At 38.8% G+C, this 144179-nt stretch overlaps 1 protein-coding gene and 2 long non-coding RNA genes across 3 annotated transcripts; 2 read left to right on the forward strand and 1 right to left on the reverse strand.

Annotated features, from left to right (window-relative positions):
• Positions 1–26961: 26961 nt before the first annotated feature.
• Positions 26962–28287, forward strand: LOC124100629 (melanoma antigen preferentially expressed in tumors-like). Its single transcript, XM_046456203.1, has one exon. It carries the CDS (start codon positions 26962–26964, stop codon positions 28285–28287), a length of 1326 nt encoding a protein of 441 aa, XP_046312159.1.
• A 34533-nt stretch (positions 28288–62820) lies between these two features.
• On the forward strand, positions 62821–87582 carry LOC124100632 (uncharacterized). The gene is made up of 2 exons (XR_006854361.2): positions 62821–63550; positions 87074–87582. It is a non-coding gene; the product is annotated as an uncharacterized LOC124100632 (long non-coding RNA).
• LOC131424623 (uncharacterized) lies at positions 76633–83198 on the reverse strand. The gene is made up of 3 exons (XR_009227965.1): positions 82871–83198; positions 79289–79501; positions 76633–77257 (listed from the first exon to the last, which is right to left on the reverse strand). It is a non-coding gene; the product is annotated as an uncharacterized LOC131424623 (long non-coding RNA).
• Positions 87583–144179: the final 56597 nt, after the last annotated feature.

Consider the following 144179-nt stretch of genomic DNA (forward strand, 5'->3'; position numbering starts at 1 on the left):
ATATTTGACCTAGTCTTCTGGAAATCATCTAGAAAAAAAACTATCTGCTTTTTAAAATTTTATATTGATTCATATAGGCCCTCCAGGAGAATTTCCCTGTCTTAAATTGAATTGTTCCATAACCTTAATTTCACATGAAAAATGTTTTTTCCATATCTAAGAACATAATCATGGAGGTAACATCAGGGGACTACAAACAAAACAAAAACCCCTGGACCATCTTAAAATTCTACCAACTAGAAGAATTCAATTTCTAGTTCTGTCAACTAGAAGAACTACACTAGACCAGATTAACAAAGCTTAAAAGCAAGATTATTCCCAGTTGGAAATCATCAAACTATTTCCAAATAATTACATCCCAGAATAAAAACATAGAATACCTATAGGAACACAAAATAGCAACCAAATTTGGCAAAATAAACAATGTCTGGTATTTAATTTAAAAAATCATGATACACAAAAGCAGCAAAGCAGCAAGAGCATACATTCCAAAATTAGGAGATAAATTGATCTATAAAAGCCTTCTAAGAACTGACAGCAATGATAGAATTAGTAGACAAAAATCTTAACAGTTATTTTATGTTTATTTTCTATGGACAAAAAGCCAGAAAAGAGATTGACCACGTTAAGTCAAAATTCAAAAAAATATATTTTAAAAGACACAAAATGAATTTTTAGAAATGAAAAAAGATGCTAGATGGGATTGTTGTCATATTAAACAATGTAGAAGAAAAGATTAGTGAACTGGAAGATGCAACAATAGAAACTACTCAAAATGAAACACACTGAGAAAAAAGAATTACAGTAAATCAGTAATCAGAATACCTGTAAGATGTGGGCAAATCCAAGTAGCTACTGTACATATAATTGGAATTTTCAAAAGGGGACAAAACAATATAAAAGGAATAATGATGGAAATTTTTCCACATTTGATGAAAACTATAAACCACAAACCTAAGAAGCTCAACCAACCCCAGGAACAAGAAATGAAAGAAACTACACCACCACATTGTTATCAAATTGTTCAAAACCAGTGTTAAAATGTTAAAAACAGCCAAACGAAGAAAGTACAAACTGCCAAGGCATGAAGTTAAGGATAAAGCATATATCTGAGCAGAAACAGTGCTGAGAAGACAGTGAAGCAGCATCTTTAAAGTACTGAAAAAATAACTGTCAACACAAAATTCTATGTTACAATACCAAAAAAAAAATTTTTAAATGACGCAGAAATACTTCTTTAGATACACAATAGCCAAAAGAATCCATAGCTATCATACCTGCACTACAAGAAATTTTAAGGAATGTTTTCAGTCACAAGGAAGATGATACAAGATGGAACTATGCATACAGAAAGGAATGAAAAACATCAGAAATGATAATTATGTGGTAAATATTTATGACTTGTTTTATAATTGGCCATTTAAAACAGAGATTGGGAAAATCTTTTTCTAGAAGGACTCAGATAGTAAATATTTTGGGATTTGTAATCCATACAGCTTTTGTGGAAATTGTTCAATTCTAAAATTGGATTATAAAGTCATCCATAAAAAAGTATGAAGTGAATTATTATGGTTGTGTTACAGTAAAACTTTATTTACCCAAATGGTTGGCAGGCTAGTTTGGTCATTGGGCCCTGTTTTTTTTTAATCTCTGATTTAAAGCAAAAATAGTGACAATATAGTATGGAAATAATAACGTATGTGAAAGGAAAAGGTATGACAAAAATTGCATAAAGGCCAGAAGGTAAAAACTAGAGGTAGACTCTTCGTCCTGCTCTGTATGAAGAAGGACAGTGTTACTCAAAGGTACAAAGTGCATGCTATATTAACAATAAGTTAACTATGCTGTGTAACTATTTAGCTATACTACAAGTCCCAGAGCAACTGCAAACAAAAGAGAATTATAGACAATAAAAAATAAATAAAACAAAGTAGAATCATAAAAAATTCAAAAGAAGGCAATAAAAAGGGAAAGGCAACAAAGAACAAGTAAGACAAACATAAAATAAATACTAAAAAATTCAGCATATAGATTAAAAGTCAATGGCAATAATGGAAGAGGGAATGATACTCAAGGTTAGAGGCCAATTTTAGTGGAAATTTAAAAAATGTAAAAAAATTATCAAGCAGAAATGTTAGAAATAAAAACATAATCAGAATGCCTCCCTCATAAATAGACTTGACAAAAAGGACAAAAAGCAAAAAGAGAACTTGAAGATAAGTCAATAGGGAGAATTCAAACAAAAACACAAAGAAAAAAGTAATGAAAAAAGAGTAAGAGTTACAGAATATTATTAGAGTCTATTGAAATCAAAGACAGACTCCAAATCACAGATCCAAGAAGCTTTAAAAACACCAGGAAGGATATTAAAGTATTGAAAAGGAACAACAAAGGAAAAGATCTCAAAGGCAATTAGGGGTGTGGAAAGCCTCATTAAGTAAGTATGGAGAAACAGCGATAAGAATTGGAGTAAACTTTTCATCAGAAACCATGAATGCCAAAAAGACAAAGAACAATCCCTATCAATGCAGAATTCTAAACCTAGAGAAAAGTGAAAAGAGGAAGGAGGAAATAAAAGTGTTTCTAATACAAAACACAGTCAATTCATTGCCACTAGATCTTCACTAAAGGAAATGTTAAAGACAGTTTTTCATATATATGTATAATAGCAGAAATTTGGAACTGCACAAAGATATAAAAAAAAACCTGGAATTGTAATAAATGAAGCAATGATTAAGTTTATTTTTCCCTGTTTTTAATTGCTTTAAAAAATAACTACAAAGAGCAACATTTTGTGTGTTTAAAGCATATGTAAAATAATGATGTGAAATTGGGGCAGAGGAATTTGGAATATATTTCTATAAGGTCCTTATTCTTTGGGAAAAATTTTATTATAGTATTTAAACTCAGTATTTATGTATTTGTAAATACTAGGTCAACAACTAAAAAGGATATGATATAAATAACAAACCATATTAGAGATAATATTTAGTCATAAAAACAATCTACCAAAATAACAAATGACACAAATAGAAAATATGTAGCATCATACTAGGTTTAAAATTATCATCTTGATAATTACATTAAATATAAATCATCTAAACACTCAGGAAAAGACAAGAGATTTTCCAATAGATTAAAAATCAAGGCAAGACCCAACTCTTTGCTATGATAAATTAACAAGTATGGTAAGTAAAAGAAAATAAATAGATAACGACATGCTAACTTAAATAGAAGAAATCTGAAGAAGCTAGAGGGATGTCAGGAAAAGCAGACTTACAAATGAGGACTATTACAGGGGATAAAGTAGGAAAATACCTAATAAAACACGGATCAATTCTCCACAAAGACATAACAATTCTAAATGCATATCTACCTAGAAATAGGATTTTACATTACCTAAAAAATAAATAGACAAGTCCACAATTGTATCTGAAGTCTTCAACACTCCTCTTTTAGTGATTGATAGAGAAAGTAGACTAAAAATACAAAAGCCTTTAGAAGATCTGAGCAAAACAATCCACCAACTTGACTGACCTGACATTTATAAGTAACTCCACAACGAATGTAAAATACCATTCTTCTTAAGTGCCCATGAAACATTCATAAAGATAGACCATATTCTGTGCTATAAAACTAAAAATTTAAAGAACAGAAATTATACAAAATGTGTCCTCTGAACTAGACATCAAAATGTTTAGAATGATATTCAGAAACTTCTAATATATTTGGAGCAACATCTAATTAACATCTTAAGTCAAAGATAAGAGAAATTCTAAAAATATTCTGAATTCAATGTAAAGAGAAAAATAATGTATAAAAATTTAAAAAGTAAACAAACACATATGATATGACTGGGCCATTCCACTCAGGTATTTGGCCACAAAGAAAGAAAGAATAAGCTGAGCACTGTGGCACATGCCTATAATCCTCATGACTTAGAAGGCTGAGGCAGGAAGATTGTAGTCTCAACAACTTAGTAAGGCTCTGTCTCAAAATTTAAAAAAAAAAATTTAAATAACTGGGACTGTAGCTCAGTGGCAAAATGTTCCTGGGTTTAATCATCAGTACCCATTCCCAAACAAAGAAAAAAAGAAAGAGTAAATGAAAACTATGACATACAATGACTTATACATGAGTGTCCCTGGGATTCTTATTTATTATTGCCTCAAACTTAAAACAACCCAAATGTCCATGAACAGGTAAATAGATAAATTTCTGTATATCCATACAATGGAGTACTACCTACAAAAACACAAGATAAATAAATGATATCTTTCTACAATGCAATACTTGTGCAATAGAAAGGAATGAACTATCAATATACAAAATAATACATGGACAAATTTGAAAATGATTACACTGAGGGAAATAAACTAGGCAAAAGGGAATGCATATGATTCCATTTATATAAAAACCTAGAAAATGAAAACTAATCCATACTGACAGGTCTGTGGTTGCCTAGGGATCGAGGGTAAGGTGGGGAGGTGAGACAGAGAGGGATTACAAAAGCATCCAGACTTTTAGAGTGATGGTTACGTTCACTATCTTGATCGTGGTGATAGTTTCATGAGTATGTGAATATGTCCAAATCTATCAAAATTGCACACTATTAAATATGTGCAGTTATCATATGTCAGCCTGAATAAAGTTTTAAAAGCAAAAATGAACCAGGAAAACCCATGTGAATGTATACAATTCGAGTTGGCTTCAAGTAGATATCTTGCTGAACTTGGGAACCAAGCATAAGCGGCTTTCCATCTCTAACCCACTTCTAACACATGAGTGAATACGGGTTGTTCAATTTTTTTTTTTTTTATCAGAGCTGAACTTCTCATAAACCTTTAATTGAAGGTCTAGAACTTCAATTGATATTACCAGCTAAGAAAGAAAGAAAGAAAGAAAGAAAGAAAGAAAGAAAGAAAGAAAGAAAGAAAGAAAGAAAAGAAAGTAAGTTAGTTCTTCTGACAAGAACAAGCTTAAAGATAAATAAAATCTAAAGAAAAAAAAAAACTATTATCCCTGACCCGCCCTTTATATTTAGCATTGTTTAGGTATTAACTTGCTTCTCTCTCTGGACCATCATCATCAACAATAATGTCAATTTCTCCTTTTTCCATTATGACACAGGGTCTTTTTAAAAATTATCTGGATCCACTATTAAGGCTCAACCTTGCCTCATGAGTAAGTAGTTTTCTCTCACTCACAATATGAAGCTCAGATTGGACCATTTTATCACAGCTTATCCTATATCTAGGGGGATATTGTTCCATATTTAACAGCAACGACAACTGGTAACTCATTTTAATGCTGCAGCAGGCCTTTCCTGCTGTGGGCACACCCCTGCTCCAGGAGGGCCTCAGATGCATGCAGCCCATGCGGTGCCATTACTCATTCAAATAAAGCAATGAGCCAGGCCTCGGGAACTCAGAGGAAAACGTCTAATTTTGCAGCCTATCTGCATCCGTTCAATTATGTTAGCATTCACAACCAATATATTAAATTGAACATCCTAATGATATTTGCCATTCCTGGCTTTGAGTTGATTTCCTTAAAAGATTAGCATTTTGTTTTTCTAATTTCAGAGAATATTAAGACCTGTTCTCTACTTAACTACATCCAGCATTTTGAATGCTTCCTCCTAATAAGTCAGCCTCTTATGTCCCCGCACCCATTCGATAATTCAGTTTTTTAAAAAATAAATGCTTTCATTTCTGTGATGGGCTGAGGCCGCATGAGCATTAGAGCATCGATACCTGACCTTTCACACAGGAAGAAGTCCCAGGGCCCTCCTGAACTCCAGCTCTTGGATGATCAACAAAATAGTTTGTGGCTAACAGTCACACAATAATCTGTGGCAAGTGATCAATGCCACTTGGAACCCCTAGTCTCAAAGACATATTGCCTCTCTTCTGTTTATTGTTACTGCCAAAGCTTCATGCTGTGGTTAGTTGTGGTTATTAGTATTTTTTAAAGCAACAGAAAATTTCCATTGTCTGTTCGATGTTGAGCTTCTTTAGCTTGTTCTTTCTGTTGCCATGTTACCAAAGGCAGCAAGGAAAACACTGCTTTTATTTATCCCCTTCTCAGTGTCAACTTTACCTGGACCCCAGCTGCTCATGTGAGTGGAATTTTCCTGTGGAGTTTGCCCCTGCCCCCAGTCTTCTCAGCCTTGATTTGGCAGCTAATTAACTGTCATTCTTCACAGTCTGCATAAGTTAGTTGCTTGTCTGAAACATTTTTGAAAAATAAAATAACAAGGACAAAATCTACACTCTTTAAGAGAAATTATAATTTTTTTCTCTTCCCTTTACCAGAAAGGAAGTATGGAAGGCATTTGATGGCAAGCTGCATTTCCACTCTTCTTGAAGAAAGAATCGCTTTGGTCAGCTTAGCACAGAAACTTGAGCATCTTCTTCACGGTTCTCCCTTAGATTCTTCTGTATGGTTCTCGTAGTGGTTATTAACAGAATCAACTGCTGATTCCTTGCTTGAGCTTAGTAGGCATTTGTGTAACTCTGATTTGAAGTTTGTTTCATTTTACTTTTAGCCTGTAACTTAAGGACATCAGAATAGGAGGCACCTCCAGGACTTTCTTAAATCTTCATTTCTTGTTAGAATCTCAGTGATTACATGTAAGGCAGAGTCATTCACTGACCCACAAATGCTCCAGATACACACAGAATCCATAACCTCACTGTTCATCTGTGCCCGTGAAACACGGAAGAAATGTGACTAGCCATCTCTGAGAATTAGGCCAAACAGACGTTGGCTAAGAGAGGGCTGTTCTGGGAGATGTTCTCAGAGATCGGGACAACATATACCAAACTTCCCTTTCTTCCAAAACACAATCATGCACCTGACTTACATTAAGTTATCTAAACTTTTATTGGCCCTATTTATATTTTCAGCCTGCAAGAACTCCTGGAGTGATAGATCTGAGAATTGTTGTGTAAGAGAATTGATTGTGTTGCCTGTAGGAAAACAGAAACGAAGTGAGATGACTCATTCAGGCACAATCATCATGCTACAAGCCAGAGCCAAAGGCTCCCAAGCCCACCCATGTATCTCCCCGTGCTCCTCCCACTAGTACAGAGCATCTGGTCATGCCCAGCCTCAGTGGGATGAAGAAAACATGCAGCTTTCACTCTGCCAGCTGTGCTTCTATCTTAATTTAAAATTCACACTGAAGCTAAAGCTAATACACTGGGCTGTCCTTAGCATTCTTTTGGTAGAAGAGCTGTCTTTTCTTGAAAACAATATTTTCTAGTAGTGCCCAGAGTGAATAAAACAGGTGTGCTGTTTAACCCTTGGGAAATTCCACGGATAAAAGCAGCAAAAGCAAGCAAATAGAGGTTTGCTTTAGATACAAGAGGTAGAAGACTTTGCAGAGACATTAGCAAATTAAGAAGAGAGGATTGAATATTTACAATACATACCAGAGCTACCTTGCCCTGGATGGGTGGATGGATGCAAGGATAGGTGGGTGGATGGATGAATGATAAAGAAAGGGAGTGGGTGAGGGAAGGAGAGGAAAGGGAGATGGAAAGAAATTCCACATATTCTCAAGAACTGGGGAGAAATTTAAAGAAAGTCTATGATTTGCTTCTGAATCTAATAAAATGAAGGAAGGGATGAATAGTATGCAGTATTTTTGCTACAAAATGAAAATTCATATTGAATATTTATTTTATTTATTTTTATGTGGTGCTCAGGATCAAATCCAGTGCCTCACACATGCAAGGCAAGCTCTCTACCACTGAGCCACAACCCCAGCCCTGAACCCCACATTCTAAAGAAAGTCCAATGTGGAGAAATAGGAAAAATCAAATAAATGTGCTTCAGTGGAAATAGAAAAAATGGAAAGAACTAGGTTTTGAATGGTATTTATGTGGGAGAGGATAAAACAGAGAAGAAGGATCCCAGAGAATAGAGATTTCTGGTGTGGATTTTGGAAACTGGTATATAATCTGGGCACTGGGACTTTCCAAAGCCCTCCAGGCAATCCCCATGTGCAGCCAAGTTTGGGAGCCACTGATCTCTATCACACTCACATGGCCACCAGATCAAGCTTTAAACTATTTTTATTTTATTGTTTTCTCTACTTAAAGATCTCACACTGTTCTTTTCCAAATTATTGGGTAGGTGTCATCTACTCTTTCATTAATTCTTTCTTAAAATGGGCTGTCATCTCCATAAATAATTTTTGCTTTGAGACCTAGGTGTTGACCTGCACAATTAAAATAATAATACTTTACCGGTAGTTTTTCTTTAAAGACTAAATGAAGCAATATTTTTTAAAGCATTTAACTCAGGACTTGGCATATAGCAAACAGAAATAACAGAATGACTGTTAATCACTCATATCACTCTGGTGCTCCAAAAGATGACCTTGCTACAATCTCAGCTACCTACCCCAGCATCCCTCTCTCGGTTCCCAATGCTCTTTTCTCCAAGAACAGGTTCCCGTTCCTCTCATTCTAATCTCTGCTTATCTGAAGTTCCACCCCCTTAAATTTTTTTTTCCATAATCCCCTCATATACTTTATCCTAAACAACCACTCTTTCTTTTAGCATCCCCAAGGCCATATTTGTCCTCAGTTTTAGTCAGTTTTGAATTGTTTCCTCATTTCATTTTTCATGTTAAGCAGTGTCCCTGTGGTGACGTGGTAAATTCCTTGAGATCAGGTTTTTGGTTATGTCCAGTCATGGGCATTCAGAGCCCCTTTATGGTGTTTAAATGAACAGCCATTCACATGGAAGAGACACTCAACAGACCACTTCACAAAGGCAGAGGCCTTGTGTAGAGGATTCACCCAAATCTCCACAGAACCTAGACTAGCACCTAATACATAACAGGTCCTTATATTCCTTTGCTAGGGCTTCCTTAGCAAAGTACTGTGCACTGGGTAGCTTAAACAACAGGCATTTATTTCCACACAGGTGTGGAGGCTGGAAGTTTGACATTCAGCAGGGCTGGATTCTCCTCTCTCCTTAGCTTGTAGATGGCCTTCCATCCTTGAGATGGTGTCTTAAACTCCCCTTCTTTTAATGACTGAAATCTTGTTGAATTAGGGTCCACCCTAGTGCCACATTGTAACTTAATTGCCTTTTTAAAGACCTATCTTCCAATGCAGTTACATTCTGATGTACTGGGAGTTAGGACTTCAACATATGAATTGGACAGGTGGGAAATACTCACTTCAGCCCATAACAGTGCTTAGTAAATATTTTTTGAGTGAATGAATGAATGGCATTGTGCTCAACATGACTTCACCCCTAACCTAGCACGGCTGCTTAATGCACAGTCACATCTATTATGTTACTTTCTTAGGTGGTTGTGGTAGGAAGATGAGTAAGCTCTGGTTTCTGCCTGAAGGAACTTAACATTTTAATGGAAAAAAACCACTGCACACAATTTCAATGAACAGAAAATAAGCTAAGTTAAAAGTATGTACCAGGAATATGAAAGACAGAAGAGGGGCATCTATCCCTGCAGGGGGTTCAGGAAAGGCTTCCTTGAGTAGATCATTTCTGAAGTGAGTTTTAAAAGATAAATGAGAATTTTATAGGGAAGAAAGACAAGAGGGAACAAAGTTTAGTACTAAGGGATCACTGACAGTTTTGATGGAGAGTGAGAGATGGATTTAAGACAGTATTAGAGGCTTGGAAAAAAACAAAGACACAATTACAATAGTTCAGGTGAGAGATGAAGGAATTTTGCCAATGGTGCCAAGAAATCAGCTATAAGAAACATTCATAGGGTCAAATTTGTAGGCCTTATTGGTTATCTAAATTTGGGGGTGATGGAGAGGCCAAATATAGGTAGGTTAACTTGAAGGAAAGGAATGTTGAAATATGTGACCATGTTTTAAAATCACCATAAACAGCAGCACATGGCAACCTGTCGGAAATGCAACTTCTTAAGGTGAATCTGAATATTTAGGGGTGGGACCAGCAAACTGTGTTTTATTTTTTTTAATTTTTAAAAGTTTATTTTTTGGTGCATTATCATGATACACAAAAATTGGATTCATATTTATAAATGCACATTACATAATTTTTTCTTTTTTAAATTTTATTTTATTTGTTCTTGTTTGATATATATGACAACCTGTGTTTTAACAAGCACTCAGGTGACAACAATGTTGCCAAAAGTCCCTACTCTAAGGATGAGAAACTTTATTTTAGTATTTATTATAATTTTTTCTCATTTTGGCTTCTTTCTAACAATTCTCAATGAATTATTCATGCCCCAGTCCTTGTGTATACCTCAAAACCAACTAGTTGAGGGGAGGGAGATATTACGATGGTGGTTGAATTGAGTGTGTGCATGTGTGTTGGAAAAGGGGATAGAGGAAAATGCCCCAGTACAAATGCTGTCTGTGCACCAAAATGTTTTCTGAAATCTAACTTTCATCATTTATCTATTCAAATTTAATATATAACCAAGCTTTGGGAAAACATTTTCTAGTAAGGTTGCAATTTAAAGTAAATGGAAGTACATCATAGAAAAAAGGTCCTGCTTTGAGAACAGGATTTGGAAAGCAAAAGTTTTTAATTTTTTTTTCTCTTGATACCCAATGTGATAAAGCCTACTAAAGAAAGGATGCACTAAAATAACTAACTTGTCAATATCCCAGTCGATGTTTTAATGGAACCCCATGGTGGAATCAATAATGGTGACTCTATGTAATGACCTTTGGAGCTCAGAACTCTTCTGCCTCACAGGTTATTTCCAATTGGCTTAATAGAAAATGTTCAGGTGCAAAACCAAATGGTTCAATTCCTGGAAAATCACTAGTAGTTAAGTAATTAAACAATCACTCACTTATTAACTTTTTGGTACTTTGGTCATGCTTGACAACCCCCAGATTGCCTGGCAATTATATAAATTATTCCTATTCCCCACTTAGTAGTTGCTCAAAAGACGTATTTTCATAAAGAATAGATAACAGACAGGGACATAACCTTCAGAGTAAGGGTGGGTGGCAGCAGGCTGATAAAGTCTCTGAAGGAAAACTGCTAATTTAGAAAGCACATTGGGAGTCAGCAGCAGGGAGTGGTTGAAAGAACAATGGTTTATTTTGTTTGAAACTATAATTGATAAGCATGAGAATTTCATAGTTAGAAATAACAAGTGTCAAAATAGGAATGTCCTGGTTCAATCATGATTCTTCAACTTAATAGCTGTGTAACCTTGGGCATGCTACTTAATCATTCTGGGCTTCAGTGTCATCATCTTTAAAATAGAAATGCTTACTTCAAATGGTCGATGTTATGTTTTAAAAGCTCACATATGTAAAGCACTCAGCATGATGTCTATCAAGAGAGAACTCAAAAATACTAGCTTTTTGCTGCTATTGCTAACTTTAGAATCAGCTAAGATCGGAATTCAAATCCAAGTTATACTTACAGACTTATCTATTACTTGATTTTTAAAATGAGATAAGATTTTTTATCATATAAGATTTCAGAGAACACAGAGTAGACATTTAAGGAATGATTATTGTGTTAACTTCTCATCACTGTGAACAAAATATCTCAAAAGAATGACTGAGAGGAGGAAAAGTTTATTTGGAGTTCATGGCTTCAGAGTTCATCGTCAACTGACTCCATTGGTGTGTGCCTGAGGTCAGGCAGAACATATGGCAGAAGGGTGTGATGACAAAAAGTTGCTCAATTCATGGCCACTAGGAAGCAGGAAGGGAAGGGGAAAGGGAAGGGAATACTCCAAGGCCACACCCTAATGACCTAATTTCTCCAGCCTCACCCAGACAGCCTACAGTTACCACCCAGTAGTCCACTCAAATTATTAATCCAACAATGGATTGATCCACTGATGAGATCACAGCTCATGATCCAATCTTTTCACCTCTCAATATTCCTGCATTACCTAACACATGAACTTTTCTGAGAACATCTCATATCTAAAGCATTATAATGACTATCATAATTAATTTTTCAGAATGTATTTTATCTTCTTTGTCAATTTGCCTCAGTCCTGGCTAATACTTAGACTCATTTGCATCCTTAGTACTGCCCTAGGACACTTTTATTTTTTTAATTTTGGGGTACTGGGGATTGAACCCAGGGGCGCTTAACCACTAAGTCATATCCCAAGCCCTTTTTAATGTTTTCTTTAGAGACAGGGTCTCACTGAGTTGCTTAGGGCCTTGCTAAATTGCTGAAGCTGACTTTGAACTCCCAATCCTCCTGCCTCAGCCTCCCAAGCCACTGGGATTACAAGAATGCGCCACCATGCCCTACCCCTGGGACACTCTTTTAAAGAAGATATGTTTTTCTTCATTTGTGAAAATGTCCTCTTACATATAACTGCCCTCAAACTGTCCTGGAACATGGGGACACAGAAACAATGAGTAAAGACAAAAGTCATGCTTCTGGATGAGCAGATGAGAAGACAGAGATAATAGCAAACACTTTTTAAAAAAAAAAATGTTTTCTCATTTTTACCAACACTGCCCCTGTTTTATCAGAATGTATTCTTAGCTATCCAGTTTCACATCAAACCCCAAAATTCAGTCAGTCAGAAGAATGAGATAATATGATAAATACTGGATGAAAAGAATGACATAAAATATAAAACTATCAAAGAAAAATTAATTAGATGTGGCTAACATAAATACTTTTTGTTTGTTTTAACAACTATATGGCAAAAAGACAACACAAAATATAGTGTCAAGTCATACATAGAAAATATTTGCAAAATGTTAAAGCACTTGCAAATCATTAATATGATAAAAGCTAGTAGCCTAATAGGGGAAAAACGTGGAGAAAGATCATGAATAGAACATTCATAAAAGACATATAACTCTGCATTAACAGATAAGAAGGATTAACCTAAGGTAGTAAGCATAACATACTAAATTCTAGTAAATCTAGAATAGTAAATGGTCAAAGATTTGATAAACTGAGGATTCCTGGTTTGGGTGAGGGCATGGGAGAATGGTACTTCATATACTGTTCATAGAATCTTTCGGAAAGGCAACATGCATTAAAAAATAATTGTGCATATTATTTGATCCAGTCATTCTGCTTTTAGGAATTTATCTAAGAAAAATAGTTAAAAGGTATATAACAGAAAGTTTGCTACAGATTGTTTATAATAGATGAAAATGAAACAAGCTGAAAATGTATTGACTGGCTAAAAATCATTGGCTAAAAATAATATGATAATTTTAGCAATTATCATTGGCTAAAACTAATAATAAAGTAATGCTTTGTCCATACAGTACAAAACATACTTCCATTAAATATATATACTGTAGAACTTTATCTGTTGACATGGAAATCTGTCCCTTGTATGAGGGAGTAGGTAGTTATTATATAGGTGTTTGTGGGAAGGTCCTATGGTATTGCATCCATTTTTCCCTTTTTGACAGTCTGCCCTATGACCTCCTCTAGGCAGGTACCCTATCCGTCTTGTTCACTGCTGTTTGCTGAGTGCCTTGCACAGATCTGGCACGTTAGATTCTTGTCAGTGGTTGAAAGGGCAGCTGACTTGGTCCAGGGATCAGCAAAGATGTTTGCCCAGCTTTCAGAGAGAATCCTCCCCAAAGCCCAGCCTTGCAGTTTTGGTCAGTGGAGGACATGTTCCTCTCTTCCTTCAATCATCTCACCATTCAGCCTTTAACACCAACTCAACCTCATCTCTCTAGAAGCTTCCACAATCTTGATCATTCTCTGTGTCCCCACACCTCTCTCTATTCTTCTTGTATAACTACGTCTCTCTTGGCTCCTAAATGATCTTGTGGTCTCTTCATCATATGAGCTCCTTGAAAGCAGGAAGCCTGATCTATCTCTCTGCTATTTCTAGGCCTGGCCTGTCATCTGATATTCAGAGGAAGCTAAATAAATGTTGTGAATGAAGAAACAGACACTAGCAGCTTTATCCCAGACTGCGCCATTCAGCTATTCCTATGCCTAAGAAAACTTCCCAAACCCATAGTCCTCCTGCTGCTGGCCTGGCCTTGCTCCCCAGTGCGGTCAGGCACTCTTCTGATATCCAGTTCTCCTGACTGCATCCAGGTGTGAGGGATGGGAATAGTTTACCTTCCAAACCTCAGAGGGTAATGGGGGTCACACTTAGGTGTCATTTGACAGCTTCAAACCCTCTGTGTTCAAACAAAAACAAGATACAAGTTCAGTTTAAAGTAAGATCAAAGCTTCTGAGGCTTGTCAGATGTCCAAACACCAAAGCTTTCTGAAAGAAAAGGCAGATGTCTCAAATCCACATTTACCAGTGGTGGAGAACATACTCTGATCCTTACCACCCTATAGAACGTCCTCCCATGTGAAATGACTTTAGGCAACCTGGTGATCACATCTTCTTACTCTGAACCCCTGGCCCATGGGCTACCAGGTAGATTTATGCCAAGAAAGTCCTGGGCATCCTAGGGTATATAAATGTTGCCTTAACAGATAGCAATAATGAAAATGGGGAAGTTATGTGTGCTGAAAGATTACAGTATTTTTATCTGATCCTGTGAGTTTTTCTCAGAGGTTCATCAGAAAAGCAAACACCACGCTGTGCCACCTGAGCTTTTAAAATACCACTGCTTTGGAATCAGAACAGAGGGAAACAATAATGTTTCCATTAACAACAAGAAAAAGTGTTAGAAAAGTGCCTCTAGCACTTCAAAAAGGGGCAGCATCCAGGGGTGAGAAGGAATGGGCAACATTCAGCTTCCAGTTTATTCTCTCCCTGACCCTCTCGGTGACTAATGTAACTTCACTTCTGGAAATACATTTTATGAAAATAACAAAAATTTGGAGGGACTTTGAATTGTTTATATTTAGAAGACGTGAGGGAAGAAAAGAAAAAAGGTAGGGGAAGGATCCATCTAAAATCCTACCCACCTTTGAAAGACCTTTCAGTAATTGGTGTAATTCTACTGAACATATTATTGTGACTCCATTAAAATGGTTTTGAAGAGTGTGCAACAATATGGAAAATGCTTATTGTATGATTCAGGGGAAAAATTCAGAATACTAGAATGCTTTAACCAAATAACTTTGGGAAAGGCAGGAAAGTATAAAGACAAAAGGAAAACAAAAATTAATGATCCAGTCACTCAGGGAAATACTACTAATGTTATTATTAATCATTTTTTTGATCAGGTATATACATATATAATCAAACTATATCCTGTCTTTTTAATATAACATTTTATTCATGAGCATTATATATTTTTTTAAAAAAATATTTTTAGGGCTGGGATTATGGCTCAGCAGTAGAGGGCTTGCCTAGCATGCACAGGGCCCTGGGTTCAATCCTCAGCACCACATAAAAATAAATGAATGGAATAAAGGTATTGTGTCCAACTACAACTAAAAAATTATTTAAAAAATATAATATGTATATATATATATATATATATATATATATATATATATATATATACATACATATATTTTATATACTCACATAGAAGTCCATCATGTGAACATCCCACAATTTATTAGGTTGAACCTTATACAAAATTCTGTTTAGTAGGTCAGCATTGACTATTAGTAATTTTGTTTTGTTCAATTTTTTATCTCATTCCCATTTGGAGCATTTGGGCTACCTTAATTACTCACAATGAGATTATTATAAATAAACATTTAGTGCCTCCTATTTTATCTGTATAAATTTTTAGAAGGATAATTTATAAATAAGCACATTTTTAAGATCCCCTAGGTATTTCTCCATGTTGCCCTTCAGAAAATTAATATCAATCTGCATTCTCATAGCAGTGCTTGTTATGTTGTCTATATTGCACTCTAAATGCAAGAAATTCTTTTAAACTTTCTATTTAACATAGAACATTGTAGAAAAAGTTTCCATTTTTCCTTTCTTGCCATCTAAGATAACAATCTTCCCAGGATAGTGGTGAACAATTTATCTCATCAAATCTTGTTAGTGTTGAGAAAATAGACTTCCTATTGAAGTCTTCTAACTGGAAAAATCAAAATTGAGAATCTGTTCTGAATCTGGAGTTTGAAAAAAAAAAGGATAAGTTTTGAGGCAAAATAAACACAACAATGCAAATAAACAGGAATTTGGAGTTCCAGACATGAGATCAGAATTCTCAAGCTTAGAATCTACAGAGGTGATAGTTCTAACAGGAAGAGAATACAGCCCAGGAGTATCACTACCATGAAAGAAGAGCTCTCAAAAGTCTTTGGTATTTGGCAGTGATGTCACTCTTTGTGGCAGAGTAACCTCTACATCCCAGGGAGGACCCACTTCCCTACAGGGACCTGACATCTAGCTGTCATGACATGACACGGTTTTGGGTGGTGGGTAATATATCCGAAGGATCACAATTTATGAAAAGATGGAAGACAAATAATATAGAGGTTGTTCTCCCAGGAAATTTTAATAGCTCATTTTGATGCAAACAGAAAATCACCAACTGGTTTAGATAAATATCCTCACAAGGGCAATGACTACACATTTGGCCATTCTAACCATCTTCACACAGAAAGAGAACAGGAGAGTAGAGAATACTGGGAGAGCTTCAGAGGCTGTGAAGGCAGAAAATAGCTAAGGGACTGACAGGACTGCTGAAAAGGGAACTGAGAGAATGACTTTGTTCTCCAGAAAACAACTTAAAGGAAATGCAGAAACTCTCCAGCCAAAGTGACCCCAAGCCAACTAAAATATTAAGCTGAATAAAAATAAGGAGGCCTGTCAAGGAGAGGTTCTATAATGAATAGTTGCAAAGGCTTCTTTGAACCATGGCAAGTCCCTGGTTCCCAATAAAACTTCAGACCCTCCAAGCTGGCTTGGCTGGAGACTCCTCTAGGAGCAGAGTGTGCAGAGAACAGAGCCTTCCAGGAGCCTTTCAAAGACCTTCCACATCTCCACCAGCAGCAGCTACACCATAGGCAGAGATGTATAAACCAGTAAACCAGTTTGGTCTAGCTCACGAATGCACCCAGATCTAATTTTCTTTCTCCCAGCTCATTGGCTATAAAGACGTTCAAGCTGCAATAATTTAGTTTCACACATCACCAGCAACTAAGTTTCATACTTGTCAAAGATAAATTAATTGCATTTGAGCCACAGGCCAGGGTCTAGAACTGACCAGCATTCCTGTGCAGTTTCCCTTCCTTTCAGTCTCAGATTCTTGTCCTACCATGGGGCAAGAAGACATAAAAACACACAGAGGGTAGAAAATGGACTCTGAAGCTTCTATGTTTCAGAAACAAGTTAAGAAATTCAGCTTTTATTTATCTTAAAAATTGTCCTCTTCCTACTGTCTGATTTAGAACTAAGTAACCACACACAAAACTTTATTGTATATATATATATATATATTTTTATTTTTCAGTTTTTCTTCATATGGAAGTTTACACCAATGGTTCTTGTATTCTTTCAATAGATACTTCTTTTGATCTTGAGCATATCTCCAAAGATGACCATGTCCCACTCCCATCACTGGATCAATGTGCATGAGTACTACTTTCCCCCTTCCATCTCTATAGCCAGTATTAGAAAAGTTCACCTGAAATTAACTGTAGGGGTTTAGAGTTTCTGGGAGACCCACTTAAAGCCTTAGAGAACATCTCTGGAGCTACTACCTATTTTAAGAATCTTGGGGGAAAAAAAATCTTCTATCCCCTATTCTTAAATGTTATATCACCAAATTCTGACTGGAAACATTGCTGAAGAGTTTGAAGCAGAATTGGGTCCCAAGTTTTTAAAAAATATTTATATTTAGATATCTAACCTGTTTACATAGTGTTGTAGTGAATTGTATAGGTGAAACTCATAGAGCTTAACTGAGTTTCTGGGTTTTTTTCCAAATATAGCCTTTACCCCAAATTATTGAACTCCCAGAAAAAATGGGAATTCATACTTTTCCCATTTCAGGAGAACAGATACTGGTTTTAAACTATATTTTCACTTCCAGTATAACCAAGAAAGCTGCAGCTGGCCCCTATCCTCCAACAGATAACTACAAAGCATGAACAAAGTATACAAAAAACAAATATCCAATGGTACTAGATAATGAACTCAAGCAGAAAAATCCTGAAAAGAAGTTGATATTTGATAGAAAAGATTGGTTCAGGTGAGTTAATTTTTATGCCTTCTGCCTGAAGGCAGGTCAAAGCCAATACCACACAGGGTAACTAAAACTCTAATAGAAAAACCAAGTCTTTATTATAGAAAGAACTAAAAGACAGAATTGGAGCAAACACAGCTCTTGGAAAGTGAGGAGGAAAATCAAAAAAAAAAAAAAAAAAGAGTGTGCCAAAGAGGGGAGCTGGAAATTTTGTACATATATATATCCCAAGCATCTGGATGATCCCTGAGTCATTGATACATTTGGTAGATTAAAAAATGAAACAACAGCAATAATTTACAATAGCTAAATTGTGGAACCAACCTAGATGCCCTTCAGGAGATGAATGGATTAAAAAAATGTAGCAATTATACACATTGGAATATTACTCAGCAATAAAAGAGAATAAAATCATGGCATGTGCAAGTAAATGGATGGTGTTGGAGAAGATAATGCTAACTGAAGTTAGCAAATCCCCCCCAAAAAAACAAATGCCAAATGTTTTCTCTAATGTAAGAAGGCTGATTCATAGTGGGATAGGGAGGGGGAGCATGGAAGGAATAGACGAACTCTAGATAGGGCAGAGGGGTGGGAGAGTAAGGGAGGGAGCATGGGGTTAGAAATGATGGTGGAATGTGATGGTCATCATTATTCAAAGTACATGTATAAAGACATGAATGGTATGAATATACTTTATATGAAAAATTGTGCTCTATATGTGTAATATAAATTGTAATGCATTCCTCTGTCATATATAAATTTTTAAAAAATTGATAAAAAGACAATTGAGCTGCCATACAAGAGACAGAGTTTGCAGTTTTATTCACCAATGTAATTTCCAGCTGAAACAAAACATCCAGTATTCAGGGAATGAGACACAATTAAGAGCATTTATAACCAATCATTTCCAATCTTCAAGGTATAATCTGAACTTTCTTACTACATGAAGAAACTATCCTTAATGAAGTAAAGGAAAACATTCTTAGAATTAACTTAAAGACAGGGAATCTCTGCCAAAAAAATAAAAATTATAGATAAACAACTAAACAGAAATTTTACAACTGAAAAATAACATTTAAACTTAAAATTTTACTGACTATGATTAATAATAAGATCAGAAGCACAAAAGAGTCAGCAATTTGAGAAAAAATTCCCAAATCTTAGAAGTGAGATTGACATCAACATACAAGAGTCACATAGAACCCCAAATAGATAAGAATCTCTCCAAGACACATTATAATCAAAATGCTCATCATAGAGAATAGGGGGAAAATATTAAAAGCTCCAAGATAAAAATGTCAGGTCACATTTAGAGCTAAAATAAAAAGGCTCACTTCTCACTTCTCAACCCAGACTCTAAAACCAAGGAGGATTTGAAATGGGATATTACAAGCTCTAAAAGAAAGCAATTGCCAATCAAGATTGCTATATTCAACAAAACTATCTTTCAGAATTGAAGAATAAATAAAAATTTAAGAATAAACTAAAAGAATTTATGACCATTAAGAAGCTAGCACTCAAAAAATAAATTAAAAAAAAAACAGGGCTCCAAATGGATAAAGCTGTCTATAAGAGAAACTAGCTAAATAAAAATTAAGGTCAAAGTATAGGAAACAAACCAAAATGGAAGAAAATAATAAACATTTATCCATGATCACACTGACTGTAAGCAGACTCAAACTTCCAATTGAAAGACATAGATCAGCATAATTGATTTAAAAATAAGATCCAACTATATGCTGTTTGCAAAAAAAAAAAAAAAAAAAAAAAACTTATCTCATAGGCATCCAAGACTTAGCCAAAGATATTCAAAGCTTGAAAGTGAAGAATATGAAGAGTCCAAAAATAATCAGGAGCAGGTATTCTCAAATATGACAAAGCATATTTCAAGAAAAAATCATTAAAATAAACAAAGAAGGTTACTACATACTAGTAAACAAGAAGATATAATGATACTAATCATTTATGTACCAAATATCAGTGTATCTAGTTAGATAAAACTTCTTGACATTAAATCCCAGAGATACCCCAATACAACAATACTGGATGATTTCAACACATTTCTCTCACCAACATAAAATCAATAAAAATACTTTCAACCTGAATAATACTGTAAATAAAATGGACCTAATATACTTCTATAGAATATTTCTTCCAAAACCTGATGAATTTACTTTCTTCTCAGCAGCTCATGGAAACTTTTCCAAAATAAAGCATTCTAGCTCAAAATGTACATCTTAGCAAATACAAAAAAAAAAAAAAGATAAAATCCTGTGTATTTTCTCAAATAATAGAATGAAATTAGAAATCACAGTAAAAAAAATTATAGAAACCATATAAACACATGGGAATTGAACAATACTCTTTTAAATAAGGAATGGATCATGGAAGAAATGAAAGGAGAAATTTAAAAATTCCTAGAATCAAATGAGAATCATAATACAGCATACCAGAATCTCTGGGACACTATGAAGGCTGCTCTAAGAGGAAATTTTATAGCATTAAGTGCCTATATTAAAAAATTAAATAAACCCAGAAGACAAAACAAAACAGAAAGATTCCAAATAAACAATAACATTAGTTACACCACAGGGCCCTAGAAAAGTAGGAACAAACTAACTGCAAAACCAGTAGAAGACAGGAAACAATTAAGATCAGAGCCAAAATCAGTGAAGTTGATAATTTAATAAAAGATCCATCTCAACATAGAGTTGATTCTTTTAAAAGATAAAAAAGATTGATAAACCCTTAGCCAAACTAAGAGAAAAGATCTAAATCAACAAAGTTGGAGATTAAAAAGTAGATATCACCACAGACACTGGTAAAATCCATAAGGTAAGGGACTATGTTAAAAACTTTTATTACAAAAAATTTACAAGATATGGACAAATTTGTAGATGCTTATGACATGACCAAATTGAACCAAGAGGATATAGAAAACATAAACAGATCAATACCAAGCAATGAGATTGACATAGTAATAAAAAGTCTTCCAACAAAGAAAAATCCCAGGACCAACTGTATTCTCATCCAGGTGCTGAGACCTTCAAAGAAGAATTAATGCTATTCTAGCTAATATTACTCCATGAAACAGAAAAGGAGGGAACACTCTCAAACTTAACCCGATATCAAAAACAGATAAAGACACATCAAGAACAGAAAACTACAGACCAAGAAAAAAATGTGCAAAAAAACTTTAATAAAATATTAGCAAACTGCACCTAAACACACATTAAGATTATACACCATAATCAAGTGGGTTTCATCCCAGGGAACCAAGGTTGATTTAATATAGGTAAATCAAAAACTGAACTACATCACATAAATAGACTCAAGAACAAAAATCGCATGATCATCTCAATAGATGAAGAAAAAGCCTTTGACAAAATCTGACACCCATTCATACTAAAAACAATCAGGTACCTGATTTTAGAAAAAAATGCTTTCCGTTTTTCTCCATTAAGAATGATATTGTCTGTGGATTTGTCATATATAACCTTTATGATATTAAGTTTCATTCATTTTATACCTAGTTTATTTATTGTTTTTAGTATGTGTCTTCTGTTCTGTGCCATTGGTCTACAGGTCTGTTTTTGAGCCAATACCATCCCACTTTTATTACTATTGCTCTGTAGTATTATTTATTTAAGGTCAGGTATTGTGATGCCTCCCTCTTCACTTTTCTTGCTAAGGATTTCTTTGGCTATTCTGGGTCTCTTATTTTTCCAAGTAAGTTTCATGACTGCTTTTTTTGACTTTTTTGCTTCCTATTTTACCCCTTTAAATTTTCTTTTGCTGCCTGATTGCTCTGGCTGGAGTTTGAAGAACTATATTGAATAGGAGTGGTGAAAGTGTGAAGACACAGAGACAAACCCATACAAATACAGATATCTCACACTAAACAAAGGTGCCTAAAACATTCACTGGAGAAAAGATAGCCTATTAAACAAATGGTTCTAGCAAAACTGAAAATACATATGTAGCAAAACAAAATTAAACCTCTATCTCTCACCTTGCACAAAAATCAACTCAAAGTGGATCAAAGACTTAGACATTAGAACAGAGACCCTGTGTCTAATAGAAGAAATAAAGGACCCAAATCTTCACCATGTCAGCCTAGGATCTGACTTCCTTAACAAGATCTCTAAAGAACAAGAAGCAAAATCAAGAATCAATAAATGGGATGGATTCAAATTAAAAAGATTCTTCTCAGCAAAGGAAACAATTAATAATGTGATTGAGAGAAAATCTTTACCACATGCACCTTCGATAAAGCATTAATCTCTAGGATATATAAAGAACTCAAAAAACTTAACACCAAAAAAAAAAACACAACAAATAACCCAATCAATAAATGGGCTAAGGAACTGAACAGATACTTCACAGAAGAATAAATATAATCTATCAACAAATTTATGAAAAAGTATTCAACATCTCTAGTAATTAGAGATCTGCAAATCAAAATTACACAAAGATTTCATCTCACTCCAGTCAGAATGGCAATTATCAAGAATATAGGCAACAATAAATGTTGGCAAGGATGTGGTGAAAAAGGTATACTCATACATTGCTGGTGGGACTGCAAATTGTTATAACCAATCTGGAAAGCAGTATGGAGATTCCTTAGAAAACTTGGAATGGAACCACCATTTGACTGAACTCTCCCATTCTTTGGATTATAACCAAAGGACTTAAAATCAGCATACTATAGTAATTCAGCCATGTCAATGTTTATAGGATGCTGAGAGCCACGGCTGAGTCTGTATGGCCCCTGGCATTTTGCCAACAGTATTGATTGACAGGCGAGGCATTACTATCCGCCTCTGCCGAAACTTTTGAGTTCTCGCACTATTTTGGAGTTCTCGTGGGGATTTCCAGGGATTCCCCGAGAGTTCCCATTGGTTGGGGAAGTGCAGGAGGAGGGATTTCCGGGAGAGAGATTTCTGGCTGGGGGTTCCTGGACAAGCCTCGTGGCGTTCGGGAGGATTCCCCGGGAGCTGTGTGAAGTGTTTTCCTGCAATAGCAACTCTATTCACAATAGCTAAACTGTGGTACCAACCTAGTTGCCCTTCAATAGATGAATGGATAAAGACAATGTGGTATATATATTCAATGAAATAGTACTTAGCTTTAAAGAAGAATGCAATTATGACATTTGCCAGTAAATGAATGGGACTTGGAGAATATCATGCTAAGCAAAATAAGCCAGTCCCAAAAAATCAAAGGCCAAATGTTTTCTCTAGAAAACATGTGGATACTAATTCACAATGGGGTGGGGGCACTAGAGAAGAATAGAGTAACCTTAGATTAGGTAGAAGAAAGTGAAGGAAGGGGAGAGGAAGGGAAGTGTAAATAGGAAGGATAGTAAAATGAAACACACACTATTACTGTATGTATATATATGACTGTCTGACCAATGTGATTCTACAACATGCACATTCAGAAAAATTACAAATTATATCCCATATAGTGTATGATATATCAAAGTGTATAAATGCATTCTACTGTCATGTATAACTAATTAAAACAAATTAAAAATTTTAAAAAAGTCAAATTGTTTATTGATGGCATGATACTATACTTTAAAAATCCAAACAAAACCATCCAGAAGACTTCTAGAGCTGATAAACAAATTTGGCAAAGTTGCAGGTATAGGATCGATACAAGGAAATCAATAGGTTTTCTTATACTCTAATAATGAATATGCTGAGAATGAAAACCATTCACAATAGCCTATTAAAAAATTAGAAATAAATATAACAAAGTAGGTGAAAGACCTCTACAATAAAAAGAGTAAAACAGTCAAGAAAGAAATTGAATAAGATTTAAAAGATGAAAAACCTACTATGTTCATGGATAGGTAGAATTAATATCATCAAAATTACCAAAAATTCTATATTACCAAAAGCAATACACAGAACCAATAAAATTCCCACCAAATACCACTGTCATTCTTCACAAAACTAGAAAAAAAAACAGTTCTAAAATTCATTAGGAAGAATAAGAGACTCAGAATAGTCAAAGCAATCCTGAGCAACAAGAATGAGTCTGGAGGCATTACAATACCTGATCTTAAATTATAGTGCAAAGCTTTAGTCATTTAAAAATAGTCTGGTGTTGTATAAAAACATATATGAAGATCAATGGAATAGACTGAAAAAACACAGAGGCAAATCCACATAAATACAGTCATTTGATACTCAACAAAAGTGCCCAAAGCATATGTCAGAGAAAAGATAGTCCCTTTAACAAATGGTGATGGGAAAACTGAATAGCCATATATAGAATAATGAAACTAGATTCCTACCTTTCACCTTGCACTAAAACCAAATTGAAGTGGATTAAGACCTAGGAATTAGACCAGAAATAATGAAACTGCTAGAAGAAAACTTAGGGGCAACCCTTCAATACATTGGCATGGACACTGACTTCATTAATAGGACTCCTAAAACTCAAGATATAAAACTAAGAATCAATAAGTAGGATAGCATTAAATTAAAAGCTTTTGCACAGAAAAAGAAACAATTAAGAACATGAAGGGAGAAGAGAATGGGAAGAAGTCTTTGCCAGCTACTCTTCCAACACAGGATTAATAACCAGAATATATAAAGAACTAAAAAACCTTAACACTAGAAAGCTGAGAACTCACTCAATGAATGTGCAAAAATCTAAAAAGACACATATCTCCAAAGAAATATAAATGGCAAAACAATATTCAAAATGTTCATCATCCTTAGCAACCAGGCAGAGACAAATCAAAACTACACTGAGATTTCATCTTATCCCAGTCAGATGGCAATCCTCAAGAAAACAAATAGTGATGATAATTGGAAAGGATGTGGGAAGAAATGTACACTTATACATCATTGGTTGGGCTGAAAATCAGTACAACCACTTTGGAAATTTCCAATATGGAAAATCCTCAGAAGACTGTGAATGGAACCACTGTATAACTCAGCTCTCCACTTCTTGATATTTTTTTCAAAAGATCTAAAATCAGCATGGTGATACATGCATACCAATATTTATAGCAATATAATCCACAATAGCCAAATTATAGAATCAGCCTAGGTGGTCATTAATAAATGAATGGATAAAGAAGTGTACATTTACACCATGGATATTTACTCAACCATAAAGAAGAATAAACATATGTCCCTGGATGGTAAAAATGAATGGACCTAGAGAACATCATGCTAAGTGAAATAAGCCAGACTCAGAAAGTCAAGGTTTGAATGTGTTCTGTCATATGAGGAAGCTAGAGAGAAAAAGAGGAATAAAATGGGGGATCTCATGAAAATTAAAGGGAAAGAAGTAGAGTCGAAGCAGGGAACCAAGGATGGGGTAGGAGGGGAGGCAAGGGGAAAAATTAGGGAATAATGTTGACCAAATTATGCCATGTGTATGAATATATCACACTTCATTCTACTTTTATACATAAAAGTATAAAAGGCACCAATCAATAAATAGAAGGAAGACCAATAGAGTAGAGGAAGGAGATCAGGGTAGAGAGGAAGGATTGGAAGGGGATAATACTAGGAATTGAAATGGAGAAAACTATGCTATATGCACTTATGAAAATGCCAAAATGAACCCCACTATTTTGTATAACAACAGTGTACTAAAAACAAAACAACCTATGAAGTTTATATTCAATATATGGTGAAGATCTCTTTCAAGGATGAAGAAAGATAAAGACACTTTGATGTAAAATAAAAATAAGAAAATTTTGCATTATAATTTGAAACTAATTGAATTTTAAACTTAATTTTAAATCATTTCAAATTTATAATTTTATATTTATTTTGTAATCCTTAGGATAACCACTAAAATTAATACTGAGATATGTATGAAAATACAACAGACATTTTAAAAAATAGTTCAAATGCCCAAAAGAGGAGGAAAAATGAAGTACAGAGAAACAACACCAAAAAATAAAATTGTTTATGGATTAAATAAAACTTGCCCAAATGGATTTAAAAGAAAAAAAGATACAGTTACAAAAGATACTCTTTAAAATCTATGAAGAAATCAAGAACAGAGAGAAAGTCCAAACAATAAAACAAAAATTGTTTTTTTGAAGAAAACTTGGGAAATTTCCACAAATGTTTAAGAATATAGTCTCTGTGAACTTTTCAAACTCTGTGCTTCAGAACTGAGTACACAATTCGCTGACTTTAGCCATACACCAAGATATCTTTCTACATCCCCCCTTATCTCCATTAACATGTAAAGAACTAGTTCATATAAGATACACAACATGTGTTTTATTTCCTTCATGCCAACTCCTTTGACCAAGCCTAATCCTTTTTTTTTTTTTCCCTTTCTAAGCCCAGTCACCAGATAAGGTGCATGTACTACTGTTTTCTTACACACATTCCCCAAACTTCTTGATTCAGGCACTGCCGCAGTCCGGCTGCAGCAGAATAACCAGAGGGGTGACGAACAACTTGTGTAGATTGATACAGCAGGAGTAGGAGCCGTTTATTGCAGGACAGGAGCAGTATTTATACATTCCACACAGCTTATCTAATTAGCATAAACTAGATACATCAGTCAACCAATAAGGAATCTCTACACTTAATGGCTCGCTTTTGTTACTTCTCAAACCACTCCCTCTGGCATTTTGCCAGGCACCATCCAGACTTGTTTACGAACTCTAACATTCCCCTGGCAAAATGCCAGGTGTTATTTTGACTTGTTTACAGACTCTAACACTGGTTCAGCTTCTTCTGCTGGTGCCAGAATCAATCCTACCCAACCTCTTCCACACATTTGCAACATGAAAGGCTTCTCAAAACCATAAGCATAGATGCCCCGAAGAAGAGACTCCTTTAAATTCATATCATCAAAGTTATCAACAATCTCATTCCAGTTGCTCTCGATGACACCATCGGGGTCCATTCCCTCTGGGCCTCCATGTTCTCTAGGATCCCTAATGAAGGAGTGGCAGCCTCACCAGGAGAACTTCCAAGCTGCACTCAATGGGCTTGATGTGCTGCTTGCTCAGGAAGTTCGCCCCAGGAGATGGAAACTGCAAGTGCTGGATTTACGTAAGAATGCTCATCGGGACTTCTGGACCATATGGTCTGGAAGCAGAGCTAGTGTGTACTCACTGATGGAGCCAGAGGCCACCCAGCCCATGAAGAAGAAGCGAAGAGTGGACGGTTGCAGAATGAGGGGGAAGCAGCCTTTGGCTCCTGTAGAAGTGCTTATAGACCTGTGCCTCAAGGAAGGCAGCCGTGATAAATTGCTTGCTTCCCTCATTGAGAAGGTCAAGCAAAAGAAAGGTTTACTACACCTGTGCTGTAAGAAATTGAAGATTTTTTCAGTGCCCATGCAGAATATTAAGATGATCCTGAAAATGGTGCAGCTGGACTCTGTCCAGGATTTGGAAGTGAATTGTACCTGGAAATTGTCCACCTTAGGGAAGTTTGCTCCTCATCTAGGCCAGATGGGTAATCTGCGCAGGCTCCTCCTGTCCCACATCCACATGTCTTCTTACACTTCCTTGGAGCAGGAGGAGCATTGCGTTAGTCAGTTCACCTCTCAGTTCCTCAGTCTGCATCACCTCCAGGAGCTGTATTTGGACTCTATCTCCTTCCTCAAAGGCCGTCTGAACCAAGTGCTCAGGTCCCTGAAGAGTCCCTTGGAGACATTATCAATCACTAACTGCCTGCTTTCAGAGTCAGATTTGACACATCTGTCCCAATGCCCCAACATCAGTCAGCTGAAGGATCTGGGTTTGAGTGGGGTCAATCTGACCTGTGTAAGTTTTGAGCCCCTCCAAATTCTATTAGAGAGAACCTCCACCACTCTCCAGGATCTGGACTTAGATGAATGTGGGATCATGGACTCCCAGTTCACTGCTATCCTGCCTGCCTTGAGCCACTGCTCCCAGCTCACAACCTTCAGCTTCTGTGGGAATCCCATCTCCATGGCTATGTTAGAGAACCTCCTGCTCCACACCATTGGGCTGAGCAAGCTAAGTCATGTAATATATCCTGCCCCACTGGAGAGTTATGAAGATGTTGAGGGTACCCTCCACCTGGGGAGACTTGCCTACCTGCATGCCAAGCTGAAGCAAATGCTGCGCGATTTGGGGCGGCCAGGCATGGTCTGGTTCAGTGCCAACCCCTGTCCTCACTGTGGTGACAGGACCTTCTATGACCCAGAACCCATTCTGTGTCCCTGTTACATGCCTGCTTAGATGAATGCATATATCCACAGCTTTATTTTGGGCACTTGGACACAAAAGCTCAGAAAGTAAGCACATTTAGAAAAAAAGCCAGTTTTGTTTTCAGTTAAGTGGGAAAAAGCTGGTGTGGGAGAGAGAGGCTTGTGGAAAGCCGGTGGTGGCAGTTGAGGCTCTGAGGGTTTTTCCTGAGAGGCTGTTTTGTTTGGCGTGTGTGGTTCTAAAAATAAAGTTAGTTTCTTTTGACAAGTGGCTCCTGATTGTGCCCAGCCAGACTGCGGCAAGGCACAAACTCTTTATTGGAACATTATAATCTTAGTTGCATTTTGAGAGGAAGTAAGAAAGTGGGCTTTTATTGACTTCTTTTTGTGACTAAATTATATCAAATGACTTTAATCTTTATGATCTATTTTACTCTTTTCTATATGGCTGGAAGTTTAACATCCTCTAATTGACATAATCATTTTCTCTTTGCCCACACAGTTGGAAATGATTCCCACAGAAAAGTTGTCCTCCTCTGAACCAATCAACGATGTCAAGTGGTGCCAGCGTTATCTAAAAACTTTTCTGTTACTACTACATTGAAATGAGTGCAGCAACCTAAATGCAAAATTTAATTTTTTAAAAAAAGGTGACTAGAGACAAAACCTAAGTTATTTTTGTTTTGTTTTGTTTTGTCTTGTTTTTTACTACAATAGCTCTCTAGCAAAAGACATTCTTGAAATTCAGTATAGGATTTGAAGAATTGCCCCATGACTAATGGTGTGACACATTAGATGATCTGAGATTCAAAAGCATTTGAATACAAGATTCAGGGTAGAAGATTCATCATATGGTGGTAAAAAAACATTGAATTCAGCAAATGTCATTGTGTAGAGTTGTATATCCATATTGTTCTTAGGCACAATGACTAAATGAAGTGTCTTCCCTTTGATTTTAGAAATGAGTTGAGAGTGTTGAAGGATGTGAGAGTAGTTGATAATCATGGTGAGTTTATAAAAGTCAAACATAGTTTAAAAGTCAAATAGTAAAGAGTATAAAATGAAAATATAAAATTCCCATTTTCTCTCTCTCTCTCTCTCTCTCTCTCTCTCTCTCTCTCTCTCTCTCTCACACACACACACACACACACACACACTTCCTTTCCCTGTACCCAAACCTTCTTCTCAAGTGTAAACAGATCAACAATTTCTTCACTAATTTTCCAGAAATTTCCACTCTTCCTTTGCCTTCTTCATTTTTTAAAATAAATTCAGATTTACAGAGATCTTACAGGAAATTCCTACATACTCTTCATTCAGGTTCTTCTTCTTCTCCTTGTCCTTCTCCCTCTCCCTCTCCTTCTCCCTCTCCCTCTCCTTCTTCCTCTTTCTCTTTCTTCCTTCCTTTCTTTCTTTCCTCCTCCTCCTCCTTCTTTTTCCTTCTTCCTTATTTTCTCCTTTTCCTTCTCCTTTTCTTTATCTTCCTTCTCCTTCTCCTTCTTCTCCTTTTTTTACCCACTGCATAGAAATGTTGAAGAGTATATGGACAGGTACTTTGTAGAATGTCCCTTAATTTGGACTTGTCTTGGGTTTATCTCTTGATTACTTTGGAATTATGGTTTCAAGGAAAGAATATCCAAGAGGAGAATTCCCTTCTCATTGTATCACATCAGGAAATGTGTATTATCCATATGGCTTACCACTGGTGATATCAATTTTGACCACTTGGTTAAGGTAAATGTCTAACAGGCTTATCTACTGTGAAGTTGGTATCTTCTCTTTCCATACTCCATTCTTTGGAAGCAGGTAATAACTCCAGCACACACTTAAGGTAAAGGGAATTAAGTTCCACATCCTGGAAAGGATAGCATCTACAAAGGATTGACAGTTTGACATTCTTCTAAAGGAAAAAAAAAATATTGCTCTGTCTTTTAAAACTATTTTTTTTAATTTAATGATTTATATTATTAAGAACTTATATATTTTGTACTTTGGATGATTGTGTAATACCATGCCCTTTCTTCTTGATATAAACGAAATTATATTTTGTGCATAGAATATTTTTTAAATAGAATTCACTTTTAGACCAGCAAAACTGAGCATAAGGTATAGAATTTCCCATGTATACCTGTCCCCACACATTTTTAGCATCCCCCATTATCAATATCCCCCATCATAGTACATTTGTTACAGTCAAGGAACCAATTACATCTTATTAACACCCAGAGTCCATGGTTTAAATTAGGGTTCACTCTCAATGTTCTATCTTCTGTGGGTTTAAACAAATGTTTAGTGGTGTGTACCTGCCCTCATATTATAGCACAAAGAATCGTTTGATTTCAACAACAACAAAAAAATCCTCTGTGCTTCAAATATTCATCCCTCTCTCCTCTCCAACCCCTGACATCAAGATCACTAAAATAAAATAATAATAATAATAATTCTATGTGAAAGATACTGTCAAGTGACTGGGAAGGTAAGCCACAGACTGGGTGAAAATATTGGCACTGATCTTTTTTAACAGCCTCTATATTGTTGCCTTTTCCATAATGTCATATGATTGAAATCACATAGGACACAACCTTTCCACATTGACTTTATTCACCTAGTAACTCAAGTTTCCCCCATGTCACTTCATGGCTTGATGGCTCGCTTATTTTTAACACTTTATGACATTCGATTGTCCGGATTCAACATAGGTACTATGTCCATTCACCTGCTGACATACATTTTGGTTCCTTTCAAGTTTTAGCAATAATGAATAAAAATGTGATAAACATTGGTGTTTTTGTTTATCATTATTGCAAGTTTTTGCGTGAACGTAAGTTTCCAACTTCTTTGGGTAAATACCAAGAAGCAGGATTGGTGGGTTGTACGGTAAGAGTAGTTTTGTAATAAACTGTCAAACTACCTTCCAAAGTAGCCATCCGTTTTGCATTCACACTTGTGAGGACGGAGAACTTCTGCTGCTCCTCATCCTCTCCAGCATTTGGTATTGTCAGTATTCTGGGTGTGGCCATCTAATAGGTGTGTAGCGGTATCTCTTTGTCACTTGAACTTGTTTTTTTTCTGATGACCTATGATATGGAGTATTTTTTTTTCATATACTTATTTGCCAAATGTATACCTTTCTTGGTGAGGTATCTCTCTTTGGCCTGCTTTTGATATTAGGCTGTTTGTTTTCTTATCATGGAGTTTTAACAGTTATTTGTATATTTCAGTTAATAGCTCTTTATCAGATAATGCCTTTTGCAATTTTCTACCAGTTTGTGGCTTATCTTCCCAGTCTCTTAACAGTTTCTTTCACAGAGTTGTATTTTTTTTTTAGTGAATTTTGGCATTTTAATTTTTTCTTTCACAGATTCTGACTTTGGTTTTACAAATAAAGTCATTGCCAAAGCCAAGGTTGTTCATATTTTCTCCAGTGCTCTTCTAAGAAATTTATAGTTGCACTTAGGTCTATCATCCATTTTGAATTAGTTTTTGTGAAAGGTATAAGGTCTGATTTTATTATTATTATTACTACTACTACTACTACTACTACTACTACTACTACTACTACTATTTTGCATGTTGATGCCTAGTATTGAAAAGACTATCATTTCTCCATTTTTATGTCTTTTCTCTTTGGTCAAAGATCCATTGACTTTATGTATGTGGATCTATTTCTGTGTTCTCTATTCTGTTCCATTGATCTATTTGTCTATTCTTTTGCTAATATTATGCTGTCTTGATTACCATAGCTTTATAGATTGTCTTCAAGTAAGGTAATGACTTCCGGCTTTGTACTTCTCCTTCAATAAAGTCATGTTTTGTGTTGTTTTTTTTCTGGAGTCTTTTGCCTTTCTCTATATACATAATTCGTTTCTGGATATCCACAAATAACTTTCCAGGATTTTCAATCTATAGATCAAGTTGTGAATAATTAATATTTTGACAATATTGAGTCTTCCTGTCCATGAATGTGGAGTATATCTCCACTTATTTAGTTCTTCTTCGATTTATTTCATCAGAGTTTTGTAGCTTTCATCTGTTAGTCAGCTTTACATCAATGTGACCAGAGACTTGATGATATCAAAAGGAAATGTTTATTTGGGCTCACAGTTTTAGAGATTCAGTTCATTTTTGGCTTACGCCCTTGCTCTGGGCTTAAGATTAGGCAGAACATTAAGGCAGAAGGGTATGATGGAAGAAAGTTCATGTCAGCCAGGAAGCAGAGAGGAAGGGGCCATGGACAGATCTGATTCAGGCCATGCCCCCCGTAACTTAATTCCTCCAGCTATCCCCATCTGCCTATAGTTACCACCCAGTAGTAGTCCATTCAAATGACTAATCCATCAAAGGGATTAATATACTGATGAGGTTATGGTTCTCATAATCTTATAATTTCACCTCTAAACATTCCTGCATTGCCTAGCACATGAGCTTCTTAGGAAGAAGGATCCAAATCATAACACCATCAAACAGATCTCATGCATGCTTTGTTAGATTTATACCTAAGTATTAAATTTTAGGGGCTCTAATATAAAAGGTCTTAGATTTTAATTTCAAATTCTACTCACTCATTGCTAGTATATAGAAGAGTAACTGACTTTTTTGTATTAGTATTGCATCCTACAATTCTACTTTAATCATTTATTAGTACCAGAAGTTTTGGTGGTTTGGTGGTTTAGTGGGTTTGTTTGCTTGTTTCTTTCTTGTCAATTTTTTTGGAATTCCTACAGAGACAATCATTTCATCTTAGACCAAATGCAATTTTATTTCTTCCTTCCCACTCTGTATATCTTTTATTGACCTTTCTTATTCTATCAGATTAACCAGGACTTCCAATGTGATGTTAAAAAGCAGTGGTGAGAAGAGATTGATATTATTCTTGATCATTGAGGAGAATCTTCAAGTTTCTCATCAGTAAGTATGCTACATCTGTAAGTTTTTGTTTTGATTTGCCTTTTTTTGTAGACATTATATATCAAGTTGAGGAAGATTTTCTCAATTCCTAGTTTACTGAAAATTTTTATCATGAATAGGTGTTGGATTTTGTCAAATGCTTTTTCTACTTCTATTGATCTGATCATATGAATTTTCTTTTGTAACATATGATGTGATGAATTACTTTGGTTCTTCAAGTGTTGAATCAGTTTTACATACTTGGAACTAATCCTGGTTGGTTATTGTATACAACTCTTTTAATAATTCATTGTTGGATTCAAGTTGCCACAATTTTTGAGAATTTTTTACATCTATGTTCATGAAAGAGATTTTCCTGTAGATTTTTTTTCTTATACTGTCTATATGACTCTTCTAGTCTTAAAATGGTTTTTATATTGGGGTAATATTGTCCTCATTAGGGAACAGGTAGACATGAGTAGTAGGAACATGGACATTGATGGCTTAATTCTACAGATTGAGACTATGTGCTAACTCTCAAAATGTTTTTAAAGAAACAACTTATAAATCGTCCTGGCCCTACTCTGACTTAAGATAATAACCGATAACAAACAGTGCATTATTCACAGGGCTAACAGTGTTTGCCCAAGACTCCTCCTTTGATAAAGGAAAGAGAGATTGCACTAAGTAGAGACTGGAAAGCTCAATGGCCTCATGGTTTGTGAAATCAATTTCTAGATAAAAATCAGCTGGCACAGACCAAGATGACTAAAGTTGCCTTTAGGTCCTTGGCATATAATTTAATCTTACTGTAGTTATAAATTTTTGCCCCCTGGGTTTCACTTAGACACTCATGAGTAAGAAATAAAGTAGGGATTTAGAAATCTGATACAATTCCACTGTCAATCAAGAGCTAGAAGGTGGTACTCAGGTGGGACCCTCTGGAAACTATGCCTCAACCCCAATAAAAGCTGCGACACAAAGAAGAGAGTCATTGATCTCCTCCTTGAAACAGTCTACTCTCTCCCTTGAGAGTGTTCCCCACTTCTTTATCTTCTAGTAAACTTTTCTGTTTTTACTACACCTCATGTAGTGTTTGAAATCTTCTCTTGCAAAGACCCAAGAGTTGAGAACACAATGCAACTTTAAGTAATAATAGAAATAACTAGTACATATTCCCTCTGCTTCTATTGGCTTCTGTATTTGGAAAGAAATTATAGAGAATTTGGTATAATATCTCCCTTAAATATTTAGTAGAATTAAGCAGTGAACTCATCAGGGCCTGGTGATTTCTGTTTTGGAAGAATATTAATTATTTATTCAATTTCTTCAATGGAGTATCTATTTCTTCTTGTGTGGTTTTTAAAAGATAACATCTTTTAAGGAAAGAAATTTCATAGGGATTATTAAATTCATGAGCATAGAATTGTATGCAGTATTCCTTCATTATCCTTTTAATGTCCCTGTGATCTGTAGTGATGTCCCTCTTTCATTTCTGATGTTAATAATGTACATGTTCTCTTTTTCTCATTAGCAGGCTAAAAGCTTATTGATTTTATTGATCTCTTCAAACAACCAAATATTAGTCTCACTTTTCTCTTGATTTCCACTTTCAATTTTATTGATTTCTTCTCTAATTATTATTCCTTTTCTTCTGCTTAATTTGGGATTAATTTACTCTTATTTTTCTTCTTTACTAAGATGGAAAGCTTAGGTGGTTGATTTTAGATGGTTGTTTTTCTGATACATGTGTTCAATGCTTTGGCTACATCCTACACATTTCGATAAATTGAATTTTCATTTTTATTCTGAAACTTTTTGATTTTCATATTCCATATTGTATGCTTCCATGTCAGCCTAAGTATATTTATTTCATTTTAATTTATTTCATTGTAGTTTTATATAAAACTACAATGTATAGATATTTCATATGTTACTTGATCAGTAATATTTGATAAGATATTTGTTGTCTTAACTTTGATTCTATTAAAACAACACTTGGTGAAATGCCTGTGTATATATTTGTGAACACACAGGAAATACAGGTTTATATCAAAACGATAAATTTCTAATAATAGGATTATTGAGTCTAAAGATACATGCATTTTCTGGTATGATAGATATTGTCTAATTGTGTTCAAAAAAATTGTTGCCCAATTGATATATGATGGACTTTCAACAGGTCACTGCCTCTTTTTTTGCAGTCACCTTTCCTAATTACATCAGGATGTTATGTTTTGCTATCATCAAATGTGACATATGAGACCTAATGTTGGGGTGTTGATATGTTCTATCGGGTAAGAAAATCATAGACAGAAGCCAAGGAAATAATGATAGAAATAACTTGAGGTTTCCTGCAACAAAAGGGAAGGGGGAAAAAAGATTAGCAGGGGAAAAATAAAATTAAAAAGTGGGGCAGGTGGTGGCAATAAAAACTTCAAAGAGATGAGGTTGTGGTAACTAATACCAGGATCAGACATAATGGGGAAACTGAACAAGATGTGTTCTTAAGAAAAAAACTATTTCAAGAATCTTCTTGACATAAAATTCCTAAAAACAAAACAAAGCAAAAAACAAATAACCAGTTCTGGGTGTAGACCTAAAGCTAGGAGTAATTCTTAATATTGGTTCAAAAAGGGCTATATGTAGCTCTAGCAACTCTTTATTTTCTCAGGAGCTAGTTATTGAAAGAGGAGAAGATAGAAGAGTGGAATTAAAGTCAAAGCCTGGCTTGTTTTAGGCAAAAAACATAACCTGAATTCTAAAATTTTTACAGTTTGTTTTTTAGTGGCCCTCTCCTTAAGATGTCTTTCAGCATGAACCCTTTTGCAGACAGGATTCCTCTTTGCTGTGGCAGAGGTTTCACTTCAGAAGGGATCGCAGAGACTACAATGTCACACATGAGAGAGAGGACTCTTCCTTTTGTTTCTTGGGGAATGCTGAAGAATTCAGATTGTAGTTCCCACTAAAGCCTCTGCCTAGAGTTGTTTCTATCATTTTGCTACAAGTGGAGTTCTTGCACCCACCCATTTCTACCCACTTCCTAGTACAATAAGCACTAATATATTCACAACAGAGAAGCTGCCTCTTTCCCAGTCACAGCTCTGTTGACTTGTTTGGGTTTGGTTTGGGTTGAGTCACTAAGAAACATATTAGCTTAGGGCACTAATCTTTTTAATAATAATGCAGATTCCTCAAATAGACATTGAGTTTGGGGGGCATTCATTTTCATTATCTCTTCCCATGGGAAAACCTAAGAACACAGCTTCCTCCTTTTAAACAAAAATAAACTGAATCCCTGTTGGTATTTAACATCTTATTTATTATAAAATGTTCATTCTTTGTCATTGTGCCCAAAAGCAATGCTGCAAAGGAAATGGTTTTTAAAAATAGAATAAATAGGCTTAATAATACCAACTTTTAAACAAATTTTAAACTCAGAACAATCCCTATTGGACATCTCTGCCTCACCCTAACAGTAGGTAAATGACATCTTATCTTCTTTGTTTGACCAGTATGAGTCATAAAGAGTGGGGGCAAGAACAATATCTTTGCACCAAATAGCATCTTGTTTCCAGTTTGTAGCTAATATGATGAGTTTAGGTTGCATGGATTTTGCAGGCTACTTCTTTATGACTTAATGATCCCCAATGACACTACCGAAGGCTATACCAATTCTTTTTATTTATGTGTTTACATAGGGGTGATGGTGTTGTTTTGGTTTTTGTTTTTGTTTTTGAAACTTGTTCTCACTACATTACTAAGGCTAATGGCAAACTTGTGAGTTCAAATGATCCCCTTACCTCGAGCCCCTCAAGTAGCTGGAACTATAGGTGCATACCACCTTGTCACCTACACTAATTTCTTTTTTAAAACAAAAGAGGGAGGGGCTGCTGAGAGTGGATATTAGGAACTGAGCTATTTTCATTATCTTCTTTTAGGCAAAGCAATAGCTACAAACCAGCACAGGTACCGGCTTCTACAAATCCCTAACTTCAGAAACTCATTTGCAATGAGCTTTCCATACCTATTTAGATGGAAAGTTACTATCTCTTTTCAGTGAGGCTATCAAAGCAACACACTTTAAAAATTCTCAAGGGACACATAATCACTCTTTCAAAGTAGCAATGTGACTATAGCAGCCTTCTTTCCATTCAGCTAAGCAGGACTGTGAATGGTAATGGACACAGCTAATGCCTTTTGGTTTTTCTGTGAGCAAGGGAATCTTACCACCATATATAATTAGTAGTGGGAAAAAAAGACAATTGCAATAAAAGTTAAAAAAAAAAACACTAACAAATAGTCTAAGGTACATGCGTTGAGTGCCTTTAGGGGTGTGGAAAAGGAATAGTTTGAGAAAATCATAAGATTGCCAACATAGTAAATGAGCAGGACTTTCTAAGGAACTGTGGAAGGAAAGAAGGCAATCCCACAAAAATATGCAGATGTTCTTGGATATCCATGATCTTTTATTTATTGCCAGTTTTCTTCTCAGTTGCTATATCTGGCATCTCCATTTTCTCCAATAACAATAGCAACAAAAAGAGTCTCAATATCAGTCACTGGATCACCTACTGCGGATGGGAGGTCCTGTTCTGACTCTTGCCTGCTAAATGTGGCAGAAGTGGTTATGTAAAGGTTTCAAAAGACCGTGACACACCTCTTCGGCCGGGCTGTGGATGGGAGAAAGCAGAGCAGTGTATGGGGAACCCGTCTGAGAGAGGAGATGGGTGGCCCTTGCTCCCTCACAGACTCCTCCCCTGACATTCTCTCAAAAGCCTGATCTCACTGTCTCATAATAATTTTACTTATTTAATTACTGAATACTCACTACACACCAGTCCTATGACAGGCAGTTGACATAATATCTCATTTAACCTTCAGTTCTCCCAACCTATTTTACATTCGTAGAAACCATGAGTATCCATTTAGTAAGTGGCAAGGTTGAAAATGAAGTCCAGATCCACCATTGGTAAAGTCTGTGATCTTTCCCATACTCCATGTTTCATTCTTTGGGCTTCTTTACAATATCCCTGGCTGGTATCATTTTATAATATTTCATATTTCATTCTATGTGTCCGTGTCTCCTTGCACAATGGAACTCACTCCTCTGGTGAATGGGAATGACTATTCTATGTGTGTGTGCTGCCCCTGTTATCTAGCATGAGGCAAGGCACCTTGTGCCTAATATTTGTGAATGGGTATAGAATGGAGAGAAATGAATCGTTTTCCAAAGATATCAAAAGACATTATGAGAGCCATCTCTTTGGTCAGTAGTATATAGAAAGAGGGTATCAGGGTGGTGGTGGTAGTGTGTAGAAAATGCCTCAAGTAGCCAATAAATCGTCTTGCTCAGTTTCCTGTACCCCTCAGGAATGAGCAAGGTCACATGGAGCCTGTTGCACATATGGCATCAGAGAAATCCCCAGGAGATGTCGCATCCCTACCACAAAGGCAGTGTGGCTATGGCAATCATTGCTCTCTGAGGAGTCAAGATCACATCAGCCAAACAGCTCCATGTTGGAACTTCAGTGGTTTCTTGGGCTCCTGTGCTAATCTTTAAATAGCTTTATTAGATTATTGATGATTGACCCACTATTAGGAGGCCACTGCATTATAAACCTTCAAACCTTTTGCTATTCAGTGATCTCAAATGTAATGCCAAGAAAAGAGTTCCGACAGGTAATAAATAAAACTTAGAAGATGCATAAAAAATTAAAAGTTGGAATTTTATGTTAGTGTCACAATCTAATGGAAGGGGGGAAAGAAGCAGCATCAGAGGATCAAATGGCTTCCATCACTGCCCTTCATACAGAACCTCACCATGTCACTTCACCTTGCCGTACCTCCACCTCCATAACTGTATGGTGGAAACTGAACACTGCTTGATTCTCAGATGACCTTCTAGGTATTATCTGAGATGCACTTGATAGCCTGAGTTTCTTTCCTGAGCCTCATGTAAACATATGACATATGTTTCTACAAACCTCTCTGTTTTAAATCCTCTATCACACAAGTGTATATCATTCAGAAGTTTCTGTCAAGGACACCAACCCAATTTGAAAAAAAAGAAAGAAAACAATGGGAGGAGAGAATTATTTTTAATGTCAGAGAGAAAAACAAAGTACAGAAACAGGTTTCAGAAAAGCAAACTTCAGCTTATCAGTTGAGCCATGTTACTTTCCTTTAAGAAAAGAGTTTAAGCAGGCATGGTGGTGCACACCTATAATCCCAGCAGCTTGGAAGGCTGAGGCAGAAGGGTTGCAAGTTCAAGGCCAGCCTCAGAAACTTAGCAAGGCTCTAAGCAACTTAGCGAGACTCTGTTTCAAAATAAAAAATAAAAAAGGGCTATGCATGTGACTCCGTGGTTAAGCATCCCTGGAAGGAAAGAAGGAAAGAAAGAAAGAGGAGAAGGAGGGAGGCAGAGAGAGGAAGGAAGGAAAGAAAAGAGGTTAATACCTACCTTTGCTGTCATCAAGAACAACACCTTTGTAATGACTTATTGAGTGATTTGAGAAAATCTCTTCTGATCACAAAGTATTATAATTTTCATGTCAATTTGAAATTAGGAAAATACTTGACATGTTTTTCTTGGACAAAATGCCAGGGAGCAGAATCCAAGACTCATTGTGGAGGGAAAAATCCAAGGTTCTCACCAAATATCCACCCCCAGCTCACTTGGCCAGTGCACTCTCACTTTTTAAATTCTCTACTTCTCCTGAGTCTTTTCTTCCTTTTTCCTGATTGTCTCATTGTCGGCTGTCTCTCCTGGCCACCTCTAGAAACAACTCCTTAATCTTTCCCTCTTCCTTGCTTGTTTTGTCTAACATTTTGGGAGCTGGAAAACAGGGAAGCCAGGTCTAGGCATAAAGTTACAGGACTCAAGAAAACCTGAAATTTCCTCTGAGTAAAGTACACAAGCTTGTGACATCTAGTGTTAGTCAGATTTGTGTTACTGTGACAGAATAACTGAGAAAAACAACTTCAAGGTGGAAATGTTTATTTTGACTCATAGTTTCAGAGGTTTCAGTCCATGATCTACTGATTGCATTGCTTTGGGCCTGAGATAAGGCAGGACATGGAAGAAGGGTGTGGCAAAGGAAAGCTGCTCAATTCTCAGCTCATGGAGCCAGGAAGCAGAGACAGACAGACAAAAGGGCCAGGACAGGACATAGTCCCAAAAGGTACACCCCAAAGGACTCATTCCTCCAGTTAGGTCCTACTTCCTATAGCTCTCAATAATGCCTTCCAATGCACTAATGGGGTCAGAGCCCTCATGATCCAATCACTTCCCCCAAAGACTCAGGTCTGGACATTTCAGCATTGGGGCCCAAGCCTCTATACAAGAGCCTTTGGGGGATATCCCAGATTCAAACCGTAACCTGCCTGTAGTTGCTAATTTCTCATCTGAATCACAGATAGTGAGTTTGTCAGAATCTGTCAGAGCAAAGAAGCAGGAAGTTACAGGACTTCCTCTTCTCTTGGGAATGAATAAAGTAGCCCATACTGTGTTTCCCAGCTGCCAACTGGGCCAGACTGACCCTGAGATAGGTAAATTATACATGATCTTGGAAGCAATTCTTCCTTTGTGACTGGGGCCTAGCTGAAATAGGGATGGGGCATATGTTAGGTTGGGCCTCCAAAGCCTAGAAGGATGAGAGTGGTGCTCCATGCTGTGATCCACAGGACTATGTGAATTGCTCTTGAGCACGTGTTAAAATGTCAGCTCCCTGGAGACATACAGGAATTTGGGCTCTGCACTCTGAAGTTCTCTTATACCTTTCCTAAGCTTGTAATTCAATTTTCAGTAGGAAAAAAAAAAAAAGAAACAGCTAGCATTTTCCATTTATGGCTCTGCATAAAACTGGAAATACTTTGTGCTTCTGGGATTGGGGCTGGGGGTGGGGTAAGATGAGTTACTGAGCCGTAATGGGTCCTTAAACAAACAAGCCAAGTATCCGTGGAAAAGCCATCTAGGAAGCTGTATTTTTATTAGTCCTTCTCTTAAAGACCTATAAGATTTTTAAAGAACCACATGAATTCTGTTTTTAACTTGCATAAAAGTCTGCAGCTAATTTTTATGAGATTTCAAACCCCTGAAAAACAGGTTTGGTAAAATCTCTGACAGGACTTGAACTGCAAGGTTTAGGGAGACCTCAGGAAAAATAGACATTTTTATTTCGTTTGTTCACTTTCCTTGAAAGGCTGGGTAGATCAGATATTGGTAAATATTTCAAGGACAGAAGATCTTATTTCACTATCCTCCCATGGAAAAAGCCATCCGTGAGTGACTTTCTACTGGCTTTTAATGATGAAGTACAAACCATCAAAGTCAAGGCTAATGAATTTCAGCTAAAGAGTTTCCTTGGTTTCTGATAAGTGATGTTGACATACATCGTAAAATGCACCACCAACTTCTACCCCCCGCCCCTTAAATCTCTAAAATGCCTATCCAACTGAGAATTCCTGATAATATTCCTGGAATTGGTAGAAAGCAATGAAGTGTCAGCCTGGATGCCCTCATCCACCTGCTGAGCCCCAACCTGATCTGTGTCTGTACATGGAATCAATTAAAGTAAACACATTTAAATTATTTTTTCAATCCTGCCATATAACTGACTAGTATCCTTAAAGTCAATTAATTGTTTAATTCAAATCCCCCCCCAATAATTTACAGTGTGTTGAAATTATTGGGGTGAATGAAATGATCCTCCTGATGGTTACTATCTATAGAAACACAACATAAAGCTACTAGTCCTAGGAGCTGAAGGCAGGTGATTTTTTTTCCTCCCATTTTTTTCTTTATCCCGGATCCTCTAAAAGTAGGTCAAAATGTGGCAATGTCCTGACAATTTTGAAGAGCCACCTCAGTATATACAATATTTACCCATGCCCTTGACACTCCCCAAATAAACAGTGAGTCAGGAGGCCAGGCCCAGCAGAGAACCGTCTTCAAGAGGAGGAGTGAGAGCTCAGAACCAGGGCACTGAGTCTATGTCTAGGGCATTGGGCCACAGCAGCAGGCCATCAGGAAACATTCTGGGCTTGGTTCCCACCAAAAGGTGAGGTTTCAATTCCCTTCTATCACCTCTAGATCCTTCCATCCCCCTCTTCCTACCTGGCCCACCACCTCCACCCTGGAAGCCAAGCCTCAAAACAGACTATATTTGGAAACTGCTTACCTTGTGGCCAGGATGTGAAATATTTTAAACATCTTAACCCTACACCAACAGCGATCAGTGGTTTTATTTTCTGTTCACCCAAAGTGCAAGGACCAAATGTAAACAACTTTTTAATCACAACATTATTCCCAGAATGGCCGGGGAATTTATTTTGGGATTTGGAAAGAAGGCATTATTGTTATGTGTCTCTGAAGATTCAAGTTTGGGAGTAGGAAGTAAAGACCGATCCAAATTAAAGATTATGCTAGCACACGCAAGACCAACCACATATACTGCAGATAAGCACGTCTGGGTGAGCGGACAGCTTCCTCTATAGCAGAGTCAGAAAGGACAGCTGAAAAACAGAATTTAGCCAGTATGGAACATGCACTGACATTCTGCACACCATATATGTACACAAATTCCATTTCAAATATTATAAAATCCTTATATGTTTTCCAAACTTGTCTCTCTCTCAACAATTAACTCCATTAGCATCCTGAATCCCTAAAATATCTGATGTAATCTACTCCCACTTTTTTCATCTGACAGATGAAAAGACCAAGATCCAGAGAGATGAAGCAACTCCTCCCAAATTTTTAGAGTTTTCTGTTCCCCTAAATGTGTAATAGGACACAAAGCAGTAACCTACGTGACTTGGAACAGGCAAGCCTGTGTAATGCTGTGTGTTTGGATCTTGACCAACTGTGTGATCTTGAGCAATTTCATTATTTCTCTGAGCCTCAGTTTTCTCATTTCTAACAACTAGGATAACAATCTTACCTTTTTAGGGTATTTTATGAGGATTAAATGAGAGAATATATTTAAAGCATTGAGCACAGTGCCTTGCATCTGCTATGTATTAACAAAAGTCTAAATAGTTATTGTGGCTATTATGAATACTTCTGCTATCAGCATAATGATCAATGGAATTATAAAGTCAGGATCAAAATGACAAATAATAATGACAATAATTACTATTGTAACAAAAAAGTGACTAACATTTCCTGAGTATGTGCCTGGATACATTATTAATTTATGTGAGTCTAACTCAAGACTTCCAATACTATAGATAAGGAAACTCTGCCTTAGAGATGCCTAAATTTTGCTTACCAGCTAATAAAAGATGTTCTTAGGATATGATACTAAGTATCACGGAGTCTAGAAATCTTGCTGTTATGCTAAATAAAGACTATAAGAAAAAATAAAACAAAATGTTTGATTTTATGAGTGAGGTCTTTGAGTCTTTTCCAAAGTAAAAGTTATGAAAGGTTGCATTTTAAAGGAGGGTATCAATCATTTCACTTAAGCAAGTCAGACTTTTATAATAAATGTTATGTCTGAATGTGAGGTCACTCAATGTCAGTTCAATACCCCTTTAACAGGGTGCTATAAGTCAATCCTGCCATCTTAAGATTTATCTCTGGTGTACACTAAAATTGGTTGGTTTTCTATTGATTGAGCATTTGAGATACAAAAGCCTGAGAATTGGCTACTATTTATTTAATGTATCCTTGTATCCATCAAATTTGCAGGAATGTTATCTGCTGTTTTAATGTGGCCCAAAGCTTCCCAAATCTGGCTTCCATAATTGTTTGGGAAATGTCATGTGTTTGAGAAATGGTAAACTGCCTCTTTTCCTACTTGTAGTTATTCTGAGATTTTGTTTATGCAAGCTGATAAACAGATTAACTTTACCCAGGGATGAGGTGGGGGTTGGAGGGCAGATGAAGCATACTACTAAAGGTGTTCAAATCTCTCTCTAAAAGCTTCATCTCAGTCAAAAGGCCCACATGTTGCAGAATGTTGGGAGGAGGGTGCCTTAAATTGTGAAATCTGTGAGGGATCTCATTTTTCTGGAACTCCCTGACATCTGAGCCCTCGTGTTGCTGGAAAGATTCCAAGAGCACCATAAAATTAGGGCTGGTCCTGTCTGAACCGAGTCCAGATCATTTCAAGGCGGGGAAATAAATATTGAACCTAGTTAAATGTTGCTTGAGATTATGCTTGGCACTGAGTGTCCAGTCACCAATTTACTCTTAGGTTACATGGGTTATTTTGAGCTCAAATGGATATGCCAGGGCGGATTCCTTCAATGGCAGCAATTATTTGCAAGCACAGTTGCATTTCTGACACATTTAATGGAATGGAATGTAAAGATTTATGGGATGGTGTTGGGTGGGTGGAGAAGACGTTAAAGTCGTCGGTTTCATGCTCCTTTACTCAATCCTGGATCATAGTTAGCTTTCCCCATTCCTTTTCTCCCTTCCCTTGCCTTGAATAAACAAACCTCTTTTCTTTCTCTTTCCATTTTCTTTCTTCCCTCCTTCCATGTAAGACAATAACTTGTAGGTTATGAATGAAGAGTAGGAAGTCAGAATCACAGACATCAAAAGGAAGAGTTGTGAGGATCTGTAGTTCATCCAACCCCAATTTAAAATGAAAAAAAAAACTGGGGGTAGTTATTTGGAAAATAAATATTTTAAATGTTCAATTACACATTTAATGAACAGATTTTGGACAAGGGACCCATAGCACTTATGCACTCTGTCCAACCATCCGATCTGAGCCCTGCTGAATCAGCCTGTGCCTTTTTCAGTTTAGGACTGATGTTGGTCTGGCACATTAGTGCCATGAGATGGAAATCACATGTAGCTTCAGTCTTTAGCCTGTCTTCCTTTCAGCAAGAGGAGGATGCTTCCCAGGACCAAGTTTGATGCTGCTGTTTGTGGTTGCTCTGTCAGTCACGGCTCAGCCAAATGCTGGGGCAGTATTCTGGGCTAAGAGAAGCCTCTGGAGTCACACAGACCCACACAGGACTCCTGACCTGTGCTGTATCAACAGCTGACTTTGGAAAATTAATTTAAAGCTCTGTGAGCTCAGTTTCCTTATCTACAAACTAGGGATGATAATAGCTCCTACCTCACAGGGCTGTCTTAAATATTTAATGCGGTAAAGCACATAAAGTGCGTAGGTCAGCACCTGGCATGCAGTAAACACTTAATAAGTGGTAGACATTATAATAATTCCCAAACCATCTCTCTGAAAGGCATGCAGACTCAGTGAAGCTGTGACCATAGCCCCAAGCCTCTGCAGACCAGGGCGCTGAGATGGAGATGGCTCCATGGCCTGGCAGGTGTAGAAAATGAGAAGATCAGGGGCCCATGTGGCAATCAGGCAGGAACTGCCTTAGCAGCACATACACCTATTCTTGGATTTCAATGATGACTGTTCAGGCTCTGAGCTGTTTCCACATGGTATAGCATGGGGAGAGGCCCTGCTCAACATTAAAGCACAGATATTTTCAAATGGTCCATATCTTGAAAAAGTAGACACAAGACAAAAGAGTACAGATGAAATCCCACTAGGAGGAAAATTAATAAGGAATATCTTTTTAACAAAGCTCCAGACTTAGACTGTCTTGTTTCAAGAACTATTTGATCCAACTTAAGTCCAGGAGCTATGATATACATGTGTACACGATTTTATAGTTCCCAATGCATTTCCCCACAGTTTCTCTTACTTGAGCCTTCCCAAAGGCACAGTATGTCTGTTGCCTTACACACTACACTGTTTACTTCTTTTCACTAAGGCTTGATCACCACAACCCCTACCATACTCGCTACCCAGCACTCTCCAATCCCATCTGACTCTAACTAGAAGCCTCCAAATGCATAGGCTCTGAAGAAGGTGAAAGGTAAGTAAGGCATGAAAAACCTCCAGTTTGAGAATCTGGTCATGAATATGTACCATGTAAGAGAGGACTTAAGAGGAAAACTCTAAGTCCAAGAACTTCTGGGGGATTCTTTACTCTTCCAGCTTGTAGACACAAAGTGGACATGAAAGGTGATTTCCTTTGTGTGAGATGGTTGAACACAAATACAATGGTGATTTTAATGATAACATGTCCCATAGACCTCAGGCATAAAATAATATTTTCACCAAAGCTACAAATGAATGAATGGGGATTTTATGAACCGAGGCAGATAGACTTTTCTATACAAGCCCCATGCTCTTAGCCACAATTATTTTTGTCTCTTCCAACACTCTTTCATTGAGTCCACCATGGCCCTGGTCTTTGCTGCATGGTGAGGAAAGACCTGGGCTGGTTAAAGAGCAATGCCCACAAGGACAGGCAAGACAGATTCAGGGATGTTTTTTTCACCCTCCCCTTGTCCCAAAACCCGAGAAAGAAAATACTGATAACAATTGGTGATTTTGGGTAACTGTGTATGGATTATTCATCAGAGAAGGCATGATTAAAACTTTAGCTATGAAATGATTATTTAAAAATATCTCATATGGCCCTTCCCCAATCAGACCCGAAGCTGTACCCAGTTGGGGTAGACACTCAGAGTGAGCCAGAGCCACCACCCAGGGCAAGAGGAGGAGCTCAGCCCCTGTGGGGAGCTCAGGGACCCCTCCTTGATTAAATGTCAACTACACTGGGAAAGAGAAGAGGCTGACTATATATTAAAACATGTTCCAAATGGTTTTATTCATTTTTACCCCAGAACAAAGAGGAACGTTTCCTTTGTAGAAAGCACAATTTTGCCTCACCACAGTGAGAGAACTGAATGCAGCGTTTACACTGAATTATCTGAATGCTGGAGCGGTCCATAAGCAGCCACTGGATTATAACTGAGGTCACCTGGAGCATGCCGATGACGTCTATAGATCCCAAGATGTGATTTCATTAATCTCTGTGAATTTATCAGCTGGGCATTTGCCAGTTTAAAATGCCATCATACATGGAATTAGGAAGCTACCAGCACTATAAGTTCAAAGGAAACCCGGGGAGGGTTCTTGGCTGCATCCAAGGGCAAGATCCTGTGCCTGCTCTAAGAGTCATTTTTACCTGAACAGTAAGAGCTCTGCTGGCAAGACCATAGGTCTCTGAAGGCCACTACAACACCACTGTGACATATCTGTAATAAAACCAGAGACAAATGAAGTACATAGGGCTGGAGGCAGGGCTGAGGTGACTGCAATCTGAAATTCCTTCCAAAGCTTGACCACTTTCTGTCCTCTGGATTCCCCTCCTCTCTGGTGATGGTGAAGGACAGGTGTTGAAAGTCAGACTAAACAAGATTTGAACACCTGCCGCAGTCTGGCTGGGCACAATCAGGAGCCACTTGTCAAAAGAAACTAACTTTATTTTTAGAACCACACAGGACAAACAAAATAGCCTCTCAGGAAAAACCCTCAGAGCCTCAACTGCCACCACCGGCTTTCCCCAAGCCTCTCTCTCCCACACAAGCTTCTCCCCACCTCCCACAATCCTCCTACTCTTGAGGCCGATTGGCTGGGTCACGTGGGCGGAGCCAAAAAAGTCCCCCAATGAGCAGCTCCGTGGTCTGAAAGGGCAGGGAAACAGTCCAATGAGCATCACCGCAGAGGAGCCAATCAGCTAGATGTTGCTGGGGCCGAGGAGCCAATCAGCTAGATGTTGCTGGGGCCGCTGTGAGCCAATCATCAGCTGGCAGCTGGAAGTTTGCTGGGGCCCCTTCGGCTGTGGCTCTCAACAAACACCAGCTCTGCTCACCACAATGTGATCATGAGTAAGTCACTTAACCTCCCTGAGCCTTGGGTTCCTATTTCATGGAAGTTCCATATGCTCATTGTGAGGATGAACAGACAGGATAGGTTTGAAGACACAACAGTGCCTGACTCTGGGTCAGCATCAAGTCGTGATAGATCTTACTTTTCCATTAAAGTTCCTATCTTGCCCCTGCCCTTAAGCTCACTTCTGTTTATGGGGGCAATGCTGGGATAATCTTCCCTTAACTCTTTGAGACCTATTTTCAGCTGACATAAAAAGGAGGTCAAATCACAAGCACACAAGCCTTAATGAGCTGCGTTGGGGAGCATGTGTATTCAATAGAAGGTTGATAGTCCTCAAGGGAATTTCAGTATTCGAGGTGTGCAGGTGGGAGAGATTTATTTGAACCCTGCAGGTGAGTACTGGACATTAGGGGTGGAAATAGGCCAGGTTCACATAACCTGAGTTGATTTTAGGATAAGTGCATTTAAGAGAAGTTTTACAGACAGATTTGAGAAAACTTTTTCCAGAAGACTGAAGAGGACCCAATATCACCAGATGGAGGCCAAGATAAGATCACACTTAAGAGCACATGCTAGCCCAGGGCCATCTTGCCCTTGAGCTGAGCCTGCAGCCTGGTAATGCCTGGAAAAGGATATGCAACCTAAAGGTGCCTTGATAAATCTCTCCTCTGCCATTCTAACACAGCCACACCAATTATCTTCTTGTCCTTCCTCATCTCCATTGCACCTCCTCACACACATTCACACATGCAATCCCTTGTTCTAAGTCTGAGGAAAGGAGAATAGACAAAACACAAACTAAGGTCCACATGTGGTCAGGTGGAGATGGTCACGTGCAATCATGTGTATCTTTAGATGGCAAAATTCATCACCAAAGTCTCCACCTCCTTTACTCTCCAAAAATAATCAACCTTCTTGCACATGGATTATGACATGGATTATGACAGTCCCACTTTTTTCTCTCTCCTACTCAGGCCACCATGTGCCTGTGGCTGGCCATAGACCTTTGAAAAGCACAAATGACCAGAAGGGACCAAGTAGAGTGAGAAAAGGCGGGCACTGTGGAACTGTAGCATTGTCCTCTGTCCTTTGGTGATTGTGACTGCTTCCAGGCAGGGAAGGGACGCCCCTTCCCCTCACTATCAAACAGGCAGCCCAGGAGGGCTCAAATTCCCCGAGGGAGGGCCTTGGCCTGCTACAACTAACTTCACGTGGCTGGAAGCCCAGCCCATTTCTGTGTAGCTTTGGGCATTTAACAAATGCTTTTAATGATGATGATGATGCAACACTTTGAGCTTAGATCTGTCAGAGCCCCTGTGGCATGCGATGGTCCCCTGAGAAACATATATTATCTGAAGCTTTCCCTTTTGCTTAATTACATTGTACTAATGTTCTTTTTCCACTGGATTTCTCCTCTACCAACTCCCCCACCCAAACCAGATTTCACAGTGGGTTGGATTTACATAAAAGACCAGCACATTATAATTGTGATGATTGATCACCCGAAGTTTCCTTCGGTTCAGATTGTTTCCTAATGTGGGTCATTTTTCATCATAAAGAGTCAGCTGATAATGATGTCATTTCCATTGCTTGAATTTCAAGGCAGTGGCCACATATCACAGAGTTTAAATGACTGTCTATAGGGCAGCAAAATCCTGTCTTTATCAGTTTAAAGCAGTTGCTGCTTTACTCCTGAGGACAAAACAAGAACTAGAGCCTCCTAAAGCTCATCAAATAATAGCAGGATGCCAGGAATACAAATCTGCATCTGGGCTGGGGGAGGGAGGGGGCAGCAGGGCAGGTGGTGAGGCAAACCTGTTCCTGTGTGAAACTGGATGGTAAGCATCAGATAAAAACAACAAAGTCATACTCAACAGAAAATAGGCCCCACTGCTGTCCCTGAATACATTAGAGACATTCTCCCACAGTCGTTGAACTGTGATCCACTGTACAATTAACAAGGAAGCATTGAAATCACTTGTGAAGAGCTTTGGATTAAACCCATCTTGCAGGTATTACTGTTTGTATACAAGCTGTCCCCCAAAAGCTCTTGAGTTAATGCAGAAAGTGAAATGATTATGGGAAATGTTACCTAATCAGTGGATTAATTCATTTGATGAATTGATAATTTGAATGGACTAACTGGGTGGTAACTGTAGACAGGTAGGGTGTGGCTGGAGGAAATAGGTCACTGGGCACGTGACTTTGGGGTTTATATTTTATTCCTGGCATCTCCCTCCCTCTCCTATGATTCCTGGTTGCCATGAGCTGAGCAAGATTCCTCACCTCACCCTTCCACCATGACGTTCTGCCTCATTTTGGGCCTGGAGCAATGGAGTCACCTAACTCTTGACTGAACCTCTAAAACCATGAGCCAAAATAAACTTTTCCTCTGCTAAGTTGTTCTTGTCAGGTGCTTTGGTCACAGCAAAGGAAAGCTAACACACGAGATGAGCCAATAAATGTGCCTCTCATTGAGTGATTGAACTTTTTGATGGGCCTGGAAACTGACCTTGTGTATGTAAAGTATGAGTATGAAATAAAATGATGTCACATATGTGTTTAAAACAAATAGTGGTTCCAGAACTTGCAGGCCCTAAAGCACGGTGAGTGAGCTGTACCCCAGACAGTCTGTTTTTTTGCTTCTAGCCACCTCCTATGTGGTACTTCCCTCTGGGATCTTCTAGCACATCCTGCAGATGTTAAAAGTTTGTAGCTTAGCCCCAGCCCTGCTTTCCTCTGTTTCTCATTCAGCCCAGATGTTTCTCCTCTCCCCAACTTCTTATTTTGAAAAACTTCTAACTTAGAGAAAAATCCTAAGAACTGTTCAACACATATAATCTGCTCCCCTAGATGCACGAATAGTTCATATTGTCCAGAAATTGCTCTATTTCTCTATATTCTCATGTACACATTTTTAATCATTTGAGAATTAGTTGTTTTAGCTTGCATCTTTCATGACACTTATATATTCCTACATACTAAACTAGTTTATTCTCAAAAGAACAAAAAGATTCTCCTCATTTCCACAGTACAATGATCATACTCAAGAAATCTAATGTTGGTATAATGTGACATAATTTTTTAAATTCTCCAATTTTTGTCTATATATAGTCTCATGTAGCTGATGTGTGTGTGTGCATGTGTATGTGTGTGTGTGTGTGTGTGGTTTAATCAAAGATCCTACATTGCATTTAGTTGACAAATACTTTAGTTTTCTTTTTTAATTTGCTTTTGTTTTGTAGTATTAAATTTATCTTCATTTCAGTATAAACACTCTTTTCAAAACTTTATTTCTTATTATAGTGAAAACACGTCAAGAGGACACAGATCCAGCTTTAAGGGAAAACTGGAATGATTTGAACATTAAAATGACATATGAGGGCTGGGGTTGTGGCTCAGTGGTAGAGCACTGGCCTAACACATGTGAGGCCCTGGGTTCGATCCTCAGCACCACATAAAAATAAATAAATAAAGGTATGTGTCCAGCTACAATAAAATAAAAAATACTTTAAAAAATGACATATGAAAGAAACGGTTCTGACACATGAGAGGGGGGAGAATATAATCTGATATTTTAAAATTTCTCAGAGAAAGCTCTCATTTACAGAATACCAACTGAAAAAATCAGCAAGAAGTCTAGAAATTAATTACCATTTTGAAGCCATCATAGATATAACTAATTCAGGAAAGAATCATCACTTCTCAATCCACACTGGTATTTCCTTCTTCCACAACGAGAACACACATTCCCAAAGTCCCTGGTATTCTTACTCATGCATTCAGTCCTGCAATACACAATATCAACAACTTATTAAAAGATTTAAGAATTCTTTACAGTTTAACTTTTATTCTTAAAAATATCACATTGGGGGTATATGCTTAATACTTTGTTCAAAAGTGATTTCAGTAATTTTTCTAATGTGATTTTTATCCATTTGATAAAAAGTTAAGTTCTTGGGGTTTTTTTCTATTTTTGTTGTTATTGTTCACTTAAATTCACTCTTCATATTTTTCTGTCCCTCTTAATTTTATTTTTTGGAAATGTGAACCATTAACACATTTTAAAACTCAAAACTAAATAAAAAATTATACTCAGAAAAGTGATCTCTTCCCACTGACTCCCATAGATAACCAGTTTTACTCATTTTCAATTATTTTTCATGTGTTTCTTTTTGCAAAAGTGAGCTAATTCACTGGCGTTTCTTATGTCATTGACATTTTTATCTCTTTTGTACTCATCACTTCTGGAATTTAGAAGAATAAAAATATACAGGAAAACTCCAAAAGGTGAATTCACCCCAAGGCCATTTCCTGCTTGAGTTAGAGTAGGGAAAAATCCTCGGTTTCCCTTACAAAGATCAGAAAAGATGAACAGTATGGAATAAGGATTCTGGAGCTAACCCTAGTCATGTGACTCAGGAGGCTAAGGACCATGAGATGTCTCAAAATGTCTACTTTTTGTTTTAGCCACAAATGAGAAAGTAAAAACTTGCTCTACTTCTAATTCTTGTTAATATGATCAAACTAATCAGCCAGGCTATAGTACCTTTTAGACTTAACACAAATCTAATATTGCCCTATATCTTAAAACCCTTCCATGGTTCCCTGTTGCCCTCAGTCAGGATAAATTCCAAACTTCCCAACTGCTTGATTCTCTTCTCAACTTGTCCCATTTGCTTTGCTTACACTGACACACCATCGGTTAGGAAGTCAGCTGGGTGGGTTTCACTTCCATCAATCCCATGAAGCAAATCTGTTTGCTGAGCACCCTGAGAAAGTCTGTTACATTGCAGTGGTGCCCACTCCCGAAACTTGGGTGCTGGGTTTTTGACAGGACCTCCCATTGCTGTAACTATTTGGAAAGCCACAATAAGATTTGTGAGTTCAACTATTATGGCTTAGATATGAGGTGTTCCCCAAAAGTTCATGTATGAGACAAGGCAAGAAGGTTCAGAGGTTAAATGATTAGAAGATGAGAATCGTAACCCAATCAATGGATTAATCCACAGATAGGAATTGACTGGGTGGTAACTGAAGGTAGGTAGGGGGGCATGCCTTTGGAGTTTATATTTTCTCTTTGGTGAGTGGAGATCAATCTCTCCCTCACCCCTCCTTCCTGATTGCTATGTTCTGAGCTTCTTTTCTTCTCCTCACCCTCCCACCATGAGGTTCTGCCTCACCTCAGGCCCAGAGTAAAGGAATCAGCTTCCTATGGACTGAGGCCTCTGAAACCATGAGCCCCTCTAAAATTTTTCTCGTCGTGTCTTTTGGTCACAGCAGTGAAAAGTTGATTAAAACAGTGACCTTCCAGCCAAGGACAGGTGGAGGAAGGCTTATTTCTGTTACAGTACATATTGTGGGTCCTGTATGGCAGTACTTTGTTGGCACCCTGAATGGTGGGGACCACTGTCCCTACCCAGAGCCTTTCTTGCCTCAGGCTCTCAAGTTCCTGCCCTCTGCCTCCCTTTTGCTTCCATTTTTCATATTTCTAACCAAACTAGTTAACTGAGTCTCCAAAGCCTTCTCTCCATTTGACTGCTCTTCTTGCATGCCTATTTCCTGGATCTTCCATCAGAGCCTGCAACACACTCCCTAACAATTCCATCAATCCTGGCATTTAATCTTGGTCTGGTTTCTTCTACTGTCTTCCACTTCATCCTTCCACTGGAAGAGAAGCTGGAAGACTGGCAATTTTCAGGCTTTTCTGTGAAAGAGAGTTACCCAGGGAATTCTGACTCAGTGTGTTGAGGGTGGAACACGAGAATCTGCACTGTAATCCAGGCAGGCCCAGGATACCTTAAGAAACACATTGAATAAGTAATTTGGGTGCTTTCTGTCACCCTTCAGCCTAAGCTGGGCCTTCTGAGTGCTATAGATACTCTTTCTCCTAATTACTTACAATGATCACTCACCCAATATCTCCAGTAGAATCTGCCTTCAGCTGACCCACACAGGAACTTCAGCTCTGAGACACACCTCTACTCTTCATCCCAACTACATCACTACACTTAAACAAATGATCTTAGAATTGTGAATAATAATATTTTATTGTCCACTCAAATGATGGACATTATCTTTCTGTCTGCTCATACTCAGTTTATTCACATCAATGTAATTTTTATTACAATAAATTAATAGTGCTTCTTTATGTGTTTCATTTGTAAAGATCATATACATACTTAGAATTCTTTTTCTAACTTGCAGAAAACAATCCCACTAAAAACCAGCTAATCACTATCAGTTTCCTCATAAACATAATAAAATCAAATCGGGCTCAACACCTTAGAACCAGTGCAAATTCATGAGAATTACTACCACCCAACAGTGGAGTGCAACTAGGAGCAGTGGAAGATGTCACAACCATTTAAAAGCAGAGTCTGGAGCAGGAGGCCACACTAAGTTCAGCTGGGGCACATCATGACTGGGTTGGGGCTGCAGGACTGTTTCCCTTGACCTTGTGACATGGGCATGCTTGTCTTTTCTTCTGAGGGTATCAGCAGCTACCTTGGCCAAAAATGTGTGTAGTCTTCCTTGAAATATTTTTTTTTAAAATAAAACAGAAGGGATTCTAAGAGGTATCTTAGGAATCTCAGACCACACTGAAAATTTGGGAAAAGGAATTAGAGTGGACTGCACAAACAAGAGTTTAAAACCTTTGTAGCCATTTCTTTGACCTATGCCATCTCACAGCACAGTATCAAGACCCATGGTAATGTGCAGGCTCTGGGGTCTTTATGATGAAATTCCACCCGTGTTCTGCCACCGACCAGCTGTGATTGGGGCCAACTCAGTCTCTGTAAGCATTTATTCAAGGTAAGTTTTAACTCCTACGATGCTGGTGACAATGACTGAACTAATGAAATCAGGTATTTGACACAAAATAGATATTTAATCAACATGACTATTTTTTCTTTCTGTGATAATGCATATAACAAAATTGACTGTGAAAGTCATTTTTAAGGTATAGCTTCTGTGGCATAAGCACCTTCTTTCTAGATATGGGCAAACATCCCTAGAAATTTCTCCTATTCCCAAACTGAAACTCTATCATTTATGTGTGTGTGTGTGTATTTGTGTGTGTGTGTATGTGTGTGTGTGTGTGTGTATGGTTTTGATGGATAAGTATTTGTTCATTTATTTATTAATTATGGTGCCAAGAATCAAGCCCAGTGCCTCACACATGTTAGGCAAGCACTCTACCACTGAGCCACAACCCCAGCCCTCTATCATTTTTTAAAATACTTTATCTGGTTTTGGTCATATTTATAAATGTCTTAGCATTGTTCCTAACACATAGTAACCTTAGGTATAACATCAGGGAACACAAGATCTTGTTTTATCTTTTGAATTTCATTTTTGAGTTCTATTTGTAGAGATTGATATTTTGTTGATTTTACTCTTCCTTAGAAGTTTACCAAAGGACAAAAAGAAACTTAACTTTTTAAAAAATAGAATAAGACAAAACTCATTCTCTCTTGCAATTTTATATATCTAAGATATATGATGAGATCTTAGTGATTTTATTTTTCCTATATCATGAAACAATTTGCTATTTGTCATCTTGGGAATGAATTTGTGGTTACTCACCAATTATTTCCTGCTATACTTAAAGACACTAAGATAATATGAAATGGAAAAATGATGGAATTTTCTAAAATGTTTATGCACTAATGAAATAAATCATCACTGTTACATCACCCTTCAGTCTCTTGTTATCCTGCTCACATTATAGCATTGTTCTGGAAGGTTTGAGAGAAGACTGAAGACAACATCTTTGTAACTCTTTTTCACTTTTCAGTGGACATAGTTGAGAACTCATGATTTTTATTTTATATCCACAATGACAATGACAAATAAAAGGAAATGTATAGATGTTTCACAATTATTGGACAAATTATAATACTAGCATAAAGAGATTTCAAAATAAGCAAAATCAGGCTATGAGCTTTTCAGATGTTGATATACCATACAGATTTTCTCAAAGTTTGGACTCAATGACTTGCCAATATATTGGTAAAAACAAAAAATAAATTAGTCACTCACAAGAAGAACTTCATCATGTAATCTTTTGTGATCAGAACCTAGATCATTCTGTTTTGCTAAATCAACATGTAACAACATTGTTTTGTCTCATATGATTATTGTGTAACAAAATTTGCTTGATATGAATCTTAATTGGACAAGGCATGCATAGGAAAAAGAGGTGAATGTAAAAAAAATAGATAATATGGGATTTAAAAATCAGTTAACAACCAACAATAAAAATTTTTAAAAAATCAGTTAAATTGATGATTCTAATGATATTTATAAATCTAAACATGAAAATGTTTTGTAATTATGAAACAAAGAAGCTCAAACTATGAGCCATCAAAGTCTTCAAAAGTATTAAACTCTGATGATGTAACTGCAAGAAGATAAAATCAGAACTAATGACTAGACAAACCTTATAGAAATGTATTTGAAATTTGGAATCAGTATTACAAGAATAAGTGGGTTTTTTGTTTTTTTTGTGTGTGTGTGTGTATGTGTGTGTGTGTGTGTGTGCGTGCGCGCGCGTGCATGACAGCTGATGACCAGTTAATGGCATTCAAAGTACATTTTAGACATTATACCTTCTAAACTAAGAAAATATGGAATAAAAAATGGAGTTTTCCAAGTTCAAATTGCTAAAGTTCCTAATAAGTTTGTTTCTCACAATTCTGATTTTACTTCTGTAAGATATTCATAAAAATCACTTATAAATATAAAAACACAAAAAGGGTTCATTGGAAACAAACAGTAATTTGTAAGAACTATTGCAAGTATCTTAAGGATTAATAATTCAAATGTTACTATCATTATCATTGACACCATCACCAGAGTTCATTTCATCATGTTTTTATTCTAAAAAAGAGACCACATCCTATGTTCCTTGAAACAATAAGAAGGGCTTCCAGGTACCAGCAGTTCTGAGGTATCCTGTTACTGCCCTCAGTAAAGAAGTGCACCAGCAGGCTTCCCACTATGGCATGCAAAAAAGCATATGTGTGGGCCTGCTTTGGCCAGTCACAACTTGAGCCTACTTCCTGGAGGGACCACTCTCACTGACCACCACCCACTTCCGCTGAGTCACACAAGACTGGACAACCATTGACAGGCTTATTAATATACCCCCCATGCTTTTGAAGAACTGAACCTTTAGAAAAGAAGAAAATCTATAGTCCAAGTGGTACTTTTAACTCTTCTGATTAAAGATTGATTAAAGATGAAGGAGACTATGGGAGATGGCCATCTGGGTAAAGCAGGGAATACACACACACACACACACACAAATCATACAACTAAATATAGAAAAGAACAATAAGGAGGTCAAGAAGAAGAAAAAAATAAAAATAGAAAAGGGAGGAATTTCTCTACATACTCTAAAGAGGAAAATCTAAGACAGTAGAAAGAAAACTCAGAATTTCATATATAATTTTTTAAGTGAGTAAATGGTACATCCCAATCTAAGGAAGAACTTTCTGGTCACAAAAGTGAATTCCCAATGGAGAGCAAAATGAATGCATGACTGCAGTTAGTTATCCCCACATAGACAGATACATCAGTGGTGGCCAAAGGACCACCCAAAAAGTGTGCTACAGAAGCCTCCCTGAGCTTGGAGGGAATAAAATTGAACTCCTCAAGATCTCTTTCATCTCCAATAGGAAGACATCACAGGTAAGACAATGAGTCCTGCAATCAGTTGGTTTAGGCTTGAATCCCAGCTCTACATTTCCTGAGGGCCACTGTCCAGCTTGAACAAAGCTAATTTGATCACTCCTAAAACGGTGAGCAAGTGCAGGGTAAAGGTGACAGGGGCACACACATGTGCAGGAGATTGTTCCCTTATGCCCTTCTCCAGTCTTCTTTGTTCCCCAGGAGACTGACCCAAGGAGAGTGCCTCAGCAGGCTTACATGTGTTTCCAACAGTCACTTCTGGTTGAGTCCAGCAGGCTCCTTCCCAGCAGGAGACTGGAGGAAGGGCAGGGCAAAGGTAGGGTATTTATGACTATGGCTAGCTTCCCAAGGATCCTATCTGCTCATCTAGATCCCTCAACTGAAGGTCACTGTGGCTCTCAGGGTGACCCCGTATCCATAACTCTTTCCTTTTTTATTCTGGAAACTCTACTTTTTCCTCAACCCTCCATGCTTAGAGGTGGTCAGCTTCTTTGTTATTAACTCAAGGACATTGCACTATTTTTTATGGATCCCTACAACTGCTCTCATATATAAAGAGTCCACTTATTTATCTGTTTCAACTAACTTAATTTGAATGTGAGTCTGTGCTTTGCCAGGACCCTGACCCTACCTCAGGCTTGCTGAGAGGATCCATATGGTAATGTAGATAAAGTATCTGATACTTATAAGCCTGGTATTTTTCCTCATTTCTCTGTCTCTCCCCACCCCCCTTTTCCATCTGTGGTTAACGCTTTGGTCAGATCTTTATCTGATTCTTTAACCTAGAAGTTAGCGAATTTCTTCTGCAAACATTTTCTGCATAGTCTGTTGGACCTACTCAACTCTGGCCTCATAGAATGAAAGCAGCCTTCATAGCAATGCATACACGAACGGGCGCATTGGTGAGCCAACAATGTTTTATTTATGAACACTGAAATTTGAATTTCATGTGATTTTTATTCTTCTTTTGATTATTTTTTCAGGCACTTGAAAACATAAAACCATTCTTAGCTCACAAGTTATAAAAAAACAGGTAGTGGGAAGGATTTGGCCTATAAGCCCCAGTTCACCAACCCCTGCTTTAACATATACTAAGACTTAGCATTTCTGTAGCACCAGAGAGTTATGATGACCTGAATTATTATTCTATTTTTTTCCATTTTCCATTTTGGACTCTACAAATTCATTCTTTGTAGAGTCTAATCTCTGCCAACTGGTTTTCAAATCCTCTGCCATAACATATTCAAACCACTCCCCTCTATAGCACCTTCCAGAGGCAGTGTCCCACACTAGAAGCCCATTCCAGCACTTTTCATTGAGGAAGAGGTACGTCCAGGACTAGCCCTGTGATATTCATAACTGCATGGAAATAAGAAGAACTCCAGTATATTTAGACAAAGACTTCCCTGAGCAAGGCTGGGAAGAAGAGGTTTGCCTCTGTAGGACTCCAGCTGATCATACCCCCCCACCCACCGAGGCTTGTGCACATTCAGGGCATTTATCACACTTACGATTATTCCCTCTTCCCTCCTTTTCTCTGATGGACACTCTGTTCAATCCGCACAAAAGTACTGGTAGATGCTAAGGTGCTTCACCTGCTCCAAAAGACCACAATGACTTTCATAGTCAAAGATATTCATAAATTTTAACAAGTATTTTCAAAATAATTACTCACTCAAAGCAGTGGTTTTCAATCTTGGCTACATGTTAGAATCACCTGGGAAGCATTTTAAAGATGCCAATGAACAGGACTCAGCCTACAATGATTACAATTTTATCTGCAGATTTCAAAGTAACTCTGGTAACTCCAGTGCAGGGTGAGGTTTCAGAGTCATGGACTTAGAGATTCAAATGACCAAGGAAGGAATTTTGAGACAGCTAAAGGAGGTCAGGAGGCACCCATTCAAACCCTGACTCCAGGGCTGGAGTTATGGCTCAGAGGTAAAATATTCACCTAGCACGTGTGAGGCCCTGGTTTCAATCCTCAGCACCACTTAAAAATAAAACAAAGGTTTTTGTGTTCAATTACAATTAAAATATAAATATTTAAAATAAAAAGCCATGATCCCTTTTCATTTTTCTTACTTCCCACCCACCATGTAAAACTTCAAAAAAAAAAAAATAGCAGTTCAGAGGTTGGGATGGACATAAACACTGAGTACCTAAGTGTGTATGGATTTTATTAATTACTTGCATTCATCCAACATCTGTTATTAAGCTCCTGCTTTGTGCCAGACAGTTTGCTAAATATTACAGACACAAAGATGAGGAAGACAGGCATGGTCTCTGCCCTCACAGAGCTTCCATACTTGTGGATGGAAAGGGTAGGAAGAATTGAATGACCAATTACACAATTATTATGGACATGAATTATGGGCAGACTCATGAAGTTCAAGGTGCACCTTCTGGGGAATGTCACTTCATTGGAGGAGGTCAGATTCTCTTGAGGAAGTGATGCTCTAGCTGAGCTTAAAAGCATGAATAAGAATTACCCAAAGACTGGGGATGAAACAGGGAAATGTGCAAAGGCCCTATAGGAAACTCACAGGAGCTCAGAGCTCCAGAAAAACTGAAAAAAGGCAGAGTAGGTAAAACTTAGAGAGCAAGGAGAGAGTGGTGAGATGAATGAAGACGGGGCCAGGCAAGGCTTTGGAGGCCTGACTATAATCCAATGTATTATCCCATCTGTTCCTCACTATCATCCTCATTTTACAGAGTTGGCACTAGTAGGATGTTCAAGGTCCCCTCCCTGGGAAGTAAGGCCAGCACTCAAACCCACTTCCACCCAACTCCAAAGTCCACGTCCTTTCTGTGGCACTGTCTCCTTTTGCAGTTTCCTCTGCCTTCAGGGTGAGATGTTTCACCAGATACAGAAATGATAAATCAAGACTGGGATTCCATACAGAACCTCTCCACACAGAAATGGAGTGGCTATGCTTGTAAATAAATGGGGAGGAACAAACCAGGAAATAATCAAAAATATTAATTTTAGGGAAACTGGCTTTCTTTTATGAAGGAAAAAAATTACCCTATTCCTCCCAATCACATCTTTGCAGAATTCAAAAGGGCTTCTATTGCTGGACCCTAATATATGCCAATCAGACAATCATTCATTAATTCATTGATCTGGTATTTATTGAGTAATTATGGTCAAGTACTAAATACACAGATAAAAACACAAGATATTTATGCTTGAGGGACTTAGTTTTTTCTAGGAGAAAGTGGAGAAGCAACGTACTTACCCAAATTCAAAATCAGAAATTCCTAAAAATTAATTGATTAGAAAAGAGCTTAGTAGTAGTAGTATATAATTACTATTCTATCTATCAGGATTAATTCTTTCTGCCCCCACCCTATCATCCCAATATCTTTCAAACATAACTATCCCAAAATATCAAGATCAATAAAAGTCACTAGATTCCTGTAGCTGGGGAATACCATATTGTGAATAAAATTTAAGCAATGGGCTAGGACATTCTGGAACATGATCAATGAGGGAAAATTGTATAAATCTTTAAAAAAAATTCTGATCCCATTCCAAAATCAACAATGTACATGAGATTGATCCAATGCTCTTCCAGATGGTTAGAAGAAATCTGAGCTGAGTCTTTGAAGTAATGGTTAGTGTAAAAGATATTAAATGAACAAATAAAAAACTTCATTAAAATCCTAAAATAAAACTCTAAAAAATCTGTAGCAGATGGTCTGGATAATAGATAGTTAAATGTCTGACAAAGGCTGTAATGATTTTTTTTTTCATCAGCAACAGGGATTTGGAAGGGAGACAAGGAGATTGAATTATAGGAAATACAGAATTGATTTTTGAAAATGGAAAAAAAGATTGATTCCAGCCAGTACCTCAGGTAAAGTCGGATTCCCATTAAAATATTCTGTTGGATTCTGATAATCAAGGAGGCATCATAGCAGACTTTCCTGAGACCCAGGGGAATAGGTGGAAAAAGAAATATCATCTATCTTTCCATTCTTCCCCAGGAATCCTTGAGAGGAGGTGAACAGTGGGCTCAGAGCCCTCTATCCCATGACCCTGAAAGACCAGCAGCACTGCCGTCCATCTCCATGGCCAGGGAAATTTATAAATCTATTCAAACACTTGGTTAGAGGAGGTGACTGAGTGGGGAACCCTCACTAAGCTCCATTCCCCAGTATACTGGCCATCGAAACACATTGCATTCGTGGGGTGCCAGGTGGGGAGTGATGGATACATAATCAGTCATATTCCTTCCTCTCTTAGGAACAATTTCTTTGCTTTTCATTCCAGCAAAAGTGAACAAGAAACTTGAGCCATCACAGTACATCAAAGGCATCTTCCAATATATTCCCCAAGTCAACATCCAGAAAACCTGCCTTATCCTCTGTAGAGACCATCACCAAGTCAGAGCAGAGCCGAAGAACACCTTCTTTTTCTCCCTTCCAAGGACAACTCAGAGGCCATCCATCAGTGCTCACATTTCTGCAGTCATCCTTCCCTCAAATAAAATGTTAAAATGCAAGACACTGTAAGAACTACACTTGAAAGGAAAACATATCTTGACCGTGCAAAACTTAGTGACCCCACTTAATTTACAGCAATAATAATATATTACTCCTTGTTTCTTGCCTTCCAACATTAACACCCTTGACTTGATCTGCCGATTGTTTTCAGTTCCCTAGATTCAAATATATCACAACTGTGGATTTCTCAGGTCCATTGTGATGAAGGTGGTTGGTGGGTTTTCAGCTGTCTTCAATGTGAAACCCTGTGCTCTAGGCTCACTTTTCAAAGCGTGATGCCTGGACTCACAGCATCAGCAGGAGCTTGGTAGAGGGAGAGAAAAAAAAAAAAAAACAGAACTCACCCAGACCTGCCATATCAAAATCTGCATTCTACAGCATTCCCCAGCACATTCAGGGGAATTCCCTTCAGAATGCAAGGTGCTTATCACATCCTTGAGAACACTTGGCAATAAGTCATTCAAAGTAAACTATGTCACTAGCATGGGATTTTATAAAGAGAAAATGCAAGAGAGAATTGTTATTGTTATTCCTATTACAATGTAACAGAATTTATTTCCTTTATATGAAGTGTTTAGTGATGCAATGACACCATCTACATAGAAATGGTGGAAATTCCACAGAAGCTCAAAGAAACAAAAGCATGATGTGGGATTTCCAGGTAGAAGAGTATCAGGCAGAAAGCAAAAATTAAATTGAATAGAAGTGAGTGGAATCTTCCTCAAATATGACTACAAGGGAAATTTTGTGTCACTTACCAACCAAGTGACCTTTAATAAGTCACTTATTTTCTCTGAGCACTAATGAAGCCAGGAGGGTGACATGGTGGACATAGTGGAAATAAGGTTTAGTGTCAAATGGACCTGGCTCCAATTCCAGCCAGACTTTGTAACCTTGAGATAGTTACTTTCTCTTGCCAAGTCTCATTATCCCACCAAAAAAAAATGAGACTAATATCTGAGAATTACATGGTAAGAGAAACTATACCAAGTTCCCAGTATAGCCTCTAGCATAATAGGTGGTCATCTAATACTGGTTTATCTTGTCTCCTGCCTTTCCTCTGGTAAAGAGTTGCACCAAGACAAATGTTTACTAAATCTAGATCTGAGTTGGCAAGGGACTACAGATGAGGAAAGTTCTGGAGAGTTTTGATGGGAAGAAAATAGAGATCACTGAGCAAAAGGAAAAATGGAATTTTCAGAAGACCACTCCATAGGTGGTAGTCAGAGTAGATACAGAGGCAGGTGACAGCTAGTCGTGAATCTGCAAGTTCACTGAACAGACTGTGTGAAGGACTATATTCCAGGCTATGTGGTATACCTGATCACATCTGGATTGGTCTCTCAGCCCTTTGCTCTCAGCTCCACTCTCTGTACATTCCCTGCTCTGTACACACAAGAATTGGATCTCTGGCCAGGGGGCTTCCATGAAGAATCAGCCAATAGGAGGCTAGAAGATTGATGGTGGAAGAAGGTAAGCTGAGAATTTCATTCTTTCCTCTCCCTGCCCTGGGGCATCTTGGACAGTGCTATTTTTTCTGGAAATTCCAGTTTCAAAAGGCATCCCATCCTTTGTGTACCCAGCCCACAGCTCTGTCCAGGAGTCCCAACTCTGGCTTCTCATACTACCTTCCCCACCTGTGATGCACCAGTCTTAGGGTGGAACAACTTCCAGCCATTGCCAATCTGTGGGGCACTCACCATCTCTTTTTTGGCTTCTCAGTTTTAGCTGTGTGCTAATACTAGGCACTTGTATTATATTCATAGAATATAATATAATAATAATATAGTATAATAATTATATAAATATATTTATATATTTATATTATATAATAAATATAATAATTATAGAAACACCAGAAGTGTTTGTATTTCCTGAGTAACCCTAAACTGACATAGCACCTAAATCAAAACAAATCTCAGATTATTTTTGTGTGATTACATATGACTCTAAATCTTAGAAAATACATAATTGCAAGCTACATAAAGATTGGTCTCCTAGTAAAGAGGAGAGAAATGTGGATCAGAATTCTTCAACAAAAAAAAAAATCATATTATCATCTCTTAATACAGGATAATTATGAATCTGTGAATATAACATGTCACATTTAATTCAGCATTTCCTGGGTGATCTGGAAAAGTGAATAACAAAGTCAGAAATTTATCCCACAGATGTAAACTGGGAAGTGTTGCAAATACCCAAAAGAATAAGGAAATACTAATAATTTTTTAAAACCCTGGCAGTTAGAGTATGGACAGGATATGATGATGAAACTCATAAAAATACATAGTTGAATCAAAATAGCAAAATGAAATACTGCCTGAAAAAATGCACAGTTGCATGGATAAAAAGAAATCATCAGAAACACAGATACTCCATGGGTAGGAAAGAAAATAAGTGAAGATGACTGAGGAGTGACAGTGCAAACTTAAACATAATTTAGAAATATGATGGAAGAAAAGAGCCTGATTATTAAGATCTTTAAGTTTAGATAGTCAATGCTGTTGTTTTAAATTATGGTGTTTTTTTTTTCTCTTCTCTCCAACATCTAATCATTCCCTCCAATTTATATAATATCGATTAATCCAAAATCAGCAGAGCCTTATCCAACTTTGTATACCTCGATAATAAAAATAAAGAAAATACTAAGAATGTAAGGAAATTGAATCTGAATGATAAGGAGCTGGAGAACACAACAGTAAAGGAAGTGAGAAGAGCCAGCTTGGCTGAGCAGCCATATTTCTAGCACAGACCCAGAGAAAGTCAAGGCATATTGTGTGGGGCAAATAAATTCCACATAGATGCTAGATCTCAGTGTTGGCCTACTTATGGAGTATCCAGTTCTCATTTTGATGGGAAGAATCCAGGCAAGTAAAATAAATTCCTGGAGATGAAACTGCTCTTTGGGATAAGCAAAATTACTTCCTCTTTCTCCATGAAGCCCCAGATGGTCAGAAAACAAAACCCCAGTATGTGATTTTTGTTTGTTTGTTTGGCTTGAACCTTAAATATCACTTCTATCAGGATAATACTAACTTCTAGAGGTTTCTGTGTGTTTCCATGTGATCAGGAAGGGTTTTCTTTTGGAAAAACAGGAGTTCAAAAGAAGGACAAGAACGCTTAGCTCTGAACAGATGAAGTAAAATAATTTGCTCCTGTGTAAATTATTAGTTGAAAGAAGAATAAGGATTAAAGCTAAACACTCAGTGCTCCTGTTAAACAGGGCTGTTATAATCTAAGTATTCATGAGAAACCATTTTCAAATTTAAAAGAGGGAGGGAGAGAAGCAACTATAGTCAACTGTAATATAGCAAGGATCTGTCACATGATCTAATTACAGAAATGAAAGCAACCCAGGAATTATGTGGTCTATTCAAGCCTGCAAGGAGTATGAACAAAGAATATAATTATACATCAAGCCTGTTGATTAAACAATTACTATTTAAAGCAGATATAGATTTAAAATTAATTTGCTTCTGCGTTCTGAGGATTTGGGGACTGAGATAAACATTATTTGAAGTTTAATTATCTGTGTGTAAGATGAAGGGGCTCATTTCAATTTGGTTAGCTCTGCAGAGCATTTTGGATGGTGTGAAAGGAAAAATCCAACTCCACCACAAGTTTCAGCATTGCTGAAATGTGTGATTAAAATGAGCGGGAAGACTTGATCAGCCTAATCCCCACAGGACGGGTAATATCACAGGAGGGATTGTGCAACTGCAAATTAATATTTAAATGAACACTAGTGTGAAGTTTACCTGGAAGGGGAAAATACTTTATCTCCAAAAGAATAGAAGAAAGCCAACCACACAGCTTCAGCTCCATGGCAGGGAGGACAGGGGAGTGGACACCTTCACGCAGGGCTGAGCAAATAGAACACCTACCTGCCAGCTACTCTGAATGGAGTGATTCTTATCAGAGGCCACGTGTACAGTGTCCCAGGGCAGAATTTCAGGGTCGGAGGGTGGGCAGGGTAAAAGGGTAAATTGTAGTCAGAGTGAAAGAAAAACAATCTAGAAAATTCCAGAGTTACAGAATGATCGTTGAGATGCATGGAAATAAAGTCTGATTAGTATCCACACACTGAGATCCAAAGGCATTGGGCAGAATTTCCAGACCTCAAACCCAACTCATCAGCTACCATGAAGGGGCTCAGTGACCTGCCTGTGCTCATATACCTCACCTGGCCCCCAGCCCTAGGAGGAAGGTGCTGCATGGTGTTGAGGTTAAGAGAATGAACTTTAGAAAGGGAAAACCTTGAATGAGGTCTCAGCTCTGCCACTTTCCAATTTGGAAGCAAAGCATTTGCCTTTGCTCCAGGTCCTCTTCCTAGGTCCTCAAGGAAACAATAAGGTTCATTTATTCATTAGGTTGTTTAAAATATGAAATATGAGAATGGGGACAACTAAGAGTGTTCTTCTTCTACCTAAAACCCTGTGGTGGGTCTTATTATTTTGGGGGTAAAGGTGAATCTCTTTAGTGTAGCCTTCAAGCTTCAGAACAGTGTGATAATGCCCTCCTCACCCATCTTCTTTTGCACCCTCCTTCCTAATACTTTCTCCCTCCAGACACACAAGCTTTATGTCAGTCCTCTATTTTCTCTCCTGCTTCAAAATCCAGGTCACATGAAGCACTGGAAAGTCCTCAAAGATCTCCTGCTATAGTCTGGATCCAGAATGTCCCACAAAGACCAATGTGTTAGAGGCTTGTCCCCAGCTTGGTGCTATTAGGTGGTAGTGGAACTTTTAAGAAATGGGACCTCATGGGAGATCTTAGGTCATTGGGGGCATGCCCTCCAAGGGAATCTGGGACTCCAGCCCCTTATTATCTTTTTCATTCTGTGCCAGTAAATGAATGGCTTTTCTCCTCCATGTGTTCCCCTCCAAGATGATATTACTTGCAACCGTCCCAAAAGCAACAGGGCCAGCTAACTATGGACTGAAACCTCCGAACTGTGAACCAAAATAAACCTTTTCTTTTTTTAAGTTGATTTTCTCAGGTATTTGTTACAGTAATGGAAAACTGACTAACATACCTCCTTTCCATATCACTTACTAAACTTGCAATTTTATATTTGTGTAGTTCTTTTTAACACAGCTATTTTTCCATTGGAATGAAAGCTCCATAGGATGCAATTTTGCCAGTGTTTTATCCACATTATAAATTTTATTCCTATAGACACTCAAATATTTGCTAAGGAATAAATGAATGAAAATGCCAGTGCCTGGCACATAGTGTGCCTCAGTAAACAAACACTGGTTTTTAAATAACAACCCACTAATAATGCTAATTGAAAAATACAAGAAAAAAATCTGATTATTATTTACTTTCTCCAGTGATTCTCAAATGATTTTTATTCCGCAGGCAATGTCTGTGCTACTCGAATCTAGTGGGTAGCTGGGAGCTGCTAAACACCCTACAATGCACAGCACAGTCTTCCTACTATGCCAAAAGTGCCATGGTTGAAAGAACTGAATTTTGTCTTCTGTCATTTTTCTCTCATACTGTAATTCATCACTTGAGTTATAGAGGCAAATCCCACCTGCCATAGGCAGTTATTCTTGCCTTCTACCCTGTACATTTCTGAGAGCACAAGGTCATTCTTGCCTCTCACTTCTTCCCCACACTCTATCGGTCTATCTCAAAACCCTTGGTCCACCCATCCCTGTTCTGCTTGTGAGACTAAACTTAAGAAAATTATGTTTTTACCCTTCCCTGTCATACATGTTGTTTTAGTCAGCTTTTTTTGCTGCTGTGACTAAAGGACCCAACCTGCACAATGTTAGAGGAGGAAGAATTTATTTGAGGGCTCACAGTTTCAGAGGTCTTAGTCCATAGAAGGCTGGCTCCTTCCTCAGGGCTGGAGGTAAGGCTGAACATCATGGCGGGAGAGAGTGGTGGAGGGAAGAAGCTCACATCATGGTGATCAGGGAGCAGAGAGAGACTCCACTTGCCAGATACAAATATACATCACAAGCCAGGCCCCAGTTCCCACCTCCTTCAGCCATACCCTACCACTTCAGTTAATCCCTATCAGGGGATTACAACACTGAATGAGTTAAGACTCTTACAACCCAATCGTTTTTACTCTGAACTCCTTGCATTGTCTTACATGTCAGCTTTTGGGAGACACCTCACATCCAAACCATAACACATTTGTTCCTATCTTACAGTATAAGTTTCAACAAAAGCAAAATGTGAGCACCAATACTTGGCTTTCTGGACAAAGCTGTTTCATATATAAAGCTTTAAGACAGTTTATGTAGCAAAAAAAAAAAAAAAGATAGAGGCTGACATTTATTAACTGTCATGCCCCGATAAAGACATTGCTCCAAGACAAAAGAGCACTCACTCTAACAGTAAGTGCTGTGCTCAAAATTATCAAAATATGAAGTTATAGAAATGAAAAAACTGGAAACAAAGAAGCAAATTATTCTAGAGTGGTAACTCAGATAGTGTCAAACACCCGAGATCACAAAAATGTAAAACTTCATATTTAATTGATTTCATAAAATGCTGTGTACACAATGGTTAAAATTATGTCAGATAGAAATTACAAGTATTGGCAAGAACATGGAGAAACTGGAAGCACAAACAGACTGAAACAGCCTATGGGATGGTACTACCTTTAAGACTCACAAACATCATGCTGATTCACAGATTTAGGGCTCTTGGTTTTGAATATTCACTTGTTGCCTTAAACCCTTATGGCTTCTTTCTCATCCCAATGTTGTCACAAAACTTTATCACTGGAGGGCAATATGATTCAGTCACTTTAGAAATCATTTTGATGGTTCATCAAAGAGTTAAACATAGGGTTACCATATAACCCAGCCATTCATCTCCTAGGTTGTATCCAAACAGTATGAAAACAATAAAACAAGAGCCTATACATGTATATTAATAGAAACACTATTCACAATATGCAAATGGTGGAAACTGTCCAAATGTCCATCAACAGATGAACTATTAAACTAAATGTGGTATATCCATACAATGGGATACTATTTTAACACACACACACACAAAAAGAAATGAAATACTGATACAGCCTGGATGAACCGCCAAATACAGTTTGCTGTGTGAAACAAGATCACATATTGCATAATCCCATTTAGATGAATATCCAGATAGAAAAATCCATAGAAACAGAATGTACATTTATCTTCCAGATGCTGGAGAAAGAGGAATGTTCAGAGAAATGCAGAGAAACTGTTTAAAATTTAAGAGGTTTTACCCACTAAATAGTTTGAAGTAATGTAAATGTTTTTGGAAACAGAGGTAGTAGTTGCAAAATGCTGAATTATTTAGTCACTGAATTTTCTCACATTAAAAAGGTTGTTTTATGTTATATAAATTTCACCTTGATTTTTTAAGATTGTAATATCCCTGGGTGTGGTGGTACACACCTGTAATCCTAGCAACTTGGGATGCTGGAACAGGAAGACAAATCACAAGTTCTAAGACCGGCTTGGGCAACTTAGAAAGACCCTGAATCAAATTTAAAAATAAAAAGGGCTGGGGATATAACTCAGTGGTAGAGTACCCCTGGGTTCAGTCCTCAGTAATGCACACACAAAAAGTTAAAAGTATGCAAAACTGGCCAATACTGAAAGAGAGAATGCCTCAAAATGGAAAGAGATGTGAAAATTTCTAGGGGAATTATTGGTAATTTATTTTTAAATTTTATTTTTTAAGTGACACATTCATTGTAAACATTCTAGAGAACACATAAAAGCACTAAAAATAGTGTAGAAATCGTTATTGGTATGTCTTGTTTTTCAAAAAGATTCTTTAATGTTGATGTTAAGTTACCTTTGAAAGTACAAGAAAAAGAAAACCAAGATACTGTGTTTAAGTAAGATAAATCCACACAGTCAAACATGTATTTCTGCCAAGGCTTTGAATGAAGGCTTATTTCTCTCTGTGGCAAAAATGAAACTGGGAGACTGAGGACTATGGGAGGAAACAGATAAACCTTAACTCTGGAGCTAAGGCCTCTCTCTCCCATTCTTCTATCCACCCCATACCAGCAAGGTCTGGGTCTTATCAGACTGGCCAAGCCTGGTCTCTGGGGGAGAGTTGGGGAGCCATTCCCCATTAAAAAGATGGCAATTTCCCATTCCTCTTACCTGCATAGCCTTTTGAGCACAGCAAGAACTCACAAGTGATAATTAAACTATTGAACTCTAAGAACAAGATGGGGGTTTAAGATCCCTGGCTTCATAAAAAAAATAAGTCATTAATTCCAAAAGATTTACAAATTCTGATAAAACTGTATGTTTCTCTTCCCATTCTTCTAAACCTTTTTTTGAGTATGAACATAAATAAAGTGATAAGAAACAAAAAGAGAAGCAGAAGTGTGGTACATTGCTCAGTACAGAACAAATATATTACCAGTGACTCCAAACTACCTACCAAGAGCCCATTCTGTACCCAGCTATTATACACTGTGTGTTTGTACCTCCCAGAATTCATACAAGATGATTTTGGGAGGAGGAGACTTTAGGAAGTATTAGGTCATAACGGTGGTGCCTTCAAGATTAGGATTAGTGCCCTATGGAAGAGACCCCAGAAGTTCCTCACCTCTTCCCTCTTATGAAGACAAAATGGGAAGATAGCCATCCTTTAACCAATTCAATTGCCAAGCATTGAACTGCAGTATCATGATTTCAGACTTCTCAGCATCAAGAACTGTGAGAAGTTTCTGTTTTTATATTTTGTTATAACAGCTCAAATGGACTAAGACACCAAGTAAGACACTAAGACACTAAGTAAGTTAGCATCACAAAATTATTTAGGAGATACTATCTTTAAGACTCCAAAATAATACTCTGATTCACAGATTCGGAGCTTTGGGTTTTGAATATTCATTCTTTGCCTCACCTATCAATGACCTCTTTCTCAATCCACTTTTGTCCACTAATCTTTTATGAATTGCCTCTTCTATTCTTGCAGCACAACTACACTGAGTGAGACACATTTTCCTTATTAAAAATAAAAACATAAAAAGAAAAAGAACAGAAGATGTTAAGGATATAAAGATACTCTAAAGTAATTCCCTCCCTAAAGAAACTGGTAGAATCAAAAAAGAATCAAAAAATAAAAAAGGTAAAGGAAACAAAAATAAGTAACTCTCAGAACCAACATTGTTGGGAACAAAGTCTGGTGGACTCTCTAAATATAGAGTTTCCTATACCTGGGCTCTCTGGCATAGTAAAGCTATCTCCATGGCTAATGGAAGGCCCTGATACTTCTCCATTTTTTCCAGGGAACTTAGCATTAATATTCTCCCTAAGTGTATTCCTTGAGGAATCATAGCCATAAGCAATTACATGGAAGCTGCCTTGCCTCCACTTCTTGCAATGCATGATATGTAGACACAAACACACACACACATACACACACACACACCAAAAAAAAAAAAAACACCACGTCAGGGCCCAACAGAGAAGTACAATCAATAGGAGGTAGAGAAGGAAAGACAAACAGTTAGTTAAATGCAGAGTGTTCCCTCATTCTGTCTTGTCAAGAACATACAGACATGAGATATACATAAAAACCTAAAATGAAGTGAATATTGCTCATTTTAGACCAAGCAAAACACAGGCTATATTTCTTCAGATTTTAAGGGTTTTCTCTGTTACAGTTTAGATACTAGGTATCCCCCAAAAGCTCATATGAAAGACAATGCAAGAAGGCTTAGAGATGAAATTGTTAGGTTATGAGAGCCTTAACCCAATCAGTCAATTTATCCCCTAATAGGGATTAACTGAGTGGTAACTGTAGGCTGGGAGGGTGTGGCTGGAGGAGGGACATCATTTGAGTCATGCCTTTGGGGCATATATTTGGTGATCTGAACTTAGTCTCTCCCTCTCTGCTTCCTGGAGTGAAAGATGTCTTGAGCTGCTTTCCTCCACCACACCCTTCTACCACGATGTTCAGCATCACTGGAAGCCTCGAGGGATGGGACTAGCTATTTATGATCTGAGACCTCTGAAATCTTGACCACCAAATAAAATTTTCTTTCTCCAAACGTTCTTGTCAAGTCTTTTGGTCACAGCAATGAGAAAGCTGACAAAAATGCTGTCTCGGTCCCAATCCTAAAAACTGTCCTGGTCAAGGCTTTGTAACCCCATTGCCTAAAATGGGGTTGATTTTCTCTAAAACTAGCTGTGATGTGTGGATGATGGTTCTGGAACCTCTAAAGGTACATTTCCATAGAAACCAAAGTAAGTGGTCATGAAAGGTGAAGAGCTCATACTCCAAGCTCTGAGAAAAGCGAAAATGCCCTCATGACAAATTTAGTATCATTGAGCCAGGATACAGTCCTCCCTGCCAATATTACCAAATCCAATTCTAGGTGACTTCTGGAACCTAGATTTATTTAGATTGACATCTAGAAGCTCGCATGTTCCACACAGCCAACTGTAGGAAAGGGGGAGGTCAAACTCTTGGATTGTGCTCCACCCTCCTCCTCTACCAGCCTGAAAATCTTCATAATACAAAACAGCTCTGTGATGCTTAAGATAGTAAGATAGCATCACAAAATTAGACAATGGTTGGTAGCAATTATCTTTCAAACTTGACAGACTTGGTTTTGTGTTGTTTTAGGGAATAAAGTGTCTAATGGCCATGAATCATGAATACTGCATTTAGCGTTTTTTGTTGTTGTTGTTGTTGTTGTTGTTGTTTTGTTTTTGTTTTTTGCCAAATGCATTGCAACAAATCTACTCTTCAGCACTGGACTCTGCCAAATATTCCATCTCAATACCTCATCCAGCTTCTAGAGAAATTTCATCCAAATCTTTTGTTAAGCCTTTCTCAACACTCTGTGTTTACAAAGTACTCACAATAATCTAGTAGCCTAGAGTTGGGTAGCGACCCAAGTCAGCACCTAAATAATGGAGTCTTGCCCTCTCACTGTTAGCACTTACTTTGCAGAGAAACATCCTCAAGGTTCTATAGAGATTTACAACTAGTTGCCAAGATCTTTTTGGAGTCAAAAATGAAGTGCATGTCTAGACTTTGAAACTTCCACCCCAGGGCTTGTCCCATTCGGGCAATGAGGGGCAGCTGAGTGGGTTGTAAGGTGAGTAGTGACAGAAATATCTTCCCTTTTGGTCTGCAATAGTTGCTGAGTTTTCCATGAGGGCTGCTCCTTGGGAGTCTTTCTGATACAAACACTATGTTGAAGTGTTTTAAGGTGTTACTTAACAGAAGTAACAGTTAGTTAGCTAATAGAGCAACACATTCCCCTTTATCTATACAATCTCGTATCACCCACAAAGTAAATAGGTCCTGAAACAAGTAGACCCAGAACAGGCAAGTGTGGATATGTAGAGTAACAAGGAAGGAGAGGATGTTCTAAAGAATGTGGTTGGCCAGGACAGGGATCTATGAAACAACAGTAAAGGGAGGTGATGGGGGGGCGGGGGGGCGGGGAGGATGAGAGTACTAGACACAGCTGGCTTTGAAATGGAGGGAAACGAACAAAAGAAATGAAAACCAGATTTGGTTGAATTTACAAATCGGCCCAGGGCCCATACTGCTTCCCAGAAGAGGAGAAACCAGTGCAGGGAAGATGTGACTGATTTTAGGACAATGTCTTTCATACTCTGACCTCAAGGTGCCATTCTAAGAGAATGATAAACTCTCAAAGAACTATGAGGTTGAGGGTCTCAGGAGCAGGGCAGGAGCAGGAGCAGGGGACAGACGCAGGGAACAGGTAGTTCTCTGGGTTGGCAGGAGTAGAGCGGGCAGATGCCTTGGGATTTCTCCATATCCCTCTCCTAGAGGGTAAGTGTGGACTGAGCCTCTGTGTGTACTCCCCGAGTTCATTGTGGTTCTCTGATCTCCTACAGAGAAAGCATGTGAGGAAAAACTGGTGACATAGAGGGCCCTATGTGGACTGTGTCATGAGAAATGTGTCACCAACCTCAGCATAACCTTGCCATTTCTCATCCTCTCTCCCAATGTCTCCTTCTTGCTCCTTCTAGAATTTCCCAGCCAAAACTGTTAAGAGATATGGTTTATTTCTCTGATCAAATATAATTATTTAATGATAAAAGTTTACTTAAACTCTTTTTCAATTATAAAAGCAATGTTGGCAACAGATTCTTCCCTACATCCAAACACTTCTCACATTTTAACTTCACAACTTCCCATGGTCTTACCCTTACTTCCTGAGATGCCCACACCTTCACTTCTTACTGCTTTCAGTTCCATCAGGATCCATCCCCAGGAAACAGGAATGAATATTCCTGCCTTTTCTGACAACTTTTTATCACCAAAGCTTACCTCTTCTATGGTCCATTCCCTAGAAACTTTGCCCAGTACTATCTATTCTGATAAATTAATACATGCCAAGGGGGAGGAGTTTCTTAGAGTTTGTTAAGTGAATCAAATGAGAGAAATAAATAGATATATAGGTATATAGGTGAAGCATGAATATTATTTTTATCAGTACATTTAGTTCTCACAGGTAATAAACAGATGTTTTAGGAGGGACCCTATGAATGTTAATCAAAATGAGTGGCTCTGTTCTGAGGAACTTTACCTATCAGGGCAGGTTGGCATGGAAAAGAGGAAGAGGGTGTGAGGTATGAGCCTGCTGCTTTTGGATCTCCTCCACCCACGTTTTATAAGCCCACTCTTTTTGTGGCTACTGCCCATCCCAAGGCCAAACCACATTTTGCTTCATTCAATTGAACCTTCACAGAAAGAAAAAAATAAAAACCTACTTTGATCTATTGTTAATAAAATAAACTGTTTGAAAGATACAAGAACAGTAATGAACAGTTAGTTCCCAATTATGGAAAACAGCAGTCCTCGGGGCCAAATATCTTACAGAAATCTTCTGCATTCGGCAAAGAACCATTATTTAGGGACTCACAGAAAGGAGAAAAATTGCTTGCATTTCCAGGAGTTAGCTCTATCAATTTCCAGCTCTGTGTTGTGGGATAAGTTGTTTAGCTTCCTGGAGCCTCGTGTGCTTTATCTATAAAATGGGGATAAACATACCTCTGTCCCCAGATGGTCAAGATTCAGTTGAATTGTGACCTATAAGCAATGTAACTCCAGATTAGCTAGATAGTAAACAAATGAAAACAGCAACAACCACAGAAGTTATTCCCAGACATTTTGAGAGTGAAAATATTTGGCCTACAAAAGATACTTGAAGGTAACTGTAGTATACATATTATTAAAATGACTTGGACATGGTTTACATTTGAGAATTACACATTGTCCTTTGAGACAGCTGGCAAAACCCTGAAGTGTCTCAACCTCAGGGACAGGAATTTCTGCCCTCGAGGTAGACATTACCTGTCTCTGGCAGCTGCTGAAGACAGATTGAGGGCCTGGCAACCCCTGCAGCAGGCACCCAATCCCTGTCCTTTTCTTCACCTCTATCTCTTCCACCCACCCACGCTCTCCCCTCCTGGCTGTGAGAGCCTGGAAGAGTCTGTCTAATCTGAACTTGGAGAGCAGTGCTCTTTTGCCTTTAAAATGCTTGCCCAGCTTAATCAGTAACCAGCAGCCCTCTACTGCCAGTTACTCTCCTGCCCTGACATGAGCCTCCTCTCCTGCCAGCCTGCAGATGTGACTTTTTTAGGAAGAGTCAATTCCCAGCCTTCACCCTTCCTGCCAATGACAGCCTCCCTCTTTGAAGGTTACCTGTCACTGGTATTCTTGCACATGAATGCAAAGTAAAGTGGGTGCTTGTCCTGACCTTGAGAAGCACGTCAGTGTGCATATAAGTTCTGAAACAGAGCACTTGACATTTGCTGTCTTATTTGTGTCAGGACTAAGAAGAGGAAGCCTCGTGTGGAGGGATACTCTCTTAGGTCTGGGGATGTGGCTTGTGAATGGCACTTGTCAACTAAACCTTGCAGTGATATTCAGCAGGCATGATGGGGAGGAAATGTTAATGAAATCCTGCCTAACTGCCGGAACACATTTGAATAGAATCAAAGTCATATGTGGATTTTTTTTTCTCGTATACTAAGTCTTCTCAGCATATATTAACCTTTTTGCCAGCTTGAAAAAATAAAAAGGCACAAAACTAAGATGTTTCACTCATTCAATCATTCTTCCAACATTTATGGAGCACCCATTATGTACCAGGCCCTGTACCCAGAACTAGGGGGAAAAATTGAATAAGGCATGAATTTCTTTAGGAAAACAATCTATTATTCAACATTATATGGTGAGAACCCAAATTCTCAGCTTATTGAAAAAAACCAAAGGATGCCATGGATTTCTAGACCCTCTGTTTCATTTGGTTATAGGCAAAGAGGAAGGTAAGACCCTTCAAAAGGGCAAATAGAGTGTTAAATTAGCTAGGATGTACTTGGAACTTGAAACAATTTTGTACAGGAATAAAGCTTGCTGGGTTATGGGGAAGAGACTTCCAAGCAACCAGAATAGATGGAACCATCTTGGGCAGACAATCAGGAGAGTACCTAGACTTGCCATTGTTCGTAAAATAGTCTTTCAAGCAAGAAAAGCCTACAATCACAATCACCAATCTGGGCTGACCCTCCCTTGTCCAGTCTCTGACCAGCTGCTGCCTGATACCACTGATAGCAGAATTCAGCTGAGCATTGTTCTGCTGATCAGTGGTGCAAGGCACTCCATTTAGTAGCAACTTCCTGATGCAGAGCTTTTAGGGAATTCAAGGACTTGCTCTGTCATCATCATCGGAAGTACATATTTTCATTGCTGAGTCAGAAGAATGAAATTGGAGCTGGACCAGACACAAATGGGTGAGTCAAATGAAAGACTATAGCTTCATAACAAACCCCACTGTTGCTGAGACTCCTGGGGTGTGGGTTACCGAGTGGAGTACCACAGCAAATGCCCGTGGCCCATTCATTCATTCAATATATGGTTATGGTACACTTTCTGTGTTTCAAGAACTGTTCTAGGTGCTGGGTGGGGACAAAACTGTTAACCAGACAGACAAGGTTACACCCTCACAAAGCTTATCTTGCAATGAAGAGATGTAATTTAGATGATGATAGGGTGAAGGAAACATTAATGGATAAACTACAGAGTAACTTATGAAAATCACTTACATTAAACCAGACTTTATTGCAGACAACAGAATCCACTCTATCTCATTTAAGAAGAAAGAAATTCTATCTGGTCAGCCCTCCATATCCACAGTTTCTGTGTCTGTGAATTCAAAAACATTTGGGGAAAAAAAAATTACCTGAACGGAACATGTACGGACTTTTTTCTTTGTCATTATTTCCTAAATAATATAGTATAACAACTATTTAAATAGCATCTACATTTCATCAGATGTTATAAGTAATCTAGTATGACTTAAGTATACATATAACACATGGGTTGTGCGCAAATAGCATGCTCTTTTATATAAGGGACTTGAGCATCCATAGATTTATATCCACCTGGTGTCCTAGAACTATCTTCCGGGGATACCAAGAGATAACAAATACAGAGCTCAATGACAAAGTAATTGTTAAAAGGGTGGAAGAGTAGGCTCCAGTCTGACCTGTGCACAATTTGGTTTGAGAAGCTGTTGTATTGGGGAAGGTGCCACACCCCTGCCTACTACAGAAGGATTTCAGCCCCCAGTACAATCACAATAGCTGTTGGTTCTGTTGCAGAAGTCCAAATCAATCGGGAAGCTGCCTCTTCCTCCTACAAGTTCCAGCCACAGCTACAACTACTTGCTGTGGAATCCTACCACTTCTGCCAGGATCCAAGCCAGCACAATGAAGCTCCGTCCCATCCAAACGAAACCCTGTGAACCACAAAATGGATGCCTTACATTTTATTGATGGAAACAGATTCATGTCTAGAATCCAATTTCCAACAGAATCTGGGAAATGTGGGTTTTAGCTTTGCATTCTTGGCATAGGAAAAGGTAGTTTTGAATGGATGTTAAACTAGCCAGTCCATGGTAGCTACCACACCACTTTAAGAAGGATAATCAGGGAATGCCTCTAAGGCAACTGACATTTAAGCTAAGATCTCATGAAGGACTGAGGGAGAAACTTTCCAGGCATAGACAAAAACAAGTCTGGGCATAGTGATTGGGGGACGAAAGAGAATTTAGAAAAGTTAGCAGAAGCTAAATCAAGCAAGGCTTAGAAGATCATAGTGAGGAATTTGCATCTTATTCAGAGTACTTGGAAACCAAAGAAAGTTTTATGAAGGGGATTGACAAAATTTGATTCATATTTTTAAAAGAAAATTCTGGCTGCAAGGTGAAGAATGGATTATGGAGGCACAAAGATATGAGACAAAACAGAAAAATTTTTTGAGAATTAGATATGATGGTGCCTTGGGCTAGGATGTTGGCCAGACAGAAATGAAATTGGCATTTTCTATGTGTATATTGTAGGGAGGACTGCAGGGTTTCAGGATGAATTAGATGTGAGGAGTTACAAAAAGGGAAGCATTAAGGGTTGCTTCTATATTTCTACTACAAACAATGGGGAAATGGTATCCTATTTACTGGGTTGAGGGAAAACATGTCTACAATTGACCACAACATCTAGTTCTTGATATTTAAAAAATAATCTGTCACATAGACATGTTGGAAGTAATCTCAACCACAGAGCCTCATGTTTTGCTCTCCCAAATGGCAACTAATCTCACTCTTCAGAGTATCATTTAGGTTCCAAAGAAGAGGGTCTCAATCTCTATGCATGTAAGATACTGACACAGGTGTATGTAAACACTGGTATTAAGATTTACATGGTAAAATACATGTGGCAGTGTAGAATAGTCTGGGGGTGGTAGTATCTAATCTCACAAAAAATGAAAGTAATAAAGAGATTTGAAGGAGAAAAATCACATGCTGAAGAGTTGGGGACCATGGCAAGTCACAGCCCTGTGCCATCTTGGTGCAGCAAAATAACCCTCAGCTCACTGACTCCCGTGTCCTTCCCCTGCCCACCTCTCTCCACTCACTTCACCATCAAAACAGTTGCTGGAATTAGCAGAAGAGGATGTTTACTGGACTTATACATGAATAATTAAATGATGTCAAAAGCAAAAAATGTAGATTATTGTTTCTTTATAAACATGCATATTCTAAACAATCAACCTGGGAGCCACCCTGAAGAACAAACAGAAAGATCACAACTCTAAACTCTGCTATAATCTCCTCAACAAATAAATACACCAATAAGAATTAAAAGTCTTGGTAAGAGACAGAATGGGAGGACATACCTGTGCCCTGCCTCTCTTAAGCAATCAGAGCTCTTAGAATAGTCTGTTGCTGGGGCAGAAGCAAATAATCTCCTGCTCTCCCTGAGCATTAAATCTTTCACATGTCTTCAGCACTCTCCATGGGCATACTGATGCCAAAGCAGAAAAAGATTTAATTTCATGTTGCTAGGTTTTTCACTCTTCTGCAGTTAATAAAGAGGCAGGTGCAGTCAGCTGGGTTGTTAAAAAAGAAAAAGGAGAGGGTTAAAATTGTTTATTTGACCTACTTCCAATCTTGCTAAATCACAGAATAAGACAATTTATAACTTGTTCCCAGCTCCCATACCTCAATCACTTGCAAGGGAAATGCATCTGAAGGTATTTCACACTTACAAATGAAAATTATTTTGCCAATCACGGCACTCTAAGCCTTGCATGTAAGGATTTTTAAACGCTTAACTACCCCTCCGTAAGTATATGATCTAGTAAGCTCATGATGAAAGTTACTAGCTGTCAACCTGATGATTTGTAGGTCATGTGGATGGACACTCAGTGCTCTCAGGAGATAAAGGTCAAATGAATGTCATCTATCACTTGAAAAGTGAAGTTGGTCTAAGGAAAAGAAAGGGGTTGTGTTTTTGTTGTTGTTGTTTTAAAGTGTCTAATAAAATAATCAGTCAACTGCATTTGGCCAATCTCCTTGCTTTGGAGCCATCAATTTGAGCTCAGTTTCCATCTTTAGCCCTTTCTCTGACTATGCTAGGGTTTTTGTTAAGTGCTCACACACCAGTGTGGGGAGGAAAAGGCAGAGGGGTAGGAGCCACAATTTGTTATTTTTGTCACCTAATGGAAAAATGGATTCATGTGTAACTTTTCTTTGGAGTCTCTTGGTTCTGAGCAGATGGCAGATATTTAATACACAGCTCTTGAATGTGTCAATGAATCATGGTACCCATCTGGTACAGGCAAATTCTACACTGGGCATTGTGGTTGCTTCTGTAAAATATATTGCACGTCTCTCTTCCTGAGAAAAAGCAATGGTGTCTGAGGGAACAGCCTCAGTTAAAGAGAGGGGTTTGGCTAACTATGGGTAATAGCAACTTCTTTTCCAGAGCCTGGAAAAGAAATGGTTATGTAAACCTTGATTCTGACCCAGGAGACAGGAAGAAAGATTCCAAGAATCTTCTTGGTTCTTTTATATATACACCTTTATTTATTTTTATGTGGTACTGAGGATTGAACCCTGGACCTCACACGTGCTAGGTGAGCACTGAACCACAACACCAGCCCCTTCTTCTTAATTCTTAAGAGAGAGTTGTAGCAGCTTGGGGGGCGGGGGGATGGGCGGGGGGGGAGGGCTGAGGCAGGAGGATCACAGGTTCGAAGCCAGCCTCAGCAACTAAGTGAGACTCTGTCTCAAAATAAACAATAAAAAGGCTGGGGGTGCGGGACAGTGGCTAAATACCTCTGAGTTCAATCCCCAGTATCCAAAAAAAAAATAGTTATTGAAAGCTGGGGCTTTCTTTTCCCCACTGTAAGTGAATAAGGCTTGTGTATAGGTGCAGCCAGCAGCCATTTTGTAATCACAAGGAAACCAACTTGAAAGTGAAGCTTAAGTTTAAGACGGCAGAAAGAAGAGACTAAGCAAACCTCACTCTCGGGCTGCAGTGGTAGCTCAGTGGTAGAGTGCTTGCCTAGCACATGTGAGGCACTGAGTTCGATCCTCAACACCACATAAAAATAAATAAATAAAGGTATTGTGTCTATCTACAACTAAAAAAAAAAATTTAAAGGAGATCTTGCCCTTTGATGATATTTTCATCATGAAATCAAACATAAAGCTTAATCTCCTTCAGAATTGTCTAAGGCCTAATTAATATCTGTGTTGTTTAAACCAGTTTGAATTCAATATTTTGTTTCTTAGAAATGAATTCAAATAATATACAGACTATGCCATTTTTTAAATGGACTTTGTAAAGTTATCTATTACTTCAAATATCTAGTTTATCTTTTAATCACATAATCAGTAATTACCTTCATATTACTAAAATATTCTTAATAGTCCCTTCTCTTTATAAGACTAATTTTAAGAATTAAAAGGCAATAGAAATTGAGAGCTGATATCATAAAGCTCCCACAGAAATCATATTCTCCTTTATGTGTTTGAAAGCAAATTTTACACATTTGAGTGCAGTCTTTGGTTTTGTCATTTGGCTATATTTAGATGAGTCTTTTTCTTTTATATTTTATTTATCCCTGGAAATCTCTAATCAAAATCTATACTGAGGCAACTTAAACTAGGTTGTAAAATGGACAAGAAAGTCAGTTGTCACTAATTACTTCTTCTTTCACCCACCCAATAAAATACCCATTCTCTCACTGAGTAGAGGTTTGTACAAGACAGTCCATTGTAGGAGAGGATGGCCAATAAGCACATGGACTCAAATCTTGACTCTTCCATTTAGCAGCTTTGTGCCTTTGGGCATTGTAATACCAACCTCTTTAAACTTCCATTTGCCTTTTTGTAAATGAAATACTGTAGTAGTGGTATTTACCTCCTACCATTACTTGGTGGATCACATAAGATAATACACATGAAGCACTTAGCATAGCATCAGCTGGGTAGAAAGTGCTTAAGAGATGTTATTAATATTCACTTTGTGGTGAAAGTGATCAATGGTTTTACCTGAAGGGAAGATGTTGGCATTTTAAAAGTGCAGCTTGACAAACCAAATTATTATCTAAATGAGTGAGGTTTAAGAGAGAGCTCTCCAGCAGGCACAGTGGGGTAGTACCTGCCCTTTCCCTTCTAACATGGATCTCCTGCCTCTCTCACATTGAATTAGTGTGCATCCCTCCTCCATCATCAGAGCACTTGAAAATTAATTCTAATTCTCACATGTAGCTCAGTGAAATAAAAAGTTGTAACACAGCATAATGATGATCTCATGCCTTGATACAGAAACACTCAGAATTATCTTTCTTAAAATCTAGAATACAGGATGAAGAAAAAAATGGAGAAAGAGAAAAATTAAATATAATCCGCCTATGTTGGCTCAATTCTAAGAAGCTTGAGAGACTGCTTGAAGGGTGTGGTGGAAGGAGCCTGACTGGATGGAGGGCTTCTACCTCTCCCAGTAGAGTGTGACCTGGAGCAGGCACAGCCCTCCTCTGGGTAATATTATCCTCACCTTTCAGATGAAGAGTTCGATATGATCAGTGTTTTTCAACACGAGCTGCCAGGGGTGTAAAGGAGAGGGGAGGCATGGGAGGAGGAACAGGGGCACAAAGGACCCATCTTTGGGGAACCCTCATTTCCTTTAACCAGAGCAGTTTCATGATCACCTGTTTAACATACTTTTCTTTTTTTTAAAGAGAGAGGGGAGAGATAGAGATAGATAGATAGAGAGAGAGAGAGAGAGAGAATTTTAATATTTATTTTTTAGTTATTGGCGGACATAACATCTTTGTTTGTATGTGGTGCTGAGGATCGAACCCGGGCCGCACACATGCCAGGCGAGTGCACTACCACTTGAGCCACATCCCCAGCCCCATAACATACTTTTTAATAAAAAGTTTGGACGGACACACAAGAAAGCTTACCTCAAGGGTCTCCAAGGCCCCTTCCTACTCCAACTTTCCAAGATTCTCCTCAAATGACTGGTTTTCCAAACCTCTCAGCCCAGCCCAAGGTTTTCTTTCCACTGAATTCACAGGGAGTGTTGTCAACTGTGCTGCCTCTCTGCACTGTCTGTACCAGGATGACCTGGAAGACCATGACTCACAGCCCCTTGACCAGGACATCTGGAGCATCATGCTACTGAGCCCTGCAAAGACACCCAGATGAGGGAAGATGGGGGAACCAGTCTACTTATCCATTCCTATGACTTTTTTGATTTTTTTCCCCCTTCTTTGTGGTGCTGGGGATTGAACTAGGGCCCCATGCATGCCAGGTAAGCACTCTACCACCAAGCCCCATTCCTAGTCTGCCCTCCCAATTCTGAAAGCAGAAACAGAGGAGTTTGGTCTAGGTGTTGCACAAAAGGATCTTGAACTGAGCTTTTTTCTGAAGCTACTGTTTTTTATCCATTTCTCTAAGGACTTTTAAGGTCCTCAGAGAAAAAAAGACTAAAGAGATCATATGTGAGCACCCTTAACACATTTGCTTTACTTGTGGTCAACACACTGTAAGAGTTTGAGATGGAGTTTATCAGGCAAAATGCCATGGTCTATGTAAAACTGGGTTTCATTGCTCAGAAACAAGGATTTGCAACTTTAATTTTCATCAAACACAATGATAGATTATTCTTGAGACAGTCCATTTATACAAATCCCTTACATTTTTTCTTTTATTAAATTCTGAAGTAGTCCAAGCATACCAAAAAAAAAAAAAAACTGTAGGAAGTAAGAACATTCTTGCATCCACCATTCAGCTTTGTTAAAGCTTAAATTGCCTATATCTTCAGAGCTTCCAGGGATTTTTAGGAGAAAAATATTACAGCTATGATAAAAGCCCCCTGTGTTTTAACCCTCATTCCCATTTTTCTGCTTCCTATGTTTTCCTTTAAGAAAGAAGTATTATCTTTAATTTGTTATTTTTTTCACTTCCATTTATGTTTTCATATTTCCCATAAGTGTATGTATATCAGAAGTAAAACATAAAATTAGTCTTCAAGTGTGGCATTTATACACAACAGAGTATTACTCTGCATTAAAAAATGACAAAATCATAGAATTTGCAGGGAAATGGATGGCATTAGAGCAGATTATGCTAAGTGAAGCTAGCCAATCCCTAAAAAACAAATGCCAAATGTCTTCTTTGATATAAGGAGAGTAACTAAGAACAGAGTAGGGACGAAGAGCATGAGAAGAAGATTAACATTAAACAGGGACGAGAGGTGGGAGGGAAAGGGAGAGAGAAGGGAAATTGCATGGAAATGGAAGGAGACCCTCAGGGTTATACAAAATTACATACAAGAGGAAGTGAGGGGAAAGGGAAAAATAATACAAGGGGGAGAAATGAATGACACTAGAGGGGGTAGAGAGAGAAGAGGGGAGGGGAGGGGAGGGGAGGGGGGATAGTAGAGGATAGGAAAGGCAGCAGAATACAACAGACACTAGTATGGCAATATGTAAATCAATGGATGTGTAACTGATGTGATTCTGCAATCTGTATATGGGGTAAAAATGGGAGTTCATAACCCACTTGAATCAAAGTGTGAAATATGATATATCAAGAACTATGTAATGTTTTGAACAACCAACAATAAAAATTTAAAAAAAAAAAAAAGATTTGGGTTCAAGATTTAGACTCTTAAGGTGAATTCACATTAAGTCATAAAGTCTAGATCCCATTGTTTCAGTATAAGATGCCTTTGTATGAAGATATTAAAGATATTAATGCTGTTTCCAGTCTCTCTCAATTACAAGTGATGCTCCATGGAATGCTCTTATCCACATATGAAAACATTTTTCTAGACTAGTAAAGAACTTCTGGAGAGAAAATTAAGCTTGTTTTAAATTTTGCTTGATGTTAGAGTCTGTAAACAAGTCAAAATAACACCTGGCATTTTGCCAGGGGAATGTTAGAGTTCGTAAACCAGTCTGGATGGTGCCTGGCAAAATGCCAGAGGGAGTGGTTTGAGAAGTAAGGAAAGTGAGCCATTAAGTGTGGAGATTCCTTATTGGTTGACTGATGTATCTAGTTTATGCTAATTAGATAAGCTGTGTGGAATGTATAAATACTGCTCCTGTCCTGCAATAAACGGCTCCCACTCCTGCTGTATCAACATACACAAGTTATTCGTCCCCCCCCCCCCCCCCCCGGTTATTTTGCTGCAGCCTGACTGCGGCAGCTTGAGGCTACTAAATTGCTTTCCAAGGTGTTTATTCCCATTGAAGTTCCCACCAGCAAAGTGCAAATGTGTGTGTGTGTGTGTGTGTGTATATATATATATATATATATCTTTAAATAACTTTTTCTTCATAACTGGAGCCATTCATGTTTCAATTGTGAATTGCCTGTTCTTATCTTTGCCTATCCTAACGTTGACTTATCTTTTCCTGTTGATAGTAATACTAAAAATTGCATAAGTTTTAAAGTAAAAAGGGTCATATTGACTCATGATTCTGGTTCAAGATGGAGGGACCCCATATGCTGGTCAGAATCACAGTATGGTCAGGGCATCTTCCAGTGATCAGCAGGTAATGTGTGTGAGCATCTAGAGCCTAGAAGGTCCCTCTTCTCATAAAGTGACCAGGATTCAGTGGTGAAGCTCCACTCCTGCCATGGACTGAGCTGCTTTTCTCCCTGGGGCCCTCCCCCAGTGATGTTCTGTCTCACCTGGGGCCCAGAGTAATGGAGTCTGCTATCTAGGGACTGAGATCTCTGAAACTATAAACCCCTGAAAAACTTTTCCTCCTCTAAGTTGTTCTTGTCAGGTATTTTGGTCACAGTAACACAAAATCTGACTAAAAGAGTCAATATGTCAATCTTTCTCCAGAACAATACAGGAACTTAGAACACTTTAAATTGAATCAGTGCCTTCTTGTTTTGCATATTACTTTTGTACGACTTTTAATTTTTCCTTTCTTTTTACCTCTAAATCGTGCCATTATTAACAGTGTTATAGAGTCAATTCTAATTCAGATTTATCCCATGTTTACTAATTTATTTGTTCATTATTCCTTCTTGCCTCTTATTCCTAATTTCTATGTGTTAATTAAATAATCTATGCTCAACAAAATTAACATTCAAAAATGAAGGTGTTAAAAATAAAACAGTTAGAACAGGGTCTAATCCACAGAAGGGCAGTCCCTCAAGTAAAGAAAAGTGTAAGGCAGGTTAAAGTACATTTCTAAGTGGGCCGGGGGGCTGCTCTTCTTGTAGACTCTGCTTTAGCCAATTCTAGACATACTACCCCATTTCAGTTCTTCATTTCTTATCCTTTCCAACTATACCTTCTCCGTCCCCAAGTCTCAACAACAATCACTGATTCACTAGGATAGAAGGTTAAGATCAGAAATGGGAAGGGAGGAACTCCTTTCTTTCACATTTTTTATTGGTGCATTATAGTTGTTCATAATGGTGGGATTTATTGTTATGTATTAGTACATGCACACAATATAATAGTGTAATTTGACCAATATCACTCCCAGTACTTCCCCCTGGAATAGAAGACCTCTTGAGTTTTTTCAGACTATCCCATGTCAAAGCATCTGTAGCATTCCCCTCTAAGAGATGGCCCTACTCTCTTGAAGACCAGATAGATCACATAAGGTTGCAAAGTAATTTGATTCTGGAACTCAGACCTTCCAGTGCTCCAGGACATGATTCTTTAAAATCATACAGTCATCAAAAAGCCTCAGTACCAGCTGCATGGAAAGAGACTCTGCAGCTCTCACTTAATTTTGGTTGCATTACCTCATTCTATACATCATTCATGACAAGCAAGGAACCACAGGGCTCCCTTCGCTAAATACTCTTGTCCTTGACCCAGCTCTAATTGATTTGGCCATTTACTTCATAAATGTGTAAATCCTGTAGCTGAGAGAGCTTGTGCAAAAGTTTCAGTGCAGTGGGTTCCCTCCTGGTTGTCACAACAAGCAAAAGAATCCAAGGGAAATAGGAATCCTGACCCACTGCCGTTTTCCTGTCCTTCCCTTGTGATCCCCATTGCCGTTTTCCTGTCCTTCCCTTGTGATCCCCATTGCCATCGCTCTGGTAACTAAGATGGAAAGAGTGAGCGAGGAGTTTGTTTTTTTTTTTTTTTAATTGCCTTTGTATGGGCTATTTATGTCTTCCAGCTTGGTACTTTTCCTTGAACTCAAAGAGAGCACTGAGACAGACTGCAGCGTGACTCCTGCACCCCACAAACATGAATACATTTGTACTTCAGCAGCTGCTTGTGCTGGGAAGGAACCAGGAATTTTGGGGGCCCATCCATCTTTCTTGTGTGTCAGGGCAGTAACTCAAGAGCATGTGACCTTGGGCCTGGAAGTGAGGCGGCACTCTCCCATGTCCTAGAGGAACAGTACATTGAGGATTTTGTCTTGTCTATAGACACAGCTCTTCTACCTGTCTTAATTACCAGGGCTTCAAAACTTTCCAAGAAGGAAGGAAGATGGAAGCAAAGGATTCATTCTGGAACTGCAGAAGAGTGGCAGCATTTGGGGTTGGAGGCAGTAGATACTTAGAACTGAACCAGGATTTTCTGTCCCATATTGAAACACAATTAGGCAAAGGAGCCTTCTCAGCTTAGACCCATTCCAATCATCTGTACCCTCAACACTTAATAAAGCATTGGAAGAATGGAGGAGCTGCAAGATGCTGAATCACCAGAGCAAGATTAGATGGTGTGGGCTGGGGTTGTGGTTCAATGGTAGAGGACTTTCCTAGCACATGTGAGGCATTGGGTTTGATCCTCAGCACCACATAAGAATAAATAAATAAAATAAAGGCATTATGTCCATCTACAGCTAAAAAAAATTATTAAAAAAAAAAGATTAGATGATGCCTGTGTACTGTGAATGAGCTTGAAAGCAAAGGTATACATTTTAGAAAGAGTTTCAACATCAAGGGTCAAGCAACAGGGGTTTTGTATTTAGCTAGGAGTGAAGCAAAGTTTTTATTTCTTCAGAATTCCAATAAGAAAGGTTTCATTTCTGAAGTGTTTGGGAGCACAGCAGTCTTTGCCTGACACTTGCCACAGTGGGATAATAAGCAAGGCATGAAAGTGTCACAATTGACTGGTATTTTTCCCAAACTACGCAATGTACTTTGAAAACCAAAGAAAGAGCCTAGCCAAAAAAATACATATTACTCTGTTTTCAAAAGGACTATTTTTATAATTGCTTAAGTGAAAGGAGCCAGAAGAGAGGTTTACTCAACTAGATCATCTCTTGAGCCCTCTTCTCATGGAGGCCACTCCATGGAATTATAGAATTCATGAAATTATAGATTCCAGGAGAATCTATAATTCAGAATCACTCTCCATCTACCCCTGGGTCCTACTAAATTCTTAATTCTTGTATTATGTAGACCTTAAAATCAATCACTGGAAGAAAGTCTCAAAGTCAGCTTAAGGTTAATTTCCCTCAAGAAAGTCCTGGTTTCTCTTCCCTTGGGACCTCTCTGTCCTCACTTCTTAATCATTTCTGTCTTCCTCCAGCCTAACCCCAACTAGATCTTTCCTACCAACATTTGCCCAGGAACTGGCAGAGTCAATGGGAAAGCTCTTTAAGAATATAATGTTTGCTATTAATAGCAGTGACACCGGCCATTGAGAGTCAAGGCAGCCAAGCAAGGAGATCTGTCAGCCTGGATTAACTTTCCAGCACCTGGGAGGTAGGAGTTATTTATACATAAAAATAGAAGAAAAAAAAAGTCTGCCCCTCATAAGCCCCTGGTGTTTGGGAAGGCTTCCATGGATTCACATCCAAAGATATTTCCCAACTGTCCTCCAAGCCCAGCAGCAAACTTTTTTAAAAATCTGGAATTAATGAAAGGAAGGCTTCTTTCAGACTGAATCAAAATCCATGATTATGTGGACATGTATTCTGTCCCGTGGGTTTCCCATCATTTAACCAGATCCCCAGGAATCTATATCAGAAGGCACATGTGTCACAGCATACTCTTGGAGTCACCTATCAAAGTTATCAATGAGTCTTTTACTAGAGAATGGTCCTTGCCTTCTACTATACTCTCTGGGCCTCCAAAATCCCACCAAGAAACGACCATGCATTCTCTATGTTGAAGGCCAAATTTCACTTCTCACCCCTGGTAGGATTTCTTTTCTCATCATAGCACGAACTACAAGATTCAAATCAAAATCTTTTCAAATAACTCTGCATTTTACAGGAGCATTTTGAGGTTGATTTTGCTAAGTTCCTGGGTTCTAGAAGCCAGAATTCAAGATGCATATAGATACTTGTTGCCAAGTTTAGAGGTTAGGTGACCACAGATGTAATTCAAGCAATAAAATTATATAAAATATTCACACAGGCCCTATTTTGGGGCCTCTTTGGATTAGGTCACCTTGCGCTTCAATGGTCTCTGATCCAGAGAAGCTTAAAGTACCATAGTACTGAAAATTTTCTTTCCAATATCTCATGTACTGAGGTCCACACTCACACACCCTGGATGTCTTTGGGAAGTGGCAGCCGTATTATGTGAACCAGTAAAATAGCCAGAGCATTTTTCTGCACTGTCCAGCCTTTCAACTCCCAGTTCTGATCTTCCAATTGCAATGATTCTTGCCTTCTAGGGTGTCAGGAATTAGGAGACTATCACCATCTCCCCACCTCTTTAGGACCTTTCATCTTTCCCCTGATCCAATTCCTTGAGTCCTTCTCACCTCCAACTACTTTTTTTTCCTTGTCCTTGTCCTTCTCCAAATTCCCTAAGGTTCTATGCCCCTAAAATTAGCTTTATAAAATTCAAGTGATCCTCCAGATGCTTTCTCACTGAGAAGCTGAGAAGCCAGCTGTCACCTTTGGTGTCTGTTACGCCATGACTCTGGGTACGTGTCCCAAAATAGGTCTGGCCTTTTGTGTTGCCTTGTCTCATTGCCGTGCGGCTCCTCAGTCACTATCTACTATCATCCCAGCTCCCCTTTGGCACTGCTGCTTTCCAGGTTTGTCTTCTTTTTGAGAAAAGCCAGAACTTTCTTGAGGGAAATTAATGTTTCACATTATTTTCTTTCAAACTTGAATAAGCTCCTGGTCAGTATTCCCAGAAAGAATGTGTCTTGTCACCCTGGTTTGGAAAGAGCACCTATCTCCATGAATTCTTCTACCAAAGGAGTTCAACTCTGGAAGAAAAAAAAAAGCAAGAATTTTTTTTTTTTTGGTCATTTTAGACTCTGTTAGTACATCCAACAATGTACTAACAGAGAAAGCAACTTAGCAAGCAAGGTAGGATCAACCACCCTGGAGCTGTGGAGAGAACATTTTCCCCACTAAAATAAATTCTCTTAGGATTACATGACCATGCCCTGGGCTTCTTCTTAAGGCTTTGTTGCTTGGGAACTCTGCTTTCTTCTCTATTCCTCCCCCACAATCTGTCTTAATATCCTTTCTGGGAGCTCAACTAGGGCAGGTGTCAGGAAGCAAGTCCATGGGGGCAGAGTGGCCTCACCCTCCTCCAGAGAAGTGCAGGAGCCCATGCTTGGCTCTGAGGAAGTCCAAGAGGCATTCATTTCAGGAGCTTCCAGGCCCACAATATGAATGCCCACAGCTTCAGGGGGAAAGACATTCCTGTTTTAACAGGTCCTCGGTAACAGCACTGTCCACTTTATACTTGTGAAAGAAATCTATTTCTCAGTCATTAGCCTCATTTACTTTATTTTGTTCAGCCTCAATGATTTACTGGTTTACCACTAAGTGTAAAGTGAAGAAGTAAAGCAATGGTAGCCTAGGAAGCACTGGTGTCTAGAGTTGAATTAATAGGCAGAAGCACAGCTAAGAAGTATATGAGATCTAAAATAAGTCGCTAACTTACCCTGTTTCTTCTAATGTACCTATACAGGTACCTAGGAAAAAAGTCCATCCACTGTTCCAAAGAATCAGTAAAGAACACTGGAATTTACCATAGCTCACCATCACCCCCAAAAAACTATTCCTGCCCCTTTAACAATATTTTAAGCAACAAGAATCTTTCATTGCCAGATAATTTGTCACTCTTATTTGAGACTAAGGAACCACCTGAGGTCTCCACATTAGCCACTGCATTAAGTAAAAAGGTACATCACAGCCATGATGATTGGTACTCATGATGTAAACCCCTGTGAGTGTGCGTCCTTCCAGAGTTTATCTACAGAAACACATGTATTTCTCCCTTAGCAGCAACTGACTGTTCAAACAATTTAATGTTTTAACATTACCATTAATAACAATAGCCAATAATAATTGTGCATTTATACAGTAACCTATCATTAATTAATTTCATTCAAACCACATGAAGCATCTCCTGTTTAAAATTAGTGATCAGAAGCTCAAAGAGACAAAACCCCTTCACAAAACCACAGCATTCATGAGTACTTGAATTTAGACTCAAACTGAGATCTCCCGGTTACTCACTTCAAGGATTTAATCACATTCTATACTGTTGATTTTTTTTTTTTTAGAAAGAGAGAGAGAGAGACAGAGAGAGAATTTTTTAATATTTATTTTTTAGTTATCGGCGGACACAACATCTTTGTTTGTATGTGGTGCTGAGGATCGAACCCGGGCTGCACGCATGCCAGGTGAGCGTGCTACCCCTTGAGCCACATCCCCAGCCCTATACTGTTGATTTTAATCCAAATGTTGAAGGCTAAGAGTTCGAAACTTTATTTTCTTTTAATATTTCTAAATTCTATTAATATTACTACAGCAAGCATCTTCATTACAAATTGACATGAAAATGAGATTTCTACTAATGTTTATTTTGTTTCTTGTTCTAATTAGTTATATATGACAATAGAATGCATTTTGACACACCACACATAAATGGAGTATAACTTATCATTCTTCTAGTTGTACACAATGTAGAATCACAGCAATCACATAATTATATATATACACGGGATGATAATGTTTCATTCATTCTACTATTCTTCCTACCCCCCATACCCCCTCCCCTCAACTAACCCAAAGAACCTCTATTTTTCCTTGGCTACTACTCCCTCTTATTTTGAATTAGCATCTGCATATTAGAGAGAACATTTGGCCTTTGGTTTTTGGGGGACTGGCTTATTCAAATTCTCTTTCCCCCAGCTACTTAAGATGATTTTTCACACATTTAAATACTTCAGTTAAAACCCAGTTTGTACGCATTTCTCAGACTTCTGGATATAATAGCACTTTCTGAGTGTGGCTCACCATGAACAAAACTGGTTCAGGGAATAAATACCAAATTACATTTCATTCTTTTTCCTTTAAGAAAAACAGTGGCTCAATCTAAATGGAATGACCCCAGACCCACAAGTTGCAAGCTCCCAAAAGCTTCTCTGAGACTACCTTGGTGGTTGTAATAGTTTGCTAGGACTGCCATTAATAAAGTCCTAGGACTTACCAGCTCACAAAGTGGAAATTTACTCTCACTCTGGAGGCCAGAACTCTGAGATCAAAGTATTGGCAGGTTGGTTTCTGAGTCCTCTCTCCTGGGCTTGCAGACAGATGTCATCTCCCCATGTCTTTCACTTGGTTTTCCTTCTGTGCCTGTCCATGTCCTAATTTCCCCTTTTTATAAATACAATAGTCTTATTGAATTAAGGCCCACTATATGACCTCATTTTACCTTAATGACCTCTCAAAGACCCATCTCCAAGTACAGTCCCATTCTGATACTGGCAATTAGGACTTCAGCATATGAATTTGGAGAAGACACAATTCAATGTATAACTGTATCCTAACAATTTTCTTTTGCAAGGTGAGCTATGTTGTATGATATAAATATATATGCTTCTGACCATGATAACTAAGAATTTAAACCACTACTTTTGCTAAGTGCTTTTGTGTTGTTCACCTGTGACAACACGGACAAGTTATTTTGTGAGTGATAATAAAAACAATAATTTTTATTGAAGCAAAATAAATTACATTATAGTTTCCATCTTAGAAGACATCACTGATCTCAGTCCAAAAAAAAATAGTATAGATGTTTTCACCAATTACAGATTGCCAATTAGTAAAAACAAATTCTAGATTCCTAAAAATTTTATTGAGACCAATAACATCTTAATTTCTTTTTTTAAGAATTCTTTTTAGCTGTAGATGGACATAACTTTCTTTTTTTTTGGTTTTTTGGTTTTTTGGTTTTTGGATTTGTTTTGTCTTGTTTATTTTTATGTAGTGCTGAGGATTGAACCCAGAGCCTCACATGTGCTAGGCAAGCACTCTACCACTGAGCCACAGCCTCAGCCCACATCTTGTTATATATCTGACACTCAAAACTGCCCAACCTCTAATGAAGAGAAGGCCCCGAATAATCTACCCTACATATGTCTCTCTACTTGGTAACCATGTGAAGCTTCAAAATGTCCCAACAAGAGACAAATCAGATATGTATGTTACGTCAATCTCAAAGCTACCACTTAGGTGGTACCTACTGATTTCACATATTATGCTAGAAATAAATCATTTGTCCCCTCAAAATACTTGCAAGAGAGACATCATTGTCTCTGCTTTACCAGGAAGTAGACAGAACATTAGAGATATTAAATGAATTGACCAAAAATCACACAGTTGTTCAAGGTAGACCTTAGATGTAAACCTAGTCCTGTCTGGCTCCAACTTTTTTTCCCACTACTTCCTTGACTTCTGAAGATATGTAGCAGTGTACTTAGTCTAAGTGGCTCAATAACTCAGAATTTTTCCTGGGCCATAAAAATATCCAATCTAGTTCCATCAACTGTTAGTTCAAGTAAATAAAATAACAAGAGCATCTTTGTCTCTATATTTTAGCTGCAAAATCAATCATGGGGTATTTACCACTAGAAATAAAATCTACATCTGTCTTTAGGTGATGATGAATATTGAGGCAGACACATATACTTTACCAGAAAAAAAGTTACCTATATGGAGTCAACCCAAATAGTAATCACGAGGTACTACGTAACATCTCTGGACCATGGTCTTGCAGACACTTATTCCATTGTTTAATTTTGCTCACTTTGTGACTGGGCTTCCCAGTCAACATGTTCTGAAAGAAGGAATGCTTTCTAGTCCACCTTCATTTTTTCTTGCAGTTCTGAGGGCCATGACTTGAACAGGGCAAGTGCTCACCAAGTTTCATGACTAGCTTTGAGGTCTTTACAAAATGACCAAGAGAAGCTCATGGAGGATTTGGTCACAACCTTACAATTATACAACAAGTTATCCAGGAAATCCCTAAAACCATTCCTCAGACCTGGTCCTGAGGAATGGCTGGTGGTGCTCGTGAAGAGTGCTTTATGACAACTACGAAATTTGTTTATGTAAGTAGGAAGTGTAAGAAATCTTAACCAGTCCTAATTGGGGAACTTACTCCTAAACAAAGCAGAATTCTGTTTGGGGCCCTCATCAATCTGCCTGAGAGAGTTGACTGCAGCACTGACTCAGTCAAGTCTACCAGTGAGCTAGAAATGCCTTCCTTTCCCTACTGCTGCTCTGTTGTCATCTTTCTTCCATAGCAAGACTTGATCCTCGTGGTCAAAAAGTAGATTTCTTGAAATTACAACAACAGGGAAAATCCAGAGTAGTATGTCTAGAGTTTTATTCTAAATACATAACTAGACACACCATACCTCTTTAATTAGAAGTAGAAACTCAAAAGAACATACAAAGATACTTGATACTTAAGACTAAGCCAAGAGCGAGCCCTCCTGATAAATATAATGGGAATCCTGATGGCAGAGATCAAAAGGTCTTCTTCAAAAGAAATGCACGTGAAACTTGCAGTGAGAACATGATTGGATGCATATTGGTAAATCTGGTCTCTAAGGAAAAAGTAATCTTCAAGAAGCCTGCTGTAAGACACAGAATGCTTCTTTAGTCTGATGTCTCCTTTCAGTTCAGCATATATAGGTCTGCTCTGGGCCCTTCTATTTGTCCCAGAATGATTCTGCACACCTTTTCACACCACAGAGCACTAAGAAAACTACAAAATTCTTCAGCCTATTGAGAACAGGCTTTAAAAATTGATAATAGATTGAGATAAGCTAATGGACTTACTGATCCTTTAAGGAGGCAGAGATATTTTGATGTAGAGTTAGAGGCAGTTTGAAAACCAAACAAGCACTAGGGATTTAGAGCACTTGGGCCATCTCGAGACTGGTTTGAAATTCTCTCCTGTTTTCTGGGAGCTATTAACTACATCACAGATTCAGGTAGATTAGAAGACATTGGCATCTAGACACAGAAGCAGAGTTGGGGGAGGGAGCTACCAATCCCCAAGGAATAAGTCTCTGCTAAAATTCTGAATCTGAAATTTTCTTTCCTCAGAAAACACAGGTTTGCAGAAGACACCAATTTAGATTCAGAAAGGAGGCCATAAATTTGGATAAACAAGATAAGCATAAAATAAGAACAAGAAGCCAGGCGTGATGGTGCATACCTGTAATACCAGTAGCTTGGGCCACAGAGGCAGGAGGATCATGAGTTCAAAGCCAGCCTCAGCAATTTAGCAAGGCCCTAAGCAACTCAGTGAGACCCTCTCTCTAAATAAAAATATTTTTTAAATGCTGGGGATGTTGCTCAGTGGTTAAGCACCCCAGGTTCAATCCCTGGTACCAGATAGATAGATAGATAGATAGGAACAAGAAGAAATCCAAGGTGCAAAATATGGTAGAATACAGAACCTGGACTATTCAAGTAACTTCTAGTAATGCTTATATATGCATTATCATAGTGCAGACTCCATAGGTAGCCTTCCAAACAGCAATTCTAGAAAGTGAAAGGGTACACTAGGGCTCCAAAAGTGAGTCACGCCAAAGCCATCACTGCACAGCTACCCACCCCTATCATCAAGGCAGAAATGACTCCATATTAGCCACAACTTCCATGATCTCATTAGCAAAGATATTAAGAATCCGCCGTTCCTCTCAGAGTAAAGATTGAAATGGTGCCACAAATTATTTCACCCAGAACATTTCACTTTTAATGGGTGGATGGGCATGGGGAAAAATAATATCCATCTCCCAGTGGTAGTTTTCCTTAATCTTTTTGGGAGGATATTTGTGTGATTGAAATGTGTCCTGATGTATGCTAGTCCAGATAAAGTCCTAAATGTGGCCTCCTGAAGATTTGGAGAATGGTTGAGACACTTTCCTTACAAGTAAGCAGATTGACCAAAAGTCAACTATGGTCTTATACAAATTAAAAGTTCAGGGATGGATCTAGCTTAGTGCATAGATAGATTCAGGACTCAAATAATATGATAAAGATTTGGCTCCCCTCACCACACACACACACACACACACACACACACTTCAGTTAGCTCTGCCTTCCCAAGTCTCAAGTCCCACATATCTGTATGATGACATTAGCACTATGGACCTCTCAGGCATCAAAAGTCCTATTCCACATACAAGTCTCAGCACAGCTGATATGGTCACATGTTTACCTTCAAACCCAGACTGTGTCAGAGTCAGAGGGAACTGGGCCACAGACTGTTAGAAAAGTGGAGATACAGCTATGGTTATCATAAGAAAGGGTGAATAGGGACTGCCAGAAACTATGTATGCCCACTCCAATGAGCAAGTGGCCTTGAAGCTTATGTTTGAAGAAACAGCTGATCTTAGTTTGGATATCTCTCCAGAAAACAGAACCCAAGACAAAGGTTTGCATGCAGGCCATCTCTCTGCAGAAATGAATTAGGAAATGGTTGGGAGCTGGGAAGGATGAAACAGGAAAGAAGGAAAAATCAAGGCAAGGAAGATTGCAGGTGTTTATAGAAGGAGGGACCCAGGAAGAGAGCACTTGCTGATCAGCTCCCACATTCCAATGGTCAAGGATTATCTATAGATGTTAGTTCTCATGTCTTGATAGATGTAGGCAAGAGAATGGACTAATGGTTCCTGAAAATATTCCACACTGCAAAGTCAGAAAATCCTGAAAGCAGAAAGAGGGAGATAGATAGTATAGCTGGTCTCCATGGCAACAGTCAGGGTCAAAAGTAGGGCAAGAGGATGTGAAGTAGGACACAAGAATTCTTGGATGTACCTTTCCTCCTGACACTTAAACTATTTTGCTTTGTTTTGTGTGTCGTTTCTGGTTAATTTTTAACCAAGAATAACTGTAAAGGGAAAACACCACAGGGCTGGGCATGTAATTATATGAGGAACAACAGAGAAAAACCTGGGCTTGAATCTTTACTCAGCCATCATCAATTTCACTTAGTCTTTTAGTCAATTAAACTATCATCAGTAAAACATAAATGTCAATTATGCCAACCTTATGTGATTGTTGGGAACATTATTAGTATGTAAAGTCATACTGTCACCTTATTAAATATATTATTTCATTTTCACTTTTTTTTTTGTACCAGGGATTGAGCTCAGGGATGCTTAACCACTGATCCACATCCCCAGCCCTTTGTTATATTTTACTTAGAGACAGGGTCTTGCTGAGTTGCTCAGGGCCTAAGTTGCTGAGACTGGCTTTGAATTCACAGTCCTTCTCCCTCAGCCTCCCAAGCTCATTTCCACTATTCTTAACAACAAACAAGGCTTCATAAATTTTAAACTGTGTGTGCAAAATAAATGGACTTTTATTAGTGACCTTTCTAACTACTTCCACTTCCCTTCAGTTTATGCAGTTTACAATTCATGATGTTTAAAACAACACCTGAGCTAGGGATGCAGCTGAGTAGTAGAGCACCCGCTTAGAATGCGTGAGGCCCTGAGTTTGATCTTCAGCATCATACACATACAAAAACCTTTCAACTCATTACAGAACCAAATGTATATCACATAAACCGAAAACAGAAAAGCTGTAAAATGTCATTGATAATGCTGCAGGATTCACTATCAAGATTTCACCTAAATTCTTTTTTTGGACTGGGGATTGAACCCAGGGGTGCTTAACCACAGAACCACATCCCCAGTCCTTTTATATTTTTATTTTAAGACAGCATCTTACTAAGTTGCTGAGGCTGGCTTTGAAATATGATCCTCCTACTTCAGCCTCCCAAGCTGCTGGGATTATAGGTGTGCACCACTGCACCCAGCTGCCCCAAATTCTAATCTCCTGAAAGCTATCACCCATCATTTTTTTAAAAACCCACTCAATCTAAAACAAGGGAAGAGATATTTTCTATTCAGCAATATGGTAATGCAGTTTCCAGGAACTTAGAAAAAATATATAGACAATACATTTGTTATCACTGACAGCAGCTCAAATGCCTAAGCATTTGCTTTCCACAGTTTTTAAAGAGCATGCTGGGGGGGAAAATGCTAAACCCAAAGATGATCCCAAATCCTAGCCCCTGAGACAGCATTGTTTCAGCCCGAGTGTTGATTTCAGTCCCACAGGGCCTGTGTGGCTGTTCAGAGGCTTCTGCTGAACACCATCAAATCATCAATCTCAATGTCCTCTCACCATGGAAGATACGAAGATTCGGGCTTCTAAGGGACGAAATGCAGAAAGCCATCTCTTCTCTCCTTTAATTTAATTTAATTTTGTTCTTCAAACTGAATTTAATCCTGAAGTGATTTAAATGTTTTCAGTAGAAAACCAAACCAAACCTGAGTGAGGGTGGACAGAGACGGCTCCTACGAGACTCCTGTGAGAGAAGCTTTTAAATGCTCAAATCTCCTTCAGTTCCCCAAGTACCCTAACTAACTATACATCAAATTACATCACTCAATACAGCTAGAGCCAGTTTTCCAAAAGCAAGTTGATTGCAAATCAGTATCTGCAGGTGTTAAGGAAAAGGTCTAACATCCCCCTTTAAGCTATCCTCAAAAGCTATCTAAAAGGTGGAATTCGTGAATGTGACACCACCTACATTTTAAGTCATACGAGCTAAATGTACTCTCCAAAAGCAATAAAATTCTACCCAGCTTTTCCTCCATCAAGAACTAGTAGGCAAACAGACAAACTTCCTTACAGATGGGAAAGAAACCAACAACTAGGTCATACCTGTAAGAATTTCCCAGCTCAAGTTTTAGGAAAAGAAAATGGTAGGGATGATAGGAACTATGAGCAAAATCATAATTGAGATGAAGGAAAAAAGACTCTACTGAATGGGGGGAGGAGGAAGGAGATGATCTCAGACGAGTCATATACACTAAGGCAGGTGGGAGCTGGGCTGGACTGGACAGCACACATCTTTCTAATGAGAGCAGCAGCTACTGAGTTCCTGTTCCTGTGGTCACATGTCTACTCTGGCCAAGCATTGCCAGGTAGGTCTCTATCATCTCCAGCATGGTTAATCAGTTTGGCAGCTCAAATTCTCAAGAGAGACAATATCATTGGTCAGCTCAGCCTAGATCCTGGTTTCCTGGGAGCAGGTATCTGCTTCTAGTTCAGTCAACTGTGACAAGGGGGTCTGAGGAGAGACAGAACACATGATCTGTTATCTACACCAGAAGAACTTGGAGAAAGAAGAGCTAATTTATTAGAAGTGGGATATGGGAGGGATTGATACAGCAAAGCCTGCCTCACAAACCTAAAAGGCAAATTGCAGACTTCTGACAGCCATGCAATTATTTCTGCCTTGCATGAGACTCTTCCCACAATTCCCCTGTATGCAGATAGATTCTGTACTGAACTCTCCAATCTTGCATTCCTTGTTTCAGCCAAGAAGAGGATGCAAAGTAAATAATAATGCTTCACCTCCTGTTTCTCTAAACTGTTATTAAGTCTGAACGTGTTTGGCCAAATAGAAAGCTGCCTGAGAAGTTCAATTGAAGATGGATCCAAAATATGTCATGTTACCAAAACACTATTGCTACATTCAGCATATGAAGTCTGCAGTAGAGGTAAACTATTTCATGGCTGCATCTATCCAAGATTATCTTTCTAAACAGAGAAAAAGAACAATGTCCCCAGAAAATGATGAAGCTATGGATATCTAACCTGCTGCAGTATTATTCATAGACTCTTAGCTTGGGAAATTGAGGGCAAGGCTCAAGGGTCAGCAAATTTTGACCCAGAGAAAAATGGAGAAGGCTTTGCTGGTATGCCTCCAAGAGACAGAAGAATCAGTACCTCACTTTACAGATGAAGAATCTGAAACTCAGAAGGGTTTAGAGTCTAGTATTTCCTAATAGAATTTAGGTCTTCTTCCAGTCGAGGGCTCTACAAATATCTGTAGCAGCTTCTTGGTTTGAGGTTAAAGAACCAGAAAGCATATGACATTTAACTGTAAAAGCTACTTCTTTCTAAAGACATCTGTCACTTATCAAAAGTAGCCCATGCCTTGAAATGCAATGACTGAAGAACAATGTTTCTTGACTCAATAGGAGCCTGTTTATAATTACAAAATTACATAGACACACTTTAATTTAAAAATCAAGAAAATGACTTTACTGTGCTATGAAACCTATATAAAAATCCTGTCAGAGAAAGTAGTTTCTAGTTAAACTCTTGTTTTCAGATACCTTTACTCTAAAATTTCTTAGACTTATTCTTTGACCACTGATGACTTTTTGGCAATCTCCAAAAAAAAAAAAAAAAAAAAGGAAAATCCCAAACTACATCCCTCAAACCTGAACACATAATACCAGTCCAGCCTGCAGTTGAGGGCAGAGTGACCAAGTCCCATGACTCAAGTTTCTGTCCATCTTTCAAGAACTTGGGGAGGGGACATTGCCAGTGGTCCTAAAGGCTATCCAGCCTATCCCTCTCCCATTATCCCTGAAGAAACTGAGTCTTAAAGCAGACAAGTGACAGTCCAGGTCCATAACCCAGTGGTAGGAGAGTTAGGGCATGGTTCAGAAAGCCCAAATGTTCAGTCAATTGAAAGAGAGATAATTTTGAAATTTCAAATTCTGCCACATATTATTTCCCAGACTGTGTTCCTGAAAACATCAGTCCTCTAAGTAACTGATTTAAAAAATAGGAAAGTATAAGAATAAAGGAAAGGAGGGAGGGAGGAAGGGAAGGAAAACAGAAAAAAGAAAGTCGATCCAGGGCCAAAGTACAGGAAAGGCAACAGACCACATGCCCTTCTTGAAGATTTATATCACACACTAGAGAATCAGAGAAAGAAGCCCAGCAATAAAGAAGTCTGTTTAACTCAAAACTCTTTTTCCAAGTCACATCCATTAATGTCCTACAGACCTGGTGTTCTAGGAAACATACATTGGGACATGCTGACTTAGTGAGAAGAGAAATGAATTTCAAAATAATTGGGCTGGAAAGTAAAGAAATGGAAACAGCCTGGCTCATGTCAAGCAAGAGTTCAGAAATGGCACCATGTCATCTTCATTTTCTTCCCCTGGCTCTTTTATCCTGGGACTTGGGAAGAATTGGAGAGTAAGGGTGTCCTTGAATAGCAAGGACGAGGAGAATAAATTTTCTTCTTGAGTTTACCATTAAAGGTTTGTGTAAAAGAGTAAAACACAGATCTGCCTTTTCCACTTTTCTCCATGGGTATTTAAATCCCTACCAGAAATAAAAAGCTTAGAATAGTATTCCTACATATTTATAACTGCTTTACAATGAGCTACCAGGATTTTTCCCTCTTAACGCTGATAAAGTTACATCCTACCTCAGAAACTGTGAGGGAATCAAATTTGGCCTTATAAATAAACTAATTTATAATATTTAAAAAATATTAAAGACTTTTTAAAAAAGGAATAGGGGACACAAATATCCCAAACTGTGAAAATGCCACATTTTTATACCCAAATGATTCAAAATAGATGAACAGAATGCTTCCAAACTTTCTAAAAATATGCATCTTCAGGCAATAAAAAAAAATCAATCTAAAGGGTCATTTATTTCAAGCACCTAAAAGCCTGATTTAGCACACCAATGAGCCCACACTGCTGACTGGATCCAGGGCTGAAGAAAGGTCATTCACACTCCTCCCTAACTCCTTAATGATATGTTTAGCCAGGCTAATTTTAGACCTGTCGGAAGCTTTTGATTCAGTTAGCCATAAGGTGTTGGTGACAAGTCTGTGGTCAATGGCAGGCGTGGGTTGAGCTCCTTTTGAAGTCAATTGGTGAGTTAATTCCTGGAAGGAGAGTGTCAATAGGTAGTCACAGGAACTGCTCATGATCCACATATCCTGGGAGGTCTTTTCTCCCTACCCTATTTACCTAATGTGGGCAGGAGGCTCTGGGAACCATCAGGGGAAGAAACATCTTTTTGATGATACCCATCCCATTACCACCTTTTCAATTGACCATTCGAAATTATCTTATGCTTTCACTTAGTTCATAACTATTTTTATTCAGGAAGAAAGTAGCTGGCTTCAGGTCCACCTGAATAGGCGGAGTTGTGATCTTAGGTTAGAGGAAATGCTTTAAGGATATCAGAGGTATCTTCATCATAGCTATTTGGGGATGGAGGCTCTCTGACAGGACTTTTAACAGATGCTTGAACATAGACAAGAAAAGCCTTCTTTTTTCTTATATCCAGAAAGTCATGTGCCTACAACAACTTCCAGAAAAGGCTGTTCCTCTAGTTCACATTTCACCTAGAAATAGATGCCCTTTTCTCTGCTTTGCCAGATTTGGTTGGGCGGGGATGTCATTACCTGAATTTCTTTAGCCTTGTAAGTTTTTGTACCAATCAGCTCAGAGTGTACCATGAGTGGTTCTATTTTGTATCATGTGCAATTCTGTACAATATATGCTCTGTAGAGGTATCTGTAGAAAAGAAAACATCAATGTTCCACTCAAAAACTCACCAGCCAAAGCAGCGGGGAATGCCTTTATCACTATCACCTCCTAGATTTCAACAAATTCTGATGTTGTAATGGAACCTGGGACTAATCCATTACCACCCTCCTGTTTTTATAGAATAACACTTAAATTTCTTTAATGCACATGATAATTTAGCAGAACCAGGAAATGTCCACGGAGCACAGAATCTAAAACTATTTTTCTAATTTTATTAATCACTCATGTTCCTCATCCTGGGTCAAAAAGTGTGGAGAACAGCAGAAAGAAAAGGTAGTGGGGAGAGGCAAGTAAAGGTGAAACAATTAAGTGAGAAAACAGAAGTCAATTCAGGAATAATCTCTAATTAGAATCATACTTTTCTCCCCAACTGTTTTCTATGTTCTTAACCTTTCACCATAAATCAGATACCAGCCAGTCTCAGTGAATATCCTTGGTTATCACACCTAAGAGACAAAAAGGCAGAAAAAAGGACTTCTACACGAGCTCTATTATCCAGCTTTGAAATTCTAGATGTTTCAGTGTTTCATATTGTAACTGAATTTTGAAGTGCTCACCTCATTGACAGTCCTGTGCTGAATATTTTCATGTGCTAAGAACTCTGCTGCACACTCTAAGGAACATGACTATGAAGGAGACTTAGCCTTGCCTCTAGAAATTTAGTTTAACAAGAGAGAAGAAAAACATTCCTCCTGGTTACAAATTCTAAAGCTGTCACATAGCATAGCACCAACTGTAACACAGAAGGAATCAGATGCCTTAAGAGTGGTTCAACCTGAGTGTTATAGGGGAGCAAAGAAGGTGTTTGTAACTTCTATTTAGAAAGACACTTTTATCAAAGAGGTGGCTTCTTAGCCTTGGCAATTTAGTGAGACCCTAAACAACGTATTGAGACATTGTCTTTAAATAATATACAAAAAAGTTCTGGGGATGTGACTCAGTGGTTAAGTGCCACTGAGTTTGATCCCCAATACCAAAAAAAAAAAAAAAAACAGTGGCTTATTGAGCTAGGCCTTGAAGAATAGGAAGGGCTTAAACACAATGAGAGGATACTGATTGGCGAAATCTCTGGGAAAAGGAAAAGACACAAAGATACAAAAATAATTGTTTTTATTTACCTATCTTATTTTTTTATTTACCTATCCTCCATGTTAACAAAACTGGTCCACTTGCTATTTGCCAAATAGAGCAAGTGGACCAGTTTTGTTAACATAGAGGATAGGTAAACAAAGGGATATGGCTAGAAAAGTGTCTTGAAAGCCACATTGTAGAGTATCAAGAAGAGGAAGTTAAAAAGTTTGGTCTAAATTCTACAGGAGATGGGCAGCCACTGAAAACTTTTCACAGGGCCCATCTTTGAGCAGATTTAATTAGACCCCAGTGAATTAAAAACTAGAGATGAGGGATACAGAGAAAGGCATCAGCTTCTTAGGATGATCCAAGCCAGAGATAAAGAGCACCAGCAGTGAGAATCTAAAAGAGGCAGATTCACCAGACATTACAGATACAGAAAGAGCAGGAATAATTTGGTGTGAAGGCTAAGGAGCATTTCCTACAGTCCTTGTAATGAAAATAAAATCCCACCATGCCAAATGGTAACTTGAAAGTGTCAGATTGTGAACCTATCACTGAGATGTTCTCACTGTTGCTCAATACTGTTGACTAATTGGATGGTTTTGCTTTTATAGGTTGATAATGCTTCATCTGTTGTAAGATTTTTTTAAGTTGCATCATCTCTACCATATGTTTTCAAAGTGTACAAGACTAGAATAAGCAGACAGACACCAGATATCACAGATATTTCAGACTAAAGAAAGACAGGGGAGGTCTTGTAATCTCTTTCATGTATAAATACAGCAATAGCTATATAGTGGTAGACCCATGTCTGTTGAATATAAAGGAGATAATCTATTAATACTATCCAAATCAACTATCTTATTATACCATGTCCTTCCTCTGTGTCAAATATATACCCTGTCTCTATTCACTTTTACATCACTGACGTCAATAATGTCATTTTAAAAATAAAGAAAGAATTAATAAAGAATTCAGTCTGCACATAACATTTCTCTACCACTTCATCACTAAACAGCCTCAATCACCTAGTCATATGCTAAGGAACTGGGAGCAGGAGTTGGGGAAGTAGGATGCATATTTTTAGAAAGTTTGGAAGCATTCTGTTCATCTACCTACTCTGTGGTAGAGGGCAGGGTGTGCTTAGCATGTGCAAGGCCCTGAGTTAAATCCCCAGCAGGGGGAAAAGTGTGAGGACAAAAAATAATAGCCTTTTCATCTAGAGTAGCTTCTAATGCAGACACATTGTTGACTGTGTTCCTCGGGTAGCCTTCCCTGATAAACTAGAAGCAAACTAAACCCTGGCCAGAGAGTTCTTTATTTGATTTAGAATTTCTTTTAGTGTAAAACTTGTTCTCTGCTTCCCTCTTCCGTTCTTCTCTCCCTTGATACATTGCAAACATTTAGTGAGCACTTAGTATATGCTCAGCACTGGGCCCAGTGATGCAGATACAAAGACAAAGTCAACCATCCTCTGTTTTGTGCAAATATTTATAAAAAATATGTGCCATGTGGAATGCCTCCCTTATAAACAGGGGCCATCTTTACTTATAGCTGTTGACATCTGAACACTAGCACTTCATGGTGGTTACATATGTGAAATTCAGAGTTCTAGGACAAGGATATTAGTGCCAGCTGGACCACGTCCTAGCTATGCAAACCTGGCAAGTTATCTAAACCCTCTGAGCCTGTTTCCCTCTTCTGTAAAATAAAGATGACCATACTAGTACCAACATCAGAGGGTTCTGGTAAGAATTAATGAGACAATTCATGCAAAAACATTAGGACAGCACCTGCTATACACTAAAAAGCACTAGATAAAATATTATCATTATTTGCATTCATATCTGACCTGTGATGAATCTGAAAATGACCTCTGGTGGCTGTGATGGTGACTGTCCTTTTAGCAAGTGAGAATGAAAGACTCAGAAGCATTTCACAGATCGGTCTAGAAGTAATGTCCATGTCAGTTTGCATGTCACAGGAGAAATGCTTCTTCAGCCTGTACCATGTTTTCTGTTTTGTTTCTCTCATTTTCTTATACCAGAAAATTTTCATCTGCTCCTGATGTTTAGTCTCTATTTAAAGACACAGCATTCAGTTTGCAAAGCCAGTGGTTCTCTGCCAATGCTGTCACCACCCAGAGTTGAGGCTCTGAAGACCTGCTCTGCAGCAAGCAGTGAATTAAAACCACTTGTGTCCCATCCAGACAGTTGCTGTATTCTGGGCAGGTTACAGGATCAAGCCCCAAATGAGGAATATAACAGAAATCATAGAAGCAGGCAAAGGAGAAATTATGTTCCTCATGCAAACACTCAGAGCAATTAAAAATGAAAAAGAGTGAACTAAAACAGAATATTGCAGTGGGGAGGAGGTAAAATTCTTTTGAAAACAAAGACTGTGCATCTTAGTCTCTGAGGCTGTAGATCATGGCTTAGATGAACTTATGGATGTTTTCAACATTTTTAATAAACACAACCAACAGCTGGACTCTAGTTGCCCATTGCCAGGCAGGCTACACTCCAGGGGGCTGGAATGCATAATCAATCAAGGCAGGTGGCAGGAAATTGGTTATCAGGGAACTTGTACATACTTCCGCAAGCCAGTTGCACCTAATAAAGTTTTCAAGGTGACTCTGACTTTCTTTAGTGTTCCTCACCCCCAGCTTCCTCCTGGGCATTTTGAGCCTTGTTACCCCAACATTCCAGGAAAGGCACACTCTCCCTCAAACACCACACCCTCTTCTCAAACATTATCTGCAGATGCATATTTAGCATTGTAAATTACATCACCACCTTGCTGCAGATTGCAGACCTAGACAATAATCGCCCATGTGGGCCAAGGCGATCAGGCAACCTGGAGCAGCATGCTGTCCAAATTGAAAGGGGGCAAAGCCTCTTGCCAAGCAGATGCTTTTGAACCCAGCAGATCTAGGAATTCTCTTTTGTTTTATTTATTGCCTTTAAAAAATGCAGATAGGAATATGAGATCTAGAAGTTTTCCGTGCTACACAATTTATGCTAGCTCATTACCTCCTCCTAGACTCCAAGGCTTTGTAACGGAAATTGGCTCGGATTTCTGAGATGGGCATTACATCATAGTCTTCTTTTAGCACATTATGTCATCCCTGCTGAGACGCATTATCTAGGGTTGGCTCAGCAGTAGCGATTTTTGTGGGCCGACTGCAGTGTTCCCAAAGAACTGCTGGGAACCACAGATTGAAATCTGAAACATTTATCTTCTAAAAAGCTGAAAAGGGGGAAAGATGTTCACATCGGACCCCATTTATTTTCTTTAACCCTCTCTTGTCTTGATTCCTTTTAGATCACATTGCTGTAAATGTCAACAATGGACAATGTGCTAAGTCTGTGCAGGGCCAATCACTGTGAGATAATCACTATTAAGGGTGCCTGAAATACTGTTCCCCATGAAGGGCTAATACACCTGACATGGCCATACATACATCAAGGGATGCTGCAAAATCATTCAAAGGAACTACCTAGCACTTACACATGGCTAACACAAAACACTCTAATTCTTAAGTTGTTTAAGAAAATAATATGTGAATGAGACTATCTGCACACACATACCTATACTTGCTTATCCTCCTGACCATGTCGTGGCCACAAAGACAAATTCTAGAAGATTTGTATTAGAAATCATTTTTATGCCAGGAACTGAACTGATATTATCTCTTCTCACTTCAACCATGAAATTAGAAGCCCATTTTGCATCACTCTATTCTAGGCAGGATTAGAAACCATTGCACAGAGGGAATAGAAAGATGCTTTTAGGATAAAGCAAAGATATTCCCAAACCCCAGAGAATCCCAATACCTCTCTCATCACAAAAGCATAATTATGGGGGGAAAGTTTCTAAATACTGAAAGGAAATGGAATACATTCAACCATGACTAAATTACAATTCCCAGCTTATACACCAACTAATGAGATTTGCTGGGTGGGGAATAAATGCTGGAAGAGGCACTAAAAGAGTGTATGATATTCCTTTTCTCTACCCACCTGTGTATTTTTTTTCAAATTTTCTTCATAGTGAATACCTTTGTGCTCTCAATTACTTTTTGTGACTCTCAAATGGTAGATACATCAAAACAAACAGTCTTATAATTAATCTGGAGGCAAATAAAGCTAACAATTGGCCTGGCCCAAGAGCCTTATTCCTATTTCTACCTTCAGTGATTTTTCATCATATTCTATTCCAATGCCCACCCCACCCCACCCCTCGCAAGGATCATAAAACAAGATGGCAGGCTTTATTCTTTCACTTCATCCAAGGCAAGGCCTGTGATTAGTCCAAGAATTCTAATGGTGGACAGGATCTCTGGCCCCACACTCCTGATATGAAAGTTACCTGGGTCACATTCAGCAACCCTGTCCTTAGCACTTCTTCTCTCATGTTTCATTATCTGTTGCCATTCATCCTTAGCTCCTATGAGGGGCCAGTGTAAAGACTGATGGAATGACCCACAGAGGGCTATGAAGCTTTCAGATGGATGGTGCTATATAAAAGAGTGTTAAACAGCTAAAAGCATTTGCAAAAATCCCTTTATCCTTCTCCCTCCTTTCCTTTGTCCCTTCATCTTCACCCGCTCCCCCTAGCTCTAAGAATTTTATGATCTCAAGGCCAAAATGCTTTAAATCTTAATAACTACATGTGCCACTCGGGATACTGAAAGGAAACTATATATACTCTACTTGACTCATTCCAAGCTTTTACTGCAGCCAAAGTAATTGCTGTACAATTTAAAAATTCCACTGAAAAAGCAAGTAGCCTTCCACATACTAAGCTGATTTTCGTGTAAGTTGTAAAGTATTAAATGACCATAACTTTTATTCACTAATGAAATTACCTGACCTAATCACTCCCTTTCCCTTTGTAGAAGGTAAGAAGGAGGATCCATAAGCCCTGAAGGATGCATGCCTGTCTCTAGATTCCAGCTGGCTATCAGTCTCCAAAGACACACTGAGGGAGGAGTCAAGTATCACTTCTCCCACTTCTTCCTGTGACCTGTGCGTCCCAGTAGGCTATGCCAAATCCCGCAATAAGAGTTTGTGACGTGCTTAGAAGCCTGTAATTCATTCTTCAATCAGACCAACTGTGGAACAGAACTCTTATGCTCTTGCCCCATAAAAGGACAATGACTAGTCATGAGAGTCTATTGGAGGAGCTCTTCCTGTTGCAGGGAAAGGAAAGCAAGCCCAGTATCTGTATATAGTTCTTAAGAATAAGTACATAATTAGGGAGCCAGATTGCACAGTGAAAAATCAACTGTTCCCTAAATGGATGCCCACCCCCCCGCCGTCAAAAAAAAGGGTGGAGGGTAGAAGTGACTGAATCAGAAGGGGAAGATCGTGCACCCAGCTCATTGGCTCCTGATATTACAATAAAACCAAAGCTTGAAGTGAAGTGGGAATTCTAGGTTTGTCTTCAGCCTCCTCCTCCAGCTGCCTCAGCACCAGTCACTATGCTTGAGAAGCTTGCAGAAGGAAAACAAAACAGTATGGATCTTTCAGGCTGTCCTGGGCAGAGGACATGTGGAGAATTGGCATAGCTTCTCTTCCCTGCTTCCAGAGTCACTACCAGGATCAGCTAATGCATAGAGAAATAAACATTTGTTTTCTCATTGAAGGTCTTTATCCTGCTGTCTATCATCAATTCCAGAACACCTGCTGTCTCTACCACTAGATCTCTGGGTGACCCCGGAGTCCCACTGCAATCTCTTGGGTGCTTGTGGCATTTCCTAGGCTGCAGAGTCTTCCCTACTTCTCAGAGAAAGCTCATAACAACATACTTTTATGCCTGTCTTCTCAAGGGTACCAAAAAACGTCTGCAAGTATAGCATAGAGATACAGAGCACAAAAACATCCAGATTATAGTTCAGGCCAGAAAGACTATAAAGAAGTCAGCTTTATTCAGGTTTGGTGAAAAGACACACAGGTTCCCTTAGTATGAAGATTCAGACTATTTCTGGTTAGGATTCTTTTAAACTTCTGAGCACCCTGCCTTCACCAGGGAAGTCTTTTCCTTCTCAGTAGGTTCCACTTCTTCCATCACCTGAAAGTGGCTTATTTAGTCCTCTTATGGTTTGGATCTGGAATGTCCCCCAATGCTCATATGATGAAGGTTTTGTCCTCAGAGGTAGGAATCTGGGGAAGTAATAGGATCATGAGGTCACTGATCTGACCTCATCAATGAACTAATCCATTGATCACTCAATGAACTACTGGGAGGTGGTAGAAACTGTAGGTGGTGGGGCACCTACAGTTGGAGGAAAGGGATCACTGGGAGTATGCCCTGGAAGGTCTCCTTCTGCTGGTCTCCCTTTCCTTCCCTCTCCCTCTCTTTCCCTCCCCACCTCTCCCTCCCTCCTTCCCTCACTCACACACTGGTTGCCATGAAATGAGTAGCATTCTTCTGCCACACCCTTCCACCATGATGTTCTACCTCACCTTAGGGTCACAGAAACAGAGTCAGCCAACCATGACTAAAGCCATATGCCAAAAATAAACTTTTCCTTCTCTAAGTTGTGTCAGATATTTTGTCAAAGTGACAAAAAAAAGAAAACCTTGATGACCACACCCTTTAACAAAAGTACTCTATCTCCATTAATTCTGAATAATGAAACTAGAAGGGGTTCATTTATTCATTAATATTTATCAAGCAGTAGTGACTATGTGCCAATTTTTGAAATAAGGAGATGTAGATGGATCAGACAGGGATTCAGTCTTTTAAGAGGAACCTCAGAAAAGCTATATTAATAAATATGTAGCAGAGACATCCTGCTTTCACTAAAAAAAAAACACTTCCTCCTCTTATTCCTGAGTGCATACATTTCCCATATTCCTCTACAGTTAGATGTGATCATATGCCTGAGTCTAGCCAACAAAAAAGTAGATACAAAGGATGTTCACCACATCCAGGACCAGCCTGTGAGACCCTGCACGCTCCTTCTCCCTTGACTAACAGGGGTGGCCATGACCATCAGCATTTAGAAGGCACCAGAAGATGGCAGAACCTCAGATGCCTGCCAGTTGAAGGAAAGCTGTCATTCTAGCCCATTCATGTTCAGAACTGGTACAAGGGCAAGAAAAAATTTCTGTGTAGCTCCATCACAAATTGGGTCTACTTACAAGAACAATCAAATTATTCTGAATAATATAAATATAAGATAGGGTACCACAAATTGATGAAATGATTATTTCTTAAAGTGGAAAGATTTAGTCACAGTGTATAGTAGAATAAAATAGATTGAAATAGCTGTAATAATACTATCCCATTTTTTAAATAATACGTACGTATATGTACATACACAGAAAAAGTTCTAGAAGAATACATAGCAATGTATGGGTACTTCATTCTGGGTGGTAATAAAATAGATATAACTTATCTACAGTTTCTGATACATCAGTGATGAATGTCTTATAATGACATATAAAAGCTTTGTTTAACATTTAAAAGGAAAGAATGTCTTGCCATGTGTATAGAAAGGAACAGCATCTCAAAGTGGGTAAAGACTTCCTGAGGAAAATTTGGTAAGGCATCTCAGACTAATCATCTATTAATGATCCTTCCAATACTGCAAATCTATAAATTAACTACAGCCTGAGAATTAGATAAATTCTATCACACACTTGGCTCCCAGCTCCCAATTCACAAATTGAGGCTTCATCAATGGAAATCAATTTGCCAGAAAGGATAGCAGAGATACATTTAAAAAAAAAATAAGGGATTCTCTTTGATTTGGTTAAGAAACAGATCAAATAAATTATTTCAAAATTTCCAGGAAGAATTCCACTTAAGCCATAGATCCAATTGGTTATTGCAGCAAGGCTTCCCCTTCACATTTAGGAAGATCATAAATATGTTCTTCTAAATCTGTTCTTCCCATGTACTGGAGGATATGGGGTCCTAAAAGAAGAGTCATTTCTGCTCTTCTCCATACAATCTCCAAAAGTCCTTGGAGAAAGATTTCATTGTACAGCAAAAGTCAGAAATCTTGTAAACACTGTGTACCAAAGTCCCAAGTCCCTATTCCTCCATCTGGAGGAATGCAGATGACTTAACCAGGGGGAAGAGCAGGCCCCTGACCATCCTGATGGAGGAAGAGTATTATAGACTGAAATCCCTGCAAACATAGACAGATGGCAATTTCACTGGGAGGGCTCTTGGGAATGCCTTCAGGGAGGGAGTACTGGAAGCAGAAGCAGGTCAAAGAAGAGTTGAGCTATGATGCCGTAAGTCACAATGAAGGAATTAGGGGATCCCACTGGGCGTTCTGCAACTAGGACAGCCCTTCAGAGTTGTCCCAATTGAGTTAAAGGCTCCAAAACTTTATACACCCTTGGGGCCTGGAACAAGCAACTTTCCTTGACCAATTTTCTGGAAGAGACTCAGTGATGGGCCATCAGCAGGAAATACTGCAGGCAATGGGGAGGACAAGCACCTAGGTTCAAGGGACACACAACAGTGTCTACTACAGAGCAGCAGGAAGACTCTAACTCCTCCTCATCAGTCTATCCAGTTGTCAAAGAGATCACACCAAGATCTGCTCTTGTCATTCCTCTTTGAAATTTCTTAGTCGTTTCCTATCACCCCCAGGATTAAATAAATCCTTCTACACAAGCCCATGGGGCTTTTCTTAAGCCTAGGAGTCACCCCACATGGCAGCCTCCCCCTCTGGAACCAGGCTGCAGCCACGTGGGCATATTCCCCAACACTAGAAATTGCCACGTTCTTATTGATTGATTGTATGTTCTCCTCTGAGAAGTGTCTGTTCAGGTCCTTGGCCCATTTGTTGATTGGGTTATTTGTTATCTTATTGTCTAATTTTTTGAGTTCTTTGTATACTCTGGATATTAGGGCTCTATCTGAAGTGTGAGGAGTAAAGATTTGTTCCCAGGATGTAGGCTCCCTATTTACCTCTCTTATTGTTTCTTTTGCTGAGAAAAAACTTTTTAGTCTGAGTAAGTCCCATTTGTTGATTCTAGTTATTAACTCTTGTGCTATGGGTGTCCTATTGAGGAATTTGGAGCCTGACCCCACAGTATGTAGATCGTAGCCAACTTTTTCTTGTATCAGACGCCATGTCTCTGATTTGATATCAAGCTCCTTGATCCATTTTGAGTTAACTTTTGTGCATGGCGAGAGAAAGGGATTCAGTTTCATTTTGTTGCATATGGATTTCCAGTTTTCCCAGCACCATTTGTTGAAGATGCTATCCTTCCTCCATTTCATGCTTTTAGCCCCTTTATCAAATATAAGATAGTTGAGAGGTGGGAGGGAAAAGGAAAGAGAAGGAAAATTGCATGGAAATGGAAGGAGACCCTCAGGGTTATACAAAATTACATACAAGAGGAAGTGAGGGGAAAGGGGGAAAAAGACAAGGGGGAGAAATGAATTACAGTAGAGGGGGTAGAGAGAGAAGATGGGAGGGGAGGGGATGGGGGATAGTAGAGGATAGGAAAGGCAGCAGAATACAACAGACACTAGTATAGCAATATGTAAAACAGTGGATGTGTAACCGATGTGATGCTGCAATCTGTATATGGGGTAAAAATGGGAGTTCATAACCCACTTGAATCAAAGTGTGAAATATGATTTGTCAAGAACTATGTAATGTTTTGAACAACCAACAATAAAAATTAAAGAAAAAAAAAAAGAAACTAAGATCAAGATGGCTGTCTAACACTGTAGCCAAGAGCCACCAGGGCTATTAAGTGCTTCAAATGAGAATAATTTGAATGAAATGTGCTGTAAGTATAAAATAAATACTGGATTTTGATTGAAAATTACATTAAATATTTCAATAAAGCTTAAAAAAAAAAAAAGAAATTGCCCCGTTCTTTCTTGGCTCCACTCCTACCTTCCCACAAAGCCTCTAATCATCTCTCAGCCCTCAGGACAACTTCCATTGAGAAGCTTTTCTGTCTCCCTTAGGCAGCCCAGACCCACTTTTCTCCACATTCCCACCACTTCATTTGCATCAACACTGCCCACACCTTGGCCCCTTGAAGTTACTCCAGTTCTGCATATTCATATCCTCACAAGACTGGAAGCTTCTTGAAAACAGAGCCCGATCTTTCATTTCTGTGTCCCTGATACATAGGAAGTATTGGATTAAATGTCTGTTGAAAGAATGCTCAAATTAGAAGAAACTGTGCTGGCAGTGTTAACACCAGCCCAGAACAGCAGATGAATTCTGATAAATTGGTGGGAGGAGACAAGAGCTGGGGGCATGGAGAGAAGCAAGGTGTTTATAACCAGCCATGTGCCAGAAAAAAATTGGCCTTTGTACCACTTTGACATCTACTGCCAACTACAGAAGCTTAACAGAATGGAGAGTATGTTAGGGGTTCTTATGGTGACAGCAAAATTGCTTTTTAGAGTCCAACAACCAGAAACTCTCCCATAGAGAGCTTTAAGAAAGAAGCATGGGCTGCATAGATTCCTGATTGAGGTTGTTCATTAAATCTGATAGTAGATCTGATAAAGCCACTCCCTTTCTGTGTTTTATCCTGAAGAATTTTGGCCACAAGGAGCCACACTACAAACAAATAACAAATTTATACATTTTTCTGTGTTATAGGGTTTAGGCCAAAGAGGAACAGGTCTTAGGCAACAGAGAGAATAAAAAAAAAAAAAAAAGAACTTGGCCATTCTGGACCCTCCTGTTAGGGTAAGCAGAAACAGAGACTCCAATCTTTGTCTCTCATCTCTCATACCTGGTTTTTTTGTTTGCTTTTTTTTTAAATTTTTATTATTATTTTTGTTGTTGTTGTTGTTTTGTTTTCTTTGGGCATTGGGAAATTGAATCCAGGGATAATTTACCACTGGGTTACATCCCCAGCCCTTTTTATTTTTTGAGACAGGGCTTGCCAATTTGATAAGACTGACCTTGAACTTGTAATCCTCCCAAGTCACTGGAGTTACAGGCATGTGCCACTACACCTGGCTACCAGCCCTCGTTTCAAATTTCTATCCTTAGGAGGAATGGAACTAGCCCAAACTAAATGAAAAGTGATCATATATCCGCCATATCTTGAGCAAGTAACTTGATTTTTTTTCAGAACTCTGATGCAAACATAATATGACCCAGTAATGAAGCAAAATTAAGGTCATGTAAACAAGCAAACCAAGTTTGCCATCAATCAAAATAAATTTGGGGTCTGCATTTCTCAATTTCCAAATCTCACTTGTCTCACAGCACCAGGGAACTATTTGTGAAAGGAAGAAAAAATATTCTATTTCCTCAGGAAATGCCAATGGGCCACAAGTCTTAATCTGCTCCAGCCAGAGAAGAGGCCAGGAGCTCATTCAAGCACACAAAGCATGTATTCTGTCTCTGCATGCCTTCTCTAGACAAGCCTCGAACAAGGTTCAAAAGTAGCTGTTGCCAGTATCCAAAGGGAAGATTGCCAGCCAACCAACTGCTCCACCCACCTGAGAGCCTGATCATGATTCCATCTGAATGTAGGAGTCAATGCCTAAATATAACCCTGAAAGCAGCCTCCCCAATCATCCCTGCTCTTGTAGCTCCTCTCCTCCCAAAATAATGAAATGAGGTGGGTAGTCTCCAGACTTTTTCCTTGGGGTATCAATTTGGGGTAATGAAACAGGAGAGTGACTTTCTGCTGAGGGGGCATGGAAAACAACAGCCGTCCACCCAGGAGTTGCCCCAAGCCCCACCACATCCCCGCTATTATTAAATTATGGTATTTTAATAACCAACCAATACCTGTTCAAGTCTCAGTCTCTCTCACTAAGCCTGAGATCCCTGATGGCAGTTTTGTCTCTTTCCTCCTCTATGGACCTTTGGTCCCCATCACAGTACCAGGCATATTAGAAGATGCTCAATAAATGCTGAATGAATGAATATAACAGATGAGGGATCACCTCAGTGCTGCACTTGGTAGGTAGGACAGATGCTGGAAAGTAGAGCTTTGGGAGTTTGACTATTGCTCTGCTCTGTATGTGGAGTATGATCCTCAAACCCTACAGAGTTTTGAGGGCTTCAGTCAGAGCATGACAGTGTCATGGCCCCTCACTCCAAATGACCAATGTCAAAATGTCAAAAAATAAATCCAGCTAGAGGTGGAGGTGGTCCCTCATGGGGCCCAGGAGGGAGTCTAATATGGATCACTTGTGGAACACAGTGGCACTCACCAACAAAACCCAAGGCAGGCTTCTTTCTCTGTATATCCCAGGCTTTGCAAGAGAGTCTGGCCAGGAAAACATCATTGCAACCCCCACAGCACCATTGGCCATTCATCCCAGATGTGGCTGAGGAGGCCTGGAGACCCATGCAGCCGTTGGTTAATGCCAGACACAAGCATTTCCTTGTAAGTAAGTGATCTACTCTCCCCGTGGGCAAAACCTAAGGGACCATGAGCCTTTGCCAAAAAGGTAGTTAGTTTTGTGGAAATGCCTTTTCACTGGCTCTTCCTTATTTCCCAGTCAAGTAGGGCCTTGTTATCAAATAGGGACTGTTGACTTCCTCAGGCACCAGAGATCTGGATGGGTCTCCTCTGTCCAGGAAGGGACAGAACCAGCACCAGGGTACCTTGAGGGACAGAGAAATGAAATTAAGCAAAAGAGAATCAGGCTGATGTCAATGACACTTACTCATGGCCAGAGAAGGGCTATCACTGTCCCCTTTGCCCACTGCTAAGGTTTGAATGTGGCTCCCAAAGTTCACACGTTGGAAACTCAACCCCCAAATTCATGTTAATATGATTTGGAGGTGTGATCTGTAGGAGGTAATTAGGATTAGATGAGGTCATGGAGATGGGGCCCCCATGATGGCATTAGCAGCTTTATAAGAAGAGGAAGAGAGACCTAAAGTGGCCTGCTTTCTCTGTCTCACAAAGTGGTACCCTTCATCATGTTACCATGCAGGAAGAAGACCCTCACCAGATACTGGAGTAATGCTCTTGAACTTTCCAGTCTCTAGAACCATGAATCAAATAAACTTCTATTCTTTATAAATTACCCCATCTCAGGCATCTTGTTAGAGCAACAGAAAATGTCAAAGACACTCACTTTAGACCATGCTCCACCGAGCTTCCCTTGGCATGGAATGATCTCATTGGCCTGACCAAACTCATAGATAGCATTTCTATGTCCTTTCATCTTGGCTTCTGCTGTGTGAGATGAATGGTCAAGAACAAACAGAAACAAAAGAAATTGTTCTTTCCATAGATTGAGGCCTGAGACTTCCTGGCAACAACAACAACAACAACTCTATTTTGCTTATTAACTTCAATTAAGCTCAAGAGGTTTTGGCTCCTTCAATTTTTAGTCTTTTAATTCAAAATAAGATATAGAAGTATGTTTCTATTACAATATTATAGAAAACTATCCTGGTTACTCATGATGGAAACTGTTTCCCATCTAAGGCAAAGGAGTACAGGGCTTTGTTGTGGTTTGGATATGAGATGTCCCAAAAATGTTCATGTGGCAATACACAGGAAAAGTTCAGAGGTGAAATGGTTGGATTACAAGTTCTATAACCTCATCACTGGATTAATCCATTTAATGAATCAATAATTTAAATGAATTATTGAGCGGTAACTATAGGCTGGAGGAAATATATCACTGGGGATTATATTGTCCCTGGATCCTCAGATGAGTTTTTCTTTCTCTTTCTCTTTCTCTTTCTCTTTCTTGGTTGTGCTTTTTCTCTTTCTCCTTCCACGGTGATGTGCTATCTCACCTCACAGCAGTGGACTTGACTGACCAGGGACTGAGACCTCTGAAACCAAGAGCCCAAAACAAACTTCTCATCTAAGTTGTTTCAGTGAGATATTTAGGTCACAGCATCAAAAACTAACATTTTTTTCTAGCAAGCTCCAAGTGACTGCCACAAAGTATTTTATTTCAGTAGCTCTTACCAAAAACTTAATGAAATATTATTTCAATTTATGAGGAAACCAAATTTGAGAGTTTATGACTCACAGCAAACAAATGGAGAAACTCTCCCTTTTTTCTCCATCTATAGTTATTAGACATGGTAACAAAGTAGAATACCTTTTTTTGGAAGACTACAGGACCCCATGGTTCATCCTGTCTGATTTAATCAGTCAGGTGTGTGTCTCAAAATTTTTGGTAAGATCACTAGGCTACCCCATGTTAGAAAGGAGGGCATGTAGATAGTAGGAGGGAAATGCCTTGTGGTTTTCATATCATCCTGACTACAACGCTGGGAAATCAAACCATGTGACTGTTGCTTAGCTCTACATGTGGTTCTAGTGAGCATTAGCTAGATAAATTAGGTTGACAACTAAACATTTTTGTACCTCATAAACACTTTTAGCCTATGTATGATTTATACCACATCTCCTAACTAATTGGGAATATTTTCATTAGCCTGGGAAATACTAAGCAAAGTAGATGGCAATGCCTGCATTGAGACTTTCCTATCCTTGACTGACAACCCATTTGTGGTAGGTCTGGAGTTAACTTACCTGACAGTGATTGAGCATGCTTCCCCAGGCCAGAAGTAGGAGGAAAACACTAAATGTGGAAGCCTGTATAAAAGGTTCCACATTTAGGAAATGTGCTCGGCTCCTTGAGAAACAGCAGAGTGTCAGGGCTTTGTGCTGTTACTGGTTTCCAAGATTGGTTACCCTCTCACCCTCATTCCCCAACTCATGAGTTATGCTCTGTGCACATGTGACTGACTTCCTCTGTGCCCTGGCAGAGAGCAAAGTTAGGGCTTGAGCTCTCCCAGTGGAGAGGTAAAGCTGTGTGAATCCTATCAGCACTTTTCTCCTCCTGAGAGACTCCTCTAACATGGAATCCACCCATTGTTAATTCCTTGACGTTGGTTTAACACAGGCCAAGGAACTAAGTAAAAAAAAAATAATAATAATAATAATAATAATAGAGTCAGGTACAAATTATTCCTACTGGGAATACTCCTTTTTGAAACACAATTAATTTTCAAAGAATCAGGCAAACAAGGCCCCAAGTTAACAGGTGAAAAGAGTACCTGTCTTATAATTGCACCCAGTCCCTGAGTTCCATTTCCCCCTTGTAACCTCCACATGAAACCAGTTGCTTTTCATAAGTGAAGTCATTCTGTGTCCCCCAAAATCTCACGTGTGAGACAACACAAAAAGGTTAAAAAATAATTGGGTTACAAGAGCCTTAACCCAATAGTGAATTAATCACCTAATGGGATTAATTGAGTGGTAACTGAAGGTAGGTGGGTTGTGGATTGCGGGGGGGGGAGGGGGCAGGGGGGGGGGGGGCTTTAGGGTATTTATTTTTTATCTAATGAATGGAGTCTCTTTCTGCTTCCAGATCATCATATGAGCTACTTGACTCTGCCATACTCTTCTGCCATGATGTTCAGCCTCACCATGAGCCCAAGGAATGGAGCTGACTGTCTATGGACTGAAACCTCTGAAACTGTGAGCCCCCAAATAAACTTTTCCTCCTCTATAGCTGTTCTGGTTGGGTCTTAAAGTCACAGCAGCTAAAAAGCTGACTAAATCAGTGTGATTTCTGAACAATGTACATAATAATAACCAGTTTCTCATGACCACATGAGAATCTTGGAATATGCCTGGTCTTACTGCATGCTGTTTTGTTGGGAAAGCACTAATTAAATATGTTCAGCTTTGACAATATAGTTTTGAGTTCAAAGTCAGATGATTTACATATTTGTCCTTGTTTTAATCACAGAATCTAAAAACATTCAGGTAAGAAGGCAACTTTGAGATCTACTCTGTGTCCCTAATTTGGAGAGGAAACTAAAAGCCAGACAAACCAAGTGACCAGTCCAAGGTCAGCCGCAGTACCCACAATCCTGCCCTGGGTCTCCTCTTTTCTCTATCCCATGTTCTCTTTCTAGAAAACCCATCCAGTCCCGTAAGTTTAAATGCCATCCCCACATCACAAACTCTTGTCCCAGACCTCTCCACCTAACTGCTGATTTTCTAACCCAAGTCTCGCCCCCCATCTCCTCTTCCTGGCCCAATCTTCCTCCATCCCAATATACTTTACCACTATTCCATAGTTTCTCAGACCCAAACCTTTCTATCATTTTTCAATTCTTCATTTCTCATATATTGTGTATCTGAGTTTGCATAGTCCTAAGTTTGTCTGGTATTAGCTTCACTTCCAAAAATAAATCACGAATTCAACCCTTTTCCATAATCTCCACTACTACCACCCACGTTTAGAGTATAGTGACCTCCTGCTTGTTTTATTTCAACTGTTCCAAACTGGTCTCCCTCCTTCCACTCTTTCCAGTAGATCTACCCTGTAGTAATAAGAGTGGTCTTTCTAAACCATAAACACATCATCTAACTTCCCTGCTTTAAGCCCTGTACTTAAAATCCAACCTAATCTGCTCACCATGCCTTCATGACTACAGTCTGACCTTTCCACTCTCTCCACATCAGCTCCCACCACTTCTCCGTTTTCACCTCGATCCAGCCACCTGGCATCTTCACTCCTTAAACAGAAGAGTCTAGCTCCTGGCTCTGGATGTGGCAGCTCCTATTTCCCTAGAGCGCTCTTCCTAGATCCGTGCATGGCTCATTACTCAGGTCTTGACCCAGGGAACCAACCACCGTCATCTACGTAACCCTCAAGTCACTCTCTTTCTCATACCACCTTCTCCACACCACCTTACCTGTAGCTGAAGCTGCTTAACTTCTTTGTCTGCATGCACGTTGTCTATTCCTCCTACAGAATGTAAACACCTGGAAAGAAAATCTTGTTCCACCACCTCCCTCACGCCTGAAAAATGCCAGACTCAACAGGCACTGCATGAATACTGGGCGACTGACTGGTGCTGAGTGACAGCAACAGACCAGAAGTAGAATCCCACTCCTGCTCCAGTGCAGTTCCAGTCTTATTCTTTGTTTTACTAGAAACAGAAATCCAGTCAAGCAGTTCAATCAGGGGAATTTGGGGTGAAGATACATATAGAGTGGCAAAATATGATATCTCTGAAATCTAAGAGCAGGGGCCATAATAGGGCTGAACCCCACAGAAACCAGAGCTCTGGACTCAGAATAGCCCTGGGGCAGTCCCTAAGGGATCGTCCTTCTGGTTTGCTATTAACACCATTAGCACAGACTCTGTGTGTGCTTCTCTCTATCCTGTTCCAACAACATTTATTCATTGCTTAATGAATATTTATTGAGAGGCAGCATGTGCTACGCCATGCCTAGGGTTTGCTTGTCATCTCCGTTCCTCCTTTATTTCATCTCACACATGGCTTTGGTTTTCCATGTCCTCATCAACCTTTTTCATGATGCTTTTGCTTTAGTTCTCTGTTAGCTGCAGATTTCTTCTTAGGACTATTGCTATTTCCATGATAAAATCTAATTGGACCAGTCCCTCTTTTAAAGCTGGGTCAGACATTGCAGATCACTAAACAGCTTCTGAATCAGCTTTGGGTCAGGGGCCCAACTCATCCAGCCAGCTGTGCTCGTGCATGCTGCTTGGTGTGGGCTATAGGTGCGGCTGCCTCTGTCTGAAGGACAGACGGCAGGAAAGAGATGCTCAGACTTTGAGGGTCATCTAACGGGTACATTTAGGCACTTGAAAGTTGAAGCTGGCATTTCAACTAGAATCTCCCTGTACAATATTGGCTTAAGTCAATGAACAGTTTAGTGTCACGGAAGGTTTCATAAAAGAAAAGTGATATGATCAGAGTTTTGCTTTGGTAAAATTAATTTTTCAGAAATTTATGACATGGATTATAAAAGGAAGAGCCTGAAGATGAGAAGGAAAATAGGAGCCAGCTTAAGACATTGAAGTTCTAAGTCATAAGAATCTGAATTAGGGCATGAACGGTGCAAAGGGGCAGTGGCAAAGTTAGCAGAGACACTAATTGGAAGTCATTAAAATGTGGCATAAATTCTACAAAATTTGTTAAATTCCTATTATGCAAAGGTCCTCTATTGAGGCCCTTCTGTGCATCGAGCATAGCTATCACAGGTAGGTGCTACAGATGTGAAAGACACTCTCATGTTTAGCCTTGAGAATTGCAATGTGATAGAATGCTTTTATATGAATTTTGTAGATAAGAAAACTTCACACCAAAGAGGTAAATAACTTTATCAAGATAACACAGAAATTGCCAAGGCAGGATTCAAGTTCAGATCTTAAAGCATTGAAGTCTAGAAGTCTTGAAATAGAGGTCTTAAGGGGACACTGGAATGAGTGAGGCTTCAGAAACTTACATAGATATGAGTCAGATGAGGATGCAAGGATTCACAGAAGAGGAGGGTCAATAGGGAAGCTGGTTTAGAGGATGAGGTGCTGAGTTTGGCCTAGTACATGATGGATTTGAAGAGAGGATGGAAAGTCTAGGTGGAGTTATCTATGAAAGAGAAAAGGGTCCAAAGCTGGGGCTGTTGAAATAAGGGGGTAGGAGTCAGGTTTCTGGAGAGATTATAAAGCCTTAGGAAGAGGTGAAGACAGAGACAAATCCATAGACAGTCATCTGATCCTTGTAAAAGATGCCAAAATCCTATGTTGGAGAAAAATAGTCTTTTAACAAATGGTGCTGGAAAAAAAAAATGAATATCCATATGTAGAAGAATGAAACTAGATCCCTATCTTTCACCCTGCACAAAAATCAACTCAAAAGCCCCTAAAGCACAAAAGTAATATTAATAATCAATACATAGGATGGATTCAAACTAAAAAGCTTCTTCTCAGCTAAAGAAACAATCAATAATGTGAAGAGAGAGCCTACAGATTGGGAGAACATCTTTACTATATCTCCTCAGATAAAGCATTAGCCACCAAAAAATAATAATAATAACAATAATAACCCAACCAATAAATGGGCTAAGGAGATGAACAGACATATATATATATATATATATATATATATATATATATATATATATACACACACACATGTATATGTATACATATACACATACATACATAATATACACACACATATATATTTTATATATATGTACACACATATATATTATATATAATATATATGTTATATATATTATATATATATATGAGAAAATGTTCCACATTCCTGACAATCAGGAAAATGCAAACTACACTGGAATTTCATCTCACTCCAGTTACAAGAATGCAACTAACAATAAATGTTGGCAAGGACGTGGGAAAAAAAAGACTGCAAATTAGTTACTGATAGGACTGTAAATTAGTACAACTACTTTGGAAAACATTATGGAGGGTTCTTTAAAGACTAGGAATAGAACCATCATAAGGCCCTATCCAACTTCTTGATATTTATCCAAAAGAACTAAAATCAGCATGTGATAGTGATACATGCATACCCTGTACAATTCATAATAGCCAAGTCATGGAACCAGCCTAGGTGTCCATCAAAAGACAGATGGGTAAAGAAAACATATATATACACTGTGGAGTTTTACTTAGCTATAAAAAAGAATGAATGAATGGAACTAGAAACATTAGCTAAGTGAAATAAGGAGACTCAGAAAGTGAAGGGTTGAATGTTCTCATATGCAGAAGCTAGGGAAAGAGAGAGAGAAAACAAGGAATAAAAGGGGGCATCTTTCACAAACAGAACTAGACCACCAGAGGAAGGAGATCAAGAGGGAGGGAGAAAGGGAGAGAATGGGGAAGTCCTGGGAAATGAGATTGATCAGATTGTGTTATGTACAAGTACAAATATGGAATAATGAATCCCACTACTATGTATAACTAAAATGCACGAATTTTAAAAAAAACAATCAAAAGAAGAGGTGAGGAAGACAAGTGAAGCAGCTTGCCCAGGACTGTCCTGGTTTCAGTAAAAGGGAGTCTTAGGCAACCCCTCCATTTCTGGGCAAACGAGGATGGCTGATCACCTAAAGGAGAATATAGAAAGAGAAGGTACAAGGGCCAAGTAAGGGGATGAGAGAACATTTATGCTTAAGAGGAAAAAAAAAGAGGAAAGAAGAGGAGAAACCTGCTAAAGAGAAGGAGTCAGCAAGGTAGAGACGCGGCAGGGATGACAGTTTCTCCTCCCCTGCTCCAAGTCCTTCCGGACTGGGGGTTGAGATGAAAGGTATTTAAAGGAGAAGTTCCCATTAGAAAGGGTTGTGCTGTGCAGGAAGTAGAGACCACCAGGCAAAGTCTGGATTTCCATCAGGACCAGGCTGGGAAAGGAACTTTGGGGAAAGATGCATGAATCCCCAGGGGAACTGGAAGATGTCAGCAACTATATCTACTAGACAGCCTGAGGCTGGAGAGGGCTGGCCCTGCAGGCAGGAGATCACAGCAAGTTCCAGTTCCAGTTTCCAACTGGGATGAAGGACAGATTGCAATATGGCCTGGAGGACAGAGCCAGGCTGTACTCTTGGCCTTGCATCCTGTCCCAGTCACTCAATAGTTGCATAATCTTGAGCAAATACCTTCCCCCTGTCTGCAACTCAATATATTCTTCTGTAAAATAGAGATCATAATCTCAGGGGTCTAGGTAAGAATTAGTGCTAGCGTATCTCAAGTGGCGAGCACAAGGCGGGCTCTTCATAAAGGTATCATTGCTGGGTTATCGATTCCATGACTACCACTGAGAGATTAGTCAGGGACAACATATAAACATCAGGAGAATTAACCAGGCAGGATTCTGTGATGAAGGGGTGTAAGTCTCCATTTTTCAGCTTAAGTCTTACAAGGACAGCATGGAACATGGAGCTGATCACTTCCTGGAAGGCTGGCTTAAGGGCTGGTGGTGAGACAGGTCTGACTTCCAGTGCGGAACGATCTCATCACCAGAGGTCAACATCCTGGAGCGGTATGGCGAGGGCAACTTCTGTCTCCTGCACCGGGCACACTAGAGCTGGGCGCCTAGAGCTGAAAGTGCTGCTAGCGAGCCTAAGTGCGTATACTTGGCACAAAGAAGCGTGCTTCAGTAGCAGCTGGCGGAGTCTCCACTAAGTCATTGAGAACATTTCAAAGTCCAGAACACAGGCTTGAAATATTGTTTTCAGTAAGAGAGTGCTAGTTTCCACCCATTAGCTGAAAAAGCACTTCAGATTCCAATTCTTGTTTTTTAAAAAAAAATAATGTTTTTTTTTTTTTTAAAGAGCCCGATTCTTCTCCTCACATACTGGAAAGAACTGGATTCAGCAAACCCTGGTGTTCCCTGTCTCTCTCAAATGTGGGAGAAGAGACGCAGTCAGCTATTGTCCCACATATGCCTTCCCCAGGCCACCACATCTGAAGCCACATGGGGTGGGATTTAGCCCCAGTTCAAGACTGAACTCTGTAATGCAAGCTGGAAAAGTCCCTGAGCCAAACCATGGCTCGAGAAACAGCGATCTCTTACTGAATCCTTTCTACCAGGTTCTACTGAAAATGAACACATATAGAGGTTATTCATCTTAGCCCTCTGTACCCAAAACAGACACCTCCCATCTCCTCCAGGCCACCAAACACATATGTTCTATTGCCATCTAATGCCTGACACACAGAATGTTAGAGTTGGGGCAACAAAGGAGTTTGGTGCCTGTCTTAGTCTCTTCATGCTGCTGTAACAAAAATATCAGAAACTGGTGGCTTATAAACAATAGGAATTTATTTCTCACAATTCTAGAAACTGGGAAGTCTGAGAACTTATAAGGGCTGCTTCCTTGTTCACAGATATCTGTCTTCTGTGTCCTCACATGTGGGAAGGTGTGAGGCAGTTCTCTGGGATCCCTTCTATAAGGGCACTAATCTCATTGATGAAGGCTTCACCCTCATGGCCTAACCACTTCCCAAGGACCTACCTCCAAATACTGAGGATTCAAATTCAGCATAAATTTGAAGGGGCATAAACCTTCAGTCAGTCTATAGCAATGCCCCAGTTCTGATTTAATTTTTCTTTCTTTCACCTTCAGCACAGAACCCATCTATGTGCAAATGATTATCTTTTAAGCTAGATGTTAGGTTTTTTTTTCTAATCAAGACTTTGGAAGAGAATCAGGGAAAGAGTCTTCTCGGAAAAGGAATCTGAAGGAAGAAGTTGGCAGAATTTCAGCAAACCTAGGAGTTTAAAAAAAAAATTAACAACATGAATCTGTTCACTAGCAGGAAAGAAAATATAGTATATTTTGAAGACAGGTGGCAACGTTGCATAACTTGGTGGTGGGGCTGCCATTCACTTCACAGTGTGTGTGAGTGGTACTCCCTAGAGTTGTTCAGTGCACATCCTGTGCATCCAAGCCTGGACAGTTCTGGTTCAGATTATCCAAGTCAGAAAACTGCCCACAATCATTTCCACATATGCAGAGGCTTTAGGCTATGGAAATTTTTAAGTTGTGATGGACTTTTTTGCAGAAAATTTTTAAATGTACACAGTGAAACTCAAACTTCCCCACAGAATCTTATCAGTTATCCCTAAAAGATAACTAGATGATGTGAAGGACATCTAAACCACTCTCTCACTTCGAAGATAAGGCAGTTGAAGGCCAGAAACACAGTGTGTCCTGCTCAAGGCCACATGCTAAAGAAGTGATTCAGACTTCCCTACTTCCCATAGATGGTCTAAACAGGCCACTCTGATGTAACCCACATTCAAGTCTACCTGGACCCCAAATTGAGTCTTGTTCATCTTTGAGCACCTTCAAAACTCTGAGCCTTGAGAAGACAAAGAGTCCCTCCAAGGCTCCCAGTCCGTGAGGCAACAGCACAACAGAGCTTTGCATCAATCATTCACAAACTTTGGTCCAGGAAATGAAGATTTGCTAGAAACCCGCCCAGCACAAAGGCTCCACATACCCTCTTGAGCCACGCAAATGGTGGTGGTTTATTAAACAAATCTTTATTTAGGTAGTTTTTTTTAAAAAATGGGTTATGTCTTTGTTGCAGTTGGCTAACTTAAGGTACCTTGGTTTATTGGATAAATATTTACTCATTAATATTTTTAAAAGCCATATTATTTACATAATAGATTTGGAACCAGTCTGGCCTATTGAGTGATTGTTACCGATTTAAAATCAGAATATCCAACGCAAGGAAACTGATGGCCATTTACAAGGAGAATGGGAAACTCACAGGTTACCAAAGTTGGCCTTTCATTGAAATTTTGCTCTTAACACAGTCATGCTACTCTCTCCAACGGGAGTCTTTTGTGCATCTGAACGTGTGTGGTGAGAGTGGAGTGGGAGGAGAGAGAAAGCTCTTTTACCAAAATCCAGTGCAATTAAACTGCTTTATGGACAAATTCTCTGCCAAGTTTCTTATTGAAATCAAAGACACCTTTGAGTTGGTTGTCCAAAGCAGGGCAGAAAGCACCTGCGGTCACGTCTGTTTCTCATTTTGTACTCGTGTAACCCAGATGCCCTGTGGATTAAGTGAAATCTGCTCCTGGCTGGAATCGCGTCCACCACATGTCAGCTCAGCTTGAATTTGGAAACAGGAGCTCAGAAGGTGCCACTCCAACACGTGGCTCTGGTTTTCCCCGAGTGTAACTTGAACAAGGGGAGCAGGTTAGGAGGCCCATGTCCCCAGCTTACTCACTGCGAGAAAGATAACAGCAGGACCCTGCTTCCATTTGATGGTTCTGCCCCCGCCCCCCCCCCCCTTGCCCATGTCAGTTTCCACTCCAGCTTTCACCAGGGAAGGTCGTGGCCGGGGAGCATAAAATGCTGTCGCACTCCAGCGACAGTCCGGAACCTGAGCGTGAATTTACAACCATGCCCCGACACAGAGAAAGGAAGTCAAACAGAACTCATGACCAGACATCCCCAGGCAGACGACACGGGCGACTTCTCTGTGCAGAGATGATTTGTCGGCTACTTAAATATGGAAAGTGTTTCAGGGGACTAGAGAAATTGCAATAGGGAACTCAGCTCTTATGTTATGACACCAAACACAATTCTTTCCAGTTTTAACTCCAAGAAGCCTCTTTAAAATATCAGCACCAATGAGGAACCCTGAATCTTGTCTCTTTTGTCACATTTTAGAATATAAGATTCTCACTTGCCTTTTTCTCCTTCCCATTGACTCAGCAAGTATTTAATGAGTACCTACTATGTGCTCTCAAATATCAGCATCCACAGAACAGCAAGGACTTTGCTTTCATGGAGTTTCCTTCCTAGCTGGGGAGGGGAGGGGAGGTGCTGGCTTTGAACTAGCTTGGTGAACGCGTGTTCCAGATAAAGTCAAGTCTCCATGTGGCATTCCAGATTTACACAGGATAAATCGGGATGTGATAATTTGCTTCAAAAAAAGATTCAATATTTTACTAAAAAAAAAAATTCACAGAAGGATTCCCTTTAAATCTATAAAACTCCTGTAGCCCTATCACCACCCACCAAATCGTTTTATTTATTCTGAAATTTTGAATACTCCAGTTACTTTTAAATGGAGTGTCCCTCCATCGTTCCAGAGGACATCCCCCGGGGACCACCTCAGGCAGAGAGTCACTTCCCCTGGGAGGAGCACACTGCATGGAAGCCCTGCCAAAGACAGGGCCACACTCAACAGGGCCTTGGGAGGGGCTGCTCCCCAGAAGGTGACGGGAAGGTCTGGAAAAGGCACCTTGGGGACTATATTCTTGATGGCCTCCCTAGAATCTCTGTGAACCCTCGAATCCAGGGCAAAGAAAAATGTAGAGTCAGGACAGATTTTTCTGTTATTTTTCTTGATGTTTCCCATTGACAGGAATGAGGACAAAAGAGAAAAAAAACAAGATCAATGAACACAGTTTTAAAAACCAAAACCTGGTGAGGTGAAGATGTCATTTTTTTTTCTTTCCTGACACTCTCAGCTACTTGGATTCTTAATTACCTGCCACCAGAATCTGTCCTTGTGAGCACTAGCAGTTCAGCCTATTAGCAATTAGTGAGAACCGTTATTTCACCAAGCTTTTGTGTGAGAAGATAAATAGAGGGCTGCCCCACAAACAGACTTAGAAGAAATGAGGAAGACACAGAGCAGTCCTCATCCTACAATAGGTCTCCTGTTATTTTGCCCACATTGGGGTTTTATTGATCAGTGACCACATTTCTTCTCAGGACTGTGGTACTGCCAGGAAACTTCCTGGTCCAGCTGCAGAGTGGTTAGTTGGCATTTAAAACAAAACAGAACAAAACAGCCCCACTGTGCTGTTTAGAAAAGTTCATGCCATATCGTGAATTTAGCTCCACGGATCAGAAGGCCTTCCCACATAAGGGAAGCAAACATGAAGCCCGCCTTGGGTGTGTCCACTGGTCACTTGTCTGCCTGAGAAAGATTTATACCAAAGAGTTTCAGAGTCATAAGTTTAGCAGATACAGGCACAGAAGGGTATTTAGAAGTCAAATGAGCCATTCTTCTACCTAAGAGCTTTGCTTGAGAATAAAGTCTCTGCTCCATGCAGCTATCGTCACTCCAATTGGCCCCAGAGGAGGCGTCTTCTCGGAGGAAGAGAGGAATCTATCAACAGGATCAAGATGGGAGAAAATTGAGTGCTTTTCAGGCCCCACAGCTAGAACAGTCCAAAGAGACAACAGCAAAAGCCAAGTCCAGTACACTTGTCCAACCTAGCTCTTCAAGGTCTCTGCTGGACTCAGGGTCTAGATTTTTCCTGTGCCAAAGGACAGCTCCAACACCAGCTCTGGGTCACTTTTCCAGTTCCAATTCCCCCAGAGAGCTTGTGATGGCCGCCCTCTGACATATTCCAGAGGTATACTTCAGAGGAGGGCCATGTTCTTTTTGCTGCTAATTAATACAACATTCGGAGTTCACCTTTGGCTGGGGCTTGAATTCAACAGCATGTAGGCAGCTATGCATGTAAGGCACAGCATCAGTGTCTGGGTCGAGCGCAGAAACACAGTTTACCTTTATCCATAACCAGACTCCCTGAGCAGGGGTGTGCCTAAGGGTACACATTCGCCTGAGCTTCTCCTTACAGTCCGCCTGCCCACATACATCCTCGCTCCATTTGTGCTGCCATTTTCCTCAGTCGATTATTTAAAAGAAAAGAACTTAAGGATATTTTCATGGGAAAAACAAATCCTTAGGCAAGCCTAAGTAACCGGCAACTATCAAAATGAAACTCAAGTCTGGAACTCTTGGTACCCTAACTATAGATCACATAGGAGCAGATAAAAATCTTTGAAGAAATTACTCACAAAAGTTACAGAACACTTAAAGCCCATACATCAAAAAGGCCCTCTTAGGAGTTATCCACACAGCAAGTTAGGCCGGTGGGTTATATAAGGACACTATGGCTATTAGAACCGCCTGCCAAGCCCCAGGTATGATACCCAGCACTATGAATCAAAACCCTGCATTTTAGATTCTTAGGGTAATATCAGATCCCAAACAGACATGCATGAAGGGAGAAGGTATACATTTGATGTCAATTTGATATTGTAATTACAAATAAGACTCATCAAATAAATGGTGGAGGAGCTCAGAAAGACCAACCCTATTCATGTTAAGAACCATTTGGAACACCATGTACAACCAGAGAATTGAAATGTTGAGCTTCATTTGTGTATGATGAGTTGAAATGCATTCTGCTGTCATGTACAAGTAAGTAGAATGAATAATGATAATAATAATAATAATAATAATAATAATAATGCAACTCAGGATCAGCCAGCTAGAAGAGATGCATAGGGCAAGGTTCTGTGAGAAGCGACACAGAGCTTCTTCTATGGCCTCCTCAGGTGAGAGAAAAAAAAAAAAAGAACCATTTGGAATTCATAATAAGAGTACCTACGAAAAGATCATGAGAGGATTGGGGTTCCGCCTAGAACACAGAGATTGTGCTTCAAACATGTGGATCAATCATTTTGTTTTCCTTCGTTGCCATTTCTTCTGCGTGGATAAGTGAAAGTGGATGATCTAGAGAACCTTGCCAAGATTCCCCAGGGAGTCATTTTAGACCCTGGGCTCGCTGCCCTTCTTCAGTGCTCCACGTGTCTCCATGTTGTTTCAGCTCTGTTATTTTCAGCATCAGCCTTTTCAAGGCATCAGCATCAATTAACTCACTCTGAAATTCAAAGGTCATTGAAGAGATGGGATTGGATTTGTTCTGTGATAACAGACTTTTTTTTTTAACTTTGCGAACTGTCCCTACATAGTATAACTACAGAGAACTGTCCCAGGCATTATTTTAAAAATTTAGGATATTCTACCAAGAGATTCTTGAGAATAGAATTCTGCTATTTAATTCATTCTAATCACCAAACGTTTTTGCAACTCTACCTCCATGCCTGACTCCTTCTCTGTATTTCCATTAGAAATAGGGTCCAACGCGTCCTTGTTTGTGGCCATTTTCACTCTCCAGGAGAACTCCCCTCTGGAAAACTCCGTCTTCACAGGGCACGTCATTTTTAAGGACTGTGCAGTAAACTGCCATCACTACATCTGACCACCTCAGTAGGAGCCACTGCTTCCAAACTTCAGCCAGAGATGGCTCTGACCTGACCTACAGAGAGCCTGAGGACAATGTCATGCCTGCACCCAAGGTGTCTCTTGTTACTTAAATATTATTAAAGCTTCTTCACAATTTGGTGCTAATGTCAATAATTTTAAACCAGCTCCACACATGGACTAGTGTTAGTGTTGCTTAAAGATTTTGTCAGATTATAAAGATAGCACTAACTCTGAGGTCTACTTGCTTGATAATGTTGCTCCTTTTGTCCTAGAATGCTGAGCATGTTGTGATTTTTCACGAATCATTCTAAAGAGTTCAAACCTGCTGAAATATTGCACATAGTGCTAAAAGACTCATCATCTTAGACTTGGATTCAATTTGACTAAGTCATAACCAGAGTTGAATTCAAGGCCAACCAACCCACAGACCTGCTAGACTTCCTCATCATTCTTCATTGACACCAGGAGAATTTTCAATTCTTTATCTCAATCATATAAACATCTGGAGAATTTAATTCATGCTGAGAATCACACTGAGTACTCTAGATCTCAAAGGCCATATTCAAAGCTCATGTCTGTTAGTTTCTGCAAGGGAACTGGCCACTTCCATGTAATGGCAGCAGCCCAGGGGTCACAGTGCCTAACTGCTAGTGCCTGCATGGGCCTCGATCCTAGGATCCCAGGTCAGCCTTCCCACCAGCAATCTACACATCCTTGCTAGGGGTTCACATATCATTACCCTAAGCACCATCCACTCATTTTGTCAATGACAGTGAAAATATCAACTGTTTATTTTACAACTCTAATGATTTATTTTATATAAATATTTGTCATTGCTTTGTATCAGGTCCTATGCAAGGCACTGAGATGAGTAAAACTCAGCACTGCTTTAAAGTTGCTCACAACTCCTTGTTCTTAACCAACTCCATGGTAGAGAATGGGAATAAGGGAAAAGAGGAGAGAGGGGGAAAGTTAGTACATAGCATGGCCTACAAATGAAATTAGCCTAGAGATTTCCATTGCACTATGATGCAAGTGCAGCCAGCAGATTCTGTTGCTCCCCAGTTACACCCCTGTTTATGCACTGTGCTTGAACAGGGAGGAAATGCCCATCTAGCTTATGGATTTGCAAATATGAAAATGACAGCCATCACAATGAAAAGTATATATGCTTTTAATAACAGAAGTAAATGTTTTCCCCAAAATATCCCATTTACTAGGTTAAAATTCATGGAAGAAAAAGTTTTGATCCATAGAGTTTTAAACTTCTTTGCCTACCACTTCTCTCAAATTTTTTTGGAGTAAATACCTTCTAATTTCACCAATGCCCAGGATGTAGCAAGATAATGCAATACTAATAACGTTTCCAAAACCACAAAATTCATCTACAGAGGCATGCATGGCGTGACATCATCCTTATCTAAACTTAGTATCTTCAACTTCAGATGGTATTCTAACTTATAAGGATGTTATTAGCATAAAAAAAAACTTGGGGGGATTTTTCTCTTTCCCTAGGAAAGTGCATGAAAACAATTATTTTTTAGATTATTCCATTTTTATGCTAAATTTAAAAAGCCATTTAAACAAAGAAGAGACATTACTTAATATACCAAAACTGTCAATATTTAATTATCCTAGAACCAAAAAGCCTAACATTAAGAAAACCTGTATTTGTAAATTCAAATATGATTGTGCATCCCATAAAACTCTGCTGTTTTGAATTTTTTTTATCCCACTAAAAATAAATCAAACGTCCTGATTAAAAGCTTACTATGTGCATGACACATAATTAACTAAAGGGGAAAGAAATCATTTCCACCCTGCAGAATAACATTCCAACAACCAGTTTAACCTGTGCTGAACTTTCAAGCACAGTAATATTTGTGATTTAGAATGAGTCTTTATTCACAATAGCCAGGAAATGGAAACAAACTAAGTGTCTATCAACTAATGAATGAACAAAGAAAATGTGGTATATGGACACCATGGAATACTATTCAGCCATAAAAAAAATAATATATGCAACAGTGCAGCTGGAACTGGAGATTATTAAGTGAAATAAGTCAGGCACAGAAAGATAAGTATTGCATGATCTCATTCATATATGAAATATATATTTTTTAAAGTTGGTATCATAGAAGTTGAGAGTACAGTGGTGGTTGCCAGAGGCTGAGGAGAATAAGGGGAGGGAGAAGGAGGGATGGAGATAAGCTAACCAACTGATACTAAGTTTACGAAGTTATACTTGGATAGAAACAAGAAGTTCTATTGTACTGTGCACTGCAAGGTAACTACAGATACTCATAATGTACTATATATTTCAAAAAACTAGAAGAAAGGATTTTAAATGTTTTTACCATAAAGATACAAAAAATGTTTAAGAAGGCATACATATTTAACCTTATTTAAACATTACACAATGCATAATGTTTTGAAACATCATGTGGTACCCTACAAATATGTACCACAAATTTTATGTTTTTATATATCAGTTAAAATAAATTTAATCTAAATTTTTTTTAAAAAGAATAAATGAATCTGGGTCACACCATAAAAATGAAACAAAAATATTTGATTTAGCTTTTTCTAATGGAACAGTGACTTTTTTATAATACTCTAGGTACAAAATCTGCACATAGATTCCAGGAAACATATTTCCTAGCTGATAGATAAGGCATATGAACGGATGTATCTACTTCTTCTTCAGTTGCACTCATCACCGTCTAAAGCAAGATCTTGAGTCAGGATTAAGCTTTCATTTTCATAAATAGACATGTATAATGACAGAACAGATCACAAAGAAAAACAATCACAGAATTAAGTGATTGACCTAACTAAATTTACTGCTGAAGCAGGGTTAGTCACTGACAAGCAAGTTAATCCATGTCATCTAAACCACAAAACCATACCATGAAATGGTGGATCATTTTGCTTGTCAGTGTTTAAAGAGAACAATGTTTCATCAAGAAACTTCTTAAATAAACAATATTAGAAATGCAAAGAATGGAAAGAGAGGTTTCTGAAACTCTTATTTCCAAAATAATAGAGTACAGTGGTAATTTTAATAAAATTAGAGTTTTTCAAATTTAGACTGATATCACCCAATACTTAAACATATCTAGCATTTAATTAATATTATTAGGTTAAGTCTCACATTCTGTAAATAGTATCTACTATTTTAGTAGCTCGAGAATCAGCTACATAATAAGCTCCAAACTACATGTGAAAAACACTGTTGAAAAAACACTATGAAAAATTCAATTAAACTAATAGAACATTAAACATAAAAGAAAACTTCAGTAGATTGGCATTTTTTGCTTTTAAGTTACTTAAGTAGGATTATGTGTTTTGTTCCCATGTTTTCAATCCCTTAAGATAGTTCAAGGCCGGACGTAGTGATGCACACCTATAATCCCAGTGGCTCCAGAGGCTGAGGCAGGAGGGTTGCAAGTGCAAAGCCAACTTCAGCAACAGCAAGGCACTAAGTAACTCAGTGAGACCCTGTCTCTAAACAAAATATAAAATAGGACTGGGGATGTGGCTCAGTGGTTGAGTGCCCCTGAGCTCAATCCCTGGTACCGAAAAACAAAAGATAGTTCAAGTTCCATCATATCCAACTCCACAAGCTTGTCCCAGATTTTTTTTTGTTAGACTGACAATTTTTCATATCAAATATAACTTGAAATAAATGAGCCTTTTATACTATGCTTGAAATTAACTTTGTAAAGAGGTGATTATAGTGGCTCATCATAACTAATCTGGCTGGTTTAAACACAAGGATATCAGAAGGAGTTTTTAATTATTTAGACTTCTAAGAAAGGTCCAGAAAAGGTGAATGCTTGGCTTAAATACCATAGTCAGATCTAAGCTGACATATGATTTAATGGTTTATTTTTGTAAAAAATAAGTAAACAAAAATCCCTTTGACTGCACCATTCTCCCCAGGAGGGCTAGTGCACAGCAACCAACTCAAGGAGTGACTGATCAGTGGTGCAGCTATAGAGCTGGAGGAAGAGCGCCAGCTTTTTCCAATGTGTGCCTATGATTGAAGGCTGGACCATAAGCCAAAACGGCCTCTGAGAAGCTCCAAAGAGACTGACTCTCCACAGCTTTCAACTATAAATTCTGGACAAACAACAAAACAAAACAACCATTTGAAGACACAGGAGACCAACGGAGAGCAGGTGGGGAGGAGGAAGAGAGAGGCCACTGACAGGAGAGTAGGAAACAGTGGGATTTCAGTTTTCATGGCTTCCAGTATGAAGGCAGGATCTCAAGATGCAGAGAGGTGGAAAGAGCTCTCAACGCTGTGCATAAACTTGTCCACACATCTGTGGCAGTCTTCAGGCAGCTCTGCCAAAGATGAAACCACCAACCTGAGGTTGGGGCTGCTTGGCCAGAGGACCACAGCAGCAGATTTTGTCAGTTAAGTGAATTGCCTGCTCTAACGAAAGAACTCAACTCTATTCAAGAACTATGCAATATCCAGAGTTTCCACAACAACTCATTCATAATCTTCAGGATATAATCCAAAAGTATTCAGTAAACAGAGAATATAACCCATTCTTGAAAGACAATCCTAAGAGGTGAATGAACCACAAGATGCCCTGGATGATGGAATTATCAGAAAATGACTTTAGAGCTGATTTTGTAACTGTGACTGTGCTCATGGACATTTTTTTTAAAAAATGTGTTTTTAATAAATCTGAAGATAGGAAATGTCAACAGATAACCAGAAACTATTAAAAAGAAATAAATGGAAATTCTATGATGGAAAAAGAAAAAAATCTGAAAAACATATCTCTGGACAGAGTTAACAACAGAATGGAAGTGACAGGGGCACATTAGTCTTTGGAATTGAAATAGATCATCAGGAAAAAAATGTCTAATGTAAAAAGAGAGAGAGAAAACAGGTTGGGGGAAAAAGTGAACAAAGCTCTATGGGACAATATCAAACATCATATCAAAATATCTGTGGGACAAAGATATATATAGGTAACTGGAGTTATAAATGACAGGAAAGAAGAAATGAAACAGTTACCAAATAAAGGAAAATTAAAGCCAAAAATTGATAAATTCAATGGAAGAATAAATTTACAAATACAGGAAGTTTGGTGAACCCCAAAAAGAATACAAATAAAACTGTGTCTAAACCCATCATAAACTGCTAAAAAAAAATCAAAGAAAAAAATCTTGAAAAAGTATTACATACAAAGAAACAATAGCTGGGCAGAGTGGCAAATGCCCATAATCCCAACAACTTGGAAGGCTGAGGCAGAAGGATCACAAGTTCAAAGCAAGCCTCAGCAACTTAGCAAGTCCCTAAGCAACTCAGTGAGACCCTGTCTCTATATAAAACACAAAAAGTGGCTGGAATGTGGCTCAGTGTTTGAGTGTCCCTGGATTTGCTCTTTAGTACCAACTTTTTATCACAACCAACCAGAAAGAAGTAGAACAACATATTTAAAGTTCTAAAAGAAAAATAATTGTAAATATAGAATTCTAGATTCCATAAAAATGTTCTTCAGGAATAAAAGTAAAATAAAGATATTTTCAGATAAAAGGAACAAGGGGAATTGGTGCACAGTATCCCTGCACCATAAGAAATACTAAAAAAGTTCTTCAATCTGATGGAAAAAGGAAGAAAATCAGAAATGGTTTGAAATATTTTCATGATAAAATAATGGACAAAAGTAACTAAAATATATAAGCCACTGAGACTTTATCAATCTCAATGTCCTAGTCTAAAAGAAGGAATATAAAAAGCATGAGGTGTGTGTTAGTCATCTTTTCATTGCTGTGATCAAAATACTTGACAAGAACAACTTAGAGGAGGAAAAAAGTATTGGGGGCTCACAGATTCAGAGGTCCCAACCCACTGCAGAAACATCATGGCGAAAGGGCATAGTGGAGGAAAGCTCATGGCAGCCAGGAAGAAAGAGAGAGATAAGAAGGGACCAGGGATCAAAATAGTCCCCAAGGCCACACCCCCAGTGACCGCACCCCACTTGCCTCCAGTTACCACCTGATAGTCCTTTCAATTTGTTAATCCATCAAATGGATTAACTCACTGTTGAGTTTATAGACTTCACAGTCAATCATTTTACCTCTGAACATTACTGCACTGCCTAACACATGAACTTTTGAGGGGGATGTTCCAGAATCAAATCATAACAAGGTAAAAATCGAAGTTAAGGAAAATATAACAGTTTATTATTTAAGATATATTGTGTGCTTATAAATATGCCAGAATCGGGGAAAAGTTACAGGATTTTAGTGTTCATATTGGCATTTGTGAAATAAGCATTTATTGGATGCCCATGACTTGCAATGTAACATGTTACATGTGTCAGATTTTCTGCTTAGAAAAAAAAAAGAAGCCATTTTAATTTCTAAACTAATGTGATTGAAATTATTGGCAAACATAGATTCTAGGGGATTTAGGAACAAATTATAAAATAGCCAAAAACTGTTCATTAATCAGTACCTTTATTCTAAAAGCCACCTTCAAAAATCCCAGTTTTAGAGAAGGAATCCAAATGCTTGTATATTACTTGCCTTAATTTTTACCTAATTTTTTCTTGCAAAACACTGCAATGTTAAGTCACCAAATTACCTTTATAGCAGCTGTATTTCCCTTCAAACTATTCAAAGTATGCATGTCTCAGTGTAACCTACACTACACAGACAGTAAGATTAAAGAAATCAAGCTGGCCTTAGTGACACACACCTGTAATTTCAGCACTTGGGAAGCTAAAGGAGGATCACAAATTCAAGGCCAGCTTGGGCAACTCAGTGAGACCCTGTCTCAAAATGAAAAACAAAAAGGACTTGGGATATCTCAATGGTAAACTGTCCCTCAGTTCAGGACTCATTCAGTATCAAATGATGATGATGATGAGGAGGAGGAGGAGGAGAAGGAGAAGAAGAAAGAAGAAGAAGAAGAAGAAGAAGAAGAAGAAGAAGAAGAAGAAGAAGAAGAAGAAGAAGAAGAAGAAGAAGAGGAGGAGGAGGAGGAGGAGGAAAAACAACAACAACAACAAGAGAAAGAAATCAATGGGTTTTGTTTTTTATACCTAGAAATTTGTCTTAACTGAAGATCTTTGGAAATCCAGATGACTACCCAGCTGCCAATGTTTGTGACATTACTAACCAATAAAACAGAAAGTATGTGTGTCCATGAATATAGAATGTAGGGGGGGAAAGCTAAGAACAAACTTCTGAGTATCTCTAAAAATGTTGATTCTGGAGGAAACTTAATGTTCCTTAAGTAGTTCTAAATATCCTTTTCCCATTTTTTCCCCTTTCCCTTGCAGTGTCATAATCATTTCTAAACTTGCTCAACTCTATACCCTGACAGATTGGGGTCAGAAATTACAAAGATTCCATATAGAAATTTCTTCATCATACACACTGAAATGTCAGTTAAAGAAAAATCACAAATGTCAAATGTCAAAGTTTTATTCTAAATTCTTCTTTCGCTTTCTTGTATTGGGTTTCTATTGTCTCTGCACCTTCTTCCAAGCCACTTTCTGAGAGGGAAACAGCTTTTCATCTCATATTTGCAGGGACATCTCTCTGTCCTAATTGAAAGAGGAATTAGGGATCAGTGTACTGTGGACCAGGATCCAGTTACCCAACTCTTATCTCTCCACTGGACTCATTGCTGGGTGGAAGCAGAGGCTATTTTCATTTGTAGTTGGTAGTTTATATGTCCTAAGAGGAAGCAAAAGGAGAAGTCAGTGGAAACACAGGTGCCCCTCTGCCATCAATGTGAACAAATCACATCGACAATCTAGACTATTTATGGGCCATGTGGTCTTTGACTGTACTAATTCTACAAAACAGTGACTGGGAACCATTCAAGACAGGCCAAACTATCTGTCTTAGGTTTTTATTTCAACTGAAAGTCCATTGAAGATATGACCCACCTAAATCTTTTGTACCTTTTATGTAAAGGAGTTTCAGACAATACTATTCCATCACTAACACTCTGCTTTCCTAAGGAAACCTGCTTGAATTTTCAACTTCAGGAAATTAAAATCTTTTGATACTGAATTTCTTCTTTATGTTCTAAATCACCAGCAAAGCTGACTGATCATCATCTAAGAGAATTAGACACAGGCAGTCCACTTTGCTTACTGGTGCACTCAACCAGAAGTCTTTTAGTGATGGTAATTGCCAAACGGATGGGGGCTGAATAGATGGATTGCAGTGGGAAGCCTACTTAACAAACATTGCAATTAACACGACCTAAGTGTTTGAGGGTGAGAAAGGTAATAAACAAAAGACTAAATTAATAAGCATGTTTGGTCCCCAAAGATAGCCAGATGGCTAGCTGCAGCATCAGATGCTTCCTCTTTGCCTTTGCAGAGAGAATCACTCCTCTGTGCAGCGAGCAGTACCGCTGACATTTTCTGGGAGCATGGGCATCCGATGGAGGATGACAGGAGCCACGGTGCAGCCTAGCTGGGATGCCCTGAGGATCTTGAGCCTAATGTCATGCCAGGTGTCCCCAGGGAGTAGAAAGCACAAGGAACAGCAGTCATAAATTGAATAAAGAGCCAATTTCACAAGCACAGCAGTGACCACATTACCAAAATTCTCGCTGCCCAGGGAAGAAAGGAGGGAGCAGACAAGCTGCAGGACTAGAAAGGTTTATTCTCTCCCTGGCGACAGAGCTCAGAGTGGCCAAGGTTTCCCATCCTATGTGGTCAGGCAGTGACTACAGCCACGTACGTTAAGCCCTTCTGTTCCCACTTCACCATTAGAAAACAAAGGCAAGCTTATTTCTCCAATGTAAGCAGCCATACCCACAGCTTTTGTCATAGTCCAAAACCAAAAGGTAGCCATGGAGACTGAGCCCCAGGCACCGGGGAAAATCTCAGTGTGAAAAACTGTGAGCTTTGGACACACTTGCCACCAAAAAAGCCTTTCCAATGGCTGTCTCACTCTCTCCTTCAGCTTATTTTGTTCTTCCTTCTCTCCATCTGACTGTTCCGTTTGTGTTTTACCAAAATTCCTCCAACTAATGAATAACCAAGAAGCCCCCCAAAAAAGGGAAGGGAGCAGCACATGAGGCCAGGTCTGGCGGCAGCGCCTCTACTCCCCTCCACCCGCCACCCCTAAGGCTTGGAAGTCACATAAAGAGCACACTGTCCACTGACCACCTGGCACACTTAGACCTCCATTTTACCCCTTGTACTTGATGCTTTCTGCAGATTCGAATGCTCTCCTCATTCTGCAAAAATCATCAAGAGGTCTTCTTAGGTAACAAGAGGCCGAAATACATCAGTGGCCTGAAGAACTGAAACTCTGTGGGCATTCCTGGCTTACTCACTAAGCACTAGACTTTCCGGTTTTGAATAAGTCAAATTCTATCTTCAAGCCCTAGGAGAGCTCATAACTTAGAGCAACGCTGTGGTATACTACTTTGCTAAGCTCCATTCTCTAAAGAGATTCTTAATGGGAGCCCATGAGTCCCAAGGCACCTGTGCATAGATTTTACTGAGTACATGAATTTAGATGGGCAAACATTCATCTTTATTTTCAATAATCACTAAAATTCTGTGCTTTCCTAAATTATGACTGGAATCAACCACAAGTATTAGCAGTACCAGTAATTTTGTCATCAATTGAGATCCCAGATATTATTATAATTGTGGCAGATGTCTTCAAATATCACTTAAGCACATTGACTTAGAAATCACAGTCATTATTGAATTGTTTCTAGATATTATTATCATACTACTAATGAAATGTATTTTTATACTATAAATTTGCATATTTTATTGATGAGTTTATTCAATATAGCTATTTTCCTTTGCAATCCTATTATTTTGATTTTTTGCATTTAAAATATTGTTCTAAGGATTCCTTAGGCTTCACCAAACTGTCAAGCAGATCCATGACACAAAAATGGGTTAAGAACCCAGGCTACAGACCACATGGAAAACTTGCTCTGCCTCCAAACATGTTCAATACTTGGGGCCATGGCAATTTCTACTTTCAAAATACTTTCTTCCCTTTTTCAACACAGATCAAAACCTTTTCTGTTCTCAATACCTAGACCTCATGCCACCTTCTTTATAAAGATTCCCCTCAACTGACCAGAAAGGTATTTTCAATCCTTCTCTGCATATTTCCACATTCCACCTCCTATCCACATGTGGACATTACACTCTTTATTCCATCTGACTAGATTAAGCTCTCCTGATGGGCAGGTACCAGGGATTCATGGAGTGGCCAACAGCCTTTTGATGGGTCTGCTTCCTCTTATTTCCCCCACTTCTCTACATTTTCAAACCAAGTGAGGATGTTCATCTCACTTCACTTTTTTTTTCTTTTCTTTTATTTTTTTTTTTATTTATTTTTTTTTTTGGTTGTTCAAAACATTACAAAGCTCATGATATATCATCTTTCATACATTTGACTCAATTGGGTTATGAACTCCCACTTTTACCCCAAATACAAATTGCAGAATCACATCGGTTACACACTCACATTTTTACATAATGGCATATTAGTGACTGTTGTATTCTGCTACTTTTCCTATCCACCCTCCCCTCCCCTCCCGTCTTCGCTCTTTTTTTTTTTTCTATAGAATAAAACCAAGATCCTATGTCTGGCATTGAAGGCTTTTCCCAAACTGGCCATCGCCTACAGTTTAAGTTTTCTAAGTCCTATGTTCTAATCATTCCCAAACTCCCGCACAGTTTCACACTTTACTGTTCTCATTTCTGATAATCCCTCTTCTTGGAATGCTCTATGTCCTTTTTTTTATAAAGAAGAAAAAATGATGGCCCCATTTCCAAAATAGCATTTATTTTCAAGGAGTCCCTGCCCAGATGCACCCAGGCAAAGCTGGCTATAGCAATGATACTCTGTTACTTACTTGAGTTTGATCACTAAAAAGCTTTGTCATAAAACTCCATTCTAAAATATCTCCTTGTGACAGAGTTCTGAATGTTCCAGAAACATAAGACAGTTTGAAGCTATTCATCCCCCTCACCTGTCACCACCTGAGATTCAAAGCCATTGCCAAATCCTCACTCAGTTTTGTTCTGGGCCTTCAGATCAATGGCCTACCCCCAAAGTTGACCTACCTTCTGGTTCTTTCCACTGATCCCAAAAGAATTTCCTTGGGGGTAAATTATCTTCATGATCATGGGATCATATCATGGGATGTTAACCCTGGTTCCCTTACAACCTCTTTGAAAGGCAGAGAATAATGTAGGAATTTTCCCAGTCCACCATGGATCCTTCCTGCCTTCCACGGAACCCCCCTGCACCGGAAGTTCATGCCATTCAGCTTTGCCACCTGTTACCTTCTCTCAACCCCATTGCCCATCCACCTCCCCTGATGTCCAATGACATCTGGTGACTCTTCAGTCTCCCCCATGACTTGTGCAGTCTTCTGGGATAACTTGGATTCCTCACCTCCTTGAATCACTATTCCTAAACATTCTGGACTCCATCACTAACTTGATTTGCCCTTGAACAACCATTCCCATGATTTACGGAGTATCTTGTTTCCTCTTAAATCATTAAACCTGAAATCCCATTCTCTGAACATCACCATCTATCCTAGCAGTCTTAACACTCAGTATTTCCATTTAAACATTCTCTTCTAGCTTACAGAATCCTCCTGACCCTTTATATATTCACCTTCTTTGAATCTAGAGGAAAAAAAGGAAAACCAAAACACTTTAAATCTATCTATAATTTGCTCCCACCCTACCTTCTTAATTCCACATAATCCATAGATTCCTCAAACTCACAGATTCCTCACTTCACATGGAGATCTTTGAGAGAAGGACCTCCTCCCATGGTATCTATGGTAACGCTGCCACTCTTCCTGGAGTACAGTCATTTTGCCCTTGCCTGTCCACCCATGGGATAGTCAACTCCTTAAGCCTCAGGTGTTTCTACTCTACATCCTAAAAATGAGACAGGGAGCACTCTTCTCAGGCTTCCAACCCCATGAAAGTATCAACTTCCCCCATGAAGCTCTCTCCTGAGAGATGCTGATACTTAGTTGTTTAATGAATGAATTAACAAAGACTCCTACATACCTTGAACAATCAACAACTGTGGCATTTGTAGTATTTATTATTAATTCTTACAGTGTCAATCAGGCAGGCAGTCCTTCATGCCTTGTCTTTCCTGAAAGATTTTAAGTTCTTCACAGGCTTTAATCCTTCCATAAAAATCCCAGTGTCCCAAACACAATCTGCACCCAATAAATATTTGCTGGATTTTTTTTCCAAGTCATCCTCATTAACATATTGAGGCTTTTTTTTTTGTACCATCTTAGTAGTTTCATCATGAGTCATCAGAGCCCAAATGGTAACAGTGACTATTATAACAGAAAGCTTCCAAAGTAATCTTAACTGTTGTAATACTTCATTTTTTACTTCCTAAATAAATTGTAGCTGTAGCTATTTTACTAGGAAAACACAATAGATATTAATAGCATTGGGGCAGCTGTAAACTAACAATTGAACCTGTGTTGAAGAACCAGAGAAAAGAGTGAGTGAAAAGAATGATAGGTTTAGATGACAATATTCAAGAAACTGAATTTGTTAAAAAATACATCTGACTAAAGAAAGAATGAATGGCAAGCCCTAGAGCCAGGCCTTCTCATAGCTCTATGACAGATTTGGCAATACCATCAAAATTAAGGCATCCTTTGATTATCCAGGGGGCTTTTGAGGAAGAGAATATTTTAAGGAAGCAGGGAGACTTTTACAAGATTGTCAGACATATCATTCTACAGCCACAGGAAAAATGAACTCCTTGGGAGCATTCATCCCAAGGACACTGTTCTGCACGTTTCTCTGAACTTCAGTAAATCAGAAGAATCTGACAGAAAGGAGTTCTTTTGCCCAGGAGACTCAGGAACAATCTAGGCAAAAGGGAGCACAAGTTATTTCTGTCCACCAAAGCATGTTCATTAGTGGAGATATTTTGATGACATCTTTTTTGCAATATAATCCACAACTCCCCAAAAGTGTATGATTCACTAGGTTCTAATATGCTCACCAGATTGTGCAACCATGACTATATTCTCATTTTAGAACATTTTGTACCTGAAAGAGGTACCCCAAGCCCAGTTGTAGTCATTCCCTGATTCCTCCAGCCCCTTAACCCCAAACGACCATGCATCTACCTTCTGA

Source organism: Marmota monax, unplaced genomic scaffold, assembly GCF_021218885.2.
Source record: "Marmota monax isolate L192 unplaced genomic scaffold, Marmota_monax_Labrador192_F-V1.1 WCK01_AAM20220418_F8-fsc00130, whole genome shotgun sequence".
In the NCBI taxonomy this organism is placed as follows: Eukaryota; Metazoa; Chordata; class Mammalia; order Rodentia; family Sciuridae; genus Marmota; species Marmota monax.

What these genes read in the sequence shown, in the direction of transcription:
- LOC124100629 (XM_046456203.1), top strand. Translation starts at nt 26,962, where the DNA reads ATGACACCATCGGGGTCCATTCCCTCTGGGCCTCCATGTTCTCTAGGA.